Source organism: Drosophila sulfurigaster, chromosome 3, assembly GCF_023558435.1.
Source record: "Drosophila sulfurigaster albostrigata strain 15112-1811.04 chromosome 3, ASM2355843v2, whole genome shotgun sequence".
NCBI classification, from domain to species: Eukaryota; Metazoa; Arthropoda; class Insecta; order Diptera; family Drosophilidae; genus Drosophila; species Drosophila sulfurigaster.
Window position 1 is genome coordinate 47,353,241 of NC_084883.1, and position 112,968 is coordinate 47,466,208.

Below are 112,968 nucleotides of genomic sequence, written 5' to 3' on the forward strand. Positions count from 1 at the left end.
CTATGTTGAGCATGCGCCGTGGAGATCGTCTTGAAGGGTGCAAAAAGTGATCGACAAAAAAATAAAAGGAAAAAAAGCTGCAATTGCATGCCAGAAATTGTCAACACAATCAAACAAGACCCTGGAGAAATCTAATTGCTGATAAGCGACAGAAACAGTTGAAAAAAAAAAACTAAAGCGGGGAGATAAAGTTGAAAACGTCATGTGCAAAGCGACTCAAGCGCAGCAGCGCTGTCGACGTCGCTGCTGGCGTCGCTGCTCAACTCGATCGTGTCAGCGAAATTGAGTGAATTGGCTTTTGTGTGTGTCTCTTGGCTTCCATATTAAATAATAGCCGGTCGTTGGCTGGCGAGTCTGGCAAATGTCAGGTAACGTTGAGAACGCTCGCATATATCGCGTATACGCCCCGTGTAGAGCTACCGGCTAAGCGAAGCGAATGCCAAAGCAAAACAGTAAAATAATCGTGTCTGAGTGTGAGTGATGAGAATAAAAAAAAAACGAAAGAAATATATATTTCGTTGCACTCGCATTTCGTTGTATTTCACTTGCATTTCGTTGCATTTCGCTCGCTCGCTCGTTTGTTCCTCGTTCGCTTGCTTGCTGGCTCGACGTTTATCCACAGCGAACGGCAGCGTCGGCAGCTTAGAACATTTTGCTGCTGCCGCTTTTTTGGGGCCTTTTCTTTCAGTTTTATTTTGACACGCGCAGCGACAACGAGCGCGTTCCCAAGTTTTCTCAGTTTTCCCCAGTTTTCCCCCTCGAGACGTAAATCAAACATCGAGTTTTCTGTGTTGTCTTCGCTCTCGTCTCAACTCGTAACGGATTTAAAGCTGTAATTCGATCATCAATTAAACGCTTGTCTTCCTGCCCCAAAAAAAAAAATATTTGCTGATACTCAGCAAAAGAAAAAGTTAAAAAGAAATCAACAAAATGCATTTGTGAAAAGTAAATTGAAAGTTTATTTCTTTTTTGTGTTCTGTGTGTGTTTTTTAAGAGCTGCACAAATAATAATTACTTATTGTTATAAATTACAACAACAACTAATACAAATGTGCGCACGCGTATGCGAAAAAAAATCGAAGTAAACAAATATGGAAAAAGTGCCAGAGTTAACAATAAATTGCAAATATTATGTAATTTTGTTGAAAAGAATTCAAGTGCTAAGCAAAAAAAGTGTTTAATGTTTAAAATGTGGTAACCTGAGAGCCACACAAATTCAATTAGTTCAATAAACCAAAAAATGAACGAAAAAATGATAATGAAAAATATGATTTAAAGCGTGTATTAGATGAGAACGTGTGGAAAAGTGAGCGAAGTGAAAACTAATCAAAAGTGCATTCAACCAAAAATTATCTACGTATGCAGTGTGAAAAGGAGAGGGCACTAAACTTGAGCTCAAAAGGTGTCGCAGCAAAAAAAAACAACACAAAAAAATAGGAACTGACAAAACTTACGATTATTGCCTTCTTTTTAGTTGTATTTCTTAATTTTTTGCAAATGTTCTAAGCAGTTGTCCATTTCTGCAGTTATATGTATTTAAATTTATATATTTTTTGTTCTTTTAATAGTTTTTTTCATATATATTAAAGTTTATTAGTTTCTTTCATATATATTTCCTGTTGCTTTGATAATTTCCCTTAAAGGGAAAATCCTGCGCTTAAAATTCGGCTCAAGGTTCAAATCTTTGCTTTTGGGGTGTTTGGGTATATTTTTTTTTTGGGGTTTTGGTTTGTGTCTGAGCAGCGTCTTTTTGAAACGTCATCGTCAGCGTTTGAGCGTCAGTCGACTCGATTGCTTCTCTGTCTGTGTGTGAGTGTCTTGCCTGTGTCTGTGTGCTGCCCGTGTGTGTCTTTGTGTGAGTGCGCGTGTGCATTCTACATTAGTGTGTCAAGCTTGTTGGCTCTAAATGCTGAATGCTGAGTGTGTGGTGCAGTGAGGTGTGCAGTGTGTGTGTGTGTAAGTGTGTGTTGTCTGCTGTGTAGTGTGTGTGTGTGTGTTTGTGATCATGCGCCAGCCAGCGAGCGCGAAACTGTTTCAATTGACAACTCGTAAACTATAAACAAATATGTTAAAAAAAAGAGAGGCATCTCAATACCTTTTCAATTAATTATAGAACGTGACACAATAAAATGCAATAAAAACAAAAAAAAGCTCTTTCAATAGTTATTAACCAGACATACAAATTCCCTTTGTGTCTGGAAAAAGGGAAAAGTAATAAACTGAGATAAGCGAATGCAATTGCCAACAGCTGATTTGGTTTCACGCCTATCAAAAAACACAAAAAAAAGGGAATATGGGGATCATTGTATCACGATAAGAACTAACATATTTACCCAATGGATTGTCTTAACAATCAATTATTGTAATGGTTAATTACTTGAGCAACGACTCTAGAGCGTGAACAGAGCATCGAAACTAAAATTAGTAAATGGCAAAAGTAATTAAGGAAATTAATGAGCAAAGCTGCAGTTGCAGTTGCAGTTGCAGCTGCACATCCGCTTTGTACTCGACTCGACCCATTGAAAGTTAATCTAATGATCAGATGAGCACACTAAACTTGAAGTGCTGCCGATCGACTATTTATGGGAACAGCCAAAACACTTATGAGAATAGTTTTAAGTTGAGCTCAGAGGTAGAGGATATTAGTTTTAAGTGGGGTCAGCAATTAAAGCCAAAACTGTAGAACAAGTTAATGCATACTATATAGTAGATAATAAGTAGACAAAAGTGCACATTAGGCCTAACTAGCGGTAAATAATAAATACACAAGTGAGCGCGGAGAATGGAGAATTGAAGAATTGTGTGTGTGTTTGGGGAAGAGCGTGCAAAAAGGGAAAATAAATCAATGAGTAGCAGACAATCGGCAAAAGATAAAAATAAGACGAAAACCCACATACACACACACACACACACAACAAAATAGACTAAACAGAATAATAGTGAAAAATTTAATTAAGTCAAGTTTAAAACAACAACAAGCACAAACACAAACACAAAGACTCACCATTAGATGGATGGGACGAGAGTGGGAGAGAGAAAGGTAGCGTGGGTACAGTGCCAAGTGAGTCAATAGCGATGCACTGCGAGTGCGAGTGCAACAAAAAATATTACAGGCATCGCGTAAAGCTTTGTCAAATGCGGAACGGAACGCAAATGCAAACGAAAAAAAAAAAACAGTAAGAGGGAGAGATAGAGACAGGGGTTGAGTACATATGAGCGTGTGTGTGAGTGCGAGTGTGTTTGGTATTATCAAATACAACAACACATTGCACTCGAGTCACACTCACACACAGAGACAACTGCGCTATGCTGTAATCGCAATGCAATTAGCGTAGCAAGCAAAAGCTCAAGTTCACTGACAAAGAAATCAAACACTGACACCAACACACACACACCAACACACACTCACACCAACACAGCTCTAGCTATGCGATAATTTGCGCATTGAGCGAAGCTTTAGAAATGCAATCAAATGACGTTAGTTGTTGTACACGGCAAAGCGAGCGATGGACAGAGTGCAAACACTAGAGAGCGCCAGTGCGACTGCGAGGGCAATAGTTAGAGCGAGGGCAGCTGAGAGAGCAAAGCATTAGAGAGAGCTTTGGCTCTCTCTCTTGGTTGTCATGAGTAGGTCAGTCAACGATCTTCGTGAAGCAAACCTGCTGCTGTCGCCTTGTCTCGTCTCTCTGCCTGCTGCAGTTGGCAACCGGCTTTTCGAGCTTTTGCTTCCGCATTGCACTCAACTATTTATTATCAATGCCAATCGAGCATTGACAAAATGTTGTCTCTGCATTGCACTGCACCGAATGGAGAGTTGTGGGAGGAGTGAAGAGCTTTATAGAAGGCGAAACATATTTGCAACTATTGTTTGTTTACATGCGGCCGCATTTGGCATAATTTATTGTACACACTAGTTATTTAATGGGAGCGAATGATAAAGATTTTGAAGGCTTCCGAGAATGATAAAACATAAAAGAAAATAAGCTTTTTATGTAGATCTATTCAGAACTAAACTATTAACGTCTATAAGAAATGATAAGAGTGATGAAGATGATATTTATGGCATAAGAAAATAATTCCGAATATTTTAACTCCAATAGGTTTCAATTATTAGAGAAATTTATGAAATATTATTTTCTTTCTTCTTTTTATAATATGATAATAATTTACGCCATAAAAATTATGATGCAATATTATTCTAAACTTACTCATAAACTGGTCGCATAATAATCATAATATATTTTGCTTGGCTTGATATTTTAGTCTATGTGAAGTTTGAAAGAACTCTTCTGATTCATAAGCAAAAAGATCGGAAAAAACGATGACTCTGATATATAAGAATTTTACGGAAAAAATCTATATATTTTCAAAAATCATATAAAAGCTTAGACACCCCGAATTTTAAGTATAATTTTGAAAGTTTTAACTTTAAATTGCTAGGTTAAAACTATATTATATATGCATAAATATCATATATTGGAAGAACTCTTCCCATTTATTAACAAAAAAGATCGGAGAAAACCACTGTAAAAGTAGAACAGAGCATTAAAATATTTTTTCACATGAAAGATAGATATTTTAAAAATCCTTTTTCAAAAAGATTCAACAACAAGATTAAAACGATATTGAAATTAGAGTATATATAAATAATAAATAATTGTATTCATAAAATCAATGAATGTGAATAATTTATAACAAATATCGTTAGTATTTTAATTAAAACTATTTTGTGGAGTAAATGTAAAAAGAAAATATTTCAAAAATCTAAAATTTCCGTTTTTAACAAGTATTTGTTTTATATTCATATTTTTCAAAATTTTATTTACAATTTTCTTCGGTAAATATAAAATTAAATTCCTTTTCACTAAGATCAAAAAGATCGGGCTCCCAAAATTTTAAGTAGAACTTTAAGAGTATAGTATATAAAACTATATTTATATATATGAAATCAATGAGACTAAATAATTTAACACAAATGTCATTGGAATTTTAAATATAACTAAGTAATTTAGAAGTGTATATTCATTATTAATAAGAAGAAGTAGAAAGAAAAAGAAGAAAGAAGAAAATATATGTATGCATTGAAATATAAAAAAGTTTATTTCAATATTAACATATTTTTAAAATTTTAATAATTCTTTTCTTCATAAAATATGAAAGTAAATTCTTAAAAAGACATGTCGATATCTTTAGCAACAAAGTAGTGATAAAATTGATTAAATTCCTTAGAAAAATATTGATATCTAATGATGAAATATGTGGATAATTTAGCCTACTAAGTAAGACCAGATTGAATTAATTTGAAATTTAATCAACACCTTGGGGAATAACTTAGTCTAGTTTTTACAGCGTGTTCACTTGTTTTATTGCATCTTAATTAAGTGAGATGTCGTTAAATTTTCCAGATAGACCTGATATCTGATCTTAAGTCTCCCGCGTCGCACAAAGTTCAATAGTCTGACAATTGGCAATTGGCAATTTGCAGCAAACAAAACCACAATAATTACAACACGAGCTATTTAACCAGTCGCAATTATCAGCAGCTACTTTTCTCAACCGCAAACCTAAAGCTAACTCTAACTACAACAACGAGAATGTCAAGTGTAGAACAGCAAAAGCAACAGATACTTACGGTTAACCAGCAAACACTTGGCACGAGTTTAAAATACATATCTGTGTAGGTGGAAAGGACAACAGGATGCAGGATGCAGGATGTAGTCGGCATTTTTGGCTTTGATGTGTATTTAAAATGTTGTCTAGCTTTTTAACCCATTCTCCTTTGAATACATGTGGGAAATTATGATTCGTTAAATGCTTCACTTGACCGTTTTGTATGAAATGTTAAACGGATTAATTAAACAGCTTTGCAATGCGTGCAATGTGTAAGCTGCTTTGCGAATGCCATATTTAAGCTGCATACACTGAAAGAAATAAACGTGCTTATATCAAGAATAAAATCAAGAATATAATCTGCAATCAAAATTGTCAAAATTGAACCAAGAAGGTTTATTCTTAAATCAAGACCAAAAATATGCATTATAATCTTGTTTTAAGAATGAAAAAATCTTAAAGTTGAGTTAGAAAGACATCATTTTAAATCAAACAATGTAGATTGTTTAAAATAATAAGAAATTACGTATATTTTTATACACATTAATGTATGTTGTCCAACTTTTTTTTAAAAACAATGGTCTGCGATATCACCAAATACTAGGTTCTAATTTTAAAGGAAGCGAAATCAAATATTTTAAGAATTAAGAAGAAATATCTTTGTTTTTTTAAGATCGAAAAGTTCTTAAATTAAGATTTGCATTCTACTTTTCAATCTAGAATAGGATAGCAATAAATTGATTTTTATCTTAAAATGAAAATTTCAAATAAAAATCTTATTTCAAAGGTGTTCTTTTGGAGTTCGAAAAAATTTTAAATCAATATTTTTTCTTTTTTTAGATCGAAAATCAAGATTTGAAATCTTTTTTTCAATCTAGAATAAAACATTCTTGAAGAATTAAATCCAAATTTAGAATAAGAATCTTGATTTAAGATTAATTCAACCTCTAAATCATATTTCAAAATTGTTTTTATTAAGATCGATAAAATCGTTAATCAATATGTTTTTCCTTTATTTTCTTATTTTTTTTTAAATCGAAAAGTTTTTATATCATGATGTGCAATCTTACTTTCAATCTAGAATTAAACATTATTGATTCAAGATTTTAGTCTTAAAATAAGATGTTTAAATCTTAAAATGCAAATTTCACATAAAAATCTTGATTTGAGAGTATTTCAACGTAAGAATCTCATTTTAAGATTGTTCATTTTTAAGATTGAAAAAAATGTTAAATGAAGATTGTTTTAATATAGATTTGTTTCTCTCTGTGTATTTAAATCTTGTGACTTCTGGGCTTTAATTAAAGTTCAACGAGCACATTTTACACCTTTGCGAGAGTGTGTTGATTGTTTTAGCGACAAGTTTGTGGCGCGCATTTGGCAGGCTTTTCTTTTGGCGAAAGTTTGTTGCCTGGAAAAGACGTTGAGAGAAGGACGAGGAGAGAAGCCCTGCATTTGGCAATTAAGCAAGCGATTGTTGTCAATATGGAAATTGCATGCGTATGGTTTTTGCCTTGCAGAGTTATTAAAGGAAAAACACTCGACAAACAAAACTGAAACTGTAACTGAAACTGTGACTGTAACTGCTCATAAAAGTGTGGCACGCTGGCATTATGCAATATGAGTGAGTTGATGAGTGGAGAGTGTGTGAAAGGTGTGTATTTGTGTGGGAGAGTGTGTGTGAATGTGTGTGAGAATGTGTGAGAGTGTGTGAAAGGTGTGTATGTGTGTGTGTGCGGGTTTGTCGGTTGTCTGCGTGTGTTTGTTAATGCTATAAATAGGCAGACAAACGCAGCCAGGCAATTGGTTAGCAGCTGCTCAACACAAACGTAGTTACACACATACACAGATACACTCTCACTCTCACACCCTCACACATACTCTCCCACTCACACCTTCTCCCACCCTCAGTAGAGTCAGCAACACGCTGTTGAGAGACTGAGCCTGAGGTTGTTATGGCATTCGCTGTCGCATTTAGTAACATCGGCCAAATAACGTAGCATACTTTTTAGGGGTTGCAAAAGTGCAGCAGCTCGACTCTGACTCTGACTATGACTTGCAACGATTGGCGCTCGCTGCCAGCACATTCGCCACTGGGTGCTCGCCCCCAACAAAAAAAATAACTGTGTGGCACATGCGCAGGCGCAGCTCAATGGCAACGATTACATAACTGCAACAGCAGAAGCGAAGCAAAGGATGCCACAAAGTATCTTTCTATATGCGTGTATTTGTGTTGCGTGTCGTTTGGCAAATGGTTTTGGGCGACAAGGCGACGCAGAAACTCAACTGCACTTGTTGCTGACGGTACGCGAAGCGCACGAAAATGAAACGCGAATAAATCTGCAAAAAAATTCCACAAAAAGTGATATAAAAATATATTGAAATTTCAAAAATAGTTCAATTTTATTTTTTTCTAATGCAGCCAGTGTTTAAGATAAACAAAAGAAATACAAAATGTGGCACATGTTGCAGCATATTTCCATAAGCTGTTGTGTGAATGTGACCTAAAAGTGCAACAAACGCTTCAAATGCAATTACAAATTATGTAATTAATCAATCTACTAAGAAACTAAGGAAAGTAATAAACTAAATACAAAATAAAACTACACAAATTTGTCGTGGAAATCTTTCGAAAAGGAAAATCAACTTGGAAGTGGACGTGGAAGTGGATTATCTAATAAATACGAAGATGGACGACGAGAGCGATGACAAGGATGATACGAAAAGGTGAGCTGACTTAAAGCAACTACACACACACACAAATACACACACACACACTCAAACACACACACACATTAAAGAAAGACATGCATTTGACAGTTATGATTAGAAATGTGGTAGAAGAGATGTCGATACATTTTTTGTTGTGGCCAATGACAATTCCATAAACCGAGACGTAAAACAATTTTAGGAAAAATTCGCGAAGAAATTCGAAAGAAGAAGCAGCTGAGTTAACTGCTGGAGTTCGCATATTTTGCTGCACGCTTCGGTAAAGCAGAAAAGAAAAAAGAAAAAGAAAAGAAAACAGAAGTAACAGACACCGAGCTTGAGCTTGAGCTTCAGCTGCAGCATAACAATCAACAGGCAGAGGAGCAAAGCAAAGCAATCAAAAAAAAGTCGCATGAAATCCAATTCAGTTCTTTAATTAGTTGTAATTCGAGTGTGATTTGATTTTTGGCCACTGACCAACCAACAAAAAACCAAACAAGCGACACACGAAAATCTTCTCTCAACACACACACGTTGAGTACTCGTCCAACCACTTAATAATCATTATTATTCTCCACTCTCGTTCTCATTCTCATTCTCATTCCCATTCTCGTTATGTTATTTTTTGCCCTCTTTCGCTATTGCATAATATTTTGGCATTCGGCGATCGGGTTGCAATAAAAATATCAAATTAGTAACACAATCGCTTGGAAAACAACTCAACACGAACAAAAAAAAGTAGAAAAGAAATTTTAATATTATTTGTTGCTTAGTTGATTGTGAAACCCATCAAAGCTAATTCTTTAATATGAGTGCAATTTATTAATATCATTTATAGGGAATTTTAATAATACTTTCTGCCTGGTTAAGAATTGAATAAACAAAGCTAATATTTATAAATTTTTGTGAATAGAAAAAAGGAAAATTTTAATCATATTTGCTGCTTAGCGAAGCCTTCTACAAAAAAAAGAGTGAACATTTAGAATTCTTGAAATCTTTTTTAAGGAGATAAAAGCAAATTTTAACAATATTTGCTGCATAGTTGAGTATTAAAACAATCAGAGCTAATTTTTTTATATGAGTATAATTTATTATTATCATTCCTAATCAATTTCAATAAAATTTGTTGCTTAGTTTAGTGTTGAACTTAATTTATTTGATTTAATTTGATTTTTAAACAATTTTAATAATACTTAAGAATTGAATTAACAAAGAAAATATTTATAAATGTTTGTGAATAGAAACAAGCAAAATTTTAATAATATATGCTGCTTAGTTTAGTATTGAACTTAATTTAGTTGATTTTATTTTAGGTGTAGGGAATTTTAATATTATTTACTGTATATTTAAGAATTTAATAAACAAGGCTAATATTTTTAAATGTTTGCGGATAGAAACACAAAAGAAAATTTTTGTAACAGTTGCTACTTAGCCAAGACTTCAAAAAGAAAAAGAGGATGAAAATTTAGAATTCTTGGAATCTATTTTAAATAAATAAACTCAAAATTTAACAATATTTGCTGCATAGTTGAGTATTAAAGCAATCAAAGACAATACTTTTATATGTGTATAATTTATTATTCATAATATATTTTAATAATAATTATTGCATAGATAAGACTCGAAAGACGGCAAATATATTTATATCTGGATAAGTTACTATTTTTTATTGGGAAAGGATCAAAAAGAGAAAGGAAACTTAATTACTATATTTTTTAGATTGGCTGAGAATCGAAAAAAATAAAAAAATAAAATCTAATCTTATATTCTAACATTTTTATGCCTTGAAATTTTAGTAATATTAAGTTTTTAATTGGCTAACACTTTATTAATCAAAATTAATATATTTAAAAGTTTCTTATTATAATGGAGCGAGTATTCATGGAGAAATCAGATGAGAATAACTATATCACGTTACAATTAAAAGGATTTAAAGAAACAAAAAGTAGCTGGGGAATCAGGATTTTCAGAACATAAAGGGAGTAAGAAATAGTTGAATATTTGACTATTGTTTAAATGTTACCAGCATAAATAGAAGAAAGTTTTGACTACAGACGTGAATATGGATCTCTATTAATAATGATTAAATCACACAAATTCATTAATTTCTTAATGCGAAACTTAGTTTTTATTATTGCTTTACAAATTTAAATATATGTTAGTTCCAAATTCCAGTTTATTTCTGTAATGTCTTTATATATTAGACATATTAGCTTAATGATTCATAGAAGAAATAATGATTCAATACTACAAATGAATTCAGATATTGATACTAAGCTGAGCTTCTACTCTTGCAATTAACTATAATTATATAAGTTTAAATTCAATGCTAGTTAGTTTGTTGGATTTTAAAAAAGTGATACTGCATTTCTATATTCTAGTTGTTAAAATAAAAAATATCTTCCACAATTTTAAAGCTTTCCAATAATTTTACAAAATCTTATAATATTTTTGTTTGAAAGTTAAATTATCTAACTGTGCAAACTCATTATAGAGTAATAAGTAGAGTCTATATAATTTAGAAATTATTAAAACAATTTTATATGGTAAAGTCCGGCTGCAGCGTTGGTTGGTGATTTTGTATATATTGTAGTATATTTAAAATGCAGTAGTATGAAGTTATACTACACATATGCATACATTACATTTAACAGATATACCTTTTTACTTGTTATCTAAATAAAATGTTTATGAAGATTTCAAAATCACTGTCGACCGACAGCTAAATAAATTTTAAATTCTTTGTTTGTAACTTACCTGTGATGCTCCTTCTCCCTCTCCATTTCCCTCACATATTGTTTTGCCCTGTCGGCGAGTCGATTCATTTTCTTGACATACAGTTGTCAAATGCATAACTCCAGGCCCAAAAATGTTTGTCCTAGCGCAACAAATGCAAAGCGACAACAAGAGAAGAGAAATCTGTTTGCCTCCCTTCCTCCCCACACACACACACACACAGTTAAATACACATATCAGTGTATCAGTGTATCAGTGTAAAGTGTGTGGAAAGGGAAAGGGAAGGAAGGATAAGGAGAAGGGGTTGCTGGGGTAGCATATGGGCGGATTTGTCTAATAAACGCCAGACAAAAGCATCAATCGCAGCACACACGTGGGTCATCGATACACAGAAAGAAAAAAACGTGCTGAAATCAACAATAATAAACTTACCCCTTTTTTATATATCAACTACAAGATTAGGATTTGAATCAAGGATCATCTCCACTTATTGAGCTAACAGAAACAACAACAGAAATATAGATTATAATTTTGAATGAAGGGAATTCCAACATTTTAAGAAACAAGAAAAATAAACCTCGAAAAGTTTTGCAATATACTTTTCAATTGAGAATAAAACATTCCTGAATCAAGATTTTAATCAATAAATGATTTTAATCATTGGATGTTTTTTAATCTTACAATGCAAACTTCGCATACAAATCTTGGTTTAAGATTGTCTTAACCTAAAAATCTATTTCAAGATTGTTTTCTTTTTAAGAAAGAAAAAATCTTAAATCACGATTTTTTTTAATCTAGACTTTTTCTCTCTGTGTAGGTGAGCAGCTGTTTTGGGGTGGTTAAAAAGTCCTTCATTCATTCATTTGTATTGAGCTAATTTAACAATTTTTTACATATAATGAATACTTTTTTTACTTTGCCAAAGTTTTATCAGCGTTTTTTTGGTAATTCGCAGTCTTCTTTGCAGAAAATCACGCAACTTGAGCGAAAAAAAAGCGACGGGATCAATTCAATTCGCTGGTCAATGATCTGAGTGCGTTGATCTCCACATCCAATCGCAAGATGGACAAGTCGACGGTCCTCAAGTCAACCATAGCATTCTTGAAGAATCACAATGGTAAAGAGAAGTTATATTTCTTTAAAGTTTTCCCATATTAAAGTTGAAATACACTTTTGCAGAGGCAACGGATCGTTCAAAGGTGTTTGAGATACAACAAGACTGGAAGCCAACATATCTGACGAATGATGAGTTTACGCATTTAATGCTGGAGTCATTGGATGGTTTTATGATTGTGTTCAGCAGCTTGGGCTCCATATTCTATGCATCCGAAAGTATTACCTCGCAGCTGGGCTACTTGCCGGTAGGTGGCGCTACTTATCAACTTTGTAGTATGAAAACATTTATTTACTTTTCTTTACAGCATGAACTCTACAACATGAGCATTTACGATCTGGCTTATGAAATGGATCACGAGGCGCTGCTCAACATCTTTCTCAATCCCACGCCGGTGATTGAACCCCGTCAAACGGACATCAATGCCAGCAATCAAATCACATTCTACACCCATCTGAAGCGAGGAGGGATTGAGAAAGTCGATGCCAATGCGTATGAGTTGGTCAAGTTTGTGGGCTACTTTCGCAACGATGCGAATACGAACGCCGGATCGAGTTCGGATAGTCAGAGCAGCTCGAGTCAAACTCTTCCGCGCATCTTTCAGAACAATCCCAGCGTCGAGGTGGACAAGAAGCTGGTGTTTGTGGGCACGGGACGAATACAGACGCCGCAGTTGATACGCGAGATGAGCATCATCGATCCAACGAGCAATGAGTTCACCTCGAAGCACAGCATGGAATGGAAGTTTCTCTTTCTCGATCATCGAGCTCCTCCGATTATCGGTTATATGCCCTTTGAGGTGCTTGGGACTTCGGGTTATGATTACTATCACTTCGATGACCTTGACAGCATTGTCGCCTGCCACGAGGAATGTATGTAAGCCGCAGTTTAAACCCAACAAACTTTTCCTTAAACTCTTTATTTTCTTTTTACAGTGCGTCAGACGGGGGAAGGAAAGTCTTGTTACTATCGATTTCTAACCAAAGGTCAGCAATGGATCTGGCTGCAAACGGATTACTATGTGAGCTATCATCAGTATAATTCAAAGCCCGATTATGTTGTGTGTACGCATAAGGTTGTCAGCTATGCGGAGGTGATCAAGCAACATCACAAGGAGAAGGAACGCGAGAAGACGCATTCGATTAAAGGACACACTTCGAATTCGAATAGCAGCAAATGCGCCTCGGCTACAACAACGTTGCGTGACTTTGAGTTGACCAATCAGACTTTGGATAGTCCGCTCTTAGGGAATTCGCTGGCCAATCTGAGCAACGAAGGCGCCACAGCAACTGTTGCTGCTGCTGCTAGTTCACCTCCCATCGACTCTTCTCCCATGTGGTCAACGGCAGCGGCGCCTGCCTCGAGTTCGTGCCTCATCAATCCGCTGAAGACTTCGCGACCCGCCTCGAGTTATGGCAACATTAGTTCGACGGGCATTTCACCGAAAGCCAAGCGCAAATGTTACTTCTACAACAATCGGGGGAATGAATCCGATTCGACGTCGATGTCTGCGGATTCGGTGACCAGTCGACAATCGCTGATGACGCACGTGAGTTCGGTGAGTCAGCGACAGCGATCGCATCATCATGGACGCGAGCACAGTCAGCAGCATCAAATGCAACAGCAGCAGCAACAGCAACAGCAGCACCAACAACAGCAGCAGCAGCAACAACAGCAGCAACAGCAACAACAGCAGCAGCAACATCAACTCGCACATCATCATCTGCAGCCAGGACAACCAAAGTTGGTGCCCATGTTGCCGCTTGCACCCACGCAGATTGTCACCAACAATGCGTGTCAGTTTCCGCAATCAAATTACCCGCTAACGAGTCCGCAGTTGGTTGCTCCAAGTTTCCTTGAGCCACCGCAATACCTCACAGCCATCTCGATGCAACCGGTGATGGCGCAATTTCCCGTTGCGCCCGTGTTGTCGCCGTTGCCCGTGCCGGTGCCCATGTCAACGATGCCGGTGCCAGCAACTACACAGCAGGAGTTGCTGTCGGGTGCTGCTGCCGCTGCTGCTGCGGCTGCTGTGGTGATGACGCCAACACAGAGTCAACTTCAGGATCAATTGCAGCGAAAACACGACGAACTGCAAAAGTTGATCATGCAGCAGCAGGATGAATTGCGCATCGTCTCCGAGCAACTGTTGCTCGCGCGCTACACTTACCTGCAACCCATGATGCCCATGGGCTTTGCTGCCAGCAATATGGCTGCAGCAGCGGCTGCTGGTGCGAGTGTGCAACGCAATTTCAATTTTAGTGGCAGCAATGCTGTCGAGCCGCAGTTTAATCAGTATGGATTTGCTTTGAATTCGGAGCAGATGTTGAATCAACAGGATCAGCAAATGTTGATGCAGCAGCAGCAGAATCTGCACAATCAGCAGCAGCACAATCACAACATGCAACAGCAACAGCAGCAGCAGCAAAGTCAGCAGCAATTGCAGGTGCAGCAGAATCAGCAACAGCAACAATTGCAGCTGCAACCACAACAGCAGCAGCAGCAGCAGCAGCAAACGAGCAACATATTGTCACGCGAGGACATGGAAGACATTGACGCCTTTCTCAATCTATCTCCTTTGCAATCACTTGGCCAACAGCTCAGCGGCAGTAACAACAACAACAATAACAACGGCAACGGCAGCAACAATCAGAACTTTAACAGCAGCAGCCAGCAAAACAATAACAGCAACAACCAGAGCAGCAACAACAACAATGCCAGCAATAATAATAACAACAACAACAGCAGCTCGAATGTGCCGCAGAATACGAATGAGGATTCATTGCTTTCCTACATGCAAATGGCAACCGAGTCGAGTCCTTCGCTCAACTTTCACATGGGCATCAGCGACGATGGCTCCGAGACGCACAGCGAGGACAACAAAATGCTGCACAGCTCAAGTCAACTGCATCAACAACAACAACAGCAGCAACAACAACAGCAACAAATGTTGCAGCAACAACAGCAGCAACAGCAACAGCAGCAGCAGCACCAACAGCAACAACAGCAGCAGCAACAGCAACAGTTACTGCAACAGCAGCAACAAAGCAACAACTTTTTCAATTCGAATCCATTTCAATCGCTCAGCAATCAGAACCAAAGCCAGTTGCCCAACGAACTCGAGATATTGCCGTATCAAATGTCGCAGGAGCAATCGCAGAATTTGTTCAATTCACCACACACGGCGAGCAGCAGTCAATAGCAAATGGTTAATCTTGGGGCGTGGCATACGCCTTGATATCCAAATTCCTTAAGCTCATGCGTAAGTAGAAGTAGTAGCATCATAGTCAAAAGTAGTCAAGTACCACGCTGCGTATGATTGATAATGCAAAGTCTCAGCTGATGGCTCTCTGTATCGAATAACCCGAAAATCTATAGTTGTAGATCTCAACTGACTGAGTACTCCTTAAACCTTAAACTATTAAATCGTTAATCCTTAAATTTGTTTCGAGTTTTGTGCGTTCTCAAAAAAGTATGTAAAATATACTAAGTAAGTTTTTAATTTTTAAGTAGTCGTGTTGATTAGGAACATCGCCCATCGCTTCAATTAGTTACAATTTTATCCAGTAAGTGTCTGGCAAGCTGGCACCAACAGGGATCTCTGATATCAAATCGAAAAACAAAACTATATCATAATAATATTTGTATGTTAAATGTAAATTAAATTGTAATTGTAAATATATAGATTCTACTTTATTATTATTTTAAAGACTGACTGCAGTAAAGGGTTTTCTTTTATTGTAAATCATTTGTTGATTGTATATAATTTAATATATATGTATATATTTAAGTAGTCGATAAGTCAACACTCAGGTTGAGATTGCAACTGAATTATTTGCTGTGAACATTTTGCAAACAAAACAAAAAAAAAACACATTTATTATTTTTTAAGAGAAGTTTTGACTTCTCACTCTATGATTAGTATTCAAAATTCCACATTGAATAAGTTGACAAAAAAAGAAAGGGAATTTTTCATTCTATTCGAAAGAGCCAAATGCTAAGAACTTAACCTTATTCAACTCACGATCACGATCACTTGTTAAACCAGAAGTAATTTGCTAAGCTTAGTTCTAAACATTCCTGTACATACCTATACAAAAATATACAATATACAACTCTAATTATAGTTCTCTGTAAATAACTACAAATAAACAAATGACAAAAATGATGTAAAACGAATAATTGATAGCATTTATTTAATATGTATAATATAGTATCATCGAAAAAGGAAACTTAAACGCGTAGCTTGACAATCGCATTCTGCAGTATCTGAAACTCCGAATTGATGTTGTTCATCAGATTGTTAATCTGCGGCTTCGAGTCCAACACCTCAATGCTCTGTGTGTAAGCATTGTAGCGCACACCAAAAGGACGTGGAATCGAATTGGCAAATTTGCTGGGGGGGGAAAAAGATAAGAAAGATATTATTCAGATCATATCAATATATTATTATGGATTTTAAAATTATGGATTAGATGTACTTTCTCAGTTAATATAAACAAGTAAGAAAGCTACACTCGAGACTGCTCGTTAGTGAGATACCCGCTACGTATTATTAATGAAAGCAAAGAAAGTGTTAAAGTATTCTTTAAAGTATACCATATTAATATACCAAAAAAATACTATCTTATGACGAAGATTTTATTTTGTGTATATTGAACATATTAGTATTATTCTTAAAACATTCCAAATGAATATATTGAAGAAATACTAAAATATATACCAACTGTTATAGTTGGTATAAGGTTAATATAAGTTCATAAAATAGACAAAAAGTAATATCATTTACATATCATATAACAAACCCAATTAATATACTAAAATATTATGTATATCAAATACCGATGGCTACTTTTGGATTTTATTAAAAATTATAGTATTATCTCTAAAATATACCACATTAATATACCACAAATAATAGCATATACTAAAGGCTATGTGTGGTATATATTGAAAATGATAGTACAATTCTTTAAATATACTATAAAAATACTAAAATAGATATACCAAAGACAACATTTGGTATATATTGAAAATGGTAATATTATTTTTGAAATATACCAAATTAATATTCTGAAAAATACTACCATATACCGAAGCCAACATTTGGTATGTACTTAAAATGGTAGAAATTCTTAATTAATGCTTAATATACCGAATTATTTGGCTATATTTGGTACATGTTGAAAGTAGTAATATAAACCAAATGAATATATAAAAAATACTAACATATACCGCAAGCTACATTTGGTATATAATGAAAACTATAGTATTATTCTACACAATACCAACATATGACATAGGCTATATTTTATACATACTGAAAATAGGTACCGGGTATTCTACAGTCGAGTAGACTCAACTTTAGCTTTTTTATTTATATTAAACGATATTACTAAGGTTACTTTGAGCTTGGATATAAATTATAAGCAACTTACATAGTCTTCTCCTTGGCACTCTCAAAGCTGTCGGCCACATAGTAAAGCGGTTGGAACTGCGTGATGGGATATTTGGTAATGCCCGTGATCTCTGGCTCAAAGTCCTTAAGCTGTGGCTTGTCGGTCAAACAATATTCCAGTTCGCCATAAGAGGACAACAATCCAGCGCCAAAGGCTTTGAGTTCGCCTTCCTGACGGCACATGCCATACTCCACAGTGAACCAGAAGATCTATTAAAATCAAAAATAAATTAAACAACATTTACCAATAAATATTTTAGGACAACTTACAGTTGACAGCTTCTCAATGTAGTCATCGGGAGCACCCAGAGAAGCGAGTCCGATTTCCTGACTGAATTGAGCAAAAGCTGGATCAGCAAAGAGCGGCACATGACCCAAGAGTTCGTGGCACACATCCGGCTCTGGAGTGTACATCGGCTTGCTGGGATGACGGATGTACTGCGTGGAGTGGAAGACGCGGAAGGCGAGGCCAGCGAGGAAATCGCGAGAGCTCAGCAAACCCGCCACGGGACGCAAAGTGAAACCAGTGCAATCTGGTAAAGAAATACACAAAAAATTAATAAATAAGTATTATAATAAAATCATTATTTGTGTTATTAATGAAATTTAAATGTACGAAAAGTAATAAAGAAATATATTAAATTTATTTTTAAACAACAAAATAAAGTAACTACAGGAGAAGTGAACTATTTCTTTCTTTTTTCTTTAAAGAAAGTATTATGTTATTTGAATTATAAATTGTATTTTTATAATAAAAAAAGAAAAATTGTCGTATAATTTAGAAATCAGTCAGTGTTTGAGCAAAGAATAAATTGTCTCAACAAAATTACAGAATAATTCATGAAAAGTTGCCTAATGAAAATATCAGAATCACTATTATCTGAAGGATAATATATATAAAATAAAATTAGAAAAGGTTTATTATAAACATTATAAAGTAATAATTATTTTTAAGTTTTATTCGCTCAAAAATTATGACTACTAGATCAATTATTATTTAATTAATTAATTATTCCTACTTAAGTTTTACTTTCTTGCTCAAATATTGAACTTTGTATGTGAGAAGATCTGATAGTCATTGCAAGATGAAAATAGGGAATGCTTTGTAAGATTCTTTAAAGATTTTAACTATGAAATGTTTGTTAAAAATGTTTGTATAGTCAGTATTATGATTCCTGAGAATGTTTTTGATCGGATTCAAATTGTAGAAGTTATTAAAGAAAAACTTTTATATGGCAAATCTTAGCTGCTTTGGCCACCGATCTCTTATACTTTGACCTCTATAGTATTTTTTTTTTATGGACATCCCAAATATGGCCTTCGGTATATTGTAGTATTTTTTTGTGTATTTGGTATATTTTAAGAATAGTACAACATTGTTTTACCTTTGTACCTTTCTAATTTGTTTCTATATAAATAAGAGTTATCCCTCACTTACCCCTTAAGAAGTTGGAGACATCCTCCAGCTGGGGAATGTTATCCTCACGGAAGCCGCAGTTGTCGACGAGCAGCGGAAAGACGTGATTGTACTCGCGGCAAGCGTGCGTTTTGTAGAGCTTGGTCAGATTGCGAAAGATGATGCCCCAGGTCTCGATCTCCTCCTTGCTGTAGTCGACATGCGGCAGCGGCTCACCGTGCTTGTAGTTGTAAGCGATGTCTGCAAAGTACTTGCGACGCTTGCGATACTCGGGATCCGTGAAACCGGGATGATCCGAATCGAGTTCAGCGCCATAGCTCAGAATCTGATTAGCGAAGCGATCGAGATCGCGTATACGACGTGGAAACCAGGGCACAGCAGTTGCGTTGTCCTTGTAATCGCGTGAGATGATATTAAAGTAAACGCATTGCTCGCGAAGATCTGCAATAGCTTTTCCCAAGGCGCCAGTTTTACCATCGCACTCCACAAAGAATTCGTAGCCGGGAACACGGAGTGAAGAACGCGATTCGATGTGCACGAGATTGATGTCGTGCTGCTTGAAGATGCCCAAGGCATTGGCCAAAGCGCCGCTGGACAACGAAGAGTCCTTGGGCGAGAAGAGGAGACAAGTGTTGCGTGCCTCTTGAATATCAACGCCCTCGGCAATGTAGGCGGATTCCTCTATGCGCGTTGGCTAATCATGAGCAAATTAAGCAATTAATTTAATTCGAATTGGAATCGGAATCTCTTATCAATTAAATGGAAAGCACTTTGCATAATCTGCTGCCTATCAGCATTACGAACTGCGAATGTGTAATCGGGTATTTTCACGAGACTTAAACAACCCGTCAATCAATCAGCAATAACTATATACACAAAGAGAGACTAAATAATAAAATAATAAAATGTAACTTGTGTTGTAAACAGATATTAGCGTCATTGACAGTTCGACGATTGATAGATCCAGTTACAAAGGTCAACGTCAGCCCAAGATTCGCCTCATTGCAAATGCATATCGAAGGTTTCCCACTCCAACCACAATGTTCTAATGCAGGGCCAGAACATTGCCTCTTATTGCCTTGAACTTGTGTTAACCTATTAACAAGGTTGTTTTGAGGTTCGATTTGGCTTTGAATACAAGTAACATAAATGAAAACTCTTCTTCGATATTTTAAAGGTTTCATTGAGGTTGGAAGTTTTAGAAATTGTTTGCAAATTGTTAAAAAAAGATATCGTTTAAATCTTCGAATGCAACTAACGAAACTTCTTTAATTTGTATTATTTTAAGCCGTTATATTTAAGGTTTCTTTGAACTTGAATTTCAAATTGAATATATGCATGCCTTTTAATACGATTTTAGAAATTATTTGTAATTTATTTTTAAAAAAATATATTATTGAGATCATGCCAATATAGTATATATTATATATTCTTATTCATTGTTATTGAGGCGCCGATTTATAATAAGTATCAAATAAAAAATTATTGCTTGCGGCTTTATTACTTGTTTGTATTCTCTAAGGTTATAAAAATACAAAATACGGTGCTTTTTTAACATAAAAATATTTTGAAATTGATTGTGTTATTATATTATGCCATTATATTATTCAGCTTATCATTATTAAGCATATTTTATAGAGTTTATTCATAGTGGAAAGGAAATTTAGTTTTATAGGTTAGAGATCAACTAATTTTTGACGGCAAAAATCACAACCCATTTCAATTATAATTCAGAACTTAGATTTGTTTTTAAGACATTATAATTGAGATTACTCTGAAGCTCGAATTAGCTTTGAACGAACCGCAAAATACACACCCCTCTTTTTTTTAAATTTAGAAATTATTTGTGTTTTTTAATTATGCCAATTCATTATACAGCTCATCGTTATTGAGCACATTCTCTAAGAGTTTATTCATAATAAATATCAAATTAAAAATTATAGATTAGTAACGTGATTTCTTTTGTTTCTTTTATTCATGTGATGATTTGAAATCTCGAATTTAATTGTTCCACTTTCGTTCAATAATATTATTTACTTCAAGGTTATGAATTTTGGCTTTTACGTGACGCGTTTTAAATTGTTGTTTTAGCATAGTATATATGGAAAATAAATGCTATTACTGCGTAGTCCACACCAACCTTATCGAAGGAGACTTGACGTTGGTACATTTTGCACTCACTGACGATGATGCTCGAAAACAACGAAAATAACAATGCGAACGCACCGAACAGCACACGATTTAAAACTGATTTGATTTTTCAGTTAGTCGAGCGTTTAAATAGACTTCGCTCCGCCATCAGCAGCAGCAGCAGCAGCAGCAGCAACCGAAGCAGCAACAGTAGCTAAGCGCTAATCTTTGAGACAATAACAAAAATGAATAATAAAAAAAAGAAATAATAAATACAATAACAACACAATAAACAATACGAGTCGAGAACAGAAAGTAATACAACGAGCCTATCGAGCGGTTAAGCGATGATCAGAGAACAGCATCCACATCCATTGAAATGAAATCGAACTCTCGAGGGTTATCAGCTCTGGATGGAGTCTAGATAGGCCTCAGTGTTATGTTCTCTAAATGATGCTAAATATGTAATATTTTATTAATTCTTCTGCTTTTGCTCTTATCGTCAGCTTGCGCGCTGCTTGTGGTCTATGTTTTTGGGGCTATTTTTGCACAAGACTCGTATCACAATCAAAATCGACATCAAAATCTAAATAGTGGAATAATTCAATGAATTCTAATGACAAGTTCTAACCAAACGAGTTCAACGGCATTTCTGGGCAATTATTGGAAGTAAATAAACTTTAAAAATTCAGAGCTTTCTAAAACTGGCAATATTCCACATCCACAGCCGAACTGAAGTTGAGATTCTACTGCCGAACAACCTGTCCAAAGTTTTCAGCACAAAGTTTTTCAATCTGCTTTTGTTTTAGTCATTTTCTGCTATGGCGTCGCTCTGCTTTGTGCTTATCAATTAACTAGACGCTCAACCGATTTACAGACTTGCAAAATCAGCTTTCAGTCAATCAACGAGGCCGCTGTTAAAACACACACACGTGTGGAACTTGTTTGCTGTTTGCTTTGTTTTGTGGATCGCATTTTAAGCATTGACTAACTTGCGATTGAGCTGCAGCTCAGTTGTATCTCTTCTCTTCGGTCTGTGGCTCGGCGAGATTGTGCAGCTCCACATTTTGTTGTATGACACATGTAAGGTCAGCATATTTGGGCTCTTTTTAATGCGTGACTATTGTCTGTTTCACTACACAACCCAAAACACACAAAATCTGATGCAATACGACATGGATTTTACACCAAATGTAACTACGACTTTAGTTTCTTATTATTTATTAACATTTTTATAATTTCATTAGCAGATAAAAGTGTTCTATTATATAGATTAGTGTAAGGTTAGTTGATGCTGATGGTTAGGGATTGTGGTTATAATTTTAACGATGATTTTTGCTCAAATTCAAATAAATAATTGTCTATGAATTACATACTTAATATATATTTGGCATTCAAAAATGTCGAAAAATGTATAACAACACTACATAACAATTAAAATAAAAGGATAAACCGACAAATTCTACCTATTGACTGACTAGAATGATGTTCCACAAGGAGAATACTTGTTTAGTACAATGAATAAATTTTTTCTTTTAAGAAAAATAAACGTTGACTCTCATAAAATGACTTTATGGAATCACACTGAAAAGCATGGTTAACTGAGTACATGACATTCGAATTGTTCTTTGTGATTCAGAGTTATAAACAATGTTTTTAATTCCTGAATTTTTCTCAGCATTTTTCTACGTTTCTTAAACAGCATGGTAGTAAAAGTAGATTAAATAAATCAATTGAAATATGTCTTAAAAATTCAAATTTAATTAAAGTAATTTACATACATTATTTAAAAGATATTCTTCCATCATAAAGTGAACTATTTTAGACCTGGATCTGCAGTTTTAAAAGAGGATGTCCAAAAGGAGTTGACAAAAATACACAAAGCCTTTTTGAGTGATTGATGATTAAGATTAAGATTAAGCCTGATATTATCCAATATCAAGCATTCTGGTTTGAAAAGAACTAGCATATAAAATTGTCCAGTTAATATTAACGCTTTTAACTCAATAGCATTATTCTGTACTATATAAAGAATAACATAAGTTTTAATTTTATTTAAATTTAGGAAGAATCGCGTTTAATATTCTTTATGTTTTAAGTAAATATTTAAATTTACTTGCCTAACAATTACAGGTACATATTAATAAAAAAGTAGGTTTTATATAAATAATTATTTATTTATTTAAGAATTATCGATACAAATAAAATAGATAGTTCGTGAGTTTATAAAAAAGATCAATATAAGTAAATTGAGTTAACGATAATTGACTAACGATTAATTAGTAACTCCCATATTGACGCCAGAGCGAGGTGAGTAGACCACGTTTCGGCTTTGTTAATGCACTTTACTTTGGCCGAACGTTCTTCAGACTGCAGCCCACGGGCAGGTTGACCTGCAAAGCAAAGTGAAACAGATACAGATACAGATACACTGACATATAAAGATACAGCTACAAATATTCATAAATGCGTTAAAGCCTTCATTCAATTGCTCGCATTACAGTTCGATAAGTATTATAAACTTGGCCAGTGGCTTTTAATTCATTCGATCGTGACAACTTACAGATTGTTGCGATGTAACTCTGACTGGCTCCTTATCGGGACAAATAACGTAGGACTCATGGCCAGCGAAGAGACTGCTGTGTGTTTCCTGCTCGACAGGATAACTGAGCCTTGCATGCGTCGCTGTTGAAGAAGCGGAGGCAGCTGTGCGAAAAAGTATCTTTATTAGATTGATAATTATGCATAATTATTAATATAAACTTACGTTTGACATGGATTATGAAAGTACACTGAAATGTTCGTCCATCTGTTGTGGTTGCCTCGTATTTCACAGTGTGATCACCAACGCCAAACAACGCACCAGGGAACTGCAAATAAAATAAGAATTAATAGTACTCAAATACTTACTTATAGAAAGTAGTATATAATTCTCGTTGAGACAATAGATTTTTATCTAACTATTGAAAATATTTTTATACCCGCTACCCATAGGGTAGAAGGGTATTATAACTTTGTGCCGACAGGAAATGTATGTAACAGGTAGAAGGAGGCATCTCCGACCTTATAAAGTATATAATATATACTATATATATTCTTGATCAGCGTCAACAGCTGAGACGATATAGCCATGTCCGTCTGCCCGTATGAGCACCTAGATCTCAGAGACTACGAGAGATAGAGCTATAATTTTTTTCCGACAGCATTTGTTATGTTTGCACGCAGGTCAAGTTTGTTTCAAATTTTTGCCACGCCCACTTCCGCCCCCGCAAATCAAAAAAATCGAATTTTAAAGCTAAAGTTTTGGTATATATAATAATAACTATAGTAGTTATGATTCCTAAAAATTTGGTTGCGATCAGATAAAAATTGTCGAAGTTATTAAATAAATACTTTTGTATGGGCAAAAACGCCTACTTACTAGGCGTCTTAGTTGCTTTGGCTAACAATCTGGTATATTGTGCCGTCTATGGTATACTTTGAGTGCGGTACTATATCGATATACCAAATATACAATTTGGTATAATTTTAGTATTTTTGCAGCATATTTGGTATATTTTGAGAATAATACCGCAAAATATATTGCTTTTATTCAAAATGGGTAGCGGATAATTCACAGTCGAGTACACTCGACTGTAGCTTTCTTACTTGTTTTGATCGGTTCGGTAATATTCTTAGCCCTTTCATGCCCGAATCAAGTTTTGGAAGTTTAAGAAACTGATGAGGTTGTATTAAAATTAACATGAAAAATATATAATATTAATACTATACGACAATTTGACAATTTTAAAAAACAGACTATAGAACAATTGATTAAACTAAAGAATACGGGGTATTAACAATTTTTAAATATAAATTGCGACTTGAATTGTTTTAGGTTACAGTGGACATTAAAGAGTTAACTCTTCTCAATTTGGTACCTTAATGCATTATTTCGGAATTTTTCAATTAATTATAGTCTACATTGCGCTGAAAGTGAAATGCTGTAATGAGGTATGATTTAAGCACTTAATTCGAATCTTTACTCTATTACTTTTTGCAATCTAGTTGAGTTACCGACTTTTATTAACAAATTAAAAGTTTTTTTTAGGTACACTGGAACTATGCTTTTCATTCAAGAGGATCATCGACTACTATATCGTTTAAATCTCGCATATCAATAAAAAAAAAGGTATTATTCTTATCAAAGAAGGAGACAGTTTTATTTAAAATGTATTTTTTCAAATAAAAACGAGTAGGAAAGCCACAGTCGAGTAGCATTCGAGTATCTCGACTTTAAGATACCCGCTACCCATTTTGAATAAAAGTAAAACAGTGTGGGATTACTCTTCAAATATACCAAATTATTATACCGCAATAATAACATACTAAAAATACTGAATATGTATTTAGTATATTGATATAGTTTTACATTTGAAATATACCGTGAAGTCAAAAATATACCATATTGAGAGTCAAAAAAAAAACCTTAGACCCATAGAAACGTATTTCTTAAATAACTTTTACAATTTTTTTCTCATCTTAACCATATTTTCAGGAATCTTAAATATTATAGTTGTTATTAAATGTACCAAAAACCAATCTGGACTTTAGCGGTTTAACAAGAAATTATAATAGACCATATCAAGGTGTTTGTTTGCACTAACTTTTACTATTTGTAACTCAATAATTCTTTTCCCCAATACTTACCGATGACTTGAAAATCTTCAGCAGTTTGCCCTCGAACCGCGGCTCTTCCCAAAGTACAGAACGCAGATTTTGATGCTCCTTCAGATGCACCTCAAACGAAGGCGGACAGTAGCTGGATGTGGATGAGCCCAGATCGATGCGACTGCTCTCGGGGTGACGCGAAGAAGGCACCTCTTCAACCAAGCTCTTAGCTGGTCTTGGCAGTGTTAGCTTGGCGAATTTCTGCTTAATTTTTAAGTCGGGCAATCTGGTGGGTTGGTAGGAAGTAAAAGGAATCGTGATGATCGATTTCTGTCTAAATGTTTGTTGTGCTTGCCAAGGAGCAACAATTCTTGTGGAGTTGCGACTATCGAACAGATTCGAGTCAAAAGGTTTGCACTCCAAGACGCTGCCCAAGCTCCAGCCATTGAAGCAGGTGGTGATCATTCCGGCAACTGACACAAAGCCCATGTTGCACTGCAGGTAGCAGATGGTGCCGAAAGTGGAGGCGACTCGCGTGCAGTTAGCTGGGAGGATGACGCCATTGCTGGGGGCAGGCAGTGGAGGACAAACACCAGCTGGTGTCCGCTGTGGGGTTGAGTCTGTTAGCCACACGCCACGAGACTGATGTGCGGCTGAAAAAAGCAAGGACGAGAACGGTAGTCGCGATTTTAAATAAAGCAAGTAAGAGAGTTACATTAAAGTGTGATCGACTGTGAGATACCCTCTACACATTTTTAACAAAAATTTAGGTAAAATTTATCAACAAAAACTACTAAAATATACCAAAGTCTACGTTTATTTGGTATTCGAAATATACACTATATTAATAGAAATTAATTAACTATAGTGAAATATGCCGAAAACTAAATAAAAAAAAGCAAGTAGGGTAGGGTAGTAGGGTGCTCGACTGTGAGATACCCGTTACAATTTTAAAACAAAACACTGCAGTATTAAAGTTAAGATACATATACCATGAATATACCAAAAACTACAAAAATATGACAAAGTCTACGTTTGGTACTACTGTACTCAAAATAAACCTTATTGTTATAAATAAGTTAATTATACTGAAAAATTACCCAAATATACCCAACTTTATACATAGTATAAGAATATACTACTAAAAAATACAATATATTTATAAATTAATAATTATACCGAAAAAATACACCGTAAATCTATTTTGTATTTCGATAAATAGCTGCATTCAAATTATACCATAGAGTATAAAATAAACTAAATACATTCAAAATATACTACATATCAAACTAAAATAACTATGACCCGGTAGCCCTTTTTATTGTTGTTTTTCAATAAGAAATGATTTCTTCAAAAACTTTTAAGATCTAATCTGATATGTTGTTATTATTGTAAACTTGCTATAGCTTCAAATTACGCTTACAATGCGTTATTTTTTCGATTTATAAAAATGTAAAACAAACTTGATCTTCGCTCTACAATAGCGAGTGCTGTCACCCAAAAATATCACCTTTATTTCTGCCTCTGAGAACTACATACATAGGTGGTGATACGGACAAACGCTAACCATGAAAATACTCTAAGGGATCGGAGATACCTTCTATTAAAAGTTATCCGTTATAGTACAAATCTAGCATTTGATTAGTGGGTATAAAAAACTTGAAGTACTTACACACACACTTGTTCTCTTCTCCCTCCCAATTGCCCGTTATGCCGCAGTTGCGGATCTCCGAACCTAAGAGCACATAGCCAGCATTGCAACGCACCTTGCAACGCGTGTTGTAGTGCAACTTGCGCTTGTGGCGATACCGATTGCAATGCGCCCTGCCATTGGCTGGTGCCTGGAAGCGCACACATCGATCGCTGTGATCTGGGGCGATAGGAGTAGGTAAATCGGTACTGGGAAATACTCTCGGAGCTGGCAGTGGAGTCGGTCTATGTTTCGGCAACTGATTTGATGTGAATGATGGGAAAGTTGGAACTGGTCTTGGGGCAGGCAACGGCACTGGCGATGGAGCTGGTTGTGGCAACAGATCCTCGCCCAGCGGCGTTAGAGGCATTGGTCGAGGCTCCGAGAGCGGTATCTGAGCAGGCGGCAAGCTTGGCTTGAGCACCTCGAATGATTTGTAGCAGCTGCGCTCATCAAAGGACAACTTCTTGCCAGCGCCACACGAGCACTTGAAGCTACCAGGTTCATTCAAACACGACTCCTCGCAGCCGCCATTGTTCACCGCACATTCATCGATGTCCACACAATCCTGGGCATTCTCCGCTAGCTTGTAACCCGTGGGACAGTCGCATTTGAAAGAGCCCTGAGCATTCTCGCAGAGATGCGAGCAGCCGCCGTTGTTCACATGACACTCATCGATGTCCACGCAGCTGCCATCGACCCCGATCAACATTCCCTCGCCACACTCGATGGGCGAGCAGCCTTGCTCCGACTTCTCCGAGCCAGGGGGACAACCGACGAGAGCTGGACGACAACTGCGTTCGTCCTCCTGTAGCAGATAGCCCAAGGGGCAGCCACATTCAAAGCTGCCCGGTTTGTTGATGCACTCGTGTGTGCAGCCACCTGAAAGTAAGCCGGCGCACTCATCCACATCCCGGCAAGTGATGTCATCAGCCGAAAGTTCATATCCTCGATCACAGGCACACTCACGCGAACCTATAAGATTAATGCAAAGCCACCCGGTTGATTCAAGCAGAGTTGCGCGCAGTTGCCATTCTGCTGAAGACACTCATTATGATCGCTACAACTGCGATCGTCCGGGTTTAAAGTGAAGCCCAAGGGACAAGCGCACTGAAAGCTTCCCGGCAAATTGATGCAGAAATGCGAGCAGTTCGCATTTGCAAGCGAACACTCATCAATGTCCAAGCAAGCGGATGGTGATGAAGCTGCAGGTGATGTTGATGTGACAGATGATGATTCATGAATGCGATTGTCGTAGCCCCAAGCGTAGCCTGGTTCACATAAGCAAGTATAGGAACCGTTGAGGTTCTCGCATTGCAGCGGCGGCTCACAGCTGTGCGTATTCTGGGCGCATTCGTCGATGTCGAAGCAGTAATCAGAGGAAAGTCCCGGCAGCTGAAGCATCTCGTAGCCCGTCGAGCAGTGGCATTCATACGCACCTGGTACATTGTGACACAGCTGCTGACAGCCGCCGTTGTTCACCTTACATTCATCCACATCGTTGCAACTCTTGCCATCCTCACTAAGTACATAACCCTTGCTGCAAGCGCAAATGCCGTTTTCGGCACTGCGGCAAAGCTGCTCGCAGCCATTGTTGTTCACAGCACAAGGATCGGGCGCCACGCAGGCAAGTCCTTCCGGTTCCTGAAGCGACATGCCACGTGGACACAAGCATTGATAGCCACCCGCTGTGTTGAAACAATCGTGGCTGCATTTGTGTGTGCCCTGAGCACATTCATCGATGTCCTGGCAGTTGACTTGATCCTCCAGCAAATGGAAGCCATCACGACAGCTGCAACGGAAGGAACCAAGCGTGTTCTCACAGAGCTGCTGGCAAACACGATGAGGAACGTGCTCTATGTTGCTGTCATTCTCCACGACAATGTCGCACTCGTTGATGTCCTGACAGACGCTGCCGTCGGGCGAGAGCCCAAAGCCTGGACTGCAAATTGGTTTGCGAGTTACAGGCACCGTTTCGGGTTCAACTTTGGGTTCAACTTCGAGTTCAGGTTGTGGTTCCGTCTCAACAGCCTTAACGGATTCCTCTGGCCCGACTTCAATTTCGTTGTCCTGCTTCTCCTCTTTTGTTTGTTTAACAGCTTCTTCGTCCTCTTTCTTTTCTTGCTCCTTAGCTTCCTCGTTGGTGTTCAAAGCAATCACACAGCGATAGGAACCAGGCGTATTCTCACAGCCATTAGCGCACTCGGCAATCACTTCGGGTAGCGCACATTCATCAATATCTGCGGAAGAATTTAGTGTTTGAAAGTTGTCACAATCAGTGGAAACTTCAATTACTTACCCACGCAGGTGTTGCGAGTAGCTGCGTCAATCTCATAGCCCTTCTCGCAGTCGCATTCGTAGCCACCGGGCAAGTTGTTGCAGATGTGAGAGCAGCCGCCATTCGACTCCTGGCACTCGTCAATATCTGTGATGAAGAAGAGCACTTGTATTTAAAATTTGTTTATATTTAATTTTAATAAGTAATAAAGATACAGTGATCTTGACTGTGATATACCCGCTAACCATTTTCAATAAAATCATATACAAATACACAAAATTAGTACCGAAAAAAAAATACTAAAACATATTTGGTATATCAACCAAACAAAACCGGAAAAATTCTGAAATATACCAAAAACAATATTTGAAATATTGTGATATTACTAAATTCAAAATATACCATAGAATACAAAATATACGAACTTGTCCGCCATGACAGCCAAGACTAGGATAACTTCGACACTTTTTATTCTATCAATTTTATATCTTTCAAGAGCAAGAGCTTTTAAAAGTTTGTAATACAGTGTTGTGGAACTTTTTATTTTTCTTCTCAAAATAGATTTTTTGAAATTTAAACTTTCATTCGGGCTGAACTGCCTACAGTCATTATCCAGTTTATACAAGGCAAAAATGATTTGAAGATCAGTTTATCTACGACCACTTTATAATTTCGAAAACCAATAACAAATTTCGATGTGCGTCAATCTCATGCGGAGTCCATATAATATGTTATGGTTAATGTTATTGGTTTGATATCTTACAGTGCTAGATAAATTACTTTGAATCGATTTAATTTCACTTGTATAGCGATTACTTTTTTACTGATTATTTAAAAGTTATTTAACTTTCCTTTGGATCAAAAAGTTTCAACAATATACGAGATGTTTCATTAACTCTTAACTTCATTTAAGTAAATTTATATTGAACGTTATATAGTCAGCGTTAAGTACCTTAAGTTGGTTCTACATAAACCTTATATATGTATATTCATCTAAAGTTGCTATTCAATGCAAACAATTATTCAACAACTTTAGCAAGGCATCCGCCAAATGCATTCCACTTTCTCATCATCATATATAAATGCGTTTCAAACCTACCATGACAGGTGGAATAATCCTGAGGATCCAGAGTGAAACCCTCATAGCAGCTACACTTGAGACGCGGTTCATTCTCTCCGGGGAACAAGACACGCTCGCATTTTTGCGCACAACCACCGCGATCTTCACCGCAATTCTCGTCCAGCAGTCGAGGTGAATAAGGATCATTTGTGGGTGCAACAACAATGTTGATGTCGGTGACATTCTCAGACACAATCTCCCTCTCGTTCTGAATAGTCGTTGGCTCTACATTTTGTTCGTTTTCAGGTTTCAATTCCACTTCGGGATGAGCTGCCGTCTCCTCAACTTGTTCCACCTGCGGCTCAACTGCAGTGTGCACTTCATTCTCAATTGGAGTTTGTACTTCATTCTCAACTGAAGTAAGTGCTTCAAGTCTCTTAATTAGAGTTTTTAGTTTATCCAACGAATCATCTAAATATTCGTCATCGCCATCGTCGGGCCGACAAGCGGGCAAATCTCCCACCCAATGCTTGGCTCCACAGTACAAAGCATTAATCTGTCTGTTCTCAAACTCGTAGTCCTCATTGCACGCATAATACGCCACAAGGAAAAATTTCTCTCCATGGCTTCCTCTTTCGTATTTTGCTACGATGCCATTACTGATTTCTGGCGCCTCCACATTAGCTTCAAGGCAGCTCAAGTCAAGCTGCTGCACCAACTCAGCGGGCACATTTGAATCCTCGTCAATGGCAGGCAATTTCTGTTTGCGTTCCGAGTGGGCGTCTATAAAACGAAATTGGTTACAAATGAATTTCAATTGTATCTGACTTTTACTCACCCTTCGCTTTGAGGCAGATGGGAGGTTCGCCTTCCCATTCTTCGGTGTCCACGTCGCAGAACAGCTCCTCGGGACCTTTAAGAACATACCCCGAAACACAGCTGTAGATGGCAGTGTTCACATGATCCGATTCGCTCACAATCAAGTCTGCATTGGCATTATCAACAGGCGGTGGTTTCCAGCAATCCTCATAGACGGCATTTGCAACTGCAAAAACAAGATTGAGCTCCTTGAATAACTTTGGTAACATATTGAAATAAAAGTTGAAAGACTTTCTAAGATATTTTACTGTACAAATTGAAGCCACTTAATATCATTTAATTAGTTTCATTACATTTTAAAAAAATTGATCTTGAAAAACAAAGTTAATGCCTTGGAAAAAGGGATTTATTAAGATGTTCTACTGCCAAACAAAAACCAGATACTCTCTTTTTAAAATTTGCTATGTTGTACAAACAAATTTGAAGCCAGTTAATCTATTTTAATAACTTGAGTAACATATGGAAAAAAAACATTTCGAAATATTGATGTTGAAAGTTCATCTCTTTTAAAAACTTCGAAAAGCCCATTTGCTAAGATGTTCTACAGAAAAATGTGAAGCTAGTTTATTCCATTTAATAATTTTAGTAGCATAAGGAGATATCTTGAAAGCTAAATCTTTTTTTAAAACAGTGACATTTATACTATATGTAACTTTAAAGTTCAAAGTTTTCAACACATTAGATCTGAAAAATGATACAAGTTTAGTCAGTGGATCCTTTTAAAACTTTAGTAATAAACTTATTAATAACATATCTTAAGTAACATATGGATAAAGAGATCATGAAGTGATTGTAAAATTTTAAGCCAGTTCATATCTTTTATATTTAGTAACATATTGAAAAACAAGTAACGAAGTTACAGCCGAGTATGCTCGACTGTGAGATACACGGGTAGTGTGTTTTGAATAAAAGCAAAATATTGCGGTATTATTTTCAAAATATACCGAAAATATTACAAAAATACTAAAAATATACCACACGGTATATTTGGTATATCTGTATGGTACCATATTCAAAATATACCAAAGACGGCACAATATATCAGATTGTCGGCGTTTTTGCCCATACAAAAGTATTTCCTTAATTTTTTGCAGGAATCACAACTACTATAGTTGTTATTGTATAAACCAACAATCGCAGCTCTAGCTTTAAAATTACTCTTGTTATTCGATTTTTTTGATTTGCGGGGGCGGGAGGGGGCGTGGCAAAAACAAATTTGAAACAAAACTTGATCTGCGTGCAAACATAACAAATGCTGTTGAAAAAAAATTATAGCTGTATCTCTTATAGTCTCTGAGATCTAGGTGTTCATACCGACGGACGGACAGATGTCGGAGATCCCTTCTTCTACCTGTTACATACATTTTCTGCCGGCACAAAGTTATAATACCCTTCTACCCTATGGGTAGAGGGTATAAAAAGGTCTTCAAGATGTTAAGTTACAGTCAGTGAATTTTATTGATAGCTTTAGTAAAACATGAAAAAGAGATGTTGAAGCGATTTTAAAATTGTATGCCTGTGAATCTTTTCCAAATAATTCAAACAACTTGATTGATCCAATATGGAGGGGGGAAATCCAGTTGTTGAGTCTGCCACACAGATCATGAAGATATTCGCTAAAAATCATTTTCATTCTCGTTACGTTTATTTTTATCTGTTTTGAAAATTTACGAGCACGTTTTATGCTTCTCGTTTGGTAAATGCCGGCCGGTAATTAAGTGGTCTATTTGTAGTAGGATGTGAGGGAAAAACATTGGTATATACATACATAGATGACAGAGAGAAAGCAAAGCGGCAATGAATTGATTTCGTTTTGAATTGTCTGTCTACAAACATACATAGTATTCTTCGCTAGCGACACTGACAATTCGATACACTGACAATTAGTCAAGTTCGCAAATTTAGTAAAATCAGAAAAAAACGACAATGGATAATCCCCAAAAGTATACACAGAGAATTAAAATATAAAGAATAAAAAGTTTTCGATTGAAAAAAATTCTTAAAACAATATTAGCATTCTAAAAAGTTCTTGAAACAGGATTTAATTTTTGCAAAGATCTAGAAACAACATTAAAATCATCTTTTGAGCTAAAAAAAATCTAATTTATTATATACTCATATTAAAACGTGTCATTAATATATTTTTCGTTTCAGCTTTTCCTCAACTTGAAGTGAGTAATATTATTTGGACAGTGAAATCACATTTGTGGCCAAGTTAAGGTCAATCAGAGGGGGTTGCAAGAAAGCACGAATGAAAACTCATATATCATATATCTAGCATATCTGAATGCAGTTGTATTTCCAGCTGGTTGTCGACTTCCTGTGTCGCCCACTTACCTCCGGAAAATGCAATGCAGCTCAGCACACATAAAATCAAATGTGCTGGCGACATTTTTTTCGGTTGCCTAAAAATATTGTTTATTCCAATCGAGAATATTTCTCTTCACACCTTTGCACGTCGTTGAACTTAGGTTTAGCTTTCTTTTTTTTTTTTTTTTATAAATAACAAGACATTAATTAATTTTACTTTTCAGCAGAGAGACGAAGAGACGAGCGAGAGAAGGCTGAAAATATAGATGGCGAGGTGAAATAGGCTGGTATAAAAATCCATTAAGATTAAGGCGGCTTTATAAATAACGATTTTATACACTTTGTCAAAACTGCACATTAATCACAATTCAACTCCAGGAAAACTGAATGAAAAATCTACTAAAAAAGTTTCAAGTATTTTAGCAGGTAAGAAAGGACACGAAATGTGGAGAACTATTTTCTAAGAAAAGCGAAACACACACCGTTCCCGACGACCGCCCAGGTAAGACTAAAGACTGCAGACTGAAGACCGCAACGAAGAGAATCCAATGTGGTCTCCAAAAATTGACAAGTGAGAAAGATACAGTTGAGAGTGCTCGACTTTAAGATACCCGCTAGCCAATTTAAATAAAAGCATAACGGTGCTGTATTATTTATATATTCAAAAAAAAAAAACTACTGACAAATTAGAAAGGTTATATTTGATATATTGATATATAAGGTATACTTTGAATTGATATAGTACAATATACCAATTATAGCCTTTGGTATATTTCAGAATTTTTTCTCTATACAAAAGTATTTCTTAAATACAACATTTATTTGATCGTAACCAAATATCAGTAGTCATGATGACTATAGTTATAATTGTATATACCAACAAGTAAGAAAGCTACAGTCGAGTGTGCTAGAGTGTGAAATAACCGCTACCCATTTTGAATAAAAGCAAAATATTACGGTAATAATCTCAAAATATTAAAAATAAATATGCATGTATTTTCGATCGGGATTTGAACTCGAGCACCACCGACCGGGTGGTTAAAAAAAAAAAGTTTATACCCCGAGCGGGCTCGAACCCGGGCACCACAACATGCTCGGCTTGCACTCTACAACCTGATGGTTGCTTATGAGCCCTTTATGAGCCCTTTATGCATACAGATTCTAATATAGACGAGCATGTATATACGTATACGCATACATACAATACATACATAGCAGGCGGTTTTACTCATACAAAATATTTCTTTAATAAAATCCAAAATTTTTATGTATAATTGTTGTAAATAGGACTTAAACAAAAAAAAATTTTGTACCCCGAGCGGGCTCGAACCCGAGTCCCCCGACTACCACAACAGTAATATGCTTGCACTCTACCAATAGAGCTATCGCAGTGCCTCTTGCATACAGATACAAATATAGAGGCGAGCATGTATATACGTATATGCATATGTTACATACAACACATACATAGAAGGCGTTTTTGCCCATACAAAACTATTTCTTTAATAACTTAAACAATTTTTTATCTGATCGCAACCAAATTTCCAACAATCATAAATACTATAGTTATTATTGTATATACAAAAATTCGCAATTCTAGCTTTAGCCTATATCATCTGGGTTGTTGACGCTGATCAAAATTATATTATATATACTTCAAAGAGTCGGAGATGCCTCCTTCTGTCTGTTTCAAAGAATCACAACGTCATAATACCCTTTTTCCGTATGATTAACGGGTATAAAAATATACTGAAAGATATATGCTGATCTTTTATGTTTATCATAAAGTAAATTAGCGCGAGAGTCGCGCACAAGTGTCGCCGTTGTCTTAGGGAGAGAACGATGAGGGACTATTTTTAAGATATATCATCATTATCATCATTCACAATGATAATTACTTCAGAGCAACGTTTCTCCTCTCTCTGTTATTACATAAAGCGCATCAATCATTAAATCAAATAAGCCGCTATCAATTGTTTTATCTTGGCTATAACATGAGAATTACACACACACACACATACAGAGACAGAGACAGTGACAGCTAAATCATTTTTAATTAAATAAATAAATAAATACGTTCTCGAATGGGGAATAAAAGTCGCGTAGGTGTGGTGAAATCGCGAGTCTTTTACTTAGTTGTTTGCTTTTTGTCGCTAATTTTTGCGTTGCTACTTTTTTATTATAAATTATATATATATATATATAAGTAGCGCACAAAGAGCTAATAAAAAAAACAAAACTAAAATTATTTAAAAAATACAATTGTAAAATAAATAAATGATTAAAAATGTAAAACTATTAAAAAAAACAAAATATAAAATAAGTTGGCTTTTGAAGTTAATTGTAATCAAATTTGATAAATAAAATAAGTAAACAACTGATATAAACTACATATGGGTAATTCCAAAACGGAATTTGTCCCGTGCGAGACTCTTTACATTGAAAATAACATAAACTGAAACAATTTTGAAAATAAGAAAAGTTTATTTTTATAGCTCTAGATAAGTACTTTAATTAGAGCTAAGAATGGTTTTGGAATTTTTTTTCTGTTTTGTTTTCTGATGTGATAATTGCAAAAATTAACCGATTCGTACGCAAAACCAAAAAATGAACGAAATTATATATTTTATCGGAAAACAGATCAAGTTCCTAAAATCAATCTTAGCTCTAAATATAGTGCTTATCTAGAGCTTTAAGAATAACATTCACTTATTTTTAAAATTGTTTCAGTTTATGTTATTTTCACTGCAGTGAACTGTAAAAGTCTCGCACGGGACAAAATTTCGCCATGGAATTACCCATATGTATATTTCAAGAGGCAAATGTTCCAGCAACATACATAGAAAGACGCATACATACAAACGAAAGCATAGCAGGCGCTTATGCCCATACATATTTATTTAATAACTTCCACAATTTTTATCTGATCGCAACCATATTTTAAAGAATCACAATTACTATAGTTGGTAGTGTATATACCAGCTCTAGCTCTAAAATTAAGCTTGTTATTCGATTTTTATTGATATAAGAAGGCGGGAGTGGGCGTGGCAAAAATTTGAAACAAAATTGATCTGCGTGCAAACACAACAAATTCTGTCGAAAAAAATTATAGTTCTATTTCTTATAGTCTCTAAGATCTAGGTGTTCATATGGACAGACGGACAGACAGACGGACATGGCTAAATCGTCTGGGCTGTTGACGCTGATCATACATTTCCTGCCGAAACAAAGTTATAATACCCTTCTACCCTAAGGGTAGCGGGTATAAAAATAGATTTCATTTAAATATGTATAATTATTTATTTAACAGTTATCGATACAAATAGTTCGTGAGTTTATAAAAAAGTTCGATATAAGTAAATTGAGTTAACGATAATTGACTAACGATTAATTAGTAACTCCCATATTGACGCCAGAGCGAGGTGAGCAGACCGCGTTTAGGCTTTGTTAATGCACTTGACTTCGGCCGAACGTTCTTCAGACTGCAGCCCACGGGCAGGTTGACCTGCAAAGCAAAGTGAAACAGATACAGATACAGATACACTGACATATAAAGATACAGCTACAAATATTCATAAATGCGTTAAAGCCTTCATTCAATTGCTCGCATTACAGTTCGATAAGTATTATGAACTTGGCCAGTGGCATTTAATTCATTCGATCGTGACAACTTACAGATTGTTGCGATGTGACTCTGACTGGCTCCTTATCGGGACAAATAACGTAGGACTCATGGCCAGCGAAGAGACTGCTGTGTGTTTCCTGCTCGACAGGATAACTGAGCCTTGCATGCGTCGCTGTTAAAGAAGCTGAGGCAGCTGTGCGAAAAAGTATCTTTATTAGATTGATAATTATGCATAATTATTAATATAAACTTACGTTTGACATGGATTATGAAAGTACACTGAAGAGTTCGTCCATCTGTTGTGGTTGCCTCGTATTTCACAGTGTGATCACCAGCACCAAACAACGCACCAGGGAACTGCAATAAAATTAGAATTAAAAGTCATACTTACATGCTTACTTATACTAGGGCCTATTATACAAAAGTAATGCTTACTTTAAGATCGCAAACTAATTTGTATCTTTTTAAATATAATAAAGTTTTTGATCTAACATTTAAAAAGGGTTGTTGATCATGAACAAATTTGGCAATCAACGACTATTTCGATTGTTCTATTTTTCCACAAATTGTTATGCCTAATTTCGACAATATTCTTAATTATTCGTACTTTGATAGTGAAAGTGAGAGGTTATATCGTAGTATGATTAAGGCACATTATTCTGAATTGAATTTGAACATTCTAATTAAGTTAGCAACCTTTATTAACAAATTCAAAGCTTTGTTTAAAATCTTCTGGAACAAATGCTTTTCATTAGCTTTTAAGACGATCATCGACTGCTTTATCGTTTAAGTCTCTCATGACTATCAAAAATGGTTTTAGTTGAAAAGTATTTTTCCAATTAAAAACAAGTAAGAAAGCTACAGTCGAGTGTGCTTGACTTTGAGATATCCGCTACACATAAAACCCAAACAATGCGGTACTTATACCGCAAAATACTAAAATATAACAAACGCTATATTCGGTAGATTAATACAGTAAATACATTTAAAATATACCATAGGGTATATACCAGATCGTCAGCCAAAACAATTAAGTATTTCTAAAACAACTTCTACAATTTTTATCTGATCGCAAACAAATTTTCTGGAATCATAAATACAATATACTATACTACACTATTTGCATTAAACAAGAAATTATAATTAGCCATCTAAAGGCGATTAAGTGCATTAAATTAAAATATTTATAACTTCCCCATACATACCGACGACTTGAAGATCTTCAGGAGTTTGCCCTCGAAGCGTGGTTCTTCCCAAAGAACAGAGCGCAGGTTCTGATGCTCCTTCAGATGCACCTCAAACGAAGGCGGACAGTAGCTGGATGTGGATGAACCCAGATCAATGCGATTGCTCTCGGCGTGATGCGTAGAAGGCGTATCTTCAACCAGACTCTCAGCTGGTCTCGGCAACGTTGCATCCGTTAGCTTGGCGAATTTCTGGTTGAAGTTAAAGTCGGGTAATCTAGCAGGTTGACGTGGAGGCAATGAGAAGGATCTAAAAGTTTGCAAGGAAGCAAAAGGATTCGAATTCAATGTTGCTGGCGATCTTCTAATCGTGATGAGCGTTTGACAGCCAACCGATTGTTGAGTCGTCGGATCGGTTGCACGGAAAATGACTTTGTGGACTCCTTCAGGTAAATGTCCTTGCAGTTGCCTAGCCCAAGTCGGAGATGCAGCCACGTAGCGATAATCCGCATTTGTCGCCGGACGCTGGAGAATAACATGAGCCTTTGTCTGCTGTGGTCCCAGCATGATGACAACATTCTCCGGGCAAGTAATGAAGAGCTTGATACGAGGTTGTGGTAAACGAACAGATTGCTGTGGTCTCGACTGCTGTCTAAACGTTTGTTGTGCTTGCCAAGGAGCAACAATTCTTGTGGACATGCGACTGTCAAAGACATTCGAGCCAAAACGTTTGCACTCCAAGACGCTGCCCAAGCTCCAGCCATTGAAGCAGCTGGTGAACATTCCGGCAACTGGCACAAAGCCCATGTTGCACTGCAGGTTGCAGACGGTGCCGAAAGTGGAGGCGACTCGCGTGCAGTTAGCTGGGACGATGACGCCATTGCTGGGGGCAGGCAGTGGAGGACACACAGCAGGTGATGTCAGCCGTGGAGTTGTGTCTGTTAGCCATACGCCACGAGAGTGATGTGCGGCTGAATGATTGAGGGAGATATCATTAGTAGAGAGTTTAGATAAAACAAGTAAGAATGCTATAGTTGAGTGTGATCGATTATGAGATGCACTCTACAAATGTTTAACAATATAGTGCGGTATTTACGTTAAAATTACTACTAAAATATACCAATGTATACTTTTGTTATATCGATGTACTACTGTACTCAAAATATACCTTATTGTTATAAATAAGTTCATTTTACTGAAAAATTACTTAAATATACCCAACTTTATATATAGTAATATGAATATACTACTATATTAAAAAATATACAATATTTTTATAAATTAATAATTATACCGAAAAAATACTGAAATACACCGAAACTCTATTTTGTATTATTATTATTATTACTTTCAAAATATACCATATAACATAAACTATATATATATTCAAAATATTCAATGGTATATAAAATATACTACATATCCAACTAAAATAACTTTGACCCGGTAGCCCTTTTAATTGTTATTTTTTCAGTAAAAAATAATTTCCTCAAAAGCTTATACGATTTTTATCTAATATGTCGTTATGATTTCTCTAGATTCTAATTACACTTACTACTCGTTATTTTTTTAGATTTTTCTTCTACAATAACAAGTGCTGTCACCAAAAAAATTATATCTTTATCTCTTATAGTCTGTGAGACCTCCATACAGACAAACAAATAAAGCTAAATCGACTCAGCTCTTCACACCGACCATGAGATGCCTTCTTCTATTATAAGTAATCAGTTATAATACAATTCTACAATATGAGTGGCAGATATAGATATAAAGCTTGAAATACTTACGCACACACTTGTTCTCCTCTCCCTCCCAGTTGCCCGTGATGCCGCAGTTGCGAATCTCCGAACCTAAGAGCACATAGCCAGCATTGCAACGCACCTTGCAACGCGTGTTGTAGTGCAACTTGCGCTTGTGGCGATACCGATTGCAATGCGCCCTGCCATTGGCTGGTGCCTCGAAGCGCACACATCGATCGCTGGGCAACTGTGGGGCGATAGGTGTAGGTAAATGAACTGGTCTCGGAGCTGGCAGTGGAATCGGTCTATGTTTCGGCAACTGATTTGATGTGAATGGTGGCAAAGTTGGCACCGGTCTTGGGGCAGGCAACGGCACTGGCGATGGAGCTGGTTGTGGCAACAGATCCTCGCCCAGCGGCGTTAGAGGCATTGGTCGAGGCTCCGAGAGCGGTATCTGAGCAGGCGGCAAGCTTGGCTTGAGCACCTCGAATGTTTTGTAGCAGCTGCGCTCATCAAAGGACAACTTCTTGCCGGCGCCACACGAGCACTTGAAGCTACCAGGTTCATTCAAACACGACTCCTCGCAGCCGCCATTGTTCACCGCACATTCATCGATGTCCACACAATCCTGGGCATTCTCCGCTAGCTTGTAACCCGTGGGACAGTCGCACTTGAAAGAGCCTCGAGCATTCTCGCAGAGATGCGAGCAGCCGCCATTGTTCACATGACACTCATCGATGTCCACGCAGCTGCCATCGACCCCGATCAACATTCCCTCGCCACACTCGATGGGCGAGCAGCCTTGCTCCGACTTCTCAGTACCCGGGGGACAACCGACGAGAGCTGGACGACAACTGCGTTCGTCCTCCTGCAGCAGATAGCCCAAGGGACAGCCACACTCAAAGCTGCCCGGTTTGTTGATACACTCGTGTGTGCAACCACCTGAGAGTAAGCCCGCACACTCATCCACATCCTGGCAAGTGCCATCAGCCGTAAGTTCATATCCTCGATCACAGGCACACTCATGCGAACCTATAAGATTAATGCAAATGCCGCTGCAATTACCAAAATCGAGCGAACACTCATCAATGTCCAAGCAACCGAAGCCATCGGGAGCCAGCTCAAAACCTGAGTTGCAAGCACAGGCAAAGCCACCCGGTTGATTCAAGCAGAGTTGCGCGCAGTTGCCATTCTGCTGAAGACACTCATCATGATCGCTACAACTGCGATCGTCCGGGTTTAAAGTGAATCCCAAGGGACAAGCGCACTGAAAGCTGCCCGGCAAATTGATGCAGAAATGCGAGCAGTTTGCATTTGCAAGCGAGCATTCGTCAATGTCCAAGCAAGCGGATGGTGATGAAGCTGCAGATGATGTTGATGTGACAGATGATGATTCATGAATACGATTGTCGTAGCCCCAAGCGTAGCCCGGTTCACATAAGCAAGTATAGGAACCGTTTAAGTTCTCGCATTGCAGCGGCGGCTCACAGCTGTGCGTATTCTGGGCGCATTCGTCGATGTCGAAGCAGTAGTCGGAGGAAAGTCCCGGCAGCTGAAGCATCTCGTAGCCCGTCGAGCAGTGGCATTCATACGCACCTGGCACATTGCGACACAGCTGCTGACAGCCACCGTTGTTCACCTTACATTCATCCACATCGTTGCAACTCTTGCCATCCTCACTAAGTACATAACCCTTGCTGCAAGCGCAGATGCCATTTTCAGCACTACGGCAAAGCTGCTCGCAGCCATTGTTGTTCACAGCACAAGGATCGGGAGCCACGCAAGCGTGTCCTTCGGGTTCCTGAAGCGACATGCCACGTGGACACAAGCATTGATAGCCACCCGCTGTGTTGAAACAATCGTGGCTGCATTTGTGTGTGCCCTGAGCACATTCATCGATGTCCTGGCAGCTGAACACTTCACTGGCATATCCAGGTGGACACAGGCAACTGAAAGTGCTGTTGTCCTCGCTGACCAGACAACTTCCTGGACGACATCTCTCATGTCCCTGCTCACGACTACAAACGCTCTCCACCACCTCGCAGCTGTGTGCGTCTTCACCTAGTCTGTAGCCCTCGGGACAGAGGCAAACGTAGCCGCCGCTCTCCAGGTTCTCACATTGATGCGCACAACGTGTGCGATTCAGTTGGGGATTGTCGAGAGCCTCACAGTTGTCCGGAGCGCAGTTGACTCGATCCTCCACGACAATGTCGCACTCGTTGATGTCCTGACAGACGCTGCCGTCGGGCGAGAGCCCAAAGCCTGGATTGCAAGTTGATTTGGGAGTTACAGGCACAGTTTCGGGTTCAGCTTCGGGTTTAACTTCGAGTTCAACTTCGGGTTCAACTTTGAGTTCAGGTTGAGGCTCCGTCTCAACAGCCTTAACCGGTTCCTCAGGCCCGACTTCAATTTCGTTGTTGTGTTCCTCCTCTTTTGTTTGCTTGACAGCTTCTTCGTCCTCTTCCTTTTCCTCCTCCTCAGCTTCCTCCTTGGTGTTCAAAGCAATCACACAGCGATAGGAACCAGGCGTATTCTCACAGCCATTGACGCACTCGGCAATCACTTGGGGTAGCGCACATTCATCAATATCTGCGGAAGAATTTTGTGTTTGAAAGTTGTCACAATCAGTTTCAACTTCAACTACTTACCCACACAGGTGTTGCGAGTAGCTGCGTCAATCTCGTAGCCCTTCTCGCAGCCGCATTCGTAGCCACCGGGCAAATTGTTACAGATCTGCGAGCAACCGCCATTCGATTCCTGGCACTCGTCAATATCTGTGATGATGGGAGAGAATGTTGAATTTGTTTAGATTTGATTTTAATAAGAAACAAAGTTTCATTCGAGTGAGCTCGACTGTGATATACCCACTACCACTTTTCAATAAAATCAAATTCTACAAATATACCAAATTAATATACCAAAAAATACTAAAGTATATTTGGTATATCAATCAAACAATAAAACCATATTCCTAATATATACCATTAATAATAACAAAGGCAATATTTAAAATATTGTGATATTACTACTTTGAAAATATACCATAGAATACAAATATACCAAATATCTGTCATGGCAGCTGAGACCTGATTGCAGTTTTTTGCCATACAAAAGTATTTCCTAAATAGCTTCGACAATTTTTATTCCATCTATTTTATATCTTTTTAAAACTTTGTAATACAGTGTTGTAGAAATTTGTATCTTTCATCTCAAAATAGATTTTGATTTTAGAAAATTAAACGTTCATTTGAACTGAACTGCCTGCGATCATCTATTTTAAACAGATCAAAAAATAATTTGAAGATCAGTTTTTCTACGACCATTTTAAAATTTCTAAAATCAATAACAAATGATTATTTTCGAAATAATTTAAGCATTAAATATGGTCAGCGGTACAGCTACGTACCTTCAGCTGGTTCTACCTAAACCTTTTATAAACATATTCATCTAAAGTTGCTATTAAATGCACACAATTACATAACAACTTCAGAAAGACATCCGGCAAATTCATTCCAAATGGTTTTTAAACCTACCATGACAGGTGGAATAATCCTGAGGATCCAGAGTGAAACCCTGATAGCAGCTACACTTGAGACGCGGTTCATTCTCTCCAGGGAACAACACACGCTCGCATTTTTGCGCACAACCACCGCGATCTTCACCGCAATTCTCGTCCAGTAGTCGAGGTGAATAAGGATCATTTGTGGGTGCAACAACAATGTTGATGTCGGTGACATTCTCAGTCACAATCTGTGTCTCCGTTTGATTAGTTGCCTCAGCACTGGGCACTAATTCTGGCTCTGCCTTTGGTTCGTCAACGGGCACCACAAATTCGGATTCGCTGTCAGGTTTCAATTCCACTTCGGGATGAGCTGCCGTCTCCTCAACTTGTTCCACCTGCGGCTCAACTGCAGTGTGCACTTCATTCTCAATTGGAGTTTGTACTTCATTTTCAACTGGAGTTTGTACTTCAGTCTCAACTGCAGCTTGTACTTCAGTCTTAGGTTCAGCAACTGTCTCGATCTCAACATTAGTTGGCACAGCAGGCAGAGTTTCAGGTTGCACTTGTGGCTGCTCCTCCACTTCCTCAACTGGCGGTGGAGGCGGCGGTAGCTTCACGCCCTCCAATGTATCGTTCACTGGATTTGGCGTCTCGGTTTCTTCCTCTACCGCTTCATAATCATTATAATTATAGTCATCGTCGTTGGCATTATCCCCGACATCGTCATTTTCGTCGTCATCGTCGGTATATTCCACACGTGGATAACAAGCGGGCAAATCTCCCACCCATTGCTTGGCTCCACAGTACAAAGCATAATTCTGTGTGTTCTCAAACTCGTAGTTCTCGTTACACGCATAATACGCCACAAGGAAAACCTTCTCTCCGCGTCTTTTCCTTTCGTATCTTGCCACAATGCCGTGACTAATTTGTGGCGCCTCCACTTTAGCTTGAATGCAGCTCAAGTCAAGCTGCGGCACCAACTTAGCGGGCACATTTAAATCCTCGGCAATGGCCAGCAATTTCTGTTTGCGTTCCGAATGCGTGCCTTTAAGAAGAAATTGGTTATAAATGCATTCCAATTGTATTCGACTTTTACTCACCCTTCGCTTTGAGGCAGATGGGAGGTTCGCCCTGCCATTCTTCGGTGTCCACATTGCACAGCAGCTCCTTGGGACCTTTGAGAACATACCCCGAAGCACAGCTGTAGATGGCAGTGTTCACATGATTCGATTCGCTAACAAACAACTCTGCTTGGGCATGATCCACAGGCGGCGGTGTCTGACAATCCTCATAGACGGCATTTGCAACTGTAAAAGAAGAGTTGAACTCCTTAAATAACTTCAGTGACATATTGAAATACAAGTTGAAAGACTTTCTAATTAAAGCCACTTAATTTCTTTTAATTAGCTTATTTTTAAAAATTGATCTTGAAAGCGTAAAAACAAAGTTAATATGTTTTAATTATTTGGAAAAATGGATTTACTATATTAAGATGTTCTACTGTCAAATATTTTTTTTTTTTAAGAGATTTGCCAAAATGTTCTACTTAAGGCAATTAATTTTCTTTAATAACTTTAGTAGCATGGGGAAAAGAAATCTAAATATAAATCTTGAAAAACAATGAGATTTGTTAAGATGTTTTACTATATAGTTTATATCTTTTAAAAGATTTAGTAACATTTGGAAAAAGAAATTTTGAATCTGTAAAACAAAATTAATATCTTTTAATAAAATGGAAAAAAAAAACAATTTATAAATCTTCTGTGAAATTAAAGCCAGTTTATCTCTTTTAAAAACTTGTAAGATATTTTACAGAAACATTTTATTCCAGTTTATCTCTTCTAATAATTTTAGTAACATAAGGAAACCGACATCTTAAAAATGTAAAAACAAAGTTAAAGTTAAAACAATTTTTCGATGATGTTTCACTGTAAAATTTGAAGCCAGTTCATCTCTTCAAATCTTTTCTATTTTTTAGAGAAATAGATCTTAAAACTGCAGACCAAAGTTAATATCTTTAAAAAGCATGGACATAAACAGATTTATTATGATGTTCTATTACAAAATGAACGCTATACTATAGCTAGCTAATTTCTTTAAAAACTTAGAGAAGATGTTGTACAGACAAATTTGAAGCCAATATATATCTTTTAATAACTTTTGTAACATAAGAAAAAGGATGGAAGGAAGGAAGGAAATGTTTTTAAATAACTTGGAAAAAGAGATTTGCTAAGATGTTTTACTATAAGATTTGAAACGAGTCTATCTCTTTTCAACACATAGTAACATATTAAACAAGAGATCTTGAAACAGTATTAATAAAGTTAGTGGATCCTATTAAAACTTTAGCAACATATCGAAAAAGAGATCTGTAAAACTAAAACCAATGAATCTTATTGAAAGCTTAATTAAGTAACATAAGGAAAAAGAGATCTTGAGATGATTATAAAATTAAAGCCCGTGAACTTTTTCAAATAATTCGAACAACATGATTGATCCAATATGGAGGGGAAATCCAGTTGTTGAGTCTGCCGCACAGATCATGAAGATATTCGCTAAAAATCATTTTCATTGTCGTTACGTTTATTTTTATCTGTTTTGAAAATTTACGAGCACGTTTTATGCTTCTCGTTTGGTAAATGCCGGCCGGTAATTAAGTGGTCTATTTGTAGTAGGATGGAGAGGGAAAAACATTGGTATATATGTAGATGACATAGAGGAGGCAAAGTGGCGATGAATCACCGATCTTTTCGCTATGAATTGTCTGTTCACATAGTAACATATATAAGTTAACATATATTCTACGCTGGCGACACTGACAATTAGTCAAGTTCGTAGGCGGTCAGCCGCAAAAATATATTATAATCAATGAAAACTAAAACAGATAATCCCCAAAAGTATACACAAAGAATACAAATTATGAGATTGAAAAGTTTTCGATTTAAAAAATTCTTGAAACAAAATTTCAATGTTAAAAAGATTTTGAAAGATTACAATCCAAAAAAATTCATGAAACAGGATTTCTATTTTGAAAAGGTCTAGAAAAAACATTAAATTCAAAATCATACAGTATGTAGATACAAAATTTCTCAAATAATTCAGCCATTAAAGTAAAGATATCGTGATTTAAACAAAATTTAAATTTGAACAACATTTTGAAGCAAGGGTTCTATTAAAAAAATGTTAATCTCAAAAAGTTTTTCAAACAGATTTCAAAATTAAAAAGTTTGTGAAACAATATTACAATCCTAAAGAGTTATAGAAACAAGAATTCAATTTTGAAAAGATTGAGAAACTAAATTGAAATTGATATACAAAAAAAAAAAAATTAAATATATACCCATGAATTTTGAATATGCAAAATTTAGCAAATAATTGAGCCATTAAATTTGGAAACAATATTTCTAACATAAAACGTCAAACAAAAAACAAACTCAAAAATAATTTTAAATCAAGATCTTAACAAAATTTTGAAACAAGGTTTCTTTCATAAAACAATTTCAATCAAAATTGCAATCTTAACAAAATTTGGAAACAAAACTTCTAACACAAAAAAATTTAAAACAACATTTCAATTTCAAAAAGTTGTTGAATCAAGATTTCATAGTAAAAATAATTTTAAGCTAAATTTCATTTACAAAAGACAACAAGATTTCGATCGCACTTTTGACATTAAACATTTTTTTGCTTTTCCCTTAGTATCGAAAATATCGTTAATATTTAATCTTGAACATTTTTTAACATTATTTTCGAACATTTTATTTTCCAAAATTTTAATATGCTATATTCATATTCAAAAATTGTATTTCTTTTTTTAATTTAAATGAAAACTCTTAAAACAATAATTTTAAATCTAGGTAAAAAGGATGATTATATTCGTTGTTTTTTGACATTTAAACTAAAAAAGTAAGTAACTAACTAAAAAAAAAGTTCAAAGATGTCTTTCTTTAATTTCAAAACTTTTCTGTCTGTGATACATATGAAAAATCAGCTACATGACAAGATAAACCCCCACGAGGCAAATGTGTCATGCAACTATCAGTCAGCTTTTGCTTATGGATATGGCTCATCAGATATTAAAGAAAATGGTTTTTATGGCACGTTTTAATGTGTTTTTCGTTTCAGTTTTTCCTCAACTTGAAGTGAGTAATATTATTTGGACAGTGAAATCACATTTGTGGCCAAGTTAAGGTCAATCAGAGGGGGTTGCAAGAAAGCACGAATGAAAACTCATATATCATATATCTAGCATATCTGAATGCAGTTGTATTTCCAGTTGGTTGTCGACTTCCTGTGTCGCCCACTTACCTCCGGAAAATGCAATGCAGCTCAGCACACATAAAATCAAATGTGCTGGCGACATTTTTTTCGGTTGCCTAAAAATATTGTTTATTCCAATCGAGAATATTTCTCTTCACACCTTTGCACGTCGTTGGATTTGGGTTTAGTTTTTTTTTTTGTTTTTATAAATAACAAGACATTAATTAATTTTACTTTTCAGCAGAGAGACGAAGAGACGAGCGAGAGAAGGCTGAAAATATAGATGGCGAGGTGAAATAGGCTGGTATAAAAATCCATTAAGATTAAGGCGGCTTTAAAAATAGCATGCGCCTGAACACGCACAACACTTATAGTCACATATGTATATAGTATGTATGTATGCATATATATTTAAATATGCTGCTGGAATACGATTTTATACACTTTGGAAAACTGCACATAAATCACAATTCAACTCCAGCAAAACTTAATGAAAATGCTACTGAAAAAGTTTCAAGTATTTTAGCAGGTGAGTTCACAGAAAGGACACGAAATGGGGAGAACTATTTTCTAGGAAAAGCGAAACACACACCGTTCCCGACGACCGCCCAGGCAAGACTAAAGACTGCAGACTGAAGACCGAAGCGAAGGGAATCCAATGTTGTCTCCAAAATTGACAAGTGAGAAAGATACAGTGGAGTGTGCTCAACTTCAAGATATCCGGTACCCATTTTTTCGGTATTATTTCTAAAGTATACCAAATTAATATACCGAAGAAAATACTGGAATATACAAAATATACAAAATACCCAATAAAGCCCTTGATATATTTCAGTATTTTTTGGTATATTAATTTGGTATATACCATAAAGTACAAAATATACCAGATTGACGGCAAAAGCAACTTAGTCCCGTAGTAAGTCAACGTATTTCTTAAAAAAACTTCCACTATTTTTATCTGATCGCAACCAAATTTACAGGAATCAGACTGTAGTTATTATTGTGCCAAATTTCCAAATATTACGCTTTTGAATTGATTATTATTGATTTGCGGGGGAAGATTGGAAACAAACTTGATCTGCGTGCAAACATAACAAGTGCTGTTAACATAAAATTATGTCTCTATCTCTTTTAGTCTCTGAAATCTAGGTGTTCATACAGACGAGCGGACAGACAGACACGGCAATATCGTCTCGGCTGTTGACGATGATCAAAATTATACTTCAAAGGGTCAGAGATGCCTCCTTCTGCCTGTTACATACATTTTAAAGAAGCACAACATTATAATACCCTTCTACCCTATGCGTAGCGGGTATAAAAATATACTGAAAGATATATGCTGATCTTTTATGTTTATCATAAAGTAAATTAGCGCGAGAGTCGCGCACAAGTGTCGCCGTTGTCTTAGGGAGAGAACGATGAGGGACTATTTTTAAGATATATCATCATTATCATCATTCACAATGATAATTACTTCAGAGCAACGTTTCTCCTCTCTCTGTTCTCTGTGCGTGCTGCTTGCATTGAACTTGATCGAATGCATTCGAAATGCATTGTGAATGTGCAATGAGTTCTTCGCCCCCAACATGTCTAAAATATTACTCAAAATTAATAATCATTTCAAATTCGCAATTACATAAAGCGCATCAATCATTAAATCAAATAAGCCGCTAACAATTGTTTTATCTTGGCTATAACATGAGAATTACACACACACATACAGAGACAGAGACAGCGACAGCTAAATTGTTTTTAATTAAAACTAAATACGTTCTCGAATGGGGAATAAAAGTCGCGTAGGTGTGGTGAACTCGCGAGTCTTTTACTTATTTGGCTTTGCCACAAACATGTTTGCTTTTTGTCGCTATTTGTTGCGCTGCTACTTTTTATTATAAATTTTATACATATATATAGTTAAGTAGCGCACAAAGAGTTGATGCGAACCATATAGGTGTAGCTACACTACCCCCAGTCCCCAATCCCCAATACCAGCCTCGATCATATAACAAATGAATTATCTACCCAGTGTGTCCAATAAAGTAAACAACGAATAGGGAGAGTCGATCTGCCAATAAATACCCTCTATTATAAATAAGTTGTTGTAAACTATAATACGTATTTTATAGTAACTTATAAAAAATATACTACAAAATAGGAAAGCTTTTTAACAACGTATAATAAAATGAGTAAGCTTCTTAATGTAATTCTAAATTAACGGTAATCTAATTAGTTAATCAAAATATTTGTATTAAAAATATAAAAAATAAATGAAAATACTTTAAAAAGAATATTATAAAATTAGTTTGCTTCTTAATGTAATTATAGGTGGACTATAAAAAAAATGTATTAAGATAAATACATAATTCAAAGATATACAGAAAAAAAAATATATGACAGAAGTTAGCTTCTTAATGTAATTATGAGTTAACTGCAAAATAATACTGTAATAATAATAATACTAAATATTTTAACGATACAAGCAAATATAAATAAACTGAAATAAGTTAACTTCTTAATGAATTTATAAATTAACTATAATCTAATTTAATAACAAAAATATAAATGAATATTGAAAGTATACAAAAAAAAAACTAAAAAGAATATTATAAAATAAGCTAGCTTTCTAATGTAATTATAAGTTAACTGTGACAAAATACAATAAGATAAATACATATTTTAAGGATAAACAAAAAAAAATATACAAATAAAATTATTTAAGCAATTCCTAAGTTAATTATAAATCAATTTTATTTATATAATAATAAAATATATCAACGATAACATAAAATACAAACAAAATGCAAGCAAATCTGTTAATCTATATTACAGGGTATTGTAAACTATCTAAATTGCTTGGCGACTTTGTTTAGCTATCATTTGATTGACAAATTGTTTGTCGAATACCACACAAAACAATAAAATGTTTTAAGGTTACACATAGAATGAACTGGCTAAACAATGATTGACCCATTGACGGGCAGCTGTGAGCAAAAGTCGCGTCGCAGTCGCACACTTGAAATTGCGCGCGTTTTAAAACGCGCACAAAACGCGCCCAATCTGTGACTGTGGGTGTGCAAATGTTTTTTATTGAGCATTGTTTTTGCGAGCTGACCATTATGGTCAGCTGTCAGATGTATCTCTAGCGACTATTTGTGCGAGTTTTCTTGCAAAAAAAAAATAAAAATAATAAAAAATAGAATCTATGTAACGTGTAGGCTTCTGTGACGTTCTACGCGAAGTGTTCCAGATTGACTTGTTGTTTATTGCTCTATTTACATTTTAACTTTACCTTAGTTGGCAGTTGCGGAAATTGCTCAAGGGCATGCTCTCCGTATAAACAATGTAATCGCAGCTGTCTAAGAATCGCATGTGGAAATTTATGTTGACATTTTCCAAGGCGTCTGCTAAAGAGGGAAAGTATATTTTTGAGTGAAACTGAAACGAATTGTTGTCGTTTTTAATAAATTAAACTTTTTGTTTTATTTAACTACAAAATGTTTTGGTTAATTACAGAAAAAAGTCCAAAAGGGTATTCAGTTAATTCAAATGTAACTTAAATTAATTAAATTAATTTGTAAACAAATTGTAATTTCGAGTTTCGAGTGCTAAAATAAAAACAGAAACGCACAATAATGACTGATGCACTGGACTCCACCTGGACTCTGAATGACTAAATATGGCTGTGATTGCGACTTTTTTATCTGTCGATTGTGTTGTGTTCTTGTTAGTTGTTCTTGATGCTCAGATACGAGGGTCCCACTTGACGGACATAGACGCTGCGCTCATTCGTCAGATACGGCGGACAGCGGACTGTGAGAATGCCATCGGAGGAGAGCTCGGATCGGACATCGTTGGGATAATATCCACGGGGCAAGACGAAACGTTTGACAATGTGTCGACCCACGAAACTGTCGCCATCGCGACGCTTCTCGTGCTTGGCTTCCACGACAACAGTGTCTCCCGTTGTCTTGACTGTGATTTCATAGGGCTTGAACTGATGCACATCGACGTTGGCCTCGAAGCCATCCTTGCCCACCACAACACGGCTAAGATCGGGTGCGGATCCGACACGCGAGAGTCGCTTCCAATAGGGCAAATCCCAGTCGGCGGCTAAATCCCAATCGCGCCACAAGCGACGACGATAATCCCAATAATCCCAATCCGTGTTGTTTGTAGCTGGTACTAAGGCCATCTTAAGGCTGTCTGTGATTGTGGTTTTCGTTTTCGTATTCGATTTACTTGGACGCAGGACGCAGCAACGCGTTTCGAATTGAATTTACGTTATTCGACTTTTCCGTTTTCACTCGTTTCGATTCAGCGCGTTCTCTATGAAACGTCCGCACGCGATATTAGCGCAAAGCCAATTAAGCTCGTCAGAGACACAACCAGCGCCTTTTATAGAACACAACTCACAGCTCAGCTCAGCTCCCAAGCTCAACCTCAAGCTTCCCAGTGGGCTAATGACAACTGTGACGTAGCTGCCTGCTGTCTGTTGAGCTGGTGTTTATCTTGAAATTGTCGCCGCTTGTTTTGATGAGGCTGAGGCTGAGGCTGGGATTGGTGGGTTGTGTTTATACCCGCTATCCATAGGGTAGAAGGGTATTATATAATTGTGTCTATGAAACGTATGTAAAGGAAGAAAAAAGCATCTCCGACTCTTGATCAACTCGATCATCAAAACGATACAGCGATGTCCGTCTATCTGTCTGTCCGTCCGTCCGTATAAACACCTAGATCTCAGAGACTATAAGAGATAGAAATATAATTTTTTTTCACAGAATATATTTTGTTTGTACGCAGATCAAGTTGGTTTCAAAAGCTTGCCACGCCCACTTCCGCCTCTGAAAATCGACTAAAATCGAATAACGAACGTAATTTTGAAGCTAAAATCTACTCACTATGGGACTTAGATGCTTTCGTTGAAATCTGGTATATTTTAAATATAGTAGTATGACAATATACCAAAAATATATTTTTGGTATATTTTTAGTATTTTTTCGGTATTGATAAATATACCTTGTTTTGCTTTGATTTAAAATTAGTAGAGCGTTTTTAGCCCTTGGTATATTTTTAGTATTTTTGTGGTATATTACGATTAATATCATGGTTTACTTTTATTCAAAATTGGTAGCGCATATATAACCCTTAGTATATTGTTAGTATTTTTGTAGTATATTAATATGCTTAGCTTTTATTCACAATGTGTAGCGGGTATCTCAAAGTCGAGCATTCCCAACTGCAGCTTTCTTACTTGGTTTGTTTTGCTTTGCTGTTGGCGGTGGGCCGAGAATCTCAATGACATTTCCTTAGAGGGGTGAACACAATGCTTCCGCGTATTGGAAAGCAATCAAAAGAAATATTTTCGCCGATCATCTGCACAATTCACAGTACAAAAGTCACTCTCCCATAACAACTCATCTGATTTTTGTTCAAGCTCAAAGTTCGCGCTCACTTTTTTAAGCGTTTACAAACTTAATTACGCAGCATTTCCGCTGCTGCTATTTTACTTATGAATAGTCAGTCGATTCACAAATATGTCTGGCCCAAGCTAAATTAACAAATTTCTTTAGCGGAAATCCGAAAATAAAATAAAACAAAACGTCTGAAAACAAACGTCGCATAATTCTTTTCACTTTTTGACCAAATTTGGCCTTTTGACTTTTAATGCGGATTTTCATTTTCAATTAACTCGAAACAGAGAACGAGATAGAGATAGAAAGATATAAAGATACAATATCTGCAGCATGTATTTCGGATTGAAACATTTGGTAGTCATAACAAAAGGCAATTTGTATACACGTAACATCGAGTTCTGTTCTGTTCTCTTGTCTGCTAAACGGCTTTTCGGCTATTGCCATCGATTTGCAGCAAAGATTAGCGACAACAAGTACAACAACAACAACAGCAATAACGACAACAGCGACACATGAAAGATTGGCATCGAATTCAGCTCATCGCGAACATAACATTTATGGGCCTGACCTACCCTTCCCCTCTCTACCTTTCTCACTCTTCTTCACTCAGCGCCATGGCGACAAATGTGATGGGCTCGCATTTTTGTGTGTGTGTGTGTGTGTGTGTGTGTGTGTGTGTGTGTGTGTGTGTGTGTGTGTGTGTGTGTGTGTGTGTGTGACCCAACCCCATTTATAATTGTATTTTATGCTTCGTATGTTGTTGTTTTTGTTGATGCTGCTGCTGTTATTATTGTCATTGTTCTTGCTTTAGTTGAGATAGATAGATTTTGCCAATGCCCGATAGTAATTACATTGACAACGCGACAATTTACTATGCGATGCTGTCTGCTGTGCTATGTGCCCTGTAACGAAGTGTTTGCTTCGATTGCAGAAGAGAACACACACATTTACAGCGCACTACAAACAAATTGATTTTGTTGTTTATAGAATTTATAGTAGTTCAAATAGTAATAAGTAATATTATAGTTATAATAGTTTGGCACATCATTACCTAAGTTCATATTGTTGTAATTAATAATAATCTAATAATAATAATAGAAGTATTATTTGTAATAACTAACTTTATATTATCAGACTATAAAACATTAATAGTTAACTCATATTATAAAACTCTAAAGCTTTGACTTCTTATAAAAACAAGTAAGGAAGCTATGACATACACTCTACCCATTGTCAATAAAAGCAAAACAGTGCGGTATTCATTATAAAATGTACTAAATTAATGTACTGCAAATATACTAAAACACTAAAAATTATTCACTTACATCTACATTTCTGCTTAGTTGCTTTCTCAAATAATATCAAATCATTTCACACGCTATAAACAATATGAAAAACTAAGTTCCTAATCTTATACTCCAAAATATTAACAAACTTCATATTATATTATATAATATTACTCTACACTACTTAATTTATAGTCTGCAAATCACAGACAATACTCTATAATAGTACTCTATAATTTAATACTCTATAGTAACTTTTTAATTCTAATTTCTTAACTTTTTTAACTTTTTAATGTCAATTCCTATTACAGACTGTAAAACCTAAGTTAATATTATATTACTTTACAATACTTTTTTTAAAATGTCTGAATCATACTCACTCTACTTTTATATAGTATTATATTACTGTGTAAAATCTTCAAATTTTAATACTCAATTCTAACTTCACATTACTCTACTTTCCTCACAGTTTGTAAATCATACCTTAGCTCTCACACAAAAGATGTTAATTAATTTTGAAGACTGTAAAATATGAAAACCCACAATTGGTTTACAATCTCTCATTCAAGTACTTCTATTGTCATACTCTCTACTTATATACAGTATTACATTACTTTGTGAAATCTTCATATTTCATTACTCTATTCTAACTTCACCTTACTCTACTTTCCTCACAGTTTGTAAATCATACCTTAGCTCTCACCTAAAAGCTGTCAATTCATTTTACAGACTGTCTGCCTTCGATGGCCGCTGCGGGACTTTAATTTATGGCCATCCACTCAAATTAGGAAGTAATGTTTGTGCGCTTGACACCCATTTGGGGAGAGGTAAATAAGTTTAGAGAAAATAATCAAAAATATAATTTATACCATCGACAGCAGCCACATGAACTAAATTTAAAAGCGCAGCTATAAATACATTTTGGTGGCACGTTCGTTTAATGGGCTAATGTGCATTATTTATGCAGTGGAAATGAATAAAATAATGATGCCATGTTGTGCAGTGTAACCGTGAAATGCGCGCACACAGAATCTCGTTTGAAAATCAATGAAGTGCCGCAACAACAACAGCAACAACAACAACAGCAGCAACAACAATGCAAACTAGTGACAATAATGCAATGTAATTATAGCTAAACAATTTTATAAACAGCAGCACAAAGCAATCGACTAATTTGTTTGATTTTATGGCAAAAACAAATCAAATGCGAAGTAAAACGACCCCAGCGAACAATTCCAAAGGGTGTGGGTCTCCACCCTCAGCACTTTCTTTACGATTGCACAAGACCTTGTGATATATTTGATGCGCTTGAATCTCTCAACTGATTTGCATAGATCGGACAGCCACCCACCTTTGGCCCTTTGGCCATATGGCAATTAAAAAACAAAAGGAATTGGAAACCAGATTGCAGCTGTTGACAATGCTTTTCCTCGGGTTCAATTCCTAAAAAGCAAAAGTGAATGCAACCTACAAAGTAGGTGTAGCTCTACTCTATTTGCTTGCAGCTAGTTTATTGCCACAAATGTTGGCTCATTTGCTCGCCACAAATTTGTCATCCTCATACAACGGGCAAAATGCCAGGGGCAAAACAACTCACCTCAGCCTCAGGCGAACATCTCGAAAGATTCTCAACCATTTGTTCGATTGGCGCAACATTCTACGTTTGTTGCTCGATTTTATGAGGCCGCGCGGCGCGTTGGACAAACACCTCCGCAAAAGACGCTAGTTTATTGGTCTCATAAAAAACTTAAATCATATTTTTACATGTGACTTCGGTAGTGTAGTGTGTATCAAACTAAATGCTTATGCTTATGAAATGTTAAGTTCTGGCATGTTAGATGTCGACCCCAATGAAACAAATTAGCCAAACAGTGGCATAAAATCATTAATAAATGAAAAGGCAACACATTAATTTAAACTACATATATGCAAAAATATAATATGTGTATCAGCTTAATAGAATTCGAAAACATTAACAAGTTATTCCAATTATAGTTTGCTGCTTTCATAATTTCTCAATTGCTCGCTCGGCAATTTCAAGCGGCCGCCTAAAAGTAGGCCATGCAAAATTAATAATTTCGCCAAATCACGTATACGCCGCGTGGTGTGCAGAGTTAATACGCAAAATTGTGTCAAACTAATTACCAGAAATCAATAAGCTACTTCTGCACAATATATATTTTGGCAGAAGCCAAGACTCAAGTCGAGTGCACAAAATAAATTGTGGCCAAGTCACTTACTTAAGCTAGCAACCACACAAAAGGGCAACTTTTCCTACTTTCTGCCCGGTGCAAGCGAACTGAGGCGAATCGCGTCAGCGTTACCGTCAGCGTCACCAGACGACACACTGGGCACACCGGGCAACACTGCAATGCGGTTGAAGACAGCCATGTTGGTGGCATGGTGCAACTTAAACTGTAATTGCCCGTGCAAAGAAGCGACCTCTACACAGCGTTCTCCTCCCCCTCAACCAAAAGGGAAAGTAATAAAGTTACAGTGCAGTGTGATCGACTATGAGATACCTGATACCCAAGTTAAACAATACAAATACCAAAATGAATATAGCAAAAAAAATACTGAAATATATATTTGGTATATCAATTTATTGTTAGAATATACCAAATTAATATACTGAAAAAATACTGAATCAATATACTACTACTAATATCACATAAATTTTATATAATAAATTATTTAAACGATAAAGAAATCTGAAACAATATTCGGTATATCAATATACTACAAACTATAAAATATACCAGTAAGTAATATAGTACAAATAAACTCCAAGCAGTTCGAAATTATTGATAAAGTATTCTAAATTATTACATTAAAAGAATAAATAATAAATATACTGAAATACCGAAAAGTAAATTTGGTATATCAATATACTATTATCTTAAAAAATATGCCAGTTGGAATAAAATCAAATAAACTCAAAGCAGTTCAGTATCATTGTAAAAAATACCGAATTAAGATATAAAAAAATACTGAAATACCGAAGAGTATATTTGGTATATCAATATAGTATCTTTGAAATATACCAGTTGGTATAAAATATACTAGAACTAAACTCAAAGCAGCTCGGTCTTGTTTTTAAAATATACTGAAATACTGAAAAATACTAAAAGCCATATTTGTTGTATTGATTGACAAGTATATTTGAAATTTACCGCATAGTTTATTACCGAAATTAAACTATATTTCGTGTATCGATATACAACTACTTTAAAATCATAGAATACAAAATATACCAGATTTTCAGCCAAAGCCATAGACGGACATGGTTATACCGCTTGGACTGTTAATATATTTCTGAAAGGGTGAAAAAAGGTTCTGCATACTTCTTTCGCCTTCGCACAAAGTTAAAATACCCTTCCACCTCTTTAAGTAGCGAGTATAAAAAGGGCAACACACCACAGCAACAAGACGAGAAACACGAATAAAGTCAGCACGTAAAAAGTTTCAGTTCACTTTGGGAAGACAACACAAAATACAGAACAGAAAACACGGAACACAACACGACAGAGAAATGAATAGAGTACGACGAGCCACGTTTCCTTTTGTCCATTCCGGTGCCTCTCTGGCACGCCCACAACGTATGCACTTGTTTGCATTTGAAAGATATATTTATAGGCGCAGTCAGAGTGGCCAAAGCAGAGCAGTGCAGAAGGGGGGAAGGGGAAACATGCCTGCTCTATTAGTCTATTTTTGTTGTGTACGCTGTGTGCTATTGAACCCAATAGAATTGCGATCCGCTTGAAATTGAAAGTAAAGCCGAAGCAGGTGCTCTTTGATGTTTGTTGGCAGCAAAAGGAATTTTGCAAAAAGGAGAAAGAAGCTAAGCGAAGCGAGTGACAACTGCAGTTCATTTGGAATTCCGTAGACACATAGAAAAAACTGACACCTGAATCCTTGGCATATCCTTGGGGCCAGGATAAGCGTCGCAGCAGCAACCAGCTCATATGCATGCGAAAGGACAGTGGAAGGACATGCCATTTACTGTCCTCCTTTCTCAGTTGTTTTTTCGTTTCTTTTTAGCAAAAGGTCACAAAGTTCCAAACAATCCATTGCGCATATTTTTGCTAATACTCCACTCTGTCTTTTTTGCCGTCTTGCACTTGAAATTTTTGAGTTGACGTTTGGAAAATTAATGCAAGTGTCAAGTTTTGGTAGAAGGACAAGCCAATTGTCCTTGCTAAAGTGTCTGTGGCTCAAGGCGAAATCTGTAAAAAGGGCAAACAAAATATGCGAAACATCGAGAGATATTTGTTACACTTTCATTTATTGAATTTCAAGTTAAATATGCATTCGATACGATACGATTTAGCTTTTCTGTTTTTGTATTTGTTTTTTTTTTAATGATATGCGTTGCGTTTCTAAAGTATGTTTCGTTACGAGTTGAGTGTGTGCTTAGAAGAGACGAGAGACAAAACGCTAATTTAACAATTAACATTAGCTTTGCTCTATTTCTACGTAGTATGAGAACAAGTTTAAAAACGTTATTTTGTATTTTGTTTTTTTGCGCTACTTTTGTCATGTTTTGGGAGAGGAGTTCAATATTTCCAATATGATTGATATTGATTGACATCAAGTAACAACTAGATACGAGTGTTCGAGTGTTTGTGAGTGTTATATATGATTATTTTGTTGTCACTTATAAAGCTATGCGTGTAATTCTTTATTTCAAAAGACTCGATAGAGATATATCATATTAGTCTAATATGTTTCTATTAAACTCTGAAAGTGCAAAACGTGTAGCAACTTGAATTACTTTACTTTTACTTTTACTTTTTATATATACTATATCAAATTCTGTCTTACTTTGTATTTGGTTTTTGGTTTTTCGATTTTGCTAAAAACAACATTTAGAATACATTTAGAACACGGAAAATATTTGTAGAGTGTGTTGTTGTTGTTGTTGTTGTATCAAATCAATCAAATTCATTCATTTTAACAAGTTTTAACAATTGCCTTTCTGCTCAATTCAATAACCGGGACAAGGTCTGTAAATATTATGAGTTCTCCTCAAATACTTTTTCCCCCTTTCGGAAAACTGAAACAGAAACAGAAGCTGAAATGAAAACAACGAAAAAAAAAACCAAACTCGCAGCCTTCGCTGACGTTGGCAAAACTTTTTCACATTTTGCTTGTTAGTTTTTCCTTTTTTACCAAAAACAAAAACGAGAAATAAAAAAGCAAAAAGTCCCTGTGTAGCTGCTTTAAAGTGTTTGCCTTAAACTTGCTGTGTGTACGATTATGTATATAGTATATATATATATAGAAGTATATAAATATTTTCGATTTCTTTTTTTTGGTTTCGGTATCAAAAAATTCGTATAAAAAACGTTTTGCTTAACAAATTCTCTTTAGTTTCCGTATAAATTTGGTTTTTAAAAATTGTTTGCGATTATATTAATATTTTTGAATAATTTCACAAAAAATAATGTTCGGTGTGTTATTTATTTCAATTAGAATTCGTTGCTACTGAAAAGCGGCTGTAGCTTTAGCTTGTTGCTTGTTTCTCTTTGCTTTCGTGTTTGTGTGTGTGTTTTGCATTTGGCTCTTTTAAAGTTGGCCACAAAATTGAGGCACGCAGCATTATGTAAATTTTGCGCACCGCTAAAACCAATATTAATGCTAATTTCTGTTGTTGTTGTTTAATGCGAGAGAGAGTCGCGTGTGCCACGCCTCCATTGCTCCTTACTAGTAGGTAATGCGACCGAGGCGTGTTGCGGGCAACGTTGTTGGCTCCGAGCTGGGCAACTCGCCGCAACGCTGCAGCCAGTTCCAAGCCTGGCTGCAGAGCACACCGACTCGGGCCAACATTCAGAAGCAGTTGTTGCGACGCTTCGCCGACGTCGACGCTGACAGAGAGGCCGAGGCCGAAGCTGCTGATGCCAATGTCGAGCCGCATGTGGACGCCATCGATGCCGATGCGATTGTTGTTGTTGCACTTGCTGTTGCTGTTCTTGCTGTTGTTGTTGTCGGTGCTGCTGCTGCTGCTGCTGTCAATGCCGGCAACAACGCAGCCGCGTTCTATGATTTCTTAAGCTGCTCAGCCGCTCGACTGGAGCACTTTGAGCCACGCGACTTCTTCACGAGAAAACACGTAAGAAACTCGATGGGCGATGGCACCTTTTGCAAACTCTCCTCGGAGCTGGATTCCGTGGGCGTCTGATGGCTGCCAGCACGAAGATTGCTGCACTTTGTGCGTCCACTTGCACTTGCCCCGCCGGCATCCATCTCCAAAGCATGTCGATAGTAATTCTTGCAGCATTTCTTCGACAGATTATACATGCGCACAGTGCGATCGATGTTCTCATCGTCCTCTTCCTCGCCTGCTTTTAGGTTCAGTCCCATGCCGCCTACGCCCACATCGTGTGAATTCGATTTAACCATGACCAAGTTGGCAGTGTGTTCCTGTTGTTGTTGCTGCTGCTGCTGATGTTGCTGTTGTTCCTGCTGTTGTTGTTGTTGATGTTGCTGCTTGTGTTGATGCAGCTGTTGCAGCTGCTGTTCGCCTTCGAGCAATTGCTGCTGCTGCTGTCGCTTCTGCTCCTCATCCTCCTGCTCTTCCTCCAGATTATTCTGCGTATCATCGTAAAATTTGTAGCTGCGATAACGCGCATGTCGTCCCTGCCAATCACGGCCAGTCCAATCGGTGCTGGCGGGCAGCGACAGCTGAATTGTTGGCGTCCGATAATACTGTCGATGCGGATGGAAGCCCAGACCAAAGTCATCCATATATGATTGCGTATGGATGTTGTCCAGCTCGTCGGCAACGCTCAGCAGAAAGGGAAGCGTCGACATGGTTTCCTTGTAGATTGTGCGTCGTATTTTGTCAACTCAACAAATGTGATTTGCTCTACTTAATATTCGTTTTGTTGTTTAATTTTTTCACTTTATTGTTTGCAATTGCAGAGTTTTGTGCACAGTTTATTTACAATTTTCAATTGCTGGCCTCGTTTGTTTTCACTAGCTCGCTGAAAATGTGTAAGTATCTCTGTATCTATGCTATCACACATACACCGACACATACACACAGAGGGAAATAGAGACACACACACAGATACACAGTGAGCTGCACTTGTTTGCTTTTTACTTTGCTTTTTGCATTTACTTTGCTTTTTCTTTACTTTCTGCACTTTCTGCACTCGGCCTCAGCTGTTTTGGAGCTGACTCCGCTCGCAAGCACTGCACGGACTCGAAACTCAAACAGAACTGAACTGAAACTGAAACTAAACCGAAAAAGCTGAGCACGACGAAATGCAATTTGAGCGTTGCACGAATGCGATTATGTTGCTTCATCATCATCATCAACATGCGGGGCCAACTCCTTCGGCTCTCTCTCTCTCTCTCTCTCACTGACTTTCTCTCTCGGGCAGTCACGCGCCTTCAACGAACACAGAAATACCGATGACGATGACGATGTTGCCACGAAGTGCAGCAGCAACAACAGAACAGAACAGCACAGAAAAAAAACCCAAATAAAAATAGCAACCCCGAACCTTAACCCCTTCTCTTTGTGTATGTTTTTGTTACCTGATTTGGGTCTACGCTCGGTTTATGTTTTGATTTTGCACAGCGCATGCAAAGCGCGTTCAACGCGGCGTATACGTATTATTATTATTATTATGATATGCCTGCAGACAAAAGCATAAAAGGCACGGCTCGAGTCGTTGATTGCCTTGAATGTGAATATGTGTTGAGCACAATTTCTAGCGCCTTCTTCGCGCCACATAGATTCTCATTAGTTTACACACAGCACAGCACAGAAAGTGGCCTCCAGAAGTGCAGGCTGTGTGCATTGCGTCCTCGGTCTGACAGCTGCGAAGGACAACGATGTGCGATATGGCGATGTGCGATGTGCGATGAGAGCACATCCGTTTGCTCAATAATTTATTTTTACAACGCAGTTGCATTTGTTCTTGGCAACTGCATTCTTGTGGAAAATCTCAATTTAATGCAGACTGATTAGCCAAGAATGCCAAGAATTTATCACTTTTCTATTACGTTTAGTTCATTTCGTTGTTGGTCGATAATCTGGCACAAATGAAGTGCCTGCAATATTCAGTTTGGCATTCATTATTTAGCCACAAATCCCAAGCAATTGGCTTAGTTGAAGCTGAGAGCTAAAACCAGTTGAATGGGTCAAGCTCTGCAAAAGTAGTCAACGTAGCCAGCTAGGCAGGCAATTATGTAGAATTGCTGTGCTGCAGGGCAACATGAAAAACTGTGGCAGAGACACAACAGAACACATGCACACTCCTCATGTGTGTCCTGTGTCTGGCTGTGAGCTACACTTAAGCCTGTGGTGAGCGCCTGTCGTTTGTGCCGCTTATTGAGAGCAATAGACAAACAGACAGGCAGACGAACGGAGACAGACGGACAGACAGACAGACAGAGGAGAGGAAGCCGAGTGACAGAACGAGGCAACAATAGGAACAGAGGCAGCACATAAATCTTTTAGCACTCTATATGACACAGTTTTCAAAGGAAAAGAAGATGGGACTGCTGCAACGTCACGTTGCTCATCAATCGGTCGCTCACATTGGCCCTCAGTTCATACACTGAGAAAAACGACCAGTCAAGAAGATTCATCTAAAAAATTTTAAAGACGAAATTATTAAAACTAAGAACATTAAACTGAGCAAACTAATATAACGATATATATAATATATACTACTACAATTAAAATATACCATATAGTATATAGTATATATTTATATACTACTACAACGAAAATATAACATGCTGTATAAAATACACTACAAATATATTCAATACAGTGCGGAAGTATTGTTAAATTTTACCAAATTAATATACCAAACAATTACTGAAATATACTAAAATGAGTGTTTGGTATATTGATATACTACTACAGAAAAAGTATGTCATATAATATAAAATACATTCCAAATATACACAAAACAGTGCCGTGTTACTCCCAATAAATAGAAATTTAATATACCGAAAAAATACTGAAATACACTAAAATTAATATTTAGTATATAGATGTAGTACTGCAATAAAAATATATAATATTGTATAAAATACACTCCAAATATATTGAAAACAGTGCAGTAGTATTGTAAGAATATACCAGATTAATAGGAATAGAAAAATATACCAAAACTTACACATTCTACTACATTCAAAAAATAACATACATATGTAGCTAATTATTAATTAAAAATTCAACTTTGATAAATACTAAAATATACCGAATTTGGGTAACACCTAAAATAATGAAAATATACTATATAGTATAAAATATATAGTATAAATACAAAACAGTATTATTAAAATATAGCCATTTGATAAAAATAGAAAAACATACAGATAGATAGGTACAGATATTTGGTAAAAAGATACCATAGAGTAAAAAATATACCATATTGTCAACTAAAGCAATTAACATTAGTCAACAGCAACCGTCTTTGCCATATAAAATTATTTCTACGCGATTCGATGATGAGTATTTCGTAAGTTCTCGAAATCAAGATGCATTCTCATACTTCATGATGTTAGCACTATTTTTTCAGTGCAGTTCAGTGTTTGTCTGCTGCAATGTCCATGCACCTTTGAGTGCCCCTTAGACGATGACAGCCAAGCGATAAGCGGTCGAGTCGAGTCTGAGCTGAGCTGAGTAGATGAGGCACTTTGAGCTCATGTTGATGTTATGACCATGCCTGGCAGCCACAACAATAAGCATACGCCATGTTGCCCTCATTTGTTACTCGCTTGCCTTTTCATGCCGTTTAATCCATTTGATTGCAATTTAAAGCGGGTGAGCAAAAGAATACGCATACGCCCCAGTGTACAAGTTGCAAAGCATAATACAAATTAGAAATGCATTCCGAATCGCCAATAAACAAACTGAAAACTTCTACCAGCACAATGTCCTTGTGCCAGTTGGCAATCGTTGAGCTCTCCGTCTGACTGACTGGCTGACTGAGCGAATGAGTGAATGACTGAGTGAATGACTCGCTGCCTGACATCACCACGTATCAAATTATCTATAAATTGCATTTGCCGGCGCACGCCATCATCGATGAGGAGGATATTTTTGCATACTCGGTGTTTGCCTTGCCTTGCCTTGCCTTGTGTCGTTCGTTTCGAGTTAGATTTGATTGTTTTTTATTGTGCGCCTGCCGTGTGAAATTTCATACTTCATTCATATCAAATGTCACACAGATTGCGATTTATACATTATAATCGCATAAATTCGAGGCACAAAACTGCCAAAAAAAAAAGGAAAAAGAAAAGGTTTGTTTGTTGCTCTGGGTATTTACTCGAGATTTGAATTTAATTTTCAGGTCACACAAAGGAGGACACGTTGAGTGTGTGTGTGTGTGTAAGGATGTGCCAGTTGCTTTGCTTTGCTTGGTAGTCAAGTGACAAGCAAGGCATAAAAAATGCAATAAATATTTAAATTGCGATATCAACGAACTGCACGCAAATAAGAAACAGAAACTGCAACTGAAAACTGAAACTGGGTTCAGGGCCCTTCAAATAAAAAACTAGGCTAAATGTGGATAATGCTGCAAAATAATTGAAAGAAACGTAGGTGCAGCAAATGTTGCCAGCAACATTTTTAATTGCAACTGAGAAATGAGAAAGCAAAAGCAGTCTTTGAAATAAATAATTAATTAATTACATTGCTTAAGAGCTCCTCTCTTGTTTGTTGTCAGTGGAACTGAGCTTTAATTATACCCAGTACCGAAAGGGTAGAAGGGCATTATAAAATATATGTATTCTTGTTCAACAGCCGATGTTGTCAAGTCCGTCTGTCCGTGTGAAGACTTAGATTTCAAAGACTATATGAGATAGACTTCATTTTTATAAAAATATACATTTTGGTATATTTCCGAATTTGTTTGGTAGATTAACTTGGTATATTTAAATGATAATACCATCTGTTCTGCTTTTAGTTCATAGATATACCAAATATATACTTTTGTGTATATATTTGTATTTTTCAGTATATACTAATTTGACATATTTAAAAAATAATATGGATATATTAAATATGCAGTTCATTATATTTCACTGCTTTTTGGTATATTAATTTTGTAAAATTAAAAAATAATACTGCACGGTTTTGCTTCTATTAAGATGCAGTAGTTCATGCATATACCGAATATACATTTTGGTATATTTCAGTACTTATTCGGTATATTCCTTTGGTGTATTTTAATGATAATACAGTACTGGTAATTTTTATTTCATGCATATACTAAAAATATACCTTGCGGTATATATATATATATATACATTTAAGTTTAATTTAGTATTTTTCGGTATAATAATTTGGCATATATAAAAACACTGTTTTCCATTAATTGGCAACATGTAGAGGGTATCTCTCAGTCGAGCACACTCATCCGTAGCTTTCTTACATGATTTTCAATTCGTTTAATATTGAAAGCTTTACATTTTTGCACAACAGCTAATGCAAAAACGGCAACAGCTATAAGAGAACCGTCACTGAACGGCAATTTATATTAACCACAGCAACAGCCACAGTATAATAATAACAGCAACAACAACAACAATAAGAGTTGTAAATTAACAACAACAACAAACAGCAACAACAACAATCGTGTCAAGTTCAACAAAAGCTTCACCCGCTGTTGAATCTTTTATTTTTAAAATTCGTGGCACGCACAAAACCCAAAAAAAAAAACAGTAGAAAACCTGTTAATGCGTTAGTTTTGCTTGTCTGTCATTTTTTTTTTTTGCCATTCAAAAAATGCACCCACGCGGCTCTTGAAGAGCGTCGCAGTTGTCACAGCGAAAATGAGAGAGAGAGAGAGAGAGCACAATTTTGCCGAGAGAGATGTGACCTTAAAAAAAAGATGTTGATAAAAATGAGGATACACAAAATTTTTTTTTTTGGTTTAAGCTTGGCACACACCTAACATAAATTAACGCAATTTTTGAGCAAACTCACAAAATTAAAAGCGAAAAATGTTAGTTGCACTAATTTGCTAATGGGTCGCCCATATTTTTATAAGCGAATTACACAAAAAAGCACAGCATAAAAACGTGTTGCTCATCAAACAGCAGCAACAGCAACAACAACAACAACAACAACAATATTACAAGCAACAACTCAACGAGTCGCAGCATCATTAAAGACCCAAGTCCCGGGTCAGTCGAGACACGATTTCAACTCTTTTTCAGCTGTCGAAGTGAGCGCCACACTTCGTTATCGCTTTTTTTCGCTCTCTCTGCTTCCTCTCTCTCTTCGTCTGTTTTCACAGGGCTGTGTGCAGACGTGATCGCTCAGAGGGCTTCGAGGGTGCGGACTGCGAGAGAGAGAGAGAGGAGGTCGTCAACTCAACTCGCACCGTTGACGCCGCTTTGCTCTGAGCTTGTCTTGAACTTTGGCAGTCGTTTACGGTTGTTCCATGCGGCGCGTTGTTTCAACCGCGCAACGATCTCCGAGTATATCGCCTATCGTCTATCGCCTATCGCTTAGTCAAATTCCCGGTAATTAAGAGCCACAAAGTGCATATTGTACTTACCCAGTCTCTGTCGACGCTGTTTTAGGCCTTCTTTTTTCGAATTCGCGTGTGTTCGTTAAATAAATGTATTCCGATTTAATCAGTAGCCTAAGCTATAACTATCCTGGCCCAGATACAAATCTGAAACCCTATTACGCTAACTTCGTGTGTGGCCATTGTTGTGTTTAAGTGTGTGTGTGCTTCTATGCATGTGTGTGTGTGGTGTAGAACAAATAAATATGTGTCGCAATTATCTTGAGCTGTCAGTTCGTGGATGAACTTCAGCGCGTCACAAGTGTCGACCCAATTAAAATATTTGTACCACACACGAAATTATAAGCAAAAAATTAACGAAAACGACAAAAAAATAATAAAAAGCTTTCACCTAACAAAGCAAACGAGGCGAAATAAACTCGTTTTTTTGGCGCTTTTACTACGACAAAAGACATTATAAATTACAATATTTCTTATGTACCAAACTAAACCGAACCAAACCGAAGTGAACGAAGCCAAAGCTAACCCCAACAGCAGCAACATCAGCAGCAACAGCAGCAGCAACGCCGACAACATCAACAACGCATCGCAGCCGCATTCAACAACTTGTTTATTTCAAAACATATAAGTATATATAACAAAAGGCAAAACCTGAAAGCGCGTATATCTTATAAATAGTGCGCTTTGTTTCGGCACCCCAACAACAACCACAACAACATCGGCAACAACCTCAAGCAAACTGTCTTGACGTAGGTCAGGCGACTTCAACAAGAGCTCCAAAAAGCTGTCCCAGTAAATAAACCACACACAAAACTATGCGCTGATTAAAGCTGCCGGCTAAATTCAAGATTCGAGATTCAAGTTTGAGATTGAGATTGAACTTCAAGCAAATACCTTAACAGTTACACCAGCAATTGGCCGATGGCTTAAGACTTGATCTCTCTCTCTCTCTCAAAAGTTTTGAATTCGCCAAATCCAAAATGATCCATTGGTCATTGATTGTAAGCGCCCTGGGCATCATCATTGCCGGCTTGGGTGGCTATTGTGGCTGGTCGCTGTTTCCCACAATGATTCACAAAAAGGTCGAACAGGTGAGTGTGAAATTATAGCAAAATAGCGGATATGCGATAGAATTGGGCGTCAACCAAAAGTTAGTTATTTTCCATGATTACACAAAGTGCGAGCAAATAACACAGCTGAGTAATAATACGTCTGAGAAAGACTATGAGCATCGCACAACAAACAACTTCTATTTGCATCTTTCTCACAATGACAACCCACAGAAAGTAATAGCTTTTGATTATTTAAAACGACACTTGCATACTCTACATTCAGAAGAATACCATATTTGATTTAGACGTATGTCTCTTCTTTGAGATTCACACAACTGGCAAACAGAGAACCAAACAAATAACTTATAAGTGAACGTCTCTTACTTGGAAATACACAATGACAATTCTCAGAAAGTAATAACTTTTGAGTATACAAAACGATTTTAGCACACTATACACCCAGAAGAAAACAGTTTAAATTTGAATTGAATGTATGTTCTTTCTTTAAGCATCTCACTTTAGCTGCTAATGAGAAAATAAAGCAAACAACTCTATGAATCACGCTCTCACAGAAAGTAATAGATTTTAATTTTTTAAAACGACACTTGCTTACACTACATTCAGAAGAACTTAGCTTACATTTGATTTTTTTTTAAATTTACACTTTAGCTGCCAAGTAAAAAGCCAAACAAATAACTTCTATTTGAATGTTTCTTACTTGGAAATATACAATGATATGTTAGTTCTCATAAAGTAGTAACTTTTTAGTACTTACACCGATTTAGAGTATGCTAAAAGCATAAGAATGCAGTTTAAATATAAATATGGAAAAATCCCCTTTCTGTACGTAATGAAAGATTTAAAACAAATAACCTCTGCTGAAAATCTGTCTATTACAAAAACAGCTCATTGAACTTGACAGCTTTAATACCCTACACCTAGAAAAAACAATACAAATTCACAGAAACTGACTATCTCAGATTATTTAAAACGTCCCTTTAGAGACAATTTCCATATATTTCTTTTTTTATATTTTATTGTTGTTTAAATACAAATTAAAAATTTATCTTTAATTTCCATGACAATTTTCTATTCAACTGTTAATTCTTTTTTAGTTAAGTGTTCTCTACTATAGTTACTATAAAATATATAAAACAGTCACTATCTTAGGGAAAATGTATCTAATAAAAAAAGCGATAAAATCAAAGTTGAAACATTGAAATTCCAAGTCATATTTTCCACAGAAAAGTAATAAAGCGAACCAATATAAATGATAACATGTAATATACATATGTCAAATAATGTGCCCATATCTGGCTTAATAAAAAGTATTTATTATCAAACAAATGCCAACAGTTTATATTCCCTATTTAATGACTTATTTGCCGTTTTTAATTGTTATTCATTTAATAAATCGATAGGGAGTTTGCTATCGGTTTATTAAATGAATAGCAATTATAAACGGCAAATAAGTCATTAAATAGGGAATAGAAATAGGGAAGTTTATTGATTTTATGGGTCATCGAATTAACTTTTCACTCAAAAAGGCATTCCATTTGGATGATTGGAAATTCTAAAAGTTGTAGCAATCACATAAAGCACTTAGGCTGGCTTCTAAGCATGACCTTCAATAGAACACGAATGCATTACATTCCAAATGCAGTTAGCTGTAGGCAGGCAGGTACAACTAACTCATTACCATTACCACTGTCGAGGCGATTACCAAATATCTCTCAACGATCTACAAAGTTACGCCACCAGCGAGCGACCCAAACAACGCTTCATTATCGTCATGAATGACACTGCAGAACATGCTAAAAATGCATTCGCAATTGTTTAGGGAGTGTTTGCTATAATTGCTGCAGCAAACATGATAAAAAATGTAACGAAACTGAACTTTATTATTCAATCGTAACACAACTTTAATTCTATTGAGTGTATCGAAAGGTGTCGTGTATGGTAAATAGCTGCGAAATAAAAAGAAGCAAACACTTTCAAGAATTCCTTTTAAAAAAATTCACTAAAAAACGGCTTAACATAATATTGCATCTTACGTTTTATTGCATTAAGAAAAAACTAAATGACATATGAAAAATCAGTTTCTGATCATTTACCAATCAATTATTATACCCGCTACCCATAGGGTAGAAGGGTATTCAAAATTTTGTGCCTGTAGCAAATGCATGTGGAAGGCAGAAGAAGGCATCTCCGACATTATGAAATATAAATATTCATGATCAGTCTGTCCGTCCGTCTGTATGAAAACTTATGTATATCTTAGTGACTATAAGAGATAGTGACATGATTTTATTTCGATAGCACAATCTGGTAATTTGGTATATTTTACTATTCTATGGTATTTATTAAATGTAATACTATATCAATATACCAAATAAAGTATTCGGTATATTTTATTACTTTTGTGGTATATTAATTTTAACAACACCAACAAACCAAATATGGACTTAGGTATATTTTAGTATTTTTGTGGTATAATATACCAATATAACAAAAATACTTTTGGTACATTTTAGTATTTTTGTGGTATAATATATCAATATACTAAATACAAGCTTCTGCCCACTTTTAGTATTTATGTATTATATTAATTTGGAATTTTAGCTTTATTCAAAATGGGTAAAGGGTATCTCACAGTCGACCACACTCAGTTTTCTACTTATTTTTAATTTTGCAACTGTATATGGAATGCAAATTTCTATGACTAAGTTACTACGTTTTACTTGTACGAATTCCAAACTTAGATAAAACAATTCTATAAAAAAAACCTAAAACGACTGCAGCCAAATGTCCATCAACGCAACGGCATCCATCACATTTCTAGAATGCCGACTAAATTGAAAAAGCAAAACGTAAAAAGAAAGATATGCGACTGCATTTTCCCCGAAAGCAATGAAAGTGTCAGAAAGTCAAAAGTATAATCCCTCGCTCTTCATAGAAGTTTCTAATTTATGTCTTTTACAATTTGACTGACGATCGCGTTGTTCTAAATATGTTCTTCTATGTAGACTAATGGTTGATGGATCGACAACATTAGTTTTAGTTCTCTGGGTGAGACAAGGTGAATAAGTGGCTGGGCTTGGAAGGGGGAGACTGAGACTGAGTCATTGCCAGATTCACTTCACAATTCAGTTGGTGTTTTATTGTGAACGTAATTAGAATGCGCACATCGCTTTTTAATTGCCTTATGGCCCTGCCCATGGCAGCCGAAGTCACATTAATTGCGCTCTTAGGGTTGTCGTTGTACTTTTGGTTTTGGTTGTCATGCTTTGGGAACCTCGAATCGTAGAAGTCACTAAAACTTTAAGCGACCTGGCGCCCATGACAGAGGTCAACTCAAACCATGTTTCACTGTTTTTTGCTGTTTTTTTACGAGCCATTGAAGTTCCGTGTCTTGCGTATCATTCGGATGCAATCTAGAATGTGGTTAAAAGCCAGGTTAAAATAAGTTAAGCACCTAGTTTTTAAGGCTTTTGTCGCCTTCAAGTTGAAGGCGAAACTTGGCTTGTAACAACAAAAACAAAACAAACAATTTCTATTTGGAATTCAAAGCAAATCAAATAAAACCAAATTGAAATTCAAAGCACTTCAAGTGCCTCGATGGTCAATTGCTGCTTAACCGAAGTTTTGTGTTTATGCAATGGCTCAACAGACATTGACAATTACAATTATGTATCGCATGGCGATCTAGAAAGCGGCGGCAATTAAATATTACGCATACGCCGAATTGACCCCAACGCTGAGCACATTCTGAACTCATCATCATCAGCCATGCGACAGACAGTCTTCAAAAATTTCAGTCACGTTTTGGCACTCGCTTTGACTTTGATTTCTTGTTGTTGTCGCTTGTCGCTTGTCGCAGTTGTTGTTGCTTGTTAAAAATGGTCAATTTCGCAATAATTATTTTGTTGCTTTTGTTGTTGTTGTGTTGTTGTTGATTATTATTTTGTTTGGCTGCCAACTGGATTTTGGGCCATTGTCAATGCGTGTGCCTCCATCTTCGACTCTCTTTCTCTTCACGTTTTTGGGGTCGCTCTTAAGGTTAATCAATCGTTTTGTATGCTCTTCGATCGTCGACTGCGCAGTCGCCACACTCCGATTGTTTTGCCGATAGTCGTCGATAGTCTGCGACGGTCGCGCTGCGTGTGCATTGACCTTGAGTGTCTGCCTCTGTTTGTATTTTTATGTTATGGAGTTTTTTTTCGTCGAAGATTTTTGTGTTTTTGACAATTCTTCAATTGTATCATGTACGTGGCTTGAGTTTAACCCCATCATAAAATTATATTGCTAGTCATGTTCGCTCTTTTTTTATTTCTTTGCCAATTTTTTATGTTTTTACCTTATAAGGGAATCGTGTACAGTTGCTAAGACTTCTAGTCAAGGTGCAGCAAAGTTGTTAATTGCAGCACAGGGCTAAAGTTGATATAAATAATACATAAACTAGCTAATTTAAAATCGCCAATTCAATATGCTACCTACAAATTTATTTGTCTATTATTTAGAATTTTATAAATTTGCAGTCGGGTTAAATTCCATTCATTTCCTTTCTCTGTTTTTACAAATTTTATTAGTTTGCCCCATTTTACAATGTTTCTTCTAGCGTCGATCACAACCAAGCATCGCTTTATTATCGATTTCCTAATGTCTTTCTTTCGATACTCTTTTACATTAAGTGTTGTGTAATACCCAATGGTTACATATGTAAGTGTGTTGAGTAGTACTTAAGTGTAACTTCGCTGAAGTGTTGTATAACGATTAAAGATTGAAGGATAGTAAAGAAAGCAACTCTGCATATCCTTATACTTTAAATATACTATATATGTATTATATACTACAAATATACTGTACTGTTATGTTTACAGTATATATATTACATAATACAAATATACTGCACTGTAAAGCTTTTGGTACATGAATTTAAGTGTTGAGTAGTCCATTGTAATAAGTTAGGTGAAGTGTTGTATGATGTGTGAAGATTAACGGATAGTAACAGAAGCAACTCTGCATAGTTCAATTTTATAAATATATATATAGTAATATGCTATAAATATACTATTCAAAGTTTATAGTATATGAATTATGATCAAATAGAATTATGATCTCGTGATCATTGATTCTAAATACATATATTATTAGTTAACTTTGGCTTACGCAATTTTATCAATGCTAAAGTTATTTCAAATGCACATTAATTGATTTGTTTTTGTGCGCAGTTCAATGCACCGAAATGTCAACGACTACAAATATTAATAACACCTCAGAAAATAACACAAATTAGAAGACAACGTATAATGATCAAAAATTTTAATGCAATGAGTGCTTGAAATATTTGCGCTGTTGTTGTCGTCATTATTTCAACTCTCATTATAAATGGAAGAAGCAAAAACAAAAAACAAAAACTGGTTCACAGTCGACAGTTTGGCGATGTTGATGAGACTTTTATGGTCACTAATTCATCATCATATTTGCCGTCTTATTTCTTATAGTGTGTGGTTAGACGGCAAATAACCAAAAAAAAAAGTAAACGCTGTTTAATAAATGATAATTAACCCACGATTGGAAAAAAAACTCAGCAGACAACGTGTTGAGAATTTATTTATGATTTAAGAACAAATTAAGTTGCAAATGTGATTATCATTTTTCAAAATCTCTGCAAATTTTAGATTTTTGTGTTTTACCGCTAAGATAAGTTGTTGAAGCAGAAAAGTTTCAATTGTTATTTAGACTTTTTCTTCCTTCTTTTTAAACATTGATTGTTAGAAGTATTCCTTTTTATCCCTTACACGTTGCCTTTAAACTAAACTAATTTATTAGAATCTTTGGAAATGTTTCATATTTCCTTTATCCTCAATTGGACCTATCCTTTTTTTCTGCTCTTTATATATTCATTGTTATAAGTCTTCCCTTTTTATTCTGGACACATGTAAACTGAACTAATTTATTAAACTGTTTACAAATTATATTTTATGTTTCTTTTATCGCTAAACTAGAAAAGCACAATTGGCCTTTAGCCTTTTCTTCTCTTCGAACATTGATTGTTATAAATATTCCTTTTTCATTCTTTACGTCTGAATTTAAACTAAATTAATTTATTAAAATCTTTACAATTTATATTTTATGTTTCTATTATCGCTAAACTAAAAAAGCTTCAAAAAGTTTTAGCCTTTTTTTCTTTTCTATTGGTAGTTGTGAATATCACTTCTTTAAACTAATTTATCAATCCTTTTTCTCTCATCTCTAGAGCGTCATAATTGCCGATGGTTCTGAGCAGTATAAAAGATTCGTAAATTTGCCTCAACCACTCAACTTTAAAGTCTACATTTTCAATGTGACAAATCCTGATATGATACAACACGGCGCCATACCAATAGTTGAAGAAATCGGACCTTATGTTTACAAGTGAGAGATATAGTTTGTTGTAATAGAAAAGATTGCTAATAACATATCTTCTTTCCCAGACAATATCGACAGAAAAAGGTGAAGCACTTTTCGAGAGATGGATCAAAGATTACTTATGTGCAGAATGTGCACTTTGATTTCGATGAAGATGCCTCAGCTCCGTACAGACAAAGCGATCATATTGTGGCCCTCAACATGCACATGAATGTAAGTTTAGTATATGAATATACAATATATTTGTACCCTTTAATTTTAACAGTATATTAACAATTGAGATTGATATAACTTCTGAACACATTCTCCACAGGCCTTTTTGCAAGTATTCGAAAGAGAAATCACTGATATCTTACAGGGTTTTGCAAATAGATTGAACTCGCGGCTAAATCGCACACCTGGCGTTCGTGTTTTAAAGCGTTTGATGGAGCGCATTCGAGGGAAACGTAAAGTAATTTTATTTACTACTAATTCTATAAAGAGCCAACATACAATGTATATTGAGTGCATGATGGGTTAACATTTTATTTATGGTATAAGGATTTTTTATTGGATTCGGTTTGATTAAGTCTAACTAACTATACATTGACCTGAATTGTTTTTCGGTTAAGTAATGGATACTTCGAATACAAATTGTTTGACAACAGATACAATCTGTAACTTAATTTGCCTTCGCTTTGTTCGTCCTCTGATGAGTGTCGCTGATAAGTGAATCGATTTTGTTATTAATTACGATTCCAACCTGGGCAAATTAATATGTGCACTTACCCTTACTTGTAGTTGAAGAAGTTCAGGGCTGTAATATAAAAGATAATAACTATCAATGTTGCTCTAAAAAATTGTATTTCTATTTCCACTAACTCACCTTGGCATTTAAGTCTCGAGACTGAGAACTTGAGACTTGAATGTCATTTGAGGTGTTTTCATGGATAATAACGTTAATAACTAATTTTAGCACCCTTTAGCTGGGTTAACGGCATCTTAATCAGCCTTATTGACGATGTCAAAGTAAGTTTAAAATATTGTGTGTTTGACTTTATCTGTCTCTCCTCCATCTGACAGTTCGCCTCTTGTTTCTACTAATTCCTGCTCTATGCATGTTTATTATTAATTACGAAAGTTGCTCATTAAACTCAAGTTCATACACAGACATCACACATCACAACAGCTCATCATCAACTGTTATTCATATTGATTGGCATGAACCTTGGCGAAGATAGAGAGAACTACTGCCAAGTGTAAATATTATATATATTTTTGATAAATTGACAAACTGTATATCTCAGACTCGAATCGACTCGTTCAACTAACACACAGCTCTAACACACTCCTAACTCTCCTCGTTATTTGAGTAATTAATAATAACAAATTTTGTACCCGCCTGCTGCCTGCTGCCTGCCAATTAACTGCCTATTACATTGCTTACAGCCAAAACGCTTTAATCGCCTTTAACAAATTAACAACATATTCTACAATTAATTATGCCGCTACTGCTTTGACGCCTTTCCTGGTTTTTGGTTCATTTCAATATCGAGATTTTACTCATCTCTTTGACATTCTTCAACTTCACTTTTTGCAGTCTGTGCTGCAAATTGGCGAAAATGATCCTGGACTGGCGTTGCTTCTGGTCCATCTGAATGCTAATCTCAAGGCGGTCTTCAACGATCCGCGCTCCATGTTTGTCACCACCTCAGTTCGAGAGTATCTCTTCGATGGTGTCCGCTTCTGCATCAATCCTCAGGGCATTGCCAAGGCTATTTGCAATCAGATCAAGGAGAGTGGCTCGAAGACGATTCGAGAACAGAGCGACGGCAGTCTGGCCTTCTCCTTCTTTGGACACGTGAGTAGCATTTTAATCGGACTGAGAGTTCCCCTTTAAGGTTCCTTTATTGTTTAAGTATTTAAAGTAGTCAAGGCGAATTCAACCTAATTTCAATTTTAATTTTTAGTATGGGCAAAAACGTCTACTTACTACGTGACTTAGTTGCTTTGACTGACAATCTGGTATATTTTGCACTCTATGGTATACCATAGAATATACCAAATCAATATACCGCAAAAATAGTAAACATATATGTTAAATGCAGTACTATATTAATATGCCTAATATAACATTTGGTATTTTGTTAGTATTTTTTGGTATATTAATTTGGTATATTATGAATATAATACCGCACGGTTTTGCTTTTATTCAAAATGCGTAGCGGGTATCTCACAATTGTGCATACTCAAGATTTATCTATCTATCTATTAATATTTTCAAATTCCATTTAAGCTGTCTTTATTTTTCAAGTACTTGAACTGCTCAGAATTAAATTTGACTTTAAAAAAAAATTATTCAATTTGAATCAATTAATTTATTCTTTTTGGTTAGAAGCAAAAATGCCATCAGTCCACCATTTAACTCCATCGATTTTATTTGCTTGAATATAATTTATAGTTAATGAATTTCGTTTCATTTTTGTTTTATTCGGACATGTTCTTAGCAATTCCATAAACATATTCATTGTTTTGTATTTTAATTAAGTGCTTAGAATAAATTTAATTTCTCTATATGTTGACAATCAATTAGATCAAGAATTCCATTTGTCTTTATTTATATTTTGCATTTAAAGAACTTGAATTTAATTTCCATTTTATTAAACTTTCAATTTCATTTATAAAAAGAAACTAAGTAGCAATCAGGGCAATTATTTATTTGTATTTTAAATAAGTGCTCAAGTCAAAGTGACATTTTTATTGCATTTCTAATTAACTTAGTTTGATGTTATATTGATATTGTTTTCTAAGTGACAATTCAACCAGATATTTTTATGGGTATATTAATTAAGTGTTAAAATACTACTTAAAATTGCTTTTATTTATTTTTGCATTTTGATTGAATAATTGAATCATTGTTTTTATTAGAATTTTTTTTTCTCAGACTTGAATCGATTTAGACAGCTACTTCTTAACTAACACAGATAGCACCTAACTTTTTTCTTTGACAATTTTCTTTCAATTCAAGTTGAACTATAATTGGTCAGATACAAAAGCTTAAAAGTAATATAAGAAATACTTTTGAATGGCAAAAACACCTATTTATTACAATTCTTAGTTGCTATGGCTGGCAATCTGGTATATTTTGTATTTTTTAATATAGTACATATACTAAATATAGTATATGGTATATTTGTAGTATTTTGCATATTTTAGTCAACCTGAGCTCACTCGACTTTAGCCTTGTTATTTTTACCTTAAGTGCTTAGTTCCCAGATAAATTCAATTGTAAATTTGTTTAATTTATGAAAATTGAATTAGCTTTGGCTTTTTCATTTGCTCTGATCCTTGTTGAAGTTAATTACAATTTTATTTCAACACAAATTTAATTCAAATGAAATTATCTTTCTTTCATCAGCTTGTTGTTAAAAGCAGTTTAAACATTAAACAGCAGTTTCATTAAATGTTTGTCATTTCAATTCCTAGTTTAATATCCTATTTGACTTACTCAACTCTGTACTACTTAACTCTATACATTTTTTTTTATCAATTTGATATGTTTGATATGCTATTTATCTTATACAACTCTATACAACTCAACTCTATACCTTTTCTTTTAAATTCCCAATGTAATATCCTATTTAACTATTCAACTTTGCGATTCCTGATTTAATAGTCTATTTAACGTACTCAACTCTGTACAACTCAGCTCTATTCATTTTCCTTTCAATTCCCAATTTAATATCCTATTTATCTTACTCAACTCTATACATTTCGTCTACCCTCAATTGAATAGAAAAATGGTTCTGGCCATGAGGTGTACGAGGTGCACACTGGCAAAGGCGATGCGATGAAGGTGCTGGAGATACAAAAACTAGACGATTCCCACAATCTGCAAGTGTGGCTCAACAGCAGCAACGAAGGCGAGACTTCAGTGTGCAATCAGATCAATGGAACAGACGCTTCTTCATATCCACCTTTTCGACAAAGAGGCGATTCGATGTACATCTTCAGTGCGGACATTTGTCGATCTGTGCAACTGTTCTATCAGTCGGATATACAATATCAGGGAATACCCGGTTTCAGATACTCGATTGGGGAGAACTTTATCAACGACATTGGACCCGAACATGATAACGAATGCTTTTGTGTGGACAAATTGGCGAATGTGATCAAACGGAAGAACGGATGTCTCTATGCAGGCGCATTGGATCTGACAACCTGTTTGGGTAAGTGTTCATTCAGTCCAACACCTCGATTTAATTAAAGTGTTGCTGGCTCGATAAGTGGTTCAGAAGCTGAGCAATTTAAATTTAAAATCTCGCTTAGCCATTTGAATTTAATTACCACTTTATTTACGAGTAGCAAAATGTACATTCGACAACTTTGTGACTCCGATATTCGATATTTGATATGCTAACGATCTTTTGGGCCCCATTAGTATGGGCATTAATTAGTCTAACCCCCCGCAAAGATAGTTAGTTGACTATCTAATTATCTAGCCGCGTTTGTCACAGCCAAAATTAAACCCCAAGCGACGAGTATCAACTTTCAGTTTCAGTTTCTGCTTCATCAGCGCGATAATTTGAATAGACACAAACAAAACGCGACGAAGAATTATATGCAAAACAATTCTAGAAAATCCGGAAATGCTTGACATGCTTGTTTACGCCTTGGCGTGTTTGTTTTGTCCGATGATTATACATTATGTTTTATGCTTGATATGCTAATTTTTTCAGTCTGTCAGCTACATAGACTACTGTGAATCCGCCCTCGCCCAGCAGCATCCGCCAGATTGCAGAAATATGTTTCAATTTTTATTACTAACATGAAACCAAGCTCCGATCGAGTTCACTTTTGATATCGATTTTTTATATGTTGATTTTATGCTAATTGTAGGTGCAAAGTCAGCTCGTAAACACACAGCTCATTAAAATCGACACTAGCAATAAAACTTCATATAATATCAATAATTATTTGAAGCATCTTTAAGAACTTGGGATTTGCACACGCGCAGAGCAAAAAATAAATAAAAACCAAAAACGAAACAAATTGCAATTGGAGCACAGCTGTGTGGGTCGAATTAAAGCACTTAACGAAGAGTCTCGAGTCTACACATTCAAATGTGAAATGTGTATTTTAGAGTACTATTCATTTTTTATGTTATTGCTGTTTAGTACACAGAAAAAAATCTATTGAAAAGATGCAGAATTAAGCACGAAAACTTTAGAAAATATTTATTTTTTATCGCCGAAATCTTTAAATACCTTATGCTATATTTGGCAAAATAGTATTTTTATTTTACTATGAACACCTTCTGGTATTTTTGAAAAAATTGTATTTCTGTTTTACTTAGTACACATTGACTTGGGAAATGAGTATTTTCGAGTAGTATTTATTTTTGACTTTATTAAATGTTAGTATACAAAAAAATATCTAGGAAAAAGGCGTAGAATTAAGCAAGAAGCGATATATGTTTCTACTCGTATTTCCATTTTTCAGAGTACGCTTTAAAATGTAATATTTGTATTTCAATATTACTATGCATTTTTTATTTTATTTTAAACGATAAAAACGAAGAAGACCGCAGCTGTATCAATATCTTGTTAATTCTGGGGTTTCAATTATTAAAATAGTAAAATAGTAAAACCGAAATGTTTAACTTTGGGATTGAAGCGGTGTCAATATCTAGTTAATCCCGAACAACGAAAATTCTTTTAATTCCTACTGGAATTTCTACATTCTGAATTGAAATATAATACCATATGGTACATTTAGTATTTTTATATACTGAATACTGGATAAAGTTATTTTAATATTTTTATATAATTATTCTGAATTGAAATATAATACCATATGGTACATTTAGTATTTTTTATATACTGAATACGCGAATAAAGTTATTTTAGTATTTTTATATAATTATTCTGAATTGAAATATAATACCATATGGTACATTTAGTATTTTTATATACTGAATACGTAAATAATGTTATTTTGGTATTTTTATATAATTACAATTTATTGTAATCAGTCTTACTTAGTAGTTTAATTCATCTTACGAAATACTTTATACCGTATCGTGCAGCACTTGAACTAAGAACCTCAAAAGAATGATTTGCGACAGCTCTATAAACAGAGCTTCGATTCAATTGTCGCAGAATCTTATAGTCCAGTATATTTCGTAAATTTGTTTATTTCAATAGTCAACACAGATTAATTTGAATCATACCTCAACATTCAAACTCAAATTAAACTTGAAAATGCTTGATTATCTTAAGCACTTTTTTTTCTGTGTAGTCTTTGCATTCCATGAGCTTTGAATTACTTTCAGAGTATTTATTGTGCGGCATCCTAGATAAATGTGATATTCTGCCGTTTATTGACCCATTCCAATTTATTGTTAATTTCTTAATTAACACTTCAAACAAGCAGTTGCAGATCCCAGCAAAAAAAACATAAACAGAGAGGAATAAAAAGCACAGACACAATTTGAATTGCGCATTTGAAATGAAAAGTGTTGACGGCTGGTTTTATGGCTTCTGAAGTGCTCATCGGCTCATTATGATCTTCCTCGAGTGCGCTCTACAAATTGAAGCATTAAATTCCATATTCTTCATATTTTTTATTACGAGTATTTCTCGTATTTTATTTGATTTTTCTTGTTATTTTTTGTTTTGTTTTGTTTGGGTGTTTGCTGGACGCACGTTTCGACTTGAGATTCTTGGCTTTTAATTGGCAAAACGTGAGTTAACAGTTTCATCAATAAGCGTTTCTCGAATGTTTGCTCAGCCCGACCATATGAGGAAACTCAGACAAATTGGTTCAATGCTACAAAAAAAAAACACTAAATAAATAAATACTAAGTAAACACAAAATTGAATCTTTACTTCCGCACTATGCTGTGCTTCACTGTACTTGAGATGTTTTTTTTCTCTTTTTATTTTTTTTGGTGATTCTCAGTTCAGCGAGCCATTGAACTTGCGATATATTTTGATGTAAATATTTGTATCTTTAATCCAGTTTCAAAATATTTTGTCAACATGGCAATTTTAATTGTAATTTAATGCAAAATTTTAATGGAGCATATTAAATTAATATCGATTAATGATGATTATTGCAGATGCGCCCGTCATTCTGACGCTGCCTCACATGCTTGGCGCCTCGAATGAATATCGAAAGATGATTCGAGGCCTCAAGCCCGATGCCAAGAAGCATCAGACCTTTGTGGATGTGCAATCGGTGAGTGCCTTGAACTAAAGTTTTATCATCATTAAAGTATTAATCGAAAGTGCATTTAATATAGTTAACGGGCACGCCATTGCAAGGTGGCAAGCGAGTGCAGTTCAACATGTTCTTGAAGAGTATTAATCGCATAACGATCACCGAGAATCTCACAACGGTGTTGATGCCAGCCATTTGGGTCGAGGAGGTCAGTGAACTTAGCTTAATTTAATCTGATTATTGATTAACATTGAAATCCACAGGGCATTCAGCTGAATGGCGAGATGGTAAAGTTCTTCAAGAAGAAGCTGATCAACACGCTAAAGACCCTCGATATTGTCCACTGGGTTGGATTATGTGGAGGTCTAGGAATCGCAGTCATTAGCCTGATCTACTATATATATCAGCGGGGCAGACAAGAAGAAGAGGCGCCAGTGAAGTAAAAAGTCGAAGAAAGAGGAGGCTAAAGCAACTGTTATGAATGTATTTTATTATTACTAATTATTATTATTATTATTAATATTATTATTGTTGTTGTAATAATCGATGTAACAATTTGCTCTAATTGTCTACGAATTTGTAAATAATTTATTGTTTAAATGTGATTTTATTATATTGTGATTTAGTGTGTACTAAAAATTGTTGAATAAATTGAGGAAAGAACAACACAAGAGTGTTTTATTTCTTAGAAACTTTTAAGTGAGTAATCTTCTAAAGAACAAACCGAAAGAAAAACCACAAAAATCACTTTAGTTGGTCTCTGTTTACACCTTGATCAAAGCCGAGAGCCAAGTTCAAGAGCGTCAACATAAAATATTCATTAAATGAATCAATCAATGGCACAACACAAACCAAAAAAAAAAAGTTCATTAAAATTTGCGCAAAACTGCTAATTAAATCATGCTTTAAATACAGTTGTTAAAAAACCTGTAGACATCGTTTCAAAGACCTTTTCTTCATAGCTTTTTTTTTGGGCAAGAGTTGATGATTGACCAAGTCGAATGTGTGTGTATGCAAACATGAAATTGCTTGGCAAGATCAACAATCAACAATGCGCCAAGGTGTTCACATTCAATGGGTGATTGAGACAGCATCTGACTGTCTCTCACTTCGATTGACAGCTTTTGCGCTGCGTAACTGGCAAATTGCTCAAACTGTGATCAACTGTCAACTGATCGTTGCGACTGATCGTTTGGGGCGTGAGAAAAGGCGTTTTCAAAACTCAATCGCGCATTTGCAATCGCGATCGCGATCGTGATTTGGTTTCTCAACTCGTTCTCACTTTGTTAAGCGTTCTAAAAAAAACGTTGTCTAATAAATATTGTAAATTAATTTCATTAGCTAATGGCCACAGAACTTTCGCATCTTTAACGATCTGTCATCTGCCTTCCTTTCTCTCGCGCGTGGACACTTTAGACAAAGTGTCATTTAAGCAAACAACCAAAAAAAAGATCTGTCGAGAACCTTTTTACGTTCCCAAAGCGTGCGCTGGTCAATAATTATGCAATATATATAGACAGATAGATAGTCAAACAGACAGACAGTCGGACAAAGCTACAACCAGTTTGCCATCTCTCGCTGTCGTCATATTCAAATCGCCATCAACTTTAACTTTGGGGCCCAAGATGAGCTCCCATCTCGTCTCAGTCGACAACGGAACGCGCAAACGCACGCAACGCAACGCAACGCAAACGCGTCGAGTGTGAATTTTTCATCTTTTTTTGAAATTAATTTACAATTTAAATTCGTCGACTAAGGACTGCAAAATATAAAAAGCTTGAACGGTGCGATCTTTGGTGTCAAAGCAACGCGAGATGTCGTCAACTCTGCTTCGAATCCCGCTGCTTGTGTTGCTGCTTCTTCAGCTTCAGCTGAGCTCGGCAAGAATCTTTGAGCGTTGTGAATTAGCTGGACTCCTGCAGCAACGCTACGGATTGCCCCCAGCTCAGGTGGCCACCTTGGTCTGCATTGCCCAGCACTCGAGTGACCTCAACACTGCAGCCTTTGGCGGTGGCAGCGGTCCAGGTGGAGGCTCCCACGGCATCTTCCAGATCAGCGATGTCTACTGGTGTTCACCACCGGGTCAGGGTGCGGGTTGTGGCTTGAACTGTGCTTCGTTGCGGGATGATGACATTGCCGATGATGTTTTGTGTGTGAGGAAGATCTTTGTCGAGCATCAACGCATCTCGGGCGATGGCTTCACAGCTTGGCAGGCTTACGGAGCTTATTGTCGCCAGGATGCGTCTTCGTATGTGAGTGGATGTGGCTTAGCGGCTGCTCCTCACAAAGCGTTGCAAGTGGCTGCTTCGTATCAGCAACCACAGCAAGCAACAACAGCTGTTGGCTATCATCAACAGCAGCTTTATCAACCAGTTGCCCAGTCCTATCATCGACCTCAGGTTCAAGGCAAAATCTACAGTCGCTGCGAACTCGCTCAGGAACTTTACTATCAACACAAGCTGCCCATGCAACAGATTCCCACCTGGGTGTGCATTGCCCAGCACGAATCCTCTTACAACACAGCAGCTGTGGGTCGCCTCAATGCGGATGGCAGCGCTGATCACGGATTGTTTCAGATCAGCGATCTCTTCTGGTGCACACACGATCAGCGCGGGGGCAAAGGATGTCGCGCCTCTTGCGATCAGTTCCTCGACTCGAGCATTGCTGATGATGTGCAGTGCATTCGTCGCATTCACGAGGAGCACACGCAAATCTCCGGAGATGGCTTTACTGCGTGGACTGTTTACAATCGCGATTGTCGCAATCAGCACTACGAACAGGTCGCTGCTTGCTTTGCCAAGCCTCAGGTGGTCTCCCATCATCCGAATGCCATTGAACATTCGGGAGGTGGTAAAATTGGCAGCTATGCTTATCAGGCGGCAACCACGCCCAATCCTTACTACCGCCCCAGCACGAAGGTTGTCTCGTATCAGGCCACCTCCAGCTATCAGGGTAATCCCTTTTTACGTCCTCGTCTGCCTCAGTCTTCGTCGGCTCAGTCACATCCCAATGCAATTGGCTTTGCTCAGAAACCACATCAAGTGACTCCCGCAAATCCTTTGCTCAGCTACAAGCAACAACAACAACACACAACACCTAAACAACAATACTATCAACAACAACTACACTATCAACAGCAACAACTACACTATCAGCAACAACAACAACACTATCACACAACACTCAAGCGAGCTGGTAAAGTTTATACACGTTGTGAATTGGCCCAAGAGTTGTATTTCTCACACAAGTTTCCCATGCAGGATTTAGCCACTTGGGTGTGCATCGCCGAGCATGAATCCTCCTTTAACACGGCTGCTGTGGGTCGACTCAACACCGATGGCAGCGAAGATCACGGCTTGTTCCAAATCAGCGATCTCTACTGGTGCACACACGACGAGGGCAGCGGGGGCAAAGGTTGCAGCATCGATTGCAGTCGACTGCTCGACTCGGATATCTCCGATGATGTGCAATGCATTCGGACTATCCATGAGGAGCACACGCGCATCTCGGGTGATGGCTTCACTGCCTGGACTGTCTACAATGGACACTGCAGGGAGCGGAAGCCAGACGAGATCGCCAGCTGCTTTGAGTCCGGTGAGCAGATGATTAAACCTAATGCTCTCCAGTCCAAACCCAAGCCCAAACCCAAGCCTAAGCCCACAGGGAAGATCTACAAACGCTGCGAGCTCGCTCAGGAACTTTACTACCGACAAAAGTTGCCCATGGAACAGATTCCCACCTGGGTCTGCATTGCGGAGCATGAATCCTCCTTTAACACGGCTGCTGTGGGTCGCCTTAATGCTGATGGCAGCGAAGATCACGGCCTGTTCCAGATCAGCGATCTCTACTGGTGCACACACGACGAGGGCAGCGGGGGCAAAGGTTGCAGCATCGATTGCAGTCGACTGCTCGACTCTGACATCTCCGATGATGTGCAATGCATTCGGACTATCCATGAGGAGCATACGCGCATCTCTGGTGATGGCTTCACTGCCTGGACTGTCTACAATGGACACTGCAGGGAGCGCAAGCCAGAAGAGATCGCCAGCTGCTTTGAGTCCGGTGAGCAGCCGAACAAGCTAATCACATCAGCTTCTCCCCAATCTAAGCCCAAACCCAAACCCAAGCCTAAGCCCTCAGGGAAGATCTACAAACGCTGCGAGCTCGCTCAGGAACTTTACTATCGCCACAAGCTGCCCATGCAACAAATTCCCACCTGGGTCTGCATTGCGGAGCATGAATCGTCCTTTAACACTGCGGCTGTGGGTCGCCTTAATGCCGATGGCAGCGAAGATCACGGATTGTTTCAGATCAGCGATCTCTTCTGGTGCACACACAACGATGGGGACGGCAAAGCTTGTCACATTGAATGCGATCGTCTGCTTGACTCGGACATCTCCGATGATGTGCAATGCATTCGCACCATTCATGAGGAACACACTCGCATCTCTGGTGATGGCTTCAATGCTTGGACTGTGTACAATGGACACTGCAAGCATCAAAGTCTCGCCCAGTTGAGCGATTGCTTCCAGGGCAATGAAATTGATGAGGCAATAAGAGAGCGACCTCAACAACAGTCAACCGTAAAGATCTCTGCAAGTTCAGCCCAAGTTAGCCATGCGCCTGTCAAGCAAACAGTTGCCAATCATCCCTTCGGTTCAAATCCTTTTCTGCAGCAAGTTCGTCCTGTCAATAAAGCACCAACTCAAACCCCAAAACCACAGCAATCAAGCGTAAAAATAACCCCAACTCCACAGACTTCCAGTTCATGCCAGAACAGTCTTTATTGCTCGAATCCATTTCTTCAGCAAGTTCACCCACAGCAGAAGGTTCATCCACAGCAGCCAGTTCACCCACAGCAACCGCAGAAGCAGCAGCCACGTCCTGAGAAAATTATTGATCATGTCACTGCATCAAAGCCAAGCTACAATCAAAATCCATTTCTAAGTCAGCTCAAAGCGCCAACTGGAAATAGTATTCGACAATCTCCGCAACGCCAGCCCGTGAAACAGTCGGAACACAGCCAAGCCTATCAATCGAATCCATATCTGAGTATTCTAAGTAAACCTAATATTATACCCAATACAAATAGACCAAAAACAAGTACAACTCTAAAGCCTGTCAGGCCAACAAAGGCCACACTTCATCCATATGTCAACAGCGACAGCTTTCGTAACGAGATTATCAAGTTTACGGCAACATCGTCCACAACAAACACAACTCCAAAAACAACGCCAAGACCTTCAACCACAGCGAAAACATCAACTCGTCCATTCACAACTGCATATCCTTTTACCAGCACAACGAGAAGGACACCAACGACAACAGCTGCGCCTTTTAAATCGACTACAAAGCCATCAACAACAACAAGAACTACACAGCATACAGCAACCAGACCTACAACAAAAAGTTCAACCTTACATACGACTACACAAAGGACTACAACTAGGTCAACTACACCAAGTTCATCAAGTCGATATTCTACTACGATTCCAGCTACTCGTCAAACAACAACTCGGCCCACAACAGCCAATCGTTATAATGCAATAACTTCAACTTACTTCACAACTCCAAAACCAACAACTACAAAGCACACGACAGCAAGAACCACAACTCGTCCAACAACTACGAGTTCCACAACAACGAGACCCACAACGAGACCCACAACAACGAGAACCACAACTCGTTCTACAACAATTCGTTCTACAACAACTCGCTCCCAAATAGCCAGCCATTATACTGCTTCGAATTTTAATTATTTCACAACTCAAAAAACCAACAACTATAACGCACACGACACCAAGAACTACTACTCGTCCAACAACAACGAGACCCACAACGAGACCCACTACAACGAGAACCACAACTCGTTCTACAACAACTCGTCCCCCAATAGCCAGCCATTATACTGCAACGCCTTTTTACTTATTTTACAACACCAAAACCAAAGCACACAACTACGTCAACATTAGCGAGAACAACCACTCGTTCTACAACAACGAGAACAACTACTCGTTCAACAACACCGAGATCTACAACAACAAGAACCACAACTCGTTCAACAACAACGCGACCAACCACAACAAGAACAACTTATTCTACAACTAATTACCCAAGAACTACGAGATCGACATCTCTCCCAGCAGCTAAAAGCACTACTCATTCGACAACTAGATCTACAACATCAAAACCCTCAACATCAAGACCAGCAACATTAAGACCTACCACTCGCTCTACAGCAAACTACTTTAAAACAACGACACCTTCTCAAGCAACCAAAATCCCTTTTAGTTATACAACGAGACCTACAGCAAAACCATCTACGAGACCCACAACAACGAGAATCCCAACTCGTTCTACAATAACGAGTCCCATAACAACAAGAACAACTACTCGTCCTACAACAACGAGACCCACCACAAGAACTACTCGTTCTACAACCATAAGACCCTCAACACGTTACACAACAACTACTTGGCGTCCGTTTGCCACATCCACAACACCTCGGCCATATCTTTTTAGCTCTGCAACAACTACAACAACACATCGTCCTGTCACAACACAAAGGATTAAGACCACTACCGATCCTTTCAGTCATCCATTCTTTGCCAAATTCAAAGCAGCCTTTGATACAAATCGTGTGCCAACTTCGACTACTGCAAAACCCACCTCAACTTTGAATTCTAGTCCGTATTATAGCAAATTTCAAGATAATAGTTCAAAGGTCGCATCTAAAACCGTTTACACCTACAATTTTAGCCATAATCTAACAACAACAACCACCACGCGACCTTATAAACAATATTCAACCTATATCAACTAAATTCAAGCGTCAAAGAGACAGCAAGATAATCTTGTAAATAAATGTTCATAATACGGCTAGTTTAGAATAATGCAAGAATACTCATAAGTTATTAATTTTAAAACATAAATTTAGGATTCAGATAATAAAACGAAAATAAACGACATGCAAATACTCAATATATAAATATTAATTTAATGCGAAGACCAGTCTAAAGACCTGAATGACACGCTTAATACTGCCAGCTAGAGAAGATGCTTTTGATTAATTTCATTAACTTGTTTTTGATCGGGTGTTTGCCATGTTAACACACACAACAACAAAAGCATTCAGATAACAACTTAGGCGTGACATAACAAGTTCTAAAAGATTGCTTGTATTTCAATTTTCAATTGAATTCAAATAAATTAGCAAATTATTCAATTTTCGAATGTCGAATGTATTTCATTTCAAATTGATTCAGTGTTGTTAAACGTTCCCGCCCTATTTTACCATATTGTTAAACACTCTCATGAAGATATGGTGTCAAATCGATAGTCGATAAGTAATTGTTGCATACGTCAAATATATCTCATTTTCTCATTGAAAACGATAATAATAAAGCATGTAAATATACTTTATAAATATTTACCAACAAAGTAATAATTATCTTAAATAAGAATAATAGTATATTGGGCATACCTATAAAACATTGTCGCATTTTATTCCTTATGACCGTTGGCCACACTGTGCTGTAAAAAGTTAATCTGGTTGCGGTGGACGGTTAATAAACATTCAATTGTTGTTTTCGCCAAGAAAAACGTAGTATTAAACGTTAAAAATGCGCTCTGGTGTACACAGTTGTAATGCAAAATGAATTAACGTGAGTGCTTTTTTAAATAAGCCACAATTTACGAAAAAATTGCCTCAGCCTGTACCAACGACAACAACAAATAGAACCAGGCCAAAGAGCGACAGTCATCAAGCGATTATTACCTTGATAACAATAGCAATAATTCGTTGCACTACATTTGTTAATAATAATACTCATACCCCCATATAAATGATATTGTACGTTAATGCATGCGGACAGTAAGTCGAACATTATTGTTTTTGTACACGGGGAAATGTGGCGGCAAAACGTGAGAATTCCGGAGGCGAAGTGACAAATTTTTTCAACTTGTGTGAAGTCGGCTGCGCGCAAATTGTAACTCACGTTAAGTCGGCTGCCCGACGCAAAACGCAACTATTTGCTCGCTATGTGTTGTGTATGTTGGCAATGCCGCTTCTAAAGTGCTAGCGACCTCTAGCGGATGATGAAAATTTTGTTCAGCGTTGCGTTTTGTCTCGCACTTTTATCGACGTCTGCGGCCCCTCTTTGCGCGTTTACTGTCGTTTTGCACGCGCATTCGTGAAAATGGCGGCGTTGTCGCTCGGTCGCTGCCAAATTTTTTGTACATCCAAAATAATCAAAATAAAGCGACAATAAATACAGTGCTCAACAAACAGTCTGCGCTAGAGGCCGCGTGCGCGCGTGTGTGTGATAAATCAAATAAAAGCAACAGAAATAATCAAACGATTAATCCAAAAAGCAAATTCAACATATAACAAAAAGTCAGTGCTCTAGTGACAAGGAGTCAACGTCGTTGTCGCCGTCGTCGCTGTCGTTGACGTCGCCAGCGCAGCAGCCGCGTGAATAAGCGAGCATAAGTGCGAGTGAGTGAGCGCGGAGCATTTTGCGATTGCTTTTGCCACTTTTGGCCAGCGGAGCACCCGCAAGGTGATTACGGATTGTGTCGATAGTTGAATGTGAAATTAGCAGTGCAAAGCAGCGTCTCGTTTGTCGGCTTTCACCTGCGCCCCTCTTCCCTGCCCGCCCCCGCTTCTGCTTCTTCTTCTTGAAACATCTGCAACAGAAAGAGCGAAAAAAAGAACGAGCACCGAAGAAGAAGAGGAAGCAGTTTTATGACCCACAGGTAAAACTGTCTTCCTTGCCAGGTAGCTCTGGAGTTGTCGCTGTGACCAATTTGTTGCAAACAAAATTCAACTAAAGTGTACCACAATTTGCTTGCAGCATTGATGCCACACGAATATGCCACAACAGCAATAACAATCAAAACACCAACATGCTGCAGATGATGCTCAGTTGATCTAGCAACAAACACAAAAACAGGCTGAAGACTGATTCCAGTTTAAAGCGACAGCAGCAGCAGGAGAAGAAGACTTTGGTTAATCAAAACGAGAGCCAAACAGAAGAAGAGCAATGAACAGCAGCCAGACGGCAGCAACGGCCACATCGGCCAGCAGCAATCGCATCACGTTCACCAGCCAACCGCTGCCCAATGGCACCATCAACATTGGCGGCGCTCCCGGCGGACCGACGATCATCTCAACGGCCCAGCTGCCGAACACGACAACGATCAAGACGATTACGGCGGGCTTGGGTGGACATACGGGAATGCCCGGATTATCGCAGGTCTCGCATCATCATCCACAGCAGCAGCAACATCAGGTGCAACAGCAGCAGCAACAACAGCAGCAGCAAACGCAATCAGTAGGTGCCACGCAAACACAAACCTTAGTTATTAAATCCAATCACCATGCTGTCACCCTGCCGGCGGGTCTAGTATCAAGTGCACCAGCAGGAATCGTAACAATGACCAAGACCATCAATCAGGTATCCACCAACAACAACAACTCCAACCACACCACCAACGTGATCCACATTTTAAAAGCGAGCCCCAAATATCAGGCGCCGTTCTACTCACACTCTTGTCTCTCTCACAGACACACGCACACACTTACACCCACACACCTCACTTCTGTAATCTGTTCCCAATCTGTATTCTGTTCCCACTCTCTCGCTTTATACCGCCTTATTCATTTAGCCACGATTAGCGTGCGTCTTTCAACAAAAAAACTGGCATCAAAACACCAAAACATTTTGTAGTTAGCACAGTGAATGTTCCATATACATGATCTATTCAATTACAATATATCTTTCGTTTAGTTTATTACTTATTTACTCAATATAATTCTAGTTATCATAGTTATCAATTTTATAGTACATTAATGTAGCCAGAAAAACGCAGTTTATAACACAAAATTTTCAATTTAGAAGCTAGTTTGTTTAATTTGCTTTCGTTATTTAACTTGATTACCAAAAATATCCAATTATTATTAAGGAAAATTTAAGAGTAAAGCTCAATTCTTAATTCCTTCAACAACAATCTCAATTTTGCTGATCTCTGTTAACCTTTTCGCAATATTCATATTTATCCAGTCATGGAATTTGATATTAGTAATAGTTTTAGGAAGAGATTTTAGCAAAATATGAAAAAAAAAAATAAAAATTTGTTTTTGACAAGACCTTCCATATTAATAATTAATGTAACAAATTTGCTTAGCTGAAGGTTGATCCTCAAAATTGTGTTTAGCTAAAGATTAAAACAAATATAATTCTAAAGTATTCTCTTATTGAAATAGTAATTGGAAGAAAGTCTCTATATTGAACAGCCACTGTTTAGACTAAATGTATGCATAATTGTTGGATGTCTTATTCATTTTTAATAGATACAAATTTGGAGAGTTTAAGCTCAGAGTTACAGAGTTTAAGTTCCTAACGAAATTTTTATAGATGATGTTTTCACAATGCTTCCATATATTTTTTTTCTATACTTTGACTTTAGTAAAGTTATTAACTTCTTATGCTTTCATATTACCAAATTATTAAATCCCTGACTTTTTAGACCCTTCTTTTCCATTTTATAAAACCGATTTTGATGGTTTAGTTAATATTGCCCGTAGTACACGACGATGACTTTTTAACTTGGCTTTTAGTGTAGTAGATTATTTTTAATTTGTAGTTGCAAAATCGCACATTTTTCGGACTGATCTTGCTCTTGCTCAACTTTGACCTTGTTTCCATCGACATCGACGTGAACTGCTGCATGTGTAGTGAAAAGAAAAAAGAAAAACGCTAAATTGAACACAAATGCTGTGAACTCTATCAAAGCTTATATGTATTGCCGCCTATAGAAAACTCACTTGACTTCTCCCACACTATTTTTAAAATCATGCTAATATTCTAATTGTGTTCCACAGGCCGGGCAGCCGCTGCTCAACTCGATGCTGCCCGCTGGAGTTGTGGTCGGCATGCGTCCGCAAGGTCCGACGCAGCAGCAGCCAAAGAACATGCCCGCCAATCCGCTGAGTCGCGTGGTCATCAGCAATCCCCACATGCCCGGAGTGAGGCCACAGAGTCCATCGGTAAGTGGCGCGACTCTTGTTGTTGTGTGGTGGGTTCTTCTCTTCAGTACTAATCCCACTTGCACACACACACACATACATATTCAAATTACCATTATCAGCGGGTCGAACTGTGTCTATTGTCTCTCTCTCTTTTTCTTTCCCATTTTTGTTCTCAATAGATAACTTTAAGCACAATAAATGCAGGACAAACGCCTGCACTGTTAGTGAAAACGGATAATGGATTTCAATTGTTGCGCGTGGGTACGGCCACAACGACGGGCCCGCCGACGATGACACAGACCATATCCAACACCAGCAACATCAACAGCAGCAACAACAACAGCAGTAACAACAACAGCAACAACAACAGTAACAACACAACAACAACAACCACAAATCATCCCACAACAACACAGATACGCTTGCAAACTGTGCCGGCTGCAGCTGTAAGTAGATATCATGGCCAAGCTCCATCACAGCAACAACAACAACAGACGCAGCAGCAGCAACAACAGCAGCAGCAGCAACAACAACACCTTCAGTCAAGCACACAATCATCCTCACAAGCAACAACTGCCAGCACTAGTATTGCACTGCGCAAAACGATTGTCCGAACTTCATCCACAATCCTCCCATCCAGCAATAATAATCTTAATAATATTAATAATAACACCACCACCAACAACACCACCACCAATACCACAACCACTACCAACAACAACAACAACAGCAACAAACCCGCTACTAACCTGCAACAGCAACAGAAGCTACAGCTACATCTCAAACAGCAGCAGCAGCAACAGGCTCAGCATAAACAACAGCAGCAACAGGCCTCAGCAGCCAGCGCAAGCAGCGCAGCAGCCGCGGCTGCCGCAGCCGCTGCCGCGAATGTCGCGGCAACCATAAAGATCAAGCAAAACGTAAAAAACCTAAAGGAAAACATAACAAACTTTAACTTAAACTTTGCTTGAATGGAAAAATGTCTTCAAATTTTCAAATTTCCAAATAATTTCGTAAAATTCTCTCTCTCTATTTGTCTGTTTATGCATTTGAACTGATCTGTTAATTGTATTTTTTTTAAGCTACGCTTCAGTTTCAATTTCCATTTTGTTAAAGACTTTTGCAGTCAGTCGGCATTTTTTTTTTTTTAATTTCAATTAAGTATTTCAATCTTGATAGTATTTGTACTTCTTCTGCTCAGTTTTGCATGTTGCGTTGTAACTGTGTGTGTGTATTTAAGATATAATATATTCAATATATATATTTGTTTATGATTTACGTCTTTCGCTGCAGTTCTATGCTGCGTTGCTGCTCAACTTTTTTTTTTGTAAAGGAATTCTGAACATTCAAATTAATCATTTAGCCCATTTAGAATTAATGAGCATGTGGCTTAACGGCGTCCCCAGTCATTTGTGTGTAAACGAATAATGCAGACGGCTTATCAAATGAATATAGTATATATATAAATATTAATATATGAGTAATTCAACACGAAACAATTGTAAAATCACTGATTCATCAGCTAGAAATATGTGAACACAAAATCCACATGCTAAGAAATTTACTTTTGAGTATGTCCGATCATTGAATGTATATATTTTGATACAATGATAATGTTAAATTGGGAACAGAAAAATTACCTTTCTGTTCGTCAACTATAAAATCCATATGTTTCGGAATATATTATGACATTTATTTTGAAGTGTGTCCGATCAATATTTCGATACAAAGAAATTTAAATGAATTATCACTTAATTTAGATAGAGAAAAATTGCCTGTCTGCAAAATGTAATTTACTAAAAGTGTAGAAAAGAAGTCGATTAAAATGTACAATTCGTTCGTTTACACACAAAAACACTTCTCGGATTCAGTTGCCCTTGTGAGCCACGATCATCCGATTCATCATTTACCTTTATTTCTAGCTAAAACTTGTAACGCTTTACGCTCTTAATTTGCACTGACTGAACACCATAGCATTAATTTTAAATCTAATACTTTTCTTATATATTTACTAATCCGATTTGTTCTATCTGCAGTCGATGACGAACACGACGGCGTCGAGCAACATAATTGTGAACTCGGTGGCCAGCAGCAATGCGCACACTTATGGCAGCGGCTCGCAGCCTCCGCATTTGGCCCAGCTACAGCAGACGCAGCCGCAGCAGGCGCCACATTTGCCGCAGGTAACGCAAATCCAAACGATACCAGCAGCAGTTCAGCCCCAGACACAGGCGAACAATGTGCAAGTTGTGAGTGCAGCAGCGGCGGCATCGGCGGCGGCGACAGCATCAAATGCTGTTAATACGACAACAACAACGGCGGCGCAGGGCAATACCAAAGAGAAATGTCGCAAGTTTTTAGCCAATTTAATCGAATTGTCGACACGCGAACCCAAGCCGGTGGAGAAAAATGTGCGCACGCTCATCCAGGAGCTGGTCAATGCGAATGTGGAGCCCGAGGAGTTTTGTGATCGCCTGGAGCGTTTACTCAACGCCAGTCCACAGCCGTGCCTCATTGGTTTTCTAAAGGTATAACAACTATTTTAACTTTTTACTGAGCACAATATATTAATATGCTTAATTTAACCTATAGAAAAGTCTGCCACTGTTGCGCCAGGCGCTCTACACCAAGGAGCTGGTTATAGAGGGCATTAAACCGCCAGCGCAGCATGTGTTGGGATTACCTGGACTGCCGCAGCAGCTGCCGGTAAGAAAATATAACAAATCAAATCAGTTTAGATCATTAATTGTAAAACTGTTTGCAGAAAATTCAGGCGCAAATCCGTCCCATTGGACTCAGCCAGACTACGACGACCATTGGACAGACACAGGTGCGCATGATCCAACAGAATGCCCTGGGCAATGTGCCGCGGCCCACAATTGGCCACACAACGATATCGAAGCAGCCGCCAAGCATACGTTTACCCACAGCGCCGCGTCTGGTGAACACAGGCGCCATACGCGGCCAAATGCCTTCGCTGCCAATGCCCACACAGGCGGTAAGTCCAAGGAAGAGCATTTTATTCCTTTAAGCGATGCACTAACTCCTTCTCTTCTTGCCATTTAGAACATTGTGCAAATCCGTGGTCCACACAATGCCCAGCTGCAGCGCACGAGTTCAGTGCAGATTCGAGCCACGCCTCGGCCGCCAAACAGCACGCCCACGAACAAAGTCACTGCCGTTAAAGTTGGCCAGACGCAGATCAAGGCCATAACGCCCAGTTTGCATCCGCCCTCGCTGGCGGCCATATCATCCAACAGCGGACCACCCCCAACGCCAACGTTATCCGTGCTTTCGACGATCAATTCGGCCTCGACCACCTCGTTGCCGGTGCCGTCGCTGCCCACGGTGCATTTGCCGCCGGAGGCTTTGCGTGCCCGCGAACAGATGCAGAATTCGCTGCATCAGAACAACAATAATCACTTTGAGCCGAAGCTGGTTGAGATTAAGGCACCGCAATTGCCGCACATTGAGCGCATCAATGCCTCGCTAACGCCCATTTCGGCCAAGACGCTACCGCGCAACTCAATGCCCATGCCCAACAAGACAGTGAGTAAAAAGAAACGCGATGCAGTGGATCGAGATGCCAAGGACGACAAGCTGAATAGTAGCAGTGGAATGGCAACATCCGCGGCGACGGCGGCCGCAGCTGCGGCTGCTAATTCGTTTTTCCAACAGAGCTCGATGTCGTCTTCCATGTATGGGGACGATGACATCAACGATGTAGCGGCGATGGGTGGCGTTAATTTGGCCGAGGAATCGCAGCGAATTCTGGGTTGCACCGAAAACATTGGCACACAAATCCGATCGTGTAAGGACGAGGTGTTTCTCAATCTACCAGCATTGCAGGCGCGAATACGCGCAATAACCGCCGAACGTGGTCTCGAGGAACCATCACAGGATGTGGCTGTGCTCATATCGCATGCGTGCCAGGAAAGGCTCAAGAACATTGTGGAGAAGTTGGCTGTGATAGCGGAGCATCGCATTGATGTCATCAAGGTAAGTGCAGCACTTGTATTCCCACTTTTCCATACTAAAATGTTGCATGTTCGTCCCGCAGTTGGATCCACGGTATGAGGCGGCGAAAGATGTGCGAGGCCAAATCAAGTTCTTGGAGGAGTTGGATAAGGCGGAACAGAAGCGACACGAAGAACTGGAACGTGAGATGCTGCTGCGTGCTGCCAAGTCCAGGACGCGAGTGGAGGATCCCGAGCAGGCCAAAATGAAGGCGAGAGTAAGCGAACTTTTTATTTTATTTAATATATAACAAGTAAAAAAGCTGCGGTCGAGTGTGCTCGACTGAGAGATACCCGCTACCCATTTTTAATGAAAGAAGAACGGTGCAGTATTTATTTTAAAATATACCAAATGAATATACCGTAAAAATACTTAAAAAAAAAAACCGAAGGTACAGAAACATGAAAATATACCTTAGAATATATTTGGTATATTTATACAATACTACATTCAAAATATACCAAAGAGTATAATGCCCTTCTATCCTATAGATTCGGTTACAAAAAGTATTTTAAAAAATTGTTTAGCGCTAGTATTGATATTGATATTAATATTTCCAACTATATTAATACATCTCTAATTCGAATTCTTTATTTCTATTCATTCACTTAAGGCAAAAGAGATGCAGCGTGCTGAAATGGAGGAACTGCGCCAACGTGATGCGAATCTGACGGCACTTCAGGCGATTGGACCGCGTAAGAAACTCAAACTAGATAGCGAAGCGAGCGGAGTGGGTGTGGTGAGTACTCTTAAATCTCGCCAGAAGCATGCCTTAGTTGACAACCAATGATTTCCTTACAGGGTTCCAGTAGTGGCGGTCTGCTGAGCAGTAGTGGCAACACATCGACAACGTTGCGGCCGCGCATTAAACGTGTCAATCTACGCGATATGCTCTTCTACATGGAGCAGGAACGTGAATTTTGTCGCAGCTCGCTGCTGTTCAAAACTTACCTCAAGTGATCGCTGCTGGCGCAGCCGTTGTTCATACGCACCTACGCTCCTGTACGGCTCCATCTCCGCCTCTGCCTCCGCCTCCGCCACTGTCTCCGCCTCCTGTCGTCTGTTACTGTCCTCTTGGTCTAATTTCAATTTGCGCCAATTCAGCTTGGTTCATTAATTTGCAATATACTTTAGCTGTCACATTTAACTGCGTCGTCCCCTTGTTATTTTTAGTTAGACATACAAATTTAAATTGTAATTATAATTTTCTATAACTCATATACTTCTCGTTTTCCAATTAAAAACAAAAGAAACGCCTACAACACTTAAACCAAACCAATCCAAAAACCAACATCAACAACAGAACTAATAACAAACAAAAAGAAATGAAAAGAAAAGAAGTAAATCATAAAAACAAAAGCATCAACGTGCAGTCAGCCAGCGTTTGATTTTGTAATGTTTAAAATATAATATATAATTAATTGCAGTAATAATTGCATTGACGGCCTTATCTAAACGATATAAACATATATAAATAATATGATTAAATTGTGTAGCTTAGATTGTTAAACGAAAAAATCAAGCGTAATTTTAGTGTTTAAGTTAGCATTCAAGATCGATCATAAGATGGTTTTTAAAACCATATTGCAAGTTGCAAAAGCAAGAGAATAAGGAAAAAGCAAACAACAAAACAAAATAAGAGAAAAATATCCACAATATGCATACATTGAACTAGTTGTAGTTGTTTAAACAAATTGATGTAATTTTAATTAGCTTATGAATAAACAACCAGAAACAAAACAAAAACCTAAATAGATGTGTATAAAGTGCAGACTAAGTTTTTTCGATAGTTTAACTAGGTAAACAACAACAACAACACATCGTAATTAACAAATTTACAGCAAAAATAGAACTAAAAACCCGAACGTAGTTGTAGACACTAAACATACAATATATATGTTTTTTTATTATCATTATTATTATGATTATTAGTGGCGCCCAACGTGAGTGTGCGTCTTTATAATGTTCTTGCAGGTAGACTTTTCATTTTGAACATTTGCACCAGCCACAAAATAGGTAAATTTTATACAAAAAAAAATTATGAATGGAAAAAAGAAGAAAACGCCGTAATATTGTAAAATACACTGAAATCAATTGACCACGTATATATATTAAATATAAATTTAAAAACAAACAAAACAATTTCAAATTCTGTGTGTGTGCTAAAAAATAATGTACAACTAGATGATGCAAACTTCAACAGCGCATAGTTTAGTAGGCATATAACTGAATATATTAAATACATCTATAAATATATACATGCATATTATGTTTTACAGTTACTAAAAAACGAAAAACAACAAGCAAACCCTATTGTATGTATAATTTAAGTTAAAACAACAAAAAACAAAACAAACAAAAAAAAAATAAAACAAAATTAAAAGAAACAACTAATTCGATGCGCTCAAAACTTATGGGAAAGATTCGATATTGGTCGAGAGAATGCAGTAAAGATTTGTGTAACGGTATCTCAGTTAATTATTGTAGCTAGTTAATTCATTAAATTATACAATATGTAGTCGAATTTAATGATTTTTTTATTATTGCTATTTTTTATATAATCATTTAATATTACAAATTAAACTTATTATTTTTATTAACAAACAAAGAAACAACAACAAAAATAAAACGAAATTCATATTTGGAACCCAACTAGATTTTGTATGAATTGTCGGATGAGAAGAAGAAATAACATATCCCCTAATAATATCATTTCTTCATTACTTTTCTCTCTTTAACTTTATTATTGTTTCATTCATTATTATCAACATTTGCAATTTACGTACTGTGACGGCTAATTAGTTCATATGTATTGTGTCTAAGATTTCATTTCGCTAAATTCTATGAATTTGTAAGTTTAAGTTTAAGCTTAGCTATAGAGTTAGTTAGCTTAGTTACTACGCCACCGATGCGGCGGCATCTTCCAATGCATCTGCTCGAGCATATTTCAAATATTCTTTAATGTCATAGCCGAACAGATCAAAGTCGAATCTGTGAAAATAAAATGTTCGATGAATTACTGAATTTGATCCAAGTTAAGAGACTGCAAACTCACTGATAATATTCATACAGCGCCATCATCTCCTTCCTGGTCAGCTGTGAATAGAATTGCTGTTGCAACTCCTGCGTTTTTCTGCCTCCTTTGCCCATGTTCCGCCACACCGGGGCAATGACACGCTTGAGGCCAGTCTTTTCGATTAGATATAGTTGATCCTCTGCCAGCGATTCGAATTTGAGTATCATATCAAAGCGAATCAGGCAGGGAGTGCAAAATGATGTCGCCGACACAAAGTGCATGTCGATGTAGTTGCCACGCTTCACCTGGTCGAGCAGCCAGTGGACGAATTCAGGAAATGACGGATACTTTGTGTTGCCAGAACGTGCCACCAGCTTTGGCTGAGAAAGAAATTACTTAAATTAGCGGAAGTTTTATGACCAAATTTATCATGAAAGTAGCTAATTTAGCGGAACTTTTTACGATCAAAAATAATTACGTTATGAGTATTGTAAATGCAAATGAGTTAACTAGAATACCCATTAAAGTTGGGTCTAGTAAATTTCTTTACCTTTTTGCGGTAGGTGCGCACAATGCTGCGTCCCAGCTTATCGTGAAAGGAATAAGGTAGAGCGAATACAATTTTATCTCGATAGGCGCTCAACAGTCTCTCGAAGGGATTCCTAGCTATAATAAATGTAATTGAATCATTTTGTGCCTCGCGCAGCTGCAATTCAAAGTATTTCCAGTATTAGTTAGATTATCGAATTAAAGATATAGTAATTTTAAGTCACCTCTTGAAGTGTCACACGTGGATAACGCTCTCTGGCCAAGTTCAGCAGAATTTTTTTTGGTCTTATGCAAATAGTTCGGCGTGTAACCAGCCAGCACATTGAAATTGAACATCCAGGACGATGATGCTGCCTTAAAGACATTGCACCTGAAATATAGTAAAGTGTACTTAATTCTTTAGCTTTAATTAAAGTATATAATATATGAGTAATTCTCTGGTGGAAAAAACATAAACTAGAAACAAATATTAAAAGTAAGTAAAGCTTATACTTATGGCTCTGGATTATATCTATATTGAGTTGAGAGCTGAGTTTGATTTTAGGAACTTTTTCTCTTCTACGATATATAAATTCGTTCATTTTGTTTTTTGGTTTGCATAATCGTAATATTCTTACGTTAACGACTTTAAACTTCATTTTAAAGGAAACTAAAAAATTATTATTACTGTTTTTCTTATATTACTTTTTCTACTCGCTGAAATCTAATAGTAAGCTTAGTTTTGAAGCTAGTGTAGTAATTTTTGGTACACACATTCATTACTATAATATTTATCGATACTGAAAATTATTGAAGTTATTTAAGAAATAATTGCATACAGCAAAAAAAAGGTGCTGATGTCGGATTTGTTTTTGTAGCCTATTTGGTAGTAGAATATCGAAATGAGAGTGATATTATTATAGAAATATACTATATTTATATAACGACAAAATACTAAAATACCAAAAACGCATACCAATTTGGAAATAAGTATATTTTAGAATATACCGAAAGCATATAAAATTTATAACTTTTGATCTATTTTAGTATTTTTCGGTAAATTACTTTGTTATGTTTTGAGAATAATACCACTCGGCTTTTGCTTTCTTACTACTTTAAAATAAATAAGTGTGTTGATTTATAGCTTACCATATAATATGATACTTTTTATTCACTAAGAACTCCCATGTGTTTGGTGTATGCCACGAATCATGACCTGCAACAAATTGGTATTAAGCATTAAGTACATAGTTTATTAGATCATAAAATCGTAGCTCACCCAACACATCCAAACCGTACTCCGAGCACTTGTCCTTCAGTCTCTCAAGTCGTTCTTCCATGCGCTGCGAATCATTAAAAAAAAAAGAAGAAAAGTACAATTAAAAGCGTATAAAGCGGATGTGGTAGATAAATGACTTTACCACAGACATTTCCTGCATTTCGTCCTGTGAAAGCGTCTGCACTGCATAGTCGGGTATAAGCGGAAGTCCTGTTTCATTGTTAATCTGTGGGTGCAGTTGATGGAAACGAGAACGGAAAGGAAAGCACTTGAGAAATGGGCCATTTGAGCATGATAAACAAAACTTAATAACACAGTAAACACAATTTTCAAGGTATGCTGATGACTAAAATGATGATGATGATGGTGATAATGATGCCGATGATGATGACGCCAAACCCAAACAACTGTCAATCATTAATTTGCCAGAGACGCGCGGTTAATGTAACAAATTTCAATAATTGCGCATTTTAATGCACTATAAATGAGACTTTGAGTGTGTGTGTGTGTGTTCGTGTGTTTGTTATGTGCTCATTAATTATGTGTGTGTATATGTGTGTGTGTTATATTTACTTTATCAACATAGCGCCACTTATTCTTAGTCTTGCCCGTTGCGACCACAGTCAACTCCTTGTTTTTGTTTTTGTTCAGCAGCAGCACAGGATAACGAAATGTTTGGCCCACCGACAGCGGTTGCTGTTGTTGTTGCTGCTGTTGTTGCTCTTGCTGCTGCTGTTGCGCATTAAAGGCCTAAAAAAGCATTCAACACATTAACTAAAAAGACTCAACGAAGAGTCAAAACACATTTGGAGAGAGAGAGAGAGAGTGAAGGGAGTTGGGCATTTGATTTTAAAGCAATCATGACGAGGCGTATGCGTAATATATACAAGCGTTTTTTATATATGAGTTATCGCCAGATTTGTTTACTATTAATAATATTTTCATATTTTAAATAGTCGCAACAGTCATGTTTAATAGTCGCCTCTCTGACGCATGTCACTGGCATTTCAGTGTCAAGGCAGCGCTCAACCCAATTAAAAATCGCAAATATGTATATGTATGTGAGAGCTGTAAACGTTCGTTCTGATGAGGAGGCTTTATTATATACATATGTACGTTAAGTCTCAGCTAGCTACATGATTGTGCAGCGGTCAAGGCAATTTGCAGTTGTCATTTGGCCCCTGCACTACTCGTATTTCTATATACCCAGCAGTTAAGTGAATGAGGGGTATATCGAATTGCGTTTAGAGGCGGAACTTAAACAATAGCGGGGAAAAGCTAAAAGAAAATCTTTGCTACTGTAAATTTTTATTAACTCAAATATAATTGCTATTCTTATTATACATTTTTTAAGTAATATATTTGACAACTATTATTCAAAAATATATGGAGAATATTTATATTTGTTCAACATAAACTGAACTAGTTTTAAGAGGTTTCAAAGGTACTTGAGCTTGGTGATTTAAGCAAAGTTCATGAGTTATACAAAGGCATATCTGAGTCTTTTTCTAATGAGTTCTATTACTATACTAATTATGAATTTTAATAGCATTAAAATTTGCGAAACTTTGCCAAAATTAATTAATTTAGTTAAGCGTAGATTAACTTGAAGTAGTTTAAAGAAGTTTCATTGAAGGGAAATTGAAGCGGAATTAACCAATTCACATTTATAAGAAACTCAATCATCTATGCTACTTGTAATTAGTATTATTTTGAGGGAAATATAATAGGTAACCTATTTTTTTATTTAACGTTGAAGAAGTTCAAGAGATTTCACATTGAGGTTTCTTTTCTGGTAATTAAATCTAATTAGTATTATTGTGATTGAGCTTTGGAACGTTGGATTTGGCCAAAGACACATTAAAAAGAAAAAGAAACAGTTCAAATGCGTCTCTGCTGCTTCTTTTTAATTACAAATTATTCAAAGAGAATAATTTGTTAAACTCTTTTTATATTTATTTATGTATATTTATTTAATGTAAAGCAGTTCAAGTGAGTTAAAGGCGGAGGTTTTGCCAATACGCATTGCAAAGAAGCAAATCAAATGCATCTCCTCTACTTTTAAGTAGTATTATTGTAATTCAAAGGTAATAAATATGCTTTCATAAGCTATGTCAATTACATACAATATTTATATATTGCCAAAGTTGAGTAAGTTATACGATTAAATTCATTTATAAATAGCGTTGGCTGAGTAAAAAATTTACAAAAATAAATCATAGCCTACTTTTGAGCGCAACGAATACGTAACGTGCATCTCAAGCTTTATCTCTATAAACATTGCTATTTTTATGGATAATTGAAAACTGTGATTGCAAATATTTGTTAGTATACAGTAAATACTAAAACTCTGTCTAAGCTCAAGAAAATGTAATATTTTTATAGTTTGTATTTAAGCACAATTTGCATTGCAATTGCTTAGCGGGTAAATTCTGTTTTTCATCTATCAATTCATTACAATTCTCTTGGACGTATTTTTATGTTCTTCATCTTTTAATTCTTGAAAATTGTTTAGCTCGTATTTATACTTTATTCATCTATTATTTACAGTTTGTCAAATGCTATCTTCAAGTTTATACATATCAATTCTGTTTAATTGTTCAATGGTTATGTTTATGTTCATCATCTATCATCTCAACTATTATTTGAAGGGTATATACTTATTTTGTATATATACTTATTTTGATACTTATTTTGATGTTCATTGTTTATCAATTTTTTTCAATTGTTTTTCAAATTCATCATGTATTAACTCATTGCAATTGCTCAAATGATATCTTTAAGTTCATTCTTCTCAATTCCTGACAATTCTTCGACGGGTATTTCTCAGTTCATCTTCATTAATTTCATATTTATTTTTATGTATGTGCTTTTGGTTTTGGTTTGCAACAAAAGTGGCGCTATGTGCATGAAGTGAACTGTGTGTATGTGATTGTGTGTGTGTGGGTGGGAGGTTAATAAGTGAAAGATGTGAGCTGTGAGACGTGGGCGTTGAAATGTGGGCGTCTTGTCACTTAAACGGCTTGCTGTACATGTTTATGCCTGTCTGTGCATGTCCGCACATCTCATTCACTGTATGCGTGTGTGTGTGTAGGTGTGTCTGTGCTTAATTATGCCAATGTTTGGCATATGCGTGTTTTCCGTTTGTTTTTATTTCACTGTTGTTTTTTGTTGTCCCCTTTTTTGGTTTGTTTTGCTGCCTAAGCATTGTGTCATTTGAATAATGTAACGCAAAAAATTAGACGTCGACTTTCATTGATTTTTGAGAGGCCTCTGACGTGTCCTGCCAAATGTTTAACTCTCTATCGCTGGCCACTGTTGAAGGGGCAATTAAGCTGTGCTGTGGCATGCCCCAAGGCCAAAATGCCATTTGCCATTTGTTCGAGTTCTCAACAAAACAAAACAAAAAAAAACATGTAAGAAAGCTACTATCGAGTGTGCTCGACTGTGAAATACCCGCTAACCATTTAAGAAAAAACACATTTTTAAAATATACCAAACTTATTATACTAAAAATATCAAAATATGCCGAGTTAGTATACCAAAATACTAAAATGTGCCGAATTATTATACCGAGCACATACTGAAATATACCACAAACTATATTTGGTACATCGATATAGTATTACATTAAAAATACACCATATTGTTCTAAAAATATACTGAATTAATATACCAAAAAATACTGAAATATACCTCTTTATCATTCTACATACGCGAACTACGTGTTATAAAAATATACCGAATTAATATACCGAAAAAATACTAGAATATACTACACGCTTTATTAATGGTACATTAATATAATACTGCGTACGCGAACTACATATTATAAAAATATACCGGAAAAATACTAAAATATACCGCAGTCCATATTTGGTACATTCTACTATACTACTACTTTAAAAATACACCACAGAGTACAGACAGACGGAAAGACAAACATGGTCGGAGATGCCTCCTTCTGTTTGTTACATACATTGCCTGAAGGCACAAAGTTATAACACCCCTCCAACCTAAGGGTAGCGGGTATAAGAATAGGGGAAAGGGCGCCTTTGTGTCTCGGACAGCGCAAAACAGAAGCCGCTAAAAGCAATGCAGTTGTTTAGTTGTTACATTCAACTGCTAATTGCAATAATACCTGAGGCAGTATTCTCTCAATATTGAGCTAATTTTAAATTAATTTACACCTCTAAAAGCGCTTACACAGTGCAACGAGGTGTAAACGCTGCTGAATTTTGCTAATAGCTTTCATAAACAAAAATCGCGAGAATCGGGGAAAATTGTTATGGAAATATTAAGCTTTCGAGAATTGCTCATTATAAAAGTACAACACACGTAATACGTGTGGAAAAGAGAATAACACACGGCGGTATGTGTATCTGGAATTCGAGTATTATGAATGTATCTTTCGAATGCCCTTCACACTGGACTGGGACTGAAATCTAAACATAGCATTCGCATTCGCATCGCAATAGCGATAAAAATCACAGCAAGTCGATGACGATGATGATGATGATGATGATGATGATGATGATGATGCTCTCCAGTCGAGTGCGGTGCAAACTGGTTGCGAATATAAAAAGTAAATGTATTTCACGAAATTCAAGCTGTCTAATCGACAAATAGAAAGTTGCATAATAAAATTAAGAATTATTGTTATCAGCAACGCGTAAAATTCCATTTTATAAACATTCACTGAGAACTGGAACTGAAAGTGAAACTGAATCGCAAACTGGGCGTCGCAAATAATCATTTGTTTATTTATTTATGAAATTGAAATTTATACAAGAGATCTAAGAGATCTAACGACGCAAATGGAATGGGAATTTGAGGGAGCAGTCTTTAAAATTTGAATATATTCTTTAGGATTATTTATGTATTTATTTATTTAAACAAATCTATTGCAATGCAAAGACGCATATGTGAATCGGTTCGAAAAGTTTGACAATATTTAAAATTATTTACTTATTTCCCTAAATGTATTATATAGGAACATATTGCATGAGAATCTGAGAAACAATCTATATAGTATATATTATCATTATTTGTTTATTTCTTTCCTAACTCATTATACCACAAACATTCTGATGAGAGCCAAATGTCAAAGGTGAATTTCTGATAAGAGTCTATATAGTGAGATTATTTTTATAAATACTCTTTATTTGTTTTATTTTGCCACATCTATTATACAACAACAAGCTATCAAGGAAAAGACGCGCATAAAATGGGAATTTGAGGAAGCTGTTTATTTTAGTTTGATTATGTTTCTTATTATGATTTATTTATTATTAGATATTTATATGAAACTATGTTATTTCATACCAAATAAAGCTGTTGGTATATTTTAGTACTTTGCGGTATATTTTCCGTATATTTGTAGAATAAGGTTTTATTGGAGTTATGTAGCGGGTATATTTTAGTATATTTGTCTTATATTTTCAGTATATTTGTAAAATATGGTTTTATTGGAGATGAGTAGCGTGTATTTTACAGTCGAGCACACTCCTTTTAGATTTTTATGGATAGATTGTTTATATTTCTTTTTACTATTTATTTATTTTTTTCATTTTTATTATACAAGAAGCAAACGATGCTAATTAAATGCGAATTTAAGGGTAAAGACCAGATTTTGATTATATTTATAAATAAGATCGTTTTATTTCCCACATTTTATTATACAACAACAAAAGCAAAGGTTAATTTTATATAGTTTGACTATATTTATTTTTATTATTTATTTATTTTTCAAAATTTATTATACAACAATACTAAAAAGGTCAACGCCGCATATTGAATGTGAATTTTGGGTTAACGACTTTCTATGATAGCTTGATTATATTTACTATAAATATTTATTTATTTGTTCAGATTTATTATACAGTCTGTAGTAGGACGTGTGCCTACACACACATACATACATATACTTTAACTCGATGCTCTCTCGGCTATCCGAACTCTCTCTCTCGATATTGGCTCTCTTTATCTTTTCTCTCATTCTATTTCACATTCTATGTATTCTATGTATAACATAATTAAGCTACGCGGTCAGTCTTGATCGAGCAACAGAATAAATCGGACGCTAAGCTACAATTCGTGTTGTTTTATTAACTACCACAATTTCAGAAGTGGGATCGGCCATGAAAAAAAAAACATGAACACGTCTACATTTGACAAATACGCTACGGCCCAGTTAAAAAAGTGGCTAACAGAGCTATGTTTGCCCACGACAGGCAGCAGAGCGAAATTAATAAAACGGTTGTTCGATGTTTCACCAAAGATGTTTAAAAAAGTACCAGCAGGAAGCAACGATTTATTAAGTTTGGCGAATATTTTGTCTGGCCAAGAAAAGGAATTGCACAACAACAACGAGCGTCATGATCAGACTCAAAATGTTCGCGAAAATTCTGACAGAGGAGAGGGTGTTGACCAGGATTTGTTAAACACCATTGAAAAGCTGCAAGAAGAATTACGTTTAAGCAAAGAGGAATTGCGAAATTCGCAGAACAACGAAGCTGCACATCAGATGTCTACATCAGAAATAGACAACAACAACGGCGCCACACAGTTTTTGCACGCAGCTGCACAGCGTTCGGCGCCAGAAGTCGCGAATTTGGGCGACAACAACAACGACAGCAACGGGATCGAGACAACAACAACGGTGCCATACAGTTTTTTGCGCGCAGCTGCACAGCATTCGGCGCCAGAAGTCGCGAATTTGGGCGACAGCAACGACAACAACAACATCAGCAGTTCTGTATTTCAAGCTATGGGCAGCACTGGAAATGTAACGGGCAGTACTGGAGAAGAGAAGAATTGAGCTAAACGAAGTAAAATGTGGATCAGCGGTCTCGCTCGCACTCGGAAAGGAAGCTACGCTAGAGTTCGACGGAAAATCATGTGCACGCATTTGGGAGAAGATCGCTTCATCACAAGGCAACATCTATTAGGAACACAGACTGTTAGGCAACAACTGTTAGGAACATAGATTATTAGGCAACAACTGTAAGGGACATCAACTGTTAGGCAACAACTGTTAGGAACATAGACTGTCAGGCAACAACTTTAGGAACATAGACTGTCATGCAACAACTGTTAGGAACATAGATTATTATTCAACATCTGTTAGGAGCACAGACTGTTAACGATAACAGAGCGAATAATGAAAACAAACTGTTAGGAAATAACACAACTGTTACGAGATTGTTATGCTAAACCACAACTGTTACGAGATTGTTATGCTAAATCACAACTATTAGAGGATCAATTTATTAAGGGCGATAGATTAAATGAAAAAAAAAACTTTTATGGAATTATTAGAAGAAAATAGTTAAGAACAACAAAGATTTATCAAATTAGTAAACTCAGCAACATTCACAAAATTAGATTTGAAAAATGGCTACTTCCATGTTTACATGGAAGAAACTTTTCGATGATTTAATCAGGCAAGAATTAAATAATAATTAAAAATGTATAAAAATATTTTACTGTACGAAATAATAGTAAAAGTATTAGTTAAGATTTATTTTTATTCTTTGTAAAGTCAAGATCAGGAGATCTGGTTCGCAGGATGGCCGAGTTGTAGTAGGACGTGTGCCTACACACACATACATACATATACTTTAACTCGATGCTCTCTCGGCTATCCGAACTCTCTCTCTCGATATTGGCTCTCTTTATCTTTTCTCTCATTCTATTTCACATTCTATGTATTCTATGTATAACATAATTAAGCTACGCGGTCAGTCTTGATCGAGCAACAGAATAAATCGGACGCTAAGCTACAATTCGTGTTGTTTTATTAACTACCACAAGTCGATTAAAAGTCTTTTTAAGGTAGTTCAATTGTAGTTATAATGACGATTTATTTATTTTTCCTGCAGATAACTAAAAGGCAAACAGCGCAAACTAAATGTATATTTTATGTTTGGTAGTTTGATTATATTTATAATAATGATTTATTTACTTTTCCCAAAAAAAAAGGCAAACGACGCACATGGAATGTGAATTTGTGGCAGGAATATATACAATTTGATAATATGCAGAGATAACGATTAATTACGTACCAAGCTAATGCACAATAATAATGATGACGATAATGATGATGATGATGATGATGTGATTATATATTGATGATTTATGGAATAACAAGCAAATCGATCGGAGACAATTTGCTTGTTGTCAGGGCAGCGCCTGCAAACAGTTCAACTACTCGAATGTGTAATATAGGTATAGGTGTGTTGGTGTGTATGTGCATGTGCAGTATGAGTATGTGTGTGTGTGTTTGCAGGGCACTTAGAAGTCAGCTACAGCAAACAATTACAGCCTTTGTTCAGGGCCACACACAAACACAGACACAGACTTGGATGTGGTTTTGTGGGGTGTGGTTAACATATAATATCCATTCACTCAAGTCTCAAGACTCACCTCGTATCCCTTAATCTTCTGCAGCTGCTCATTCCATACCAAGTAGATCAACGATAGCGGCAGCAATAGCAGCGATAATGCCGTAAAGATGAGCAAATATCGCCGTACGCGACAATTTGCGTTGCTCTTGTTCAATTTCATTTAAGACACAAGGCCAAATGCATAGAAACGGTTCTTTTCTTTTCTTTTCTTTACGTTTTTACTTTACTTTATTTATTAGTTATTACGAGTATTTGCTATTTTTATTTCTTTTGATATATTTCCCATTCATTTTAGTTGTTGTTGTGTTCAATAATATTTCAGTCTGCTACGCGGTGAATTTTGCGTGCAGTTGGCGACAGTTTTTGTACATTTTGTTCATGTTCATATTCGTTCTTAATACGCCTCCGTTTTGTTGTTGCTGTTGGTTATTGCTAAATTTAGTTAACGCTGCTCTGTGCTCTTCTGTGCTGTGTTCAGAGTACAAAAATATATCAAATATTACACACGAAACATCACATAAATGATGACAAATGTTTTCCTCTACGCCAAAGAATCTTGCAAATGGAATTTCTAATTTCATTCTTAAGGGTGTGTTATATATTATGTTATTCTTTTTTTCATTCTTTTTTTTCGGAACAACTTCCGCAACTTTCTCTACGGGCTGCTGTTTCTGCTTCTGCTTCTGCTGCTGTTGTGAAGTCAAGATGTCAATTATTGATTTTTTGACGTTGAACACGGGAAGTTTGTTTGTGTTGTTTGTTGCCTGTGCCCAGGTGCAATGCCATTGCATGACTTTGAGCTCGAACAAAAAAATAAAAAACAGCCCAGTAATGTGTTCACTTTCTGCTGGCTTCAGTTTTTATGAGCATACTAAAAACTCACTTAATTGGCACGCTGTTGTTGTTTGCAAAACATTTTTTTTTTTTTTTTCGCAAAACTATTTAGGCAGTGCTCCAAGTTTGGCTCGGTATTTATATAAAATTCATTCAAATGGGCGCACGACCAACACAAACACAAACACACACAATCGTACACACACACACGCACACAGAGATACACCCGCGAACAATCGCAATCACGCAAACAAAACAAATGAAAGCGCACGCGGCGTATACGTAATTCTGTCAATTGCTACGCTGCGAGTGAGTGCGTTGTCTTTGCTTTTGTATTCGACTTGACTCGATTGTTTGCCAATTGAAAGACGCTCAATCAATATGAATTGCAATTGCAACCACAACCACAACTGTGATTTTCACTATTCACTAAACGTAATGCCATTTGCAACAACAACGACAGCGACTATCAAATACAGCTTTTGTAGTGTGAGAAAGGCGCAAAGAATAAAGCGCCGCACTGCAGCAGCAGAAGCAGCAACAGAAGCAGAAGCAGCAGAAGCAAAACACATTAAAACCGCAACACACCGTTCCGAGCGACGCACATTTCACGAATGAATTCAAATGCGAAACGAAATGAGCACAGGCTGAAACAAACACACACAAACACACACACACATAGACAGACTTTGGCCTCCCTCTGATTCTGATTCGACTGTCAGTTTCAGTTTGCATTTTGTTGTTGCTATTGCTGAGAGAGCACGCGAGAGAGTCGCGCGGTCTGAGTCTGGTCTTTAGATTTGTTTATCGGTGAGAATATCCACAGCACGCAGTGCAAACATTTTTGTTTATAGCTGAGCAAAAGACAAGGCCGGCAACAAAACAACAGCAAATTGCGATGAGCACAGAGCGACACATATGTATCCAAATGGTCGCAGAGAGAGAGAAAGACTGCAAGAGAGAGCGCGAGTACAATGTTTGTGGTTTAGGGTTGTTTTTTGGAGCACATTGGGTTACCATGGGGAGCACATAAAGTTGCGCATAATGTATGTCATAAAAAAATGAATTTGAAATGAATGATTTCAAATGATTTATCACATAACAATGCTTAAGAATATTATTAAATTATATCAAGAAGATTTGATAACTTACATTTAAACTTCATAAAATAAATAAATAAATAAAAGTAAAAGAAAGTTCAAAAAGTCTTTTCTTTGTAGTTAGTGTAAATCTCTGATTCTAGACTTTCTACCCTAGAATTTAATTCTAAGCTGTAGACAATGTTGTAAACAAACAAAAGTAAACACATAAACAATCACATATTTTTCAGTGGAAAAGCTATTACTCAACTTTGAACAACTTTTTCATTCTCATTTTAGAGCACTTTATTTATGAGCAAATATTTATATTTCTCATATGGATGTTTTGGATTTTAATTCGACCTTTTCTACTCAAACAGTTTAATGAAACTTTAGGTAAACAAAATAAAGAAGAGAATATAAAAAATTTGTTGGTATGAACTTTATAAACAATTATAATAAATTGAAATTAATGTGTAGAAGAAAAAAACACAAATGAATAATAATAAATAATGTTTTTTCTTTTAACTTATTAATAGCAAATTAATC

At 36.6% G+C, this 112,968-nt stretch overlaps 10 protein-coding genes and 1 long non-coding RNA gene across 23 annotated transcripts; 4 read left to right on the top strand and 7 right to left on the bottom strand.

Annotated features, from left to right (window-relative positions):
- Positions 1-863: 863 nt before the first annotated feature.
- LOC133841434 (circadian locomoter output cycles protein kaput) lies at positions 864-16,342 on the top strand. Its single transcript, XM_062273894.1, is given in 7 exon segments — positions 864-945; positions 8,033-8,337; positions 12,023-12,044; positions 12,046-12,172; positions 12,235-12,416; positions 12,477-13,041; positions 13,105-16,342. Coding segments are annotated over 6 exon segments (3,201 nt in total). The 5' UTR covers positions 864-945; positions 8,033-8,299; the 3' UTR covers positions 15,372-16,342.
- LOC133841436 (protein henna) lies at positions 16,340-21,305 on the bottom strand. Its single transcript, XM_062273914.1, has 5 exons — positions 21,185-21,305; positions 19,066-19,738; positions 17,898-18,160; positions 17,608-17,837; positions 16,340-16,565 (listed from the first exon to the last, which is right to left on the bottom strand). The coding sequence occupies exons 1-5, from the start codon at positions 21,212-21,214 to the stop codon at positions 16,403-16,405; spliced, it is 1,359 nt and encodes a 452-aa protein (XP_062129898.1). The 5' UTR covers positions 21,215-21,305; the 3' UTR covers positions 16,340-16,402.
- A 2,037-nt stretch (positions 21,306-23,342) lies between these two features.
- On the bottom strand, positions 23,343-34,361 carry LOC133840107 (fibrillin-1-like). The gene is given in 10 exon segments (XM_062271768.1): positions 23,343-23,567; positions 23,738-23,880; positions 23,942-24,044; positions 25,864-26,477; positions 27,497-28,490; positions 28,493-29,754; positions 29,814-29,939; positions 30,892-31,635; positions 31,691-31,897; positions 34,069-34,361. Coding segments are annotated over 10 exon segments (4,362 nt in total). The 5' UTR covers positions 34,124-34,361; the 3' UTR covers positions 23,343-23,453.
- Positions 34,362-37,371: 3,010 nt separating this feature from the next.
- Positions 37,372-48,937, bottom strand: LOC133844425 (fibrillin-1). 2 transcript variants are annotated; one of them, XM_062278399.1, is made up of 10 exons: positions 48,400-48,934; positions 45,192-45,398; positions 44,123-45,136; positions 43,238-43,363; positions 42,186-43,178; positions 40,638-41,621; positions 38,872-39,821; positions 37,921-38,023; positions 37,717-37,859; positions 37,372-37,546 (listed from the first exon to the last, which is right to left on the bottom strand). In XM_062278399.1, exons 1-10 carry the CDS (start codon positions 48,452-48,454, stop codon positions 37,433-37,435), a joined length of 4,689 nt encoding a protein of 1,562 aa, XP_062134383.1. In that variant the 5' UTR covers positions 48,455-48,934; the 3' UTR covers positions 37,372-37,432. The 2 variants fall into 2 exon arrangements, with proteins under 2 accessions (XP_062134383.1, XP_062134382.1); XM_062278398.1 differs by having other exon boundaries at positions 40,638-43,178; positions 48,400-48,937.
- A 2,862-nt stretch (positions 48,938-51,799) lies between these two features.
- LOC133844431 (heat shock protein 27) lies at positions 51,800-52,737 on the bottom strand. The gene has a single exon (XM_062278415.1). The coding sequence runs from the start codon at positions 52,541-52,543 to the stop codon at positions 52,076-52,078; it is 468 nt and encodes a 155-aa protein (XP_062134399.1). The 5' UTR covers positions 52,544-52,737; the 3' UTR covers positions 51,800-52,075.
- Positions 52,738-58,325: 5,588 nt separating this feature from the next.
- Positions 58,326-62,372, bottom strand: LOC133843968 (AF4/FMR2 family member lilli). The gene is given in 1 exon segment (XM_062277745.1): positions 58,326-62,372. A coding segment is annotated over 1 exon segment (1,107 nt). The 5' UTR covers positions 61,865-62,372; the 3' UTR covers positions 58,326-60,757.
- A 4,626-nt stretch (positions 62,373-66,998) lies between these two features.
- On the top strand, positions 66,999-82,831 carry LOC133844428 (sensory neuron membrane protein 2). Of its 3 annotated transcripts, XM_062278408.1 has the most exons (10): positions 66,999-68,651; positions 74,872-75,029; positions 75,089-75,236; positions 75,337-75,469; positions 75,979-76,031; positions 76,603-76,863; positions 78,799-79,231; positions 82,126-82,244; positions 82,309-82,434; positions 82,490-82,831. In XM_062278408.1, exons 1-10 carry the CDS (start codon positions 68,541-68,543, stop codon positions 82,667-82,669), a joined length of 1,722 nt encoding a protein of 573 aa, XP_062134392.1. In that variant the 5' UTR covers positions 66,999-68,540; the 3' UTR covers positions 82,670-82,831. The 3 variants fall into 3 exon arrangements, with proteins under 3 accessions (XP_062134392.1, XP_062134394.1, XP_062134393.1); XM_062278409.1 differs by lacking the exon at positions 75,979-76,031 and having other exon boundaries at positions 67,002-68,651; positions 75,337-75,474; XM_062278410.1 differs by lacking the exons at positions 75,337-75,469; positions 75,979-76,031 and having other exon boundaries at positions 67,000-68,651.
- Positions 75,468-76,409, bottom strand: LOC133844432 (uncharacterized). Of its 2 annotated transcripts, none has more exons than XR_009894608.1 (3): positions 75,889-76,409; positions 75,792-75,819; positions 75,468-75,724 (listed from the first exon to the last, which is right to left on the bottom strand). It is a non-coding gene; the product is annotated as an uncharacterized LOC133844432 (long non-coding RNA). The 2 variants fall into 2 exon arrangements; XR_009894607.1 differs by having other exon boundaries at positions 75,792-75,840.
- Positions 82,832-83,890: 1,059 nt separating the features above from the next.
- LOC133844429 (ecdysone-induced protein 74EF) lies at positions 83,891-88,273 on the top strand. Of its 2 annotated transcripts, none has more exons than XM_062278413.1 (2): positions 83,891-85,640; positions 86,109-88,273. In XM_062278413.1, the coding sequence occupies exons 1-2, from the start codon at positions 84,041-84,043 to the stop codon at positions 88,196-88,198; spliced, it is 3,690 nt and encodes a 1,229-aa protein (XP_062134397.1). In that variant the 5' UTR covers positions 83,891-84,040; the 3' UTR covers positions 88,199-88,273. The 2 variants fall into 2 exon arrangements, with proteins under 2 accessions (XP_062134397.1, XP_062134396.1); XM_062278412.1 differs by lacking the exon at positions 86,109-88,273 and having other exon boundaries at positions 83,894-85,421; positions 85,487-85,610.
- A 1,488-nt stretch (positions 88,274-89,761) lies between these two features.
- LOC133844426 (transcription initiation factor TFIID subunit 4) lies at positions 89,762-99,662 on the top strand. Of its 8 annotated transcripts, none has more exons than XM_062278401.1 (11): positions 89,762-89,890; positions 91,082-91,684; positions 93,112-93,276; positions 93,438-94,178; positions 95,295-95,786; positions 95,851-95,964; positions 96,023-96,256; positions 96,325-97,257; positions 97,319-97,492; positions 97,889-98,014; positions 98,077-99,662. In XM_062278401.1, the coding sequence occupies exons 2-11, from the start codon at positions 91,271-91,273 to the stop codon at positions 98,233-98,235; spliced, it is 3,552 nt and encodes a 1,183-aa protein (XP_062134385.1). In that variant the 5' UTR covers positions 89,762-89,890; positions 91,082-91,270; the 3' UTR covers positions 98,236-99,662. The 8 variants fall into 8 exon arrangements, with proteins under 8 accessions (XP_062134385.1, XP_062134386.1, XP_062134384.1 ...); XM_062278402.1 differs by lacking the exon at positions 89,762-89,890 and adding an exon at positions 89,972-91,005; XM_062278400.1 differs by lacking the exon at positions 89,762-89,890 and adding an exon at positions 89,972-90,983.
- LOC133844430 (carbohydrate sulfotransferase 11) lies at positions 98,208-111,872 on the bottom strand. The gene is given in 10 exon segments (XM_062278414.1): positions 98,208-100,266; positions 100,331-100,671; positions 100,842-100,997; positions 101,065-101,121; positions 101,123-101,210; positions 101,969-102,035; positions 102,099-102,162; positions 102,241-102,324; positions 102,672-102,848; positions 110,526-111,872. Coding segments are annotated over 10 exon segments (1,269 nt in total). The 5' UTR covers positions 110,667-111,872; the 3' UTR covers positions 98,208-100,172.
- Positions 111,873-112,968: the final 1,096 nt, after the last annotated feature.

Bases quoted from the DNA above. Each gene is read 5' to 3' on its own strand.
- LOC133844428 (XM_062278408.1), top strand. From the start codon at position 68,541: ATGATCCATTGGTCATTGATTGTAAGCGCCCTGGGCATCATCATTGCC. The intron at 75,030-75,088 runs GTGAGAGATATA...CTTCTTTCCCAG, and splicing joins ATCGGACCTTATGTTTACAA to ACAATATCGACAGAAAAAGG. The intron at 82,435-82,489 runs GTCAGTGAACTT...TGAAATCCACAG, and splicing joins CAGCCATTTGGGTCGAGGAG to GGCATTCAGCTGAATGGCGA.
- LOC133844429 (XM_062278413.1), top strand. From the start codon at position 84,041: ATGTCGTCAACTCTGCTTCGAATCCCGCTGCTTGTGTTGCTGCTTCTT. The intron at 85,641-86,108 runs GTTGCAGCATCG...GCGGGGGCAAAG, and splicing joins CGAGGGCAGCGGGGGCAAAG to GTTGCAGCATCGATTGCAGT.
- LOC133841436 (XM_062273914.1), bottom strand. From the start codon at position 21,214: ATGTACCAACGTCAAGTCTCCTTCGATAAG. The intron at 17,838-17,897 runs GTAAGTTGTCCT...TGATTTTAATAG, and splicing joins ACATTGAGAAGCTGTCAACT to ATCTTCTGGTTCACTGTGGA. The intron at 16,566-17,607 runs GTAAGTTGCTTA...TTCCCCCCCCAG, and splicing joins AGTGCCAAGGAGAAGACTAT to CAAATTTGCCAATTCGATTC.
- LOC133844431 (XM_062278415.1), bottom strand. From the start codon at position 52,543: ATGGCCTTAGTACCAGCTACAAACAACACGGATTGGGATTATTGGGAT.
- LOC133844426 (XM_062278401.1), top strand. From the start codon at position 91,271: ATGAACAGCAGCCAGACGGCAGCAACGGCCACATCGGCCAGCAGCAAT. The intron at 97,258-97,318 runs GTAAGTGCAGCA...TTCGTCCCGCAG, and splicing joins ATCGCATTGATGTCATCAAG to TTGGATCCACGGTATGAGGC. The intron at 97,493-97,888 runs GTAAGCGAACTT...CATTCACTTAAG, and splicing joins AGGCCAAAATGAAGGCGAGA to GCAAAAGAGATGCAGCGTGC.
- LOC133844425 (XM_062278398.1), bottom strand. From the start codon at position 48,454: ATGTCGCCAGCACATTTGATTTTATGTGTGCTGAGCTGCATTGCATTT. The intron at 43,179-43,237 runs GTAAGTAGTTGA...ATTCTTCCGCAG, and splicing joins TACTCGCAACACCTGTGTGG to ATATTGATGAATGTGCGCTA. The intron at 39,822-40,637 runs GTAAGTATTTCA...TCAATCATTCAG, and splicing joins AGAGGAGAACAAGTGTGTGC to CCGCACATCACTCTCGTGGC.